Source organism: Lampetra fluviatilis, chromosome 21 (genome assembly GCF_964198595.1).
Source record: "Lampetra fluviatilis chromosome 21, kcLamFluv1.1, whole genome shotgun sequence".
Classification (NCBI taxonomy): domain Eukaryota; kingdom Metazoa; phylum Chordata; class Hyperoartia; order Petromyzontiformes; family Petromyzontidae; genus Lampetra; species Lampetra fluviatilis.
The window spans coordinates 10,644,583-10,781,474 of NC_136295.1; the positions used below are offsets into that span (position 1 = coordinate 10,644,583).

General features: G+C 51.9%; 4 protein-coding genes across 5 annotated transcripts; all 4 read right to left on the reverse strand.

The window, feature by feature from the left end:
• Positions 1–3,333: 3,333 nt before the first annotated feature.
• Positions 3,334–28,926, reverse strand: LOC144938108 (indian hedgehog protein-like). Its single transcript, XM_078865806.1, has 5 exons — positions 28,534–28,926; positions 7,814–8,075; positions 4,416–4,796; positions 3,523–3,707; positions 3,334–3,453 (listed from the first exon to the last, which is right to left on the reverse strand). The coding sequence occupies exons 1-5, from the start codon at positions 28,924–28,926 to the stop codon at positions 3,334–3,336; spliced, it is 1,341 nt and encodes a 446-aa protein (XP_078721932.1).
• A 16,082-nt stretch (positions 28,927–45,008) lies between these two features.
• On the reverse strand, positions 45,009–83,704 carry NHEJ1 (non-homologous end joining factor 1). 2 transcript variants are annotated; one of them, XM_078865763.1, is made up of 8 exons: positions 83,497–83,704; positions 81,957–82,205; positions 79,016–79,285; positions 77,822–77,960; positions 75,430–75,488; positions 48,180–48,303; positions 47,107–47,237; positions 45,009–45,428 (listed from the first exon to the last, which is right to left on the reverse strand). In XM_078865763.1, exons 2-8 carry the CDS (start codon positions 82,146–82,148, stop codon positions 45,363–45,365), a joined length of 981 nt encoding a protein of 326 aa, XP_078721889.1. In that variant the 5' UTR covers positions 82,149–82,205; positions 83,497–83,704; the 3' UTR covers positions 45,009–45,362. The 2 variants fall into 2 exon arrangements, with proteins under 2 accessions (XP_078721889.1, XP_078721888.1); XM_078865762.1 differs by lacking the exons at positions 45,009–45,428; positions 47,107–47,237 and having other exon boundaries at positions 47,252–48,303.
• A 15,670-nt stretch (positions 83,705–99,374) lies between these two features.
• Positions 99,375–110,789, reverse strand: LOC144938220 (tetraspanin-31-B-like). Its single transcript, XM_078866036.1, has 6 exons — positions 110,642–110,789; positions 108,006–108,173; positions 106,186–106,266; positions 105,410–105,523; positions 104,055–104,165; positions 99,375–102,858 (listed from the first exon to the last, which is right to left on the reverse strand). The coding sequence occupies exons 1-6, from the start codon at positions 110,702–110,704 to the stop codon at positions 102,784–102,786; spliced, it is 612 nt and encodes a 203-aa protein (XP_078722162.1). The 5' UTR covers positions 110,705–110,789; the 3' UTR covers positions 99,375–102,783.
• A 2,193-nt stretch (positions 110,790–112,982) lies between these two features.
• On the reverse strand, positions 112,983–119,511 carry ADPRH (ADP-ribosylarginine hydrolase). Its single transcript, XM_078866037.1, has 4 exons — positions 119,108–119,511; positions 115,840–116,246; positions 114,615–114,975; positions 112,983–114,157 (listed from the first exon to the last, which is right to left on the reverse strand). The coding sequence occupies exons 1-4, from the start codon at positions 119,116–119,118 to the stop codon at positions 113,734–113,736; spliced, it is 1,203 nt and encodes a 400-aa protein (XP_078722163.1). The 5' UTR covers positions 119,119–119,511; the 3' UTR covers positions 112,983–113,733.
• Positions 119,512–136,892: the final 17,381 nt, after the last annotated feature.

Sequence of the window (136,892 nt, forward strand, 5' to 3'; positions counted from 1 at the left end):
GGTACCACCCTAATACGGTCGTAGCTAATCTTTACGAGGTACCCAGCTCTGTATTTGGCCGACGATGAGCTAGGGACAGGCTTTTGTAACCTCACCTCATTTCCAACGCAGATAAATAGGAAGCAAGTCTTCATAGTGCGTGTTTAGTGTGTTGTCCGTTTCACCCCCAACTCCGGCACCTCCGATTAGCGCGGTTGGTTACGATCGGTGCGAGAGATGTTCAACAGACATGAAGGTCGAGACTGGTGACGGGGTGGAAGTCAAGGGAATGGAGCGTGGCCCCCCTAGACTCCTCGAGGATGACCCCGCAGAGGAGATGAAACGGTGGCGAGGCCTTCATTCAGCAGGGGAACTATCAAGGCTGACAACGACGACGATACAAAAATAACTGGTTATCGAGATGCCCTGCATCCGCTGGAGGTGCAATGTCGGCTGCGAGGCTATAACGGAGGAACCAAAATGCTTCTGTGGGAGTTCCGATCCGGATGGTGGCGTCATCATATCGCTAAATGGGTTGGGGGAGGGGTGCGGGAAATCACGACCGACGTTTCGCTGTTCACTCTAGGCAGTCATTCACTCGGGCAACTACCAGACAATTTTGATTTAAAGCTTTCGTAACTGCAGGGATTCATATTCTTGGTTCTTTCGGTGAAGTCACGTAGAAGGGAAACAATAAAATAAATATATATATATATAAAAACATTCTCACGACGTTTTGACTGCAACACAAGCAATCACACCTGATGATTGCTTGTGTTGCAGTCGAAACGTCGTGATAATTGTATTGTTTTATATTTGTATTATTTTATTGTTTCCCTTCTACGTGACTTTACCGAAAGAACCAAGAATACCCGACAATTGTTAACAGCAATCGTCACCCGGCCAACAGTTTCTGCATCATATTCTCTCATAATTAAACAATAAATCTACAAACTCAACAATTCATCAATAACACCGTGGCCCGAAAAGTAAATGCGTAAATATAATCGTATAATAGGCGACGTTTCTGGAAATGGTCCTCGTTCGGTAAGCAGAGGAGATGTAAAAACAGTCGCACAAATCTGAACAAATTGCATCACTGCTGCTGCTGATGCTCCTCATCATCCTCGTGGGCAACTGGCATGGAAGCGTTCAATCAAATCGCGGATAGAAGTCACGTGACCACCCGAGGTTTCCGCGTGCTCCGTTGGCCAATCACTGCTCGGCAGACACACAAGAAACGCCTCGTCTAAACTCCATTCCATTTACCGTACCAGGTTGTGTGGTATGTTTGTGCACTGGTTATTTCGGTATTATAATTGAAAAAAAATACTTATGAGTCCATTGACTTTTACTCCGAGCTAGTTGTTTTTGTATTTTACAAAAAAAACGGGAAATGTGTCGGACCGCGATTTTCGCGTGGCTTTGTACAGTTTGCGCGTCACGCTTCGTGGCCGCCCGTGATTGGACGGAAACCCGTCACGTGTGGTCTATTCTTACGCAAAACTCATTCGCCGCCTCTTAAGTGCATCATTCGTTCGACAATTAATTCGTTCGACAATCGCAACGTTGTGTTGTTGATCCGTCTTGTCACTTGTTACCGTGCAACTTGTAGTCGACCATACGGTATCGCCGAGATGTGGCGGTGCCGCGTGTCAACACTCCTCGTGTTACGCAGCGCACCCAGTGCCGGATTATCCTCGTAGCACAAGTCGCTAGCTACTACACGTGTTGTAGCAGCTACTACACGTGTTGTAGCAGCTACTACATGTGTTGTAGCAGCTACTACACGTGTTGTAGCAGCTACTACTACACGTGTTGTAGCTACATATGTTACGGGCCCCGCACTTTCAAGGGCCCCGCGCTAAATGCTTTCAAGATATCAATTTCGGTTCAGTTATTCCACACTTGTTCTATTACTATAGCACTACTAGCTTTTTTGCCCGTCCAAGGACGGGTGTATGTTGCAGTAAATATGAAATATTCAATAGAAAAATGGTTCAGCTCATGATTATTAATGAGGGGGGGGGGGGCCCATGTGGAGTGACGTCAACCGCTCATGGTTATTGGGGAGGGGTGCGGCATGTGGAGTGACGTCACCCGCTCGTGATTATTAATGAGGGGAGGGGTGCTGCATATGGAGTGCGTGACCTTCTTGTGCGTTCGTGTAAATTTACACGCGGGCATGAATATTAATGAAGGGGGGGGGGCTCTTTTGCAGTGACGTCACGCACGGATGTAGCATTGTGCTGCATATATTTATTTTTTACCGTCACTTTCTGTAAAGAAACGTCATATTTGAAGCGACTTTGCATAATAAATTATTAAATTCAGCTCGACCTTCCTCTGCATTAGTGTAAAAATCCACCCGCTCATGAATATATATGAGCGGGATGGGCCTCATGTGGAGTGACGTCACGCGCGGGACGGACAGACATTTCTGGGCGATTATAGTAGGCAATACCGCCTTCAACTTTTATGAACGACTGGGTGTTTAATGTTAGCGACTTGTAGTATTATTTGGCTGTATAGCAAATGAATACATTACAATTACTTTACTGTGCAAGTTAAACTGTATGCGTTTTAATATTTGCGTGTTTTTTTTTTATTTAGGACCCCTTTATAACGTCCGCTACAGGCCCCGCACTAGCTTAATCCGGCACTGAGCGCGGCGCTGGATTTTCTCAGGGGTTCTCCCCTCGTCCTCCTCCACTCGCACGAAGCCAACACCCTCGTCAGCAATGCAAATTTCCCCAATCGGCCCAACGTAGCGGGGGGTACCCCCCCCCCTCTCTCTCTGCTGCCAATACGTCTCGAGACCTCGGCGAGGAACAAAAAACAAAGTGACCTCATTGTTCAACGTAACAACAACAACAACAGCAGCAACAACAACAACAACTAACATATTTGGCGACACTTGCTTTGCAAGTGATTTACAATCACTTTTAACATTCAATACATTCAATGTAAGCTCACCTATAACTTACAGGACCCTTGGTCAACCTTCTAGCTTGGATGAAGACCCCCACTACCCCCACTCCCCCTAGGGAGCCTGGGTAATTCCCTGCCGCGAGACGCGTCCGTCACGTATTCGAACACAACGAGCGAATTGGGGGAAACCCAAAACATCCTTCGGGCCGCGTCGCCAGGTCGGCCGACGACTGCCCCCGTGGCTGCCCCTGGCACGGTCCCCATCGCGAACCTTCCCCCACTCGCCCGCCCACCCGTGTTGACCGATCTCGTCCACCGAGCCACGGATCTAGCAACGTTTGCCTCCCCGGGAGCAATGGATCCTCATCCTCCTTCTCCTGCCGCTGCCGCTGCTGCTGGCTCCTCCTGGCTCCTCCTGGCTCCTCAGCTGCTCACGCACGGCCAGGCAAGAGGATGGAATGCGTCTTCGCTCATCAGCAGACGGGCGAGCGTGTGGAGGAGTCGCGGGTACCAGTGAATTCCTTCTCCTTCCGCTCCCCGTGCGTTCTTGCTGCTGCTGCTGCAATTACCACCGCCGCCGTCGCCGCGCGGTTGTATCCCGAGGCCCCGCATGAGCTGGTGGCCCGTGCGGAGCGGCGCGAACGCGACGTGGGCCAGGCCGTGCATCTCGACGGCCGCGTAGCACGACACCAGCAGCCCGTCGACGACCGCCGTGCCGTGGTGCGTGAGCGGCGCGTACGACCCCAGCGCCTCCACCCAGCTGACGCGCGCCACGCGCACCGCGCGCAGCCGTGGCGCTCCGTCAGCGGCGCCGGCATCAGCAGCAGCGGCGGCGGCTGAACCCGCAGCAGTAACAGCAGCACTAGCGCCATCATCGGAACAGGCAGTTGAATTAGCAGCCGATCCGGTAGCGCTAGCAGCGCCAGCAGCCAAACCTGCAGCTGAGCCAGCGGCAGCGGTCCTAGCAACGGAACAAACAGCACAAGCAGGAGTAGCACTACCAGCGGAAGCGTTAGCAGCAGCTGAACCAGCAGCACAAGCAGAACGAGCAGCAGCGCAATGAGAAATATAACGACAGCCACCACCACTTCTAGTGCCATCATCACCACTTTCGGCAACGATACTACAACTATCACCACTAATTGCGTCACCCCCATTGCCACGACCATCACAACCACCAAGACTAGCGGCACCACCAACACCACAACTCGTGTAATCGCCACTAGCGGCATCGCCACTGGTACCACCACCACCACGTCCGCCAACAACACCAGCGGCACCACCACAACCAAAATTGAGGCCATCACCATCGCCAACAACAACACCAGTAACACTACCAGCACCACCACTAACGCCACCAGCACCACCACTAACGCTACCACCAACAACACCAGGAACATCAACACCAACAACACCAGGAATATCAATGCCGCCACCACCAACAACAACGCCACCATCAGCACCACCATCAGCAGCAGCAGCAGCATCAGCATCAGCAAGAGCACCCGCCAGCTCAAAGACGAACATGCCAGGCCGCACGCGGCTGGCAAAGAGGGCCACGGCGCGTTCCTCCGGAGCCCCACCGCTGCCACCATCGCCGCCGCCACCGCCGGAGTCTCCGGGCGCGGCGAACACGAGGTGCGAGGGGGTGACGAGGAGGCGGCCGCCGCCCTCCGTCTCCAGGGCGATGAAGCGGCGCCGCTGGCGCGGCTCGCGGTCGAGGAAGAGGAGGAGGTCGCTGTAGGCGGGCGGCGAGCTGGGCCCGCTCGCCGCCAGGACGCGCTCGCCGGCCCGCAGGTCGCGAAGCCTCTTGGAGCCGCCGCCCTCCACGAAGAGGCGCGAGTCGCCGTGGAAGCAGCCCCCGCTCTTGGCCGCGATGGAGTTCTCTGCACGGGTGGGATGGAGGTAGAGATGCGGGGGGGATGCGGAGGGTGGGGGAGATGGAGAGAGATGGAGAGAGACCGGTAGAGAATGAGATCGAGAGATGAAGAGAGGTGATATGGACAGATGGAGAGAGAGAAAGATAGATTGAGATATAGAGATGAAGAGATAGAAGGATGGAGAGAGACCGGCAGAGACGGAGATGGAGAGAGATGGAGAGAGAATGAGATGGAGAGAGATGGATTTTGGTGATGCTGCTGCTACTGCATTAGCAGCGGTCCGCAAGAATACACACCAACAACAACAACTCAACACATTCGTCAATAACCACTCTGGTCTTGCTCGACATTATGTTTTTTGTGTTTACAGATGCGGTAGTAGATGCGTTCCCAAAACAACAACAACAAAAGGGGGGATCTCAACACAGGTACCCCCAAGCCTCACAACTTCAACACTCTGGACAGCGCCGGTTGGGGAAGAAGTTGGGGGATTGTGTGGTCCCGTTGTCACTCGCCAGCGATGTTCGAGCCGAGACCGGGGCTCGAACTCAGGTGACTGGGCGTGAGAGCGGTGCAGAGTGTCGAGAGCCATCGCGACAGCGCTCCAAAGTGACGACGGTGACGACAGCGGCTACGGCAAGCGGAGCAAAATCGTCAGTCGCACGGAGTGTGACCCCACGCGGTGCGGAAAGTCGCCGAAGGTTAAAACACTCAACAGGGAACCAAAAGCGACACTTTTTACACGAGTGGAAAAATACAGCGCGGGTTACGTTAAGGGCGCAGAAATGAATTGTTCTAGTCAAATGTTTAACGGTGGAGGGGGTGGAGGGACAACAAACGACTTAAAACGGAGATTATCCACTGCACACTTTGTGTTAATGCGAGCGATCGGGCGTTCAGGGTTCACGCCATTTGCTGCCCTACGGAGTATTGCGACGGTGTGCATCTCGGCGCTGAGCCAGTGATGGAAATTCCACATTCATATGGCAGGGGAAGGGGGTGGGTGGGGAGGCGGGGCGAGGGTGGATCGTCAAACAACCACCATTGGCGTCCGCACAACAACAAAGTTGTACTGTAGTCATTCTATCGACCACCCGAGAATGATGATGTGCCGAGTCAGCCCCCGCAATCAGCGTGTGGACTCGAAGCCTTTCATTAGGGTGCAGCGTGTATGGAAGATTTACTACTTTTTATGCGTACAGTCCATGTACACACACACACACGTGTGTGTGTGTACATGTGTGAGTGTGTGTGAGTGTGGGGAGCGGCAGTGTAGCGGTTAGCGCGCTGCGCTATGAACCCGGCGACACGAGTTCGATTCCCGCTCACGGCCAACACCAGTGACGATTATCTGAACCGGTCCCGGGCCTCCCCTAGGTCGACTCAGCCTCAAATGAGTACCTGGTGCGGTGTGTAAACATCGCCACTAGGGAGATAAAGGCGGTCGGGCGTGGTGCTGGCCACCCACCCCCTCGTGTACCGTTCCGGCCTTCATAGGTGCTCGCTAACAGCACTTGCCCCTACAGTCTGTTAAGGCTATACAGGGGATCTTTGTCTTTGTTGTGTGTGTGAGTGTCTTTGTGCAGCGCAGTGGTTAGGGCCGCTGTGGTCGTGTAGCCCGGTCATTCCAGTTCGATTCCGGCTCATGGCCAACACCGGTGACGATTATCTGAACCGGTCCAAGTCCTCCTCCTCTAGGTAGACTCAGCCTCAAATGATTATATCTGATGTGGTATGTAAACATCGCCACTCGGGAGACAAAGGCGTTGGGGCGTTGTGCTGGCCACCCACCCCCTCGTGTGACATGCCGGCCTTCATAGGTGCTCGCAAACAGCACTTGCCCCTACAGCCTGTTGAAGACTATACGGGGGATCTGTTTCCTTTGTGTTTGGCGCAGCGATTAGAGCGCTGCGCTACGAACCCAGCGAGCCGAGTTCGATTTCCCGCTCACGGCCAACACCAGTTGAAGATTAACCGAACCGGTTCTGAGCCTCCCCCTAGGTCGACTCAGCATCAAATGAGTACCTGGTGCAGAGTGTGTAAACATCGCCTCTCGGGAGACAAAGGCGGCCGGCCGTTATATTGCCGTGCCTGAGAACACTTTTGCCTTTGAAGGCCTGCGACTCACATCAATCGTGAGCGTGCTTGTGGAAAAATACGATTTTTTTTATTAAACGAGATTAGCACACAATGTCGCCCTCATCGCATATCCTTCTCTACGCATGAAACATCAAGGTATTTATTTTATGGTTGTGATTTTTTTTAAGCGAGTCGGATATGCGAAAGAGACACGGCTTACTTATTTTGTTGTATCACTACTGAATAGGCTATCGCGCCACGTGAAGTAGGACCATTGCCCGAAACGTCGCCTACGACATACAGTATACACACACATATATATGTCACATATCGTGAAGCAATTGCCGTGGGGCCACCACGTTTGTTGTCCTTCCCCCACACCTCCGATTAGCGCGGTCGGCTACGTACGGTGCGAAAGAAGTTCGCCATACACACGCGCACACGCACTCGTTTAATTGCAACGCCCACATACGCCACAGAAACACTGTCATTGACAAAACGCCAAAAGTTGTTTTTCTTGTTCTTCTAAACACATGTTCTTTTTTTCAATCGATTAATCGGGTTCGACATCACGAACTACGAATAACTCGATTAAAAGCTTTCGTGACTGCAGGGATTCATCTTCTTGGTTCTTTCGGTAAAGTCACGTAGAAGGGAAATAATAAAATAATACAAATAAAACATAATAAAATAATTCCAACGACGTTTCGGCCACAACGCAAGCAGCCATCCTCAGGTGAAGAACAGGTCTGTCGGAAAGACAGCGTCTGAACGAACACCACCAGGCTTGGCAGCGTATATTTAAGCTGGGTTGGAGGGGGAAGAGCGCCTTGACAAAGGAATTTGCATATCAAGAGGAATTTAGCATATTTATGTGAAATGCAGATATGGGATTAGTCACTACTTGTGGAATGCGAATAACTCGTCGCTCGCAACGCGCTCACCGGCTTTGACGGAGCAGTGCACGTGCGACTTGGACTCGTAGTAGACCCAGTCGAAGCCCGCCTCGGCAGCGAGGCGCGCCAGCATGCCGTACTTGGCGCGGTCGCGGTCCGACGTGGTGATGTCGAGGGCTCTCCCCTCGTAGTGGAGCGACTCGTCCGAGTGGTGGCCGTCCTCGTCCCAGCCCTCGGTCACGCGCAGCTTCACGCCGGGCCACGCGTTCATCACGGAGATGGCGAGCGAGTTGAGGCGGTCCTTGCAGCGCTGCGCACGAGCGAGCGGAGAGAGAGAGAGGAAGAGAGAGTTGAGACGGGGGAGAGACGGGGCAGACTTTTGACTTTTTAAACGACTTTTATTGCCGCCGGCAGCAACAGCACTGAAGGCGATTCCGATATGAAAGACACAAAGTCACCAGCAAACAAATGAAAATAAACGCTACAAATCCACGCGCTGTGGCGCTAAATGCACCGCGCACAGCACGAAGGAAAAGTCACGTGGTTGTGGTGGTCATCGCGCACGCCACGGCGACGAGCGAGCGCTTCAGAAGGTGAACACGAGGGTGCCGTCCACGCTGGTACAGAGAGGGGCTTGTCCAGCTCCCCAGCGTAGGGACCGGAGTTCAGAGAGAGAGGTGGACGAAGCAGGGTGTGTGGCAGAGGTCGCAACGGGTTTTGATTCCTTACCCGTACCCGGCCGCACCAGGGTCGCAAACGGGTACCCGTACCCGTACCTGGCCGGGTACGGGTAGCCGGGTATCGGGTAGGGTACGGGTATCGGGTACCCAGTTGCGACCTTTGGTGTGAGGGTGGCGTAGGTGGAGAGAGTAGAGAGAGAGAGAGGCAGAGTGAGAGAGAAACAAGGAGTTGGGGAGAGAAATACAAAGGGGGGTGGGAGGTAGGCGTAGAGAGAGACAGATGAAGCGAGAGAGGAAGGAAAGAAGGGTACAGTGGAGGGGAGACACGGGGAGACACGGAGAGACACGGGGAGACAGGAAATTGCGAGAGAGAAGGGAGATGACAGTAGGGGAAATAATGGGATATGGAGGGGGCGAAATTACGAGACAAAGCGGCAGAGATGGAGCGGGCGGGAGATGGAGAGAGACGGGGGAAGAGGAGGAGGGGATATGCACGGGGAGAACAAGGGGAGAGAAGGAGAGAGAGAGAAATCGACAAAGATAGACACGATGAGAGGGAGAAATGGAGAGAGAATGAGAATAGGGAGAGAGGGGGGAGCGATACACGGAGAGACGGCGAGAGGGTAACTACAGGGAGGAGGAGGAGGGGGGAAGAGTGAGAGATATGGAGACCAACACGGAGAGACGGAAAGAGAGGGAGACACGGGGCTGCGTGCAGAACGAGAGAGAGTGAGCGAGTGAGCGAGAGAGTGAGCGGGGGTTACATAAAGCAAAGATTTTTTTTAAAAAATACGAAATGATGAACGAAGCAAAGTGCCGACTACACCGAGCATCTTCTTGTTTCCACTGATCGTAAAAAAAGAGAGAGCATGGGAGAGGATAGACACGGGGAGACCAGAGGAGAGACGGGGAGAGAGAGGAGACAGAGACGCGGGGAGAGAAACAGAGACACGGAGACCATGAAAAACACACGGAGACACGGTGAGACACGGTGAGACACGATGAGACACGGTCAGACAGTGGTAGACGGAAAGACAGAGACGGAGATTAGGAAGTTGAGACACACAACAGACATTGAGTTCACGTGTGCGCGTGTGCGTGTATGTGTGTTAATTAATCAGCAGCCATATCTATACACTGCTGGATTTATGATGAATGCATTAACGTCACCACCACCAACACAGCTGATGATGTTACGTAATACACTATACAAATATACGCGACTTATAATCCACCCCCCGCCTCGCCCGGCATTGTATTTCAATCGTTGCTATCGGCATCGCGTGACGAGAGATGAGGATGATCATTTCCATTCGAGACGCCTTTTGAAGCGAGCAGTGCATCACCCTGCGCGAGAGAGCGCAAACACCCCCCCCCGCCCTCCTCAGCTGTGCCAGATAGATTCACGGAAAATGGAGCCGACTGGCATGGCCATTATGAATATTAATCTTCTGGCATGACCATTACGAACCTACTGAGCCACTCTGCTCGTGAAAACTAATTTTTTTTTATGAATCAGGAAGCTACCGAGGCTGTGTGTTGGGAAGGCCAGACTGGATACATGCGAAAACATCGTGCGTGGCGACGCGGTCGAAATCGTCATTAAACCGGTGGAGACGATGCCAGCTTGACATCCAGCACACAGCGGTCGCTCAGCTCTCCAAGGAGGGATGAGCGAGACGGGGGGGGGAACGACTCAGAGTCGCAAGGAGCCTCCACAGACGAGACGAGAGAGAGCCACGCGTGGAGCCGCACCAACCACTCTGCCAATGCTCGTTATAGCCATCACTAAAGATCATATCATCATTAGGAGTAACATCACTTATTATCATATCATTAGGAGTATCATCACTGATGATCGTATCATCATTAGGAGTAACGTCACTAAATATCATATCATCATTAGGAGTATCATCACTAAAGATCGTATCATCATTAGGAGTATCATCACTGATGATCATATCATCATTAGGAGTAACGTCACTAGTTATCATATCATCATTAGGAGTATAATCACTGATGATCATATCATCATTAGGAGTAATATCACTGATGATCATATCATCATTAGGAGTAACGTCACTAGTTATCATATCATCATTAGGAGTATAATCACTGATGATCATATCATCATTAGGAGTAATATCACTGATGATCATATCATCATTAGGAGTATCATCACTAAAGATCATATCATCATTAGAAGTCATCACTGATGATCATATCATCATTAGAAGTATCATCACTGATGATCATATCATCACTCTGTGGTTTTTTCGGTAAAGTCACGTAGGTATAAAATAAATTAAATTAATGAATTAATTTATTTTATTTTATACCCACGTGACTTTACCGAAAAAACCAAAGAGTATGGATCCCTGCAGTCACGAAAACTTCAAATCTAGATTGATCATATCATCATTAATAGTATCATCACGAATGATCATATCATATTCATTTAGGAGTATCATTACCAGCGCCACCATCAGCAGCACTATCATCATCAGCACCATCATCATCTCCACCACCACTATCATCATCACCGGTGGAAGCGTGCGGACATCAATCATTACGAGCATCACCATCAACAACACTAAACCGTCGTCTTATTTTATATTTATAGAGCGCCTTTAATTAAGGCGCTTCAAATAATAATAATTAATTAAACCGGCATAATCAAGAAGGATTTAGATGGCAGCAGCATCGTGACCACAATTATCACCACCAAAGACAAAGATCCCCCGTATAGCCTACAGCAGACTGTTGGGGCAAGTGCTGCTAGCGGGCACCTATGAAGGCCGGCACGGCACACGAGGCCCACTGCAGGTAATCAACACCAAGTGCGGCCGCCTTTGTCTTCCCAGTGGCGATGATTTTTACACACCGAACCAGGTACTCATTTGAGGCTGAGTCGACCTAGGGGAGGCCCAGGACCGGTCCAAATAATCGTCATCACCGGTGTTGGCCGTGAGCGGGAATCGAACTCGGGTCGCCAGGTTCGTAGCGCAGCGCGCTGACCGCTGCACTACCGTTCCCCACACTATTATCACTCCATTGTCACCACCACCACGACCACCACCACCACCCAAAGCTACTTATAGATCGAAGGGGTGAGTGGGTGCATGGGTGGTGGTGGCGGGGGTTAGAAGGGGGAAGGGGGGGTGTGATAGAACGAAGCCAAGGCCAGCGAGTGGCACTTTCCCCGAATATAAATATTTCCTAAGTAAATAATTAGAGAGACGACGACGACGAGGAGGAGGAGGCAGAGGGAGGAGGAGGAGGCAGATGGAGGAGGAGGCGTGTATATTTTCTCCGCAGCTGTCATCTCCTCCTCTGCGCCCGGCGGCGAGGGATGAACCCTCCGGCGTCTTCGTGACACGTCCACCTTTCCCCCCCCCGCCCCCCCCCCGTCATCGCCCCCCCTCCCTCCCCCCTCACTCTTCTCGCGTTTGCTAACTTTAGGTAGCGGCTTTGCTCACTCCTCGGGGTCCGAATAAAACTCAACGACCCGCCAGCCACGGGGTGGTGTGGGGTGGGTAGAGCTGAAATCAGCGATGACAAATCAGCCGGTGGTCATCTTCACGTTAGCAGACCTGAGCTCGTGGTGGAAATTCCACATTACTATGGCTGGGGGCGAGAACCCACCCCCCCCCCCCCGCTCTCCGTCTCTCAATCGCTCTCTCCATCTTTCTCTACCTCTCAATCTCTTTCGATCGCTCTCTTCACCGTGGCTTGCGCGATGACCACCACCACCACCACCACGTGACTTTTCTTTCGTGTTGTGCGCGGTGCTTTTAGCGCCACAGCGCGTGGATTTAAAGCGTTTGTTTTATTTGTTTGCTGGTGACTTTGTGTATTTCATATCGGAATCGCCTCCAGTGCTGTTGCTGCTGGCGGCAATAAAAGTTGTTTTGAAGTCAAAGTCTCTTCCCCCGCCCCCACCTCCATCCCCATAGGACAACTTCCACCTTTTTTTTTCCCGCCACGCCAGGAGATGGAATCGAAGCGGCGATGCCGCGTGGATTTTTCTCCGGGTCCTCCGATTTTCCCCTCCAAATTTGCAATCATCGTGTGTTACAATCAGCACGTGTTTAGAGTAGTGGGCTGCTGTAAATGCCCACGTGACAAGCCACTTGGTTGAGCTATCATTTGCGGCCAGGCCGCTTCCGACATTAACACAACGGAAAGCTACATAGCTCAGTGGGCCTTAGGGGCCATCCATTGAGTCGGCACGCACAAGTCTGTCAAAACTTGACCCCTCCCCCCCCTCCCTGTACGCACGCGGACTTTTTACACCCCCCCCCCCCTAACCTGCGTACGTACGCTTGATGCACCCCCCCCCCCCGAATCCTATAGAACGGCCGAAATTTAATCCTCGCAGAAACGATCAAGGATTCATAATATTAACGTGTTTACGCAAACAGAAAGTCCACCGCCGGACTATCTAACTCATTTGAAGGCCAATGTAGACAAATTATATTATCGAGGCTTCACCCCCCCCCCCCCTCCGTTTCCTATGCGTACATTGTCAGTAGACCTCCCCATACACGCAAGCTACGCATTTGAGTTAACCCCCCCTCCCCCTCCATGCGTACGTACTCAATGGAATAGCCCCTTACCTGGTAGAATAAACAATAGCATTAGTTCAGTTTTGAAACCACTGCTGGATGAAGGCCTCCCCAAACCGTCACCTTTGACCGTGAAACAGCAATTGAGCGGCTGTCTGCGTGGGTCACGGGTTCCCCTCCGCGGTGAGGCAGTCAAAGGTCCCCTCTCCTTCAGGCAGCTACCTTCCCCGCACTGCATCGACCAGCCTGGCGAAGTACGGTCTCAATGGGGCTCTCTTTGCGTGCGAGCTGGAATCACGGTCCCGTCTCTTCTCGTCTTCACGGCTTTGGACCCCAGCAGCCGCGGCGTTGGCTATAAGAATAATTGTCATACTAATAGGGGGTTTCCCCTTTTAACTGGCAACAAAACTGACACATTTTGCAAGGAATCATGCTTACATTAACCACAACACTTGCACTCAAATGCAAACAAAAAACAATACTCTGATAATTTATGCACTGTCCTTGAAACTGATTGGTCCACACCAGAGACAGCTTTTCTTAGAGCCTAGTCTCAAAAGGTGTTCGACCAGATGACGACAACAATTGTTGTGCCGTCGTGCACCGCAGAGCCGCCGTCGCACGGTATTAGCTCGCTCTCGATAAGAGAAGGCGAGCAGGAGAGAACGCGAGAGAGAAGAGGGGGGCGGGGGAGAGGAACTTACTCAGAGGCGACAGGAGGAGGAGGAGGAACCTCGGACAAAGCGGGAAAGGCAGCAGCAGCAACCACACGGTGAGCCGGCGTCAAATCCCTCCACCCCCGCCCCCCACCAAGGTCTGCGGTCCTCTACCTATTAAGGTGTCATTGGCTTTAGATTTAAAGCTTTCGTGACTGCAGGGATTCATCTTCTTGGTTCTTTCGGTAAAGTCACGTAGAATGGAAATAATAAAATAATAAAAATAAAACATAATAAAACGTCGTGAGAATTATTTTATTATGTTTTCTTTTTATTATTGTATTATTTCCATTCTACGTGACTTTACCGAAAGAGCCAAGAAGGTGTCATTGGCTTTGATCTGCCAAGACAACTACGGCGCTCCCACCGACCACATCAGAACAGCAACTGGTCGCTGCTGCGCCCACAACAATAAAAGTCGACCCCACAGAGTGCGACTGAGGCCCAGCGATGGAGGAGGCCGTGTGCTCGGTGGCAGATGACGGGGAGCTCTGCATGCTGATATGAGCTACCCGTCGGAGGCCGTCGGACTGCGAGAAGGGCTGCGTGCAGAACGAGAGTGAGCGAGAGAGAGAGCGAGAGAGTGACCGAGAGAGTGACCGAGAGAGTGAGCGAGAGAGTGAGCGAGAGAGTGAGCGAGAGAGTGAGCGAGAGAGTGAGCGAGAGAGTGAGCGAGAGAGTGAGCGAGGGAGTGAGCGAGGGAGTGAGCGAGAGAGAGAGCGAGAGAGTGAGCGAGAGAGTGAGCGGGAGAGTGAGCGAGAGGTGGGGGTTTTACATAGAGCTAAGTTTAAAAAAAAAATTACGAAATGATGAACGAAGCAAAGTGCCGAATACACCGAGCATCTTCTTGTTTCCACTGATCGTAAAAAAAAAGAGGCCCAGCCACACGAAGCAGACAACGGGACCACCGCATCGCGAGCAGCCCTGCACCGTCCTAGGTCCGCCTCTCCGGCGGTGTTAGCCGCCGCTGCCCCCCCTAAGCCATCACGTGGCGCTCGCAAGACTTGAACCTTGGACGTGCGATTTGCACGGACTTGCCATGGGCTAGGGGAGGGAGGGGAGGGGAGGGAGGTCAGGCAGGTGCCTTCGCCGCTATGGTGCTGGTAGCGCAGCAGCAGGGGATCTGGTGATGGGTTTTTGAGGGTGATTTGTGTTTCTTGTTGGTGTCTATGAACACAGTAACACACAATGGGACTAATGTTTACACGGGAAACCCGCGTTATATCTTTGATAAAAAAAAAAATACAAATAAACGACATGATGAACGAAATAAAGTGCCGAAAGACCGAGCATCTTTCTCGTCAGATCGTTTAAAAAAAGGAGGAATGGAGGGAGGGGAGAGAAAGGGGGGACCGAGTGAATTATAGAAAGAAAGGAGGGAGCTAAGGGAGAGAGGGAGGGATGGAGAGACGGAGGCCGTAGGACTGCGAGAAGGGCTGGGTGCAGATGCAGCACTTGTCGTAAAAAAGAAAATTAAAAATATTACATAGAAAACGGGAGAGGGGGGTAGAGAGAGAGATGGAAGGGGTAAGAAGGTGGAGAGCAGAGCGTGAAATCTTTTGTGAAATCTTTCGTTTAAAAATAGAGGGGGGGGGGTCACATAAAGCAAAGCATTAAAAAACAACGAAATGATGAACGAAGCAAAGTGCCGACTACACCGAGCATCTTCTTGTTTCCTCTGATCGTAAAACAAGAGAGGAAGAGAGGGAGGAAGGAGAGGGGAGGGAGGAAGAAGAGGGGAGGGGAGGGAGTGTTTACACGTGTGGGAGAGAAACAGGAGCGCCCGCGTAAACTACACTTCGTGCGAAGGGCCCCCCCCCCCATCTCGTACAGGTGGAACAGACGGAGGTACAACGCGGTTTGTGTTTTTGCTGTGCCGCCTGCTTAAGGCACGGCTCCGGCTGGAGCACGCCATGTACCACACACATGTCGGTGATGTGCACGTCTTCTTCGAACGCTGGAGAGCCGGAAAAGCCCCTCTCTGTACCAGCGTGGACGCCACCCTCGTGTTCACCTTCTGAAGCGCTCGCTCGTCACCGTGGCGTGCGCGATGACCACCACCACCACCACGTGACTTTTCTTTCGTGTTGTGCGCGGTGCTTTTAGCACCCCAGCGCGTGGATTTCTAGCGTTTATATTTCATTTGCTTGCTGGTGACTTTGTGTATTTCACATCGAAATCGCCTCCAGTGTTGTTGCTGCTGGCGGCAATAAAAGTTGTTTAAAAGTCAAAAGTCTCCTGGCGAGCCAAGGGCACGATGCTCCCTCCCCGACGCCCACGGGAAGGGGGGGATTTCACAACATTTGTGTGCGGTGATCCACCATCCCCTCGCTGCTGCTGCTACTGCTGCTGCTGCTACTGCTGCTACTGCTGCTGTTGCTGCTGCTACTGCTGCTGCTGCTACTGCTGCTGCTGCTACTGCTGCTGTTGCTGCTACTGCTGCTGCTGCTTCTACTGCTGCTGCTACTGCTGCTGCTACTGCTGCTACTGCTGCTGCTACTGCTGCTGCTGCTACTGCTGCTACTGCTGTTGCTGCTGCTGCTGCTTCTACTGCTGCTACTGCTGCTGCTGCCCTCCCCACAGCGCTGGACGACAAAGCAGCTGCCACCCGTCCCGTATTTGACAGTCGCTACCCACAGCACGTGGACGCTGTCCCCAAGCGAATCATTTCCCCGTCGAGCATGGAGACATGACCAAGCAACGATGTGACGCTCTCTGTATGTTGAACTTCGATCGCACCGTACGCAGCCGACCGAAGGCTAACAAACTGAAACGCAGCAGCAACAACAAAAAGCGGTTATAACGAAACGAGCTTGCGAGTCGAGACGATTCGAAAGCGCGCAAAGCTCCCGGCGACCTCCTCGCAGACCAGTAGAAAGAAGCCGTTCCCAGAGGGGACGCAGAAGCGAGCCCAAAAGGGAAAGCGGCTTTGGGGCCGTCCATAAATGACGTCACGCGATTTTGGACGATTTTTGACCCCCCCCCCCCCTTCGTCACACGGGCGTCACAAAAAGTCAGGACCCCCCCCCCCCCCTCCTCAAATGTGACGTCAGAAAGCAATGCCCCCTTCCCTCCCAAAAAAATATAAAACATGCTTCTAATCGCTTTAAACTATTGTCATTGAAGTGCGTATTTAATGTGGCGCTGCACTCTGATGTTGTAGGAGAAAACATTTATTAAAAAGTCAATTAATTAAGTAGAACGTGTTGTCTATATTTATTAAAAGTTGCGCATTTTGATGTGACGTCACATTTCTCAAACACCCCCCCTCGTCACACATCGTCACAAATATCTGATCCCCCCCCTAGGTGCGTGACGTCATTTATGGACGGCCCCTATGTTCGAGGATGATCGTAGGAAGTTCGCGCGACGAGGGTTTCACGCTCCATCACCGACGAGGGTTTCCACCGCACGCGCGGACGACGATGACGATGACGACGATGACGACGACGATGACGACGATGACGATGACGACGATGACGACGACGACGATGACGACGATGACGACGCTCCCTCCCATCGCGGCCGCAGAGTTGACGGTCCTGCGAGGGACAGGCGCGATTCTACGTCTCGGCAAACGGCTCTGACGTCGTGGGGCTTTCTAGAGGGATCGAGGTTGAACACCTTCACACGCGAGCGGCGAGTCGCTAGCGGGTGTGCAGGCGGTTGAACTGCACGCTGCGTGGGGGGGGGGGGCGTGATAGAAAAGGGGGGAGGGCAGGCGCCGGGCTAAGGAAGAGGAGCGAAGTGCCCCCCCCCCCACCTCCAAATTTTAGTTATTTATTCGTTCAAGTTCAATGTTATAAAGTGAACAACACTGAACTTGAACAGGAACGAGAGACTCAATCAGAGAGAGAGGGGTGGGGGTGAGGGTGGGGGTGAGGGTGGGGGTGAGGGTGGGGGTGAGGGTGGGGGTGAGGGTGGGGGTGAGGGTGGGGGTGAGGGTGGGGGTGAGGGTGGGGGTGAGGGTGGAGGTGAGGGTAAGGATGGGGGTGGTGGGAGGGGAGTCTTCAGATTCCGACAGAAGCAACGATGCCGATGTACGGCGCAGTGGGAGGGGGGTGGGGTTGGTCGGTGAGGGGAGGGAGGGAGGGGGTGGGATTGGTAGGTGGGGAGGGGAGGTGAGGGAGGGGAGGGGAGGGAGGGAAGGAATTCCAGGTGAGCGGAGCTGCGACGAGGAGGATGAGGATGATGACGATAGATGAGGAGGATGACGATGATGTGGATGATGGGGTTGCCAGGAGGAACGTGCGATTGGACGACCGAAGGTGAGTGTCACTTTGCTCGCGCCAGGACCCCATGCGAACCACGACTCTGCGCCCCGTGCAGGTGTCCGAGTTGCCCCGCTGTCGTGAATTCGGCACTCGGGCGCACTGCAACCTGAAGGTTATTCAGTCGCGTGCCCCAACGATAAGCCAAGACGACGAAGAAGTAGACGAAGACTTAATGAATGAAGACGTGAACCAACTTCTACATGGAGGGCAAAAGAGACACTGCGTCCTTAATTTATCATTGGAATCTCCAATTATACCAGAGCACGCATCTCAGAACAAACAAGCTGTCGCTAAACAGGGACTCCGATGATCCCCCACTAGGGGTCGGCACGGTTTGGCTCAAACCACCAAACCGCGGTTTGAACCGAACCAAATCGGTTTGGTTTGGCTCTGTTTGAACTGGTTCGGTTTGGTTTGGGGCTACGAAAACCGACTCGGTTTGGCTCGGACAGGGTGGAACCGGCTCAAACTAGTTTGGTTCAAGCCAACTTAAGAGGTTTGGTTTAGCTTAGTTTGGTTTGGTTTTGGTTTGGTTTGGTTCAGTTGTCGCTGGTTTGGTTTGGATTGCTCAATTTGAAACCAGTTTGAGTCGGTTCAAACCGTGCCGACCCCTATCCCCCACCCCTCCCTCCCACCTCCCTCCCACCTCCCTCCCACCTCCCTCCCACCTCCCTCCCACCTCCCTCCCACTGCGCCGTACATCAGCATCGTTGCTTCTGTCGGAATCTGAAGACTCCCCCCACCACCCCCACCCTCACCCCCACCCTCACCCCCACCCTCAGGCCAACCCTCATGTTTGCATAGACCACAATACCTGCAGTCATAATGCAAACAAAAAACATAACTCTGATAATGTATGCACTGTCCTTGAAGTTGATTGGTCCACACCCGAGACAGCTTTCCTTAGAGCCTAGTCTCACATGGGTTGGACCAGATGACGCCAAAAGGCGCACAACTCAAAGACAATGCACCATCAGAGTATGAGAGCTCGGGGTAAGCATTTACACCATTGGAATCTCATTTGCCAGTAAATACATGATAATTGGTGTTTTACCCTTCTATCTGGCAACAAAACTGACACCTTTTTTACAAGGAGTCATGTTTGCATAGACCACAATACCTGCAGTCATAATGCAAACAAAAAAAACCATAACTCTGATAATGTATGCACTGTCCTTGAAGTTGATTGGTCCACACCCGAGACAGCTTTCCTTAGAGCCTAGTCTCACATGGGTTGGACCAGATGAATATTTGTGTTATGACTGCAGGTATTGTGGTCTATGCAAACATGGCTCCTTGTAAAAAAGGTGTCTGTTTGTTACCAGATAGAAGGGTAAAAAAACAATTATCAAGATTGGAGCCGTTGACGCGAAACGCGCGAGAAAGATTGTGTTCATCAAATGCGGGCAACCCCCTCGAGTTACTTGGGTCTCCGTGCTTTCGCTTGGCTTGCTGGTGCCGAGAGCCACCCCACCCCACGACCCCCCCCCCTCCCCCCGGGATCTTCACGCTGATCACGAAAGGCTGCTCCACAAATCCCAGCCAATGCTCTTAGTTCAGTGTTAGTCACTCATTTTCATGGGGGGAGAGATCGAGGCTAGGGAAGCTACTTGCGCCGGTAATACATCATCGATACTAGAGGGGGTTTCTTTGAGGTGGAGGGGGGTTAGATTTACGTGTCATTAAATGTGTCGTTAATCCCACCACCACCCGACACAGCCAACTAGTAAGGGTTGTCACGTAAACAGAACGTGGCCATTTAAAGTGTTCGTGACTGCAGGGATTCATCTTCTTGGTTCTTTCGGTAAAGTCACGTAGAAGGGAAGTAATAAAATAATAAAAATAAAACATAATAAAATAATATAATAATATAATATAATAAAATAATATAATAAAATAGAATAATTTATTATAATAATATTTTATTTTGTTTTATTTTTATTATTGTATTACTTCCCTTCTACGTGACTTTACCGAAAGAACCAAGAAGAAGAACGTGGCCAATTCGTCACTAGCACAGCACGCCGGTTATGTGTCGGAGAGCCAAGCCACAACATTTACAATCCGAGAAGACATCATCGGTGTGTGGAGGGGCCGCCACACCGTTTGAAATCGCCGGGAGTTTGACAGCAGCACGATGATGATGATGGGGGGGGGGGGGGTCACACTCTGTGTATTGTCAGGGACCGCATGTTAGGGGGCCGCACTGAAGGTCACCAGGGGGGGTTGGGGCGGTGACCCGCGATCCTTGCGACCACCAAAAACGCCGCTTGCCCGGCTCAAGTCACCGAGGCTTCGTCGTTTGTCGCCGAACGCGACGATACTTTTCAGGAGCGCGTCTCCGCGAGTGCTGGCCACGTCACAAGGTCCAGCCCCCCCCCCCCAAACAAAACCAGCCGCGTGCCCCCCACCCCCCCCCACCACCACCACCACCACCAACCCAACGCCACCTCCCCTCCAGTGCCTCGCACGTGTCAGCGAATTCTGCCGCAGCACGGCGCAAAGCGTCCACGCGAGCGGCTTCGAAGTCGTAAAATTATCTCCGTGGCCACAAAAGGAGGGGGGTGGAGGGGACGGGAGGGAGGGGAGGGAGGAGAGGGAGGGAGGGGAGGGGAGGGAGGGGAGGTGCCTTCGCCGCTATGGTGCTGGTAGCGCAGCAGCAGGGGATCTGGTGATGGGTTTTTGAGGGTGATTTGTGTTTCTTGTTGGTGTCTATGAACACAGTAACACACAATGGGACTAATGTTACACGGAAAACCCGCGTTATATCTTTGATTAAAAAAAAGGAGGGGAGGGAGGGGAGGAAGGGAGGGAGGGGAGGGAGAGAGGGAGAGAGGGGAGGGAGAGAGGGGAGGGAGAGAGGGAGAGAGGGGAGAGAGGGGAGGGAGGGGAGGGAGGGGGAGCCGTGAATGTCGCGGCTGCCGCGCCGCTATGCCTCGCCACACGCTCGTGTCGACTGCTAAAATAATCTTTCCAATACAAACGCTAATATTAACCCGGTCGCCCGACGCCTGGATCGGCAGCTATGAAGGAGCGGGCTCGGAGCCACGGTTAATTTGGTTGAACAAAGTGCTAAATTCATTTATACGTATTTATATATACACACACGTGTGTGTGCGTGCGCGTGCGTGCACGCATATTTGAAATAACATGGAATGGAACATGTCCGAGAGAGAGTGCGAGAGTGGAGACATCCACGGATGGAGATGGAGCGATTTTTGTTGTTGTCATCGGTTCCGGAGTCACCAAATCACTGCGATTCCCTGCCCAAATAAGCACCAAGGTTGATTGACAAGCTCGTCAGCCGTTCACGCAGCCCTCGGGTAACGGCGGTGGTAATTCCGCATCCCTTTCCACTGCCGGGTGACGAGTACATTATCCACAGGACAGGCAAAATGTTGACGGACGCAGAAACGTGGTACTCGTTTTAAGCATTTTAGCGCCACCCCTCTCCCCCTCCCTCCTGGGAGAGATGATGAGCCGAGTCGGTCGCTCTACCGCTAAGCCACCACACCTGGGTCACCACACCTGGGCCACCACACCTGGGCCGGATTTGCTGCAGGTGCCGGGCAGGCGATTGTTAATTACGCCGCGTTAGATCGGGGAGGAGGAGGGCCTTCTTGCTGCGGTGGATGGAGTGTGGTCGAGGGTGATAAACGCGTGGACGTGGTGGGGTAGAAACTTAATTTGGAGCTTTCGTGACTGCAGGAATTATTCTTTGGTTCTTTCGGTAAAGTCACGTATAAAGATACAATAATAAATTAAATTAAATACTAGCATACGACGTTTCGATTGCAACACAAGCAATCATCATCAGGTATAAATTAACTAGAAACACAAATCTGGTATACTTAGAAATGTAATGTAATACAACAGAGAGTCGGATAACATAACCGTCAACACCCTACCTGGTTGATTACGTTCTTCCTGAGAATGCTAAATTTGAGAGAGAGATTCAACACAGAACCAGAAACATAGACAGACATATAAGCAGACAGATATCACAGAGATACATAGAGAGAGAGCAAACATAGGCACAAAAAGAAACTACGCCTCTGTGTCGAGGCCTTAAATAGAGAAAGGGGAGGGCGAGGGTGGGGGCGGGAGGGAGGGGTTAGAGAGTGGAGGGGTAGCTTGGTTTTGGTGAGAATGCGCTGCTGCTGCTGAGAAACCCTGGCGCACCCGGGTTCGAGTCCCGGTCACGAGTCACATCGGCGGCGATTGGCACGATTGGCTACGTACGGTGCGAAAGAAATTCAACATATATACAGAGAGACATAAACAATATTCTGGATCTACACCCCCCCCTCCTCCTCCTCCTCGCAAAAGCCAACTTCTTAACTAGTAAATACCTATTTAAAGCTTTCGTGACTGCAGGGATTCATCTTCTTGGTTCTTTCGGTAAAGTCACGTAGAATGGAAATAATAAAATAATAAAAATAAAACATAATAAAATAATTCTCACGACGTTTCGGCCACAACGCAAGCAGCCGTCCTCAGGTGAAGAACAGGTCTGTCGGAAAGACAGCGTTTGAATGAGACGCTGAATGAGACGCTGTCTTTCTGACAGACCTGTTCTTCACCTGAGGACGGCTGCTTGCGTTGTGGCCGAAACGTCGTGAGAATTATTTTATTATGTTTTATTTTTATTATTTGATTATTTCCATTCTACGTGACTTTACCGAAAGAACCAAGAAGATAGTAAAAGACCATCGTGGTGAAGTATGGTCAAACAACCCCCATGATCAACAACCCGGCGTTGGATGTTTGTTTACATTTTCCATACCGCGAGTACACAAATGGGGTCTGCGACGCGAACATTTTAGCCAAGATTCGTTTCGCTCGGGCGCAAACGTGACGACTGTGTCATTGTAAACAATGATCGTGAATGTGACAATGATTGTGAATGTGATCATGATCGTGAATGTGAGCATGATTGTGAATGTGATCATGATCGTCAATGTGATCATGATCGTGAATGTGATCATGATCGTGAATGTGATCATGATCGTGAATGTGATCATGATTGTGACAATGATTGTGAATGTGATAATGATTGCACAGATCATAACGATGACGGTGGTGGTTATGATGATTGTGATGTTGGTTGTGACATGAAAGGCTGTGATGGTCGTGATAGGTGACATTATACTTGTGAGTTGTGTAAATGCATTCAGTGCGAAATCGTATCCATAGCCGTCAACCCACGCGGTTTACTCCGTATTCTTGTGCAGGTAAGTCGAGTTTTGAGGTTCACACGGCGTTACAGCCGTTTCATTACGGGCAAAAAAGAAAATTGTCTTTGCGTTTGTGTATCTCCCTTGTGATGGGACTTTGTCGGATGAACGTTGAGGTTTATAAGGGGGAAGGGGTGACCAACAAGGTCTGAATTGGCCTGTAACAAGCTACGCACTGATAAGGGGTTGACAGAGAATTGCGTATATTACATGCGCATTATACAATACTGCACATAATACTGCAGCAAAACTCCACTTTCGTGATTTACATTCCCTAATCGTCGTCGGCAACATCGTCATGCGTGGCTAAGTAATTCAGGCGCGAGTCCCGTTCACGAGTACGACAACTCGAACGAGTACGACCGCGAATGCTACCGTCACCGTAGAAGCCACGGTGACGAGGAGATGTTAACTACCTCGCCTGGTATACAGGAGGTCGTGGGTTCGACCCCGACCCTGACGCCTGCTGTATATTTGGAGTTTGCGTGTCTCTCTCTCCATCATCATCACGGTGGCTAGGAGATGTTAACTACCTCGCCTTGCATGCAGGAGGTCGTGGGTTCGATCCCAAACCTGACGCCTGCTGCTGTATATTTGGAGTTTACGTGTCTCTCTCTCCATCATCATCACGGTGGCTAGGAGATGTTAACTACCTCGCCTGGTATGCAGAAGGCCGTGGGTTCGACCCCGACCCTGACTCCTGGTGCTGTATATGTGAAGTTTGCGTGTCCCTCTCTCTCTCTGCGTAGTAACGTGGATTGTTCTCTCCACATTTAGAATCAACATCACGCGTTTAGAGTAATTGTCGACTGCTATACATGTTCACATGATAAGCCACTTCGCTGAGCTCTCATTTGTGGCCAGATCGAGTCTGACAAGAGAGCCAATCAGCTCAGTGCAGGGCCTTACCTGTAACAATAAAACAAATAAAGAGTTTAGTTTAGAGGCTCCGACTCCACGTGACGACTCGTCACGATCATCGAACGTCCGTGCCGAGTTACGTAATTTGCCAGTGCGTATTGCCGCGAGCGGTGGCGCAATGGTTAGCGCACTGGTGCTACGAACCACCCGGGCGACCCCGAGTTCGATTCTCGCTCACAGCCCCAACAACATCGATGCCGAATAATTATCGAATCGCCCCCCCCCCCCACGATGTCTACTCTCGCGGTGCGGTGTGTAAACATCACCGCTGGGTTGGGCCTTAACAGGCGCTCGCTAACAAGCGCAGTCTGTTAAGGCTATCTGGGGACTCCGTCAAACGTGTCTGCAGAGACGTTTACCGCACCGGTGTGCTGTACTAGTAACGAATTGGTCACGTTTTGTTTACGCGACAAACTTTTAACTAATTGGCTGTGTCGGGTGGTGGCGGGTTTAACGACACATTCATATATTCACGCGCAAAAACACTCTATTATGGATGATATCAATCGCGAAAGCCTACCACGTGCTGAACTGGTACACCAGCACGAGACAGTGAGAAGACAAAGGCGGCCGGGCACAATGCGCACAGCGCACGACCTCATCGTGCCTGTTCGCTAACAGCAAACCGTCTGTATGGCTATGGGGCGAGGGATCTGTGTGCTGTTGTTGTTGTTGCTGACTATGTGAATAAGCGCTACGATGAGTGTCTTCGTGCATAATGTGCAAGCCCCCCCCCCACCCCGTCTGTCGAGACCTCTTCAGCGCGTCATCGTGAAGTGCACTTGCGTGTTCGCGATGACACAACAAAGACAAATATTCACCCCCCCCCACCCCCCCCTCTGTGCATCCTTCAACAGACTGTTGGGGCAAGTGCTGTGAGCGAACACCTACGAAGGCGAAAAGGCACACGAGCGTGGTTGGGTGGCCACAACACCACGCCCGGCCGTCTTTGTATCCCCAGTGGCGATGTTTACTGCACACCGCGCCAGGTACGCATTTGAGGCCCAGGACCGGTTCAGACAATCGTCACCGGTGTTGGTGGCCGTGAGCGGGAATCGAACTCGGGTCGCCGGGTTCGTAGCGCAGCGTAGCGCAACCCGCTCCACTGCCACTCATCGCATGTACGCATGTGCACATGCGTGAACAGTACATGTTGATGTCTGCTTCATACGTGTCTTCTTCATACCGCACGCGAGTGTGTGTGTGTGTGGTATGACTCTGCACGTGGGTTCACCTACTCGCCCACCCGACCCGGCGACTCGTAATTACGCGTTCAGAGTGATGCGCACGCCGCGTTCGTCGCGTTCGTTCGGGTCGCCACCTTTCCCAGAGAGCAACACCCGGGGGACGGTTCTCAGACAGCCTGGGTCGAACTCTGCAGCTTTCCCGACGAGATCGTCAGCACAATATCACCAAAGATAAACAAAGACAAAGATCCCCCAGAAAGCCTGAACAGACCGTTGGGGCACCTATGAAGGCCGGAACGGTACACGAGGGGATGGGTCGCCAGCATCACGCCCGACCGCCTTTGTCTCCCTAGTGGCGATGTTTACTACACACAGCACTAGGTGGGTGGGTGAGTGAGTGGGTGAGTGGGTGAGTGAGTGGGTGAGTGGGTGGGTGAGTAGGTGAGTGAGTGGGTGGGTGAGTGAGTGAGTGGGTGGGGAGTGAGTGAGTGGGTGAGTGGGTGAGCGGGTGAGTGAGCGGGCGAGTGAGTGGGCGAGTGAGTGGGCGAGTGAGTGGGTGAGTGAGTGGGTAAGTGAGTGAGTGGGTCAGTGAGTGAGTGGGTGAGTGAGTGGGTGAGTGGGTGGGTGAGTAGGTGAGTGAGTGGGTGGGTGAGTGAGTGAGTGGGTGGGGAGTGAGTGAGTGGGTGAGTGGGTGAGCGGGTGAGTGAGCGGGCGAGTGAGTGGGCGAGTGAGTGGGCGAGTGAGTGGGCGAGTGAGTGGGTAAGTGAGTGAGTGGGTCAGTGAGTGACTTGGGATATGAATGAGTGACAGAATGAATGAATGAAGGAGTGGGTGAGTGAATTCAAATGAATGGCTGAATCAGTGTGCAAATTAATAGGTTGGGTGGGGAGCGGTAGGTGCAGCGGTCCGTGAAGATTATCCGAACCAGCACTGGGTCTCCCCTAGGTGGCCTCGGCCTCAAATGAGTACTTGGTGTAATAAGGACGTGTACACATCGCCGCTGGGGAGACAAAGGCGGCCGGGCGTGGTGTTGGCCACCTACCGTTGTTGTGTGCCGTGTCGAGGTGCTCGCTAACAGCACTTGCCCCAACAGTCTAGTGAACAGGTAGGGTGGGGTGAGGGTTGCCACCTGAGCCTCCCCAAGTGGCAATTGTTGAGCAAAACATCGCACCGGGGTCGTCATTTGAGGCCGAGCGGACCTAGGTGGAGGGCCCAGGAGCGCGTCAGACGATCGTCACTCGCTTGAGCGGGAATCGAACTCGGCTCGCCAGGTGATGTCGTGGCGCGGCGCGCTAACCATTGCACCACCGCTCCCCCGTCGTCACGAAGGACACGGACGCGGCACGCGCTGTCTTTGATCGTCCCGGCTCGAATCGGGACAGGTGGCAAGCGCCGCGAGCGCGCGTCCACCAAACCAATCACCCAGTGGGCCGTCAACTCTCAAACTCGTTGTTGCTCGATAACAACAACATCATCATCATCGGCCATGCGAGGAAGGCAGAGATCCATAGATTCGCAGAGCACTGTGTACCCCACATAGGGAACAATAGAACTCACACAGACACCAATGGACTTACATAGAGACCCATATGCAGCACTCACACTGGGACCCAATATTCACCACCGAGTGCATTATACTCATATATACACCCACAGACTCACACAGAGACCCATATATAGTACTGACTGGGACGCATAGACTCACATCGAGACACATAGACTCACATCGAGACCCATAGACTCGCATATACACCCACTAGCTTTACTACCCGGCTTCGCCCGGGACTTGAATTCACCACGCCCGGCGATGTTCACACAGGACCCGAGTTCCTCGTTTGAGGCTGAGTCGACCTAGGGGAGGCCCAGGACCGGTTAAAATAATCGTCACCGGTGTGGCGCGGGAATCGAACTCGGGTCACCGGGTTCGTAGCGCAGCGCGCTAACCACTACACTACAATGCGTTACGCTTCCACATGCGCGGGTCACATGACAGATTTGACGTCACCGCTAACTTGCCGTGCAAAAAATATATACATTATTGAGCTCCCCCCCCCCAAAAGTGTCTTTTAAAAATGTTTGCATGGTGTACAGTCTAGAAAGTACCCACATGGCAAATTTCAAGTGTGTTGCATGTCGGGAAGTACGCTAAACATTTTGAACAGGCACACATAATCACAACTTTGCCTTTTATATATATGGAGATAAACTCACATCGAGACCCAGAGACTCACATCGAGACCCATAGACTCGCATATACACCCATAAACTCGCCTCGAGACCCATAAACTCACGGGTTGTTGACTTGGCAGATATGACTGGCAAAGGATGAACCACCAACACCACCAACACCACGAACACCACCACCAACACCACGAACACCACCACCACCACCAACACCACGAACACCACCTGCATGCTTCCTCACCCTGCGGCGTTTCATCCACCCGGCGCTCCGCTCGCTGCTGTGAGCGTCGCTCCTCCGCCCTCTCTTGTAACCTCGCCCTCATCATCATCATCATCCTCCACATGCCCCTGCTCATCCCCATCATCATCCTCATCATCCTCATCCCCATTCTTCTCATCCCAATAATCATCGGCTTCCTCCACTTCCTCCACATCCTCCTCTTACTCCACAACCACATCATCCTCTTCTTCATAATCATCATCATCCTTGTCATCATCTTCCTCCACATCCTTCTCTACATCATCATCATCCTCGTCATCTTCCTCGTCGTCATCATCATCCTTGTCATCATCATCCTTGTCATCATCATCCTTGTCATCATCATCCTCGTCATCATCATCTTCCTCGTCATCATCATCCTCGTCATCATCATCCTCGTCATCATCATCCTCGTCATCATCATCCTCGTCATCATCATCCTCGTCATCATCATCCTCGTCATCATCATCCTCGTCATCATCATCCTCGTCATCATCATCCTCGTCATCATCATCCTCGTCATCATCATCCTCGTCATCATCATCCTCGTCATCATCATCCTCGTCATCATCATCCTCGTCATCATCATCCTCGTCATCATCATCCTCGTCATCATCATCCTCGTCATCATCATCGTCATCATCTTCCTCCACATCCTCATCCCCATCATCATCATAATCATCATCCATCCTCATCATCACCTAACCCCCCCCCCCGCCCCCAATCAAGGCACCCTCCTCACCTGCGTCATGAGGCGGTCGGCCCCGGTGCTCTCCTCGTCCTTGAACACGATGTCGGGGTTGTAGTTGGGCGTCAGCTCCCGGAACCTCTCGGAGCCGCGCGCGATTTTCCCCTCGTAGCGGCCGCTCGCGCCCAGCGTCTTCTCGGCCACGTTGGGCACGAACTGCTTGTAGGCGAGCGGCGTCAGCTTGCGCGCCGGGCGCCACCGGCCCCCGTTCAAGCGACCGGGTCCGCAGGACTCTGCCGGCTGAGGCGCCAGCAGCAGCAGCAGCAGGAGCAGCAGCAGCAGCAGGAGGATGCTGACAGACAGCGGCGGCATCGGTGATGAGGAGGAGAGCGACGCGCCCCGCCGATGGGCGAGGAGATGGTCCAGGTGGCGACAATCTCGCCCCATGCTGCCGCCGCCGCAAGATGTCAGCTGGGTGCCCGGCTGTGTGCTGCTGCTGCTGCTGGATGGTGGTCGTGGTGGTGCCGCTACAGCTGCTGACGACGGTGGTGGCGGTGGTGGCGATGGCGCTGCTACAGCTGATGATGATGGTACAGATGGCGATCGTGTTGTGGGTGGTGCTGGTGGTGGTGTTGGTGGTGACAATGGCGATTGTGTTGCTGCTAACGATGATGCCTGTGGTGATGCTTGTGGTAATGTTGTGTTGGTCATGGTGACACTGATGGTGATTGTGTATTGCTGATGGTGATGATGGTAATTGTGTATTGCTGATGGTGATGATGGTAATTGTGTATTGCTGATGGTGATGATGGTAATTGTGTATTGCTGATGGTGATGATGGTAATTGTGTATTGCTAATGGTGATGATGGTAATTGTGTATTGCTGATGGTAATGTTGATGGTGATGATGGTAATTGTGTATTGCTGATGATGATGGTGATTGTGTGTTGCTGATGGTGGTGATTATGGTGATTGTATATTGCTGATGCTGATGGTAATTGTGTATTGCTGATGATGATGGTGATTGTGTATTGCTGATGGTGATGATTATGGTGATTGTATATTGCTGATGCTGATGGTAATTGTGTATTGCTGATGATGATGGTAATTGTGTATTGCTGATGATGATGGTAATTGTGTATTGCTGATGATGATGGTAATTGTGTATTGCTGATAGTGGTGATGCTGCTGCTGCTGCTATTACCACCGCTGCCGCTGTTAATGGTGGCGGTGCTCCCGCTGCTGATAACGATATCGCTGTTGGTGGTGGCTGAGTTGTCGGTGAATGCTGCAGGCTGCGTGCGCGCGTGTCCCTCCGTCTCTGTCCGTGTGTGTGCGTGTGGCCAGTACCAAGACACAAACCAGCAAACAGCCCTCCTCACACACAAACCCAGGGGCCAAAGCAACCGGGCACGCCTATTGTTGAAGCGCTCTTGCAGAAGCGCACACCACTCGCCCCGAGCTGCCAAAACCGCCTTGTCTGCTGCTGCTGCCGCTGCTGCTGCTGCTGGGGCTCTCAACCGCAGTCCCTCGGACTCGTGGTTGCAAATGAAAAGTTGGAGCCCGGCGCTGTGCGAAGAGTGCCGCGCCTGGGAGACCTCCACCACTACCTCCTCCACCACCACCACCACCTCCACTACCACCTCCACCACCTCCTCCTCGTCTCTCGTTCTCTCTCTCGAGCGAGCGCGTTCTGGAGGACGTTGGAGAGAGAGGGGGGGGCTGCTGGAGCTGGAAGCGGCGCTTTTGAAGCTGGCGGGGCGGGGTGTGTGGAGGGGTTTGGTGGAGGCGGCGGCGGCGGCGTGGGAGGGAGGGAGGGGAGGGGGGAGGCCGTGAGCGACACTCCGCGCTGGTGGCTGTGACCCCACCCACGGCAGCCCTGCGAGTGTTTTTATATCGCGCACGCCGAAACCACCACCACCACCACATCGGCTACATCGTCACTCAACTACCCAGCCACCCAGCTACGCCGTCACTCAACTACACAGCCATTCAACTATCCAGTGACTCAACTACCCAGGAAGTCAATTACGCAATATCTCAACGACTCACTAACTCAACTACCCAGCCATTCAACTTCACAGCCACTCAACTATTCTCTGACTCAGCTACCTAGGCACTAAACTACCTTCTCGCTCAACTTGGTGCTACGTGAGCGGGAGTCGAACTCAGGTGTTTGCTGGATTCGTAGCGCAGCGCGCTAACCACTGCGCCACCGCTCCCCCACACCTATGCACACACGCAATCAGCAACATCCCCACCCACCTATATACTCACTCATATGCATACCTATCCACCGACTTACGCAATCACCTACCAACTCATTCATCTTAACGAACCACTCAGCCACCCACTCATCTACACACCGACCCACTCACCTGCCCAGCGACTCAACTATCTACTCGCCAATCACTTGCCGATACACGAACTCCCACACTCGTTTACACATCCACATACAGACTCACTCTCTCATCCACAAACCACTGACTGTCTCACCCACCCGTCCACCTAACATGTTTATCCACCTACCCATCCACCAACCCACTCAACCAGCTACGAACTTTCCCCATCTACCCACGCAACGAATTACTCACTCACTCACCCACCCACCCACCTACTCACCTATTAATATGTCCACCCACTTTCTTACGATACAGAGTGGCATGTGAAAATTGTGAACGCGGCACAGAGAATATTCACCACGGAGACGGAGTGATGGTACGGCAGCTTTACACGCAGAGCATGCTGGGATTCTGTTTCGCTCTTAAAGACGTGCATTTCTTTGTCGTTTTTGACACCACCTTTGTATGGACGTTGAACTTCGTTCGCACCGTACGTAGCCAAACGTGCTAATCGGAGGACAACAAACTACTATGAAGCCACATCCGTGGCTCGGTAGCGCGGTTGGCACAAATCCTGGTGCAAGGAATTAAATTGGGGGGGAGCCCCCCCCCCCCCCCCAATCTGTCCAATGTCCCCTGCTCTCCAAGCACGGACCCTGGGTGAGTTTCGCCCCCCCACCTCCCCCCGTGGTCCGTAGGGCCCCGGTCGCAATTGCACCGCCTGCACACTCGATAGCCGCTGGGGTGTACCGATGAGCATTTTGTTAATCCTTCTCTCATCACCTGAATCATCGCGTGTGCCGGCTAACCCTATCGCCCCCCCCCCCGCCTCTGTTAGCCCCCCTGCGGCCCCACTCCAACATCACCCCCCTCTACCCCGTGCGGTGCAGAGTGGTTGGGCGATGACTTCGTAACTAACTGTGTTTTCGATAATTGTTTTTTTACCCTTTTATCTGGCAACAAAACTGACACCTTTTTTACGAGGAGTCATGTTTGCATAGACCACAATACCTGCAGTCATAATGCAAACAAAAAACATAACTCTGATAATGTATACACTGTCCTTGAAGTTGATTGGTCTACACCCGAGACAGCTTTCCTTAGAGCCTAGTCTCACATGGGTTGGACCAGATGACGCCAAAAGGCGCACAACTCAAAGACAATGCACCATCAGAGTATGAGAGCTCGGGGTAAGCATTTACACCATGACTGCAGGTATTGTGGTCTGTCTTAATTTAGGAGCTTTCGTGACTGCAGGAATTATTCTTTGGTTCTTTTCGGTTAAGTCACGTCTAAAAATAAAATAATAAATTAAATTAACATATTACGACGTTTCGATTGCAACACAAGCAATCATCATCAGGTATAAAAGAAATAGCAACAAAAATCTAACTAGAAAACTATAGACAGACATACAAGCAGACAGACATCACAACGGCACACAGCAAGAGGACACACATCGGCACAAAGAGAGGGGTCGTTTCTGTGACGGTTCTTTTATACCTGATGATGATTGCTTGTGTTGCAATCGAAACGTCGTAATATGTTAATTTAATTTATTATTTTATTTTTAGACGTGACTTAACCGAAAAGAACCAAAGAATAATTGTGGTCTGTGCAAACATGACTCCTCGTAAAAAAAGGTGTCAGTTTTGTTGCCAGATAAAAGGGTCAAAAACCAACTATCATATTTTGTTACTGGCAAATGAGGTTCCAATGGTGTTAACTGTGTTTTCGTTTAATTTTACCAGGTGAGGTCCCCGCTGGGCTAGAGAGCTATTTTTTTCAAGAAGCGGACCTGGCCATCACGAAGGGTAGAGGTCGGCGAAGCGGCTCATCGTCATCGTCATCATCACGTGGCAATGTAGAAGGCAGCCAGATCCTCTAAAGGCGCGTTGCTCGTCAATGTGGAGGGAAAGAGCGGAGGAGCAGTAGAAAAATCCACGCGACAAACAGGGAGAGAGAGACACGCAAACTTCGAATATACAGCAGCGGGCATTGTCATCGAACCCACGACCTCCTTCTGTATGCCAGGCGAGGTAGTTAACATCTCCTAGCCACCATGATGATGATGAGAGAGAGACACGCAAACTTCGAATATACAGCAGCGGGCATTGTCATCGAACCCACGACCTCCTCCTGTATGCCAGGCGAGGTAGTTAACATCTCTGAGCCACCGTGATGATGATGAGAGAGAGAGAGACGCAAACTCCAAATACACAATAGGCGTCAGGGTTGGGATCGAACCGACGATCTCCTGTAGACCAGGCGAGGTAGTTGATATCTCCTAGCCACCATGATGATGATGATAGAGAGAGAGACACGCAAACTTCAAATACACAATAGGCGTCAGGGTTGGGATCGAACCCCCACGACCTCCTGTATACCAGGCGAGGTAGTTAACATCTCCTAGCCACCGTGGCACCCACGAACCCAAACTGAACTGCACCGCCGAATCCATGTTGTCATCATCACGGTCATCGGCATCGTCGGCCATGATCTATCCACTGCTGGATTAAGATCTACTCCAGGCGCCCCTCCCCACCACTCGCGGTCTGGTGACGCCGCAGCAAACGCATCTCGTTCCTGCAGATGGGACCGATTTGATGGCTCCATCTCCGCGCGCGGTGGAGCGCCGTGTCCTCTCGGCTGAGTTCTATGTCCGCTGGCTGCCATCGTCACCCGTGAGTCAACGAATGATCCCGAGAAGGTCCACAGGGGCACGGCGAATCGGGGCGACCGCCCCGGGCCCCGCGCTTTTGTGGGGCGGGGGGTGGCTGGGCGGGGCGGGGCGGGGCGGGGCGCTGGGCGGGGCGGTTCGACGTCACGGTGTCAGACGTCGTAACACACTGGGCACGTTCTACTGATTTGGCTGTGTGGGGTGGAGGTGGGGGTGTACGACACATTTGCGCGCGATCTAACCCAACAGGACCAAAAAACACTGGTTCGTGAATAAGTTTGGTGCAGCGTGAGTCGCTGCACTACCACTCCCCACAATACAAAGATCCCCCATATAGTCTTAACAGACTGTAGGGGCAAGTGCTGTTAGCGCGCACCTATGAAGGCCGCAACGGTACACGAGGGGGTGGGTGGCCAGCACCACGCCCGACCGCCTTTGTCTCCCTAGCGGCAATGTTTACACACCGCACCAGGTACTCATTTGAGGCTGAGTCAACCTAGGGGAGGCCCAGGACCGGTTCATATAATCGTCACTGATGTTTGCCCGTGAGCGGGAATCGAACCCGGGTCGCCAGGTTCGTAGTGCAGCGCGCTGACCGCTACACCACCGCTCCCCATACACACACCCGTGTCTTTGTTGCTGTAATTGTATCGTATTAAATTTGTTTCCGTCACTTGGGGGAGCCAGGTCGCGCTTGCGAATGAGGACGTTGCACTGAGGACACGCAAAGCCACGACGGCGTTCTCACTTGAAGAAGAAGCATTGTGACCCACTGGCTGCTGCCATCGGGGAAAAGGCGGCGGCGGTCACCGCACCGCGCCCTTTCGGATGAGCTGCTTCTGCGGCCGTCTGGAACGCGCTCTTCTCCTTCAGATATCGGGAAGCCACTGGGAGCCATGATTCTTTGAATCATCATCATCGAGATTGAATACTCATTTCAATCGAAATGCTGTTCGTGTTTGGCACGCGGGACAACTCCTCACCCCGCGCCGCCGATGAGCGCGGCTGGCCACGGACGGTGCGGAAGAAGTTTGACGTACGTACACATCGTCGCACGAGAAATAAAGCTACCCTGCTGTTTGTTGGCTCGCATGTTCATGCGTCGCTATAATTAATAACGCACATGTGCCAATCGTCGCTCCGTTCTCATTTCGGGCTTCCTGCATCTTAACCCGAGGATGCATGAACGCAGCTTCCAAGTGAAAACGGCGCGCGTCTAACGGAGCTACATGCTGGGCGTGACATTTGACCTTCGACTCGTCGGCGAGTGACCTCCAACGATAACAAAAAATCACTGGCGCGTTGTCTAAGTTCGTGGTTTTTGTTCGTTACGAGGATGACCCCCTTTATCCAGTTTACCGGCTACTTCACGAGAGGATTAACTCACGATCAACTATTTTTAGTTTACCAGGTAAGGCTCACGGAGCTGTGGAGCTCCTTTTCAGAAGCGAACTGGCCACAAATTATAGCTCGACAAAGTGGCTTATCACGTGGAAATATATAGTAGCCAAAATACTCTAAACGCGTGATGTTGATTCTAAATGTGGAGAGAAAAACCAGGGGACCCCGAGAAAAATCCACGCGACCACGGGGAGAGAGACACGCAAACTTCAAATATACAGCAGCAGGCGTCAGGGTCAGGGGGAACCCACGACGACCTGTGTACCAGGCGAGGTAGTTAACATCTCCTAGCCACTGTGGTGATGATGAGAGAGAGAGAGACGCAAACTCCAAATATACATCAGGCGTCAGGGTCAGGGCGAACCCACGACCTCCTGTGTACCAGGCGATGTAGTTAACACCTCCTAGCCACCGTGGCACAGATCCGTGGTTCGGGAGCATCGCAGCAACAAGAACAACTAAAAAACGACAGTCCACATTGCAGAGAACGAGTACGTCAGCTTCCCCCGAATGAGCACGATTGCTAAACGCTCTGTGCTCGTGAAAATACAATTTGATTAAACAACAATTGGCTTTACCCCTCCGGCCAATAACACGGAAGGCGATAAGATGTATCAAACACCAAATAAGACACACACACCTATTGCAAGGCGTCATCAAGTCTGCATTAACCACACATCACGCTTGCGGCACACACACACAAAACAAAACATGCTAACGAACACTGCTCTCGTAATAAGAACAATAATGTGATTCATTGTCATTGGAACTGATTGTTCTACACCAGAGACGACGTTCTTGGTGGCCTCGTCTCAGCAGCGGTGTTCGACACAGAACTCAAAACCAAATGGTGTAAAGCCTCAAAGGCAAAAGCAAATCCCAACACTGTTGATGCTTTGATATTTACGTAAAACGGTTAAAGTCTATTCTTGTGTTTTTTTGGTTATCATCTTGATGCCGGCAAAAAAAAAGTGTCCCATAAAAGAATAAAAAACGTAATCTGATTGACTTGCAGTTTAACACGAAGTATGGCTTTAGCGACCAATATTATTAATAAAATAGGTTGTTGGGTTAGATCGCGTAAATATAAACGTGTCCTTAAACCCGCCTTTACAATTGTAACTGTTGTGGATTTACTCTCCAACGAGTAACGAATGTGCGTTTGTTTGTGTTACGTGACAAACCTTTACTAATTGTCTGTGTCGGGTGGTGGCTTGCTTAACGACGCATTTATATTAACGCGATCTAACGTAAAAACCAAAAAACTCTATAATGGACTCATCTTCTTGGTTCTTTCGGTAAAGTCACGTAGAATGGAAATAATAAAATAATAAAAATAAAACATAATAAAATAATTCTCACGACGTTTCGGCCACAACGCAAACAGCCGTCCTCAGATGAAGAATAGGTCTGTCTTCACCTGAGGACGGCTGCTTGCGTTGTGGCCGAAACGTCGTGAGAATTATTTTATTATGTTTTTATTTTATTTTATTATTTCCATTCTACGTGACTTTACCGAAAGAACCAATTAGATGAATCCCTGCAGTCACGAAAGCTTTAAATCGAAATCTATAATGGACTGTTTGGCTGTGTCGATTCGGTTCGTGGCGTTTGACGGGGTTTTCACGCCAGCGATGTGGCCAGATCATTACCATGGGACCCCCCCCCCCCTGGCCCGCCCCAAACAAATCAAAGTACAAATCATAATAATGTCGGCTGCGAAACACCACTACCCTTCCCCTCGTGTAAAGTTAAAGTGGTAAGGATACGTTTTGATTAATCAGCGACGGCAAACAGAGGGGCAGACAAGGGAGGAACAGCCTCCTTGTAGCTGGGGGGCGAAGGCAGGGGGCACTGGCTTACGTAAGCTGTTAAATGCGTTGTGTCTTCTAAACACGGGGCTATTAAAAGCCGCCTTCGTGCTCGGCGGGATATCGCCACCGCACGCATACAACATGCCTAAACATACATGCCTAAACATACATGCGCGCGCGTGCCTTGGAGAGGTGAAGAGAGAGAGAGAGAATGAGACGTATTCGTGGGCACACTCAGAAGCTACCATCACCACGTCCTCAACTCTCCTCCACCGCGATCACAAAATCTCATCTCTTCTCCATTAACTCCTCCTCCTCCTCCACCACCACTTCACTCCTCCTCCTACACCTCCTCCACCATCGTCATCCCTCCTCATCATCTCTCCACCACCCCTTCATCTCTCCACATCACCACTCTCCTCCACCACCATCACCACCTCACTCCCCCTGCACTGCCACCACCATCCCTTCTCCACCACCACCTCGCCTCTCCACCACCATCACCATTCTTCCCCTCCTCCTCCACCAACTGGAGACCACCTCCTGGTCTTTCTCAGCGGCCTCTATTATCGTCGTGTTATTTGGTTCATCCACTGCTGGATGAGGGTCTCCCCCACAAACCGTGCGGGTTATAGCGGGGGTGCCGGGGGGAGGTGAATTTGGCAAGCAGCGGGAGCATAGAGGGGTAGAGTACAACACAACGACGTTGTTTAACTGCACTGCCCTCTGCTGCTCAACAGACATTTTCCAAAAAAATAAACTCCCACTGTGAAACGTTAATTTAATAAACAAAAAAGCGCCAGCCGAGGTATTTAACACCATTTAGCAAGACGTTAAATACCTCGCCTGGTATACAGAAGGTCGTGGGTTCGATCCCGACCCATTTGCGTTTCTCTCTCCCCGTGGTCGCGTGGATTTCTCATTCTCCAGTTTTCCCTTCCACATTTGGAGACAACATGCATCCAGCGTTTGGCCGCTCTAAATTCTCACACGATGACAAGAGCCACTTCGTGGGTCTACCACGTGTGGCCAGGTCGCTTCTGGGAGGAAGAAAAAAGAGCTGCATAGCTCAGTGGGCCTTACCTGGTAAAATAAAATAAAGTTTTGGTTACGTTTAACTTGCTATCAACCCATCCAAATAGCTGTGCGATGGACAGTGAAACGCGCACGCACGCACACACACAATGCGTTCCTAATGTTACCCCCAATTTGCACAACTTCCGCCGGCTGCATCCCACGAGCATCGCCGCATCCCCAGGGGTCCACGGAAGGTCGCCCCCCAAGAACTACTGCCACACGAGATGTCTTCTTTTTGAAAATGCTCTTCGATGTTTCGTCGCCACCCCTTGCCCCATACCACCCACCCCAACAATAAAGCATTCGTCAATAATACGGCCTCGGAAGGTGAAATTTCAATAAATAGATCTGATAGACGTTTAGGGAAATGGCCATTCTTAGGAACATCAGCGATGCGTTGAGGTTCGTTTCTTCGCTGGCTGCGAACCGTCTCGTAGACGCACTCCACCCACGCATGTACTGCACCGTGCACGTTGAACTTCTTTCGCGCCGTACGTAGCCAAGCGCGCTCATCGGAGGTGCGGATTGCCACTTGTCACACAATTGCCACTTTAAATATTTCAAAGAAATTGGCTCTGCTCCACATGCCCCACCGTAACACCCTCTCGATTGGCTGCCCGTTCACTTAACATTCGCCAATCACCTTCTTGGTTCTTTCGGTAAAGTCACGTGACTTTACCGAAAGAACCAAGAAGATGAATCCCTGCAGTCACGAAAGCTTTAAATCGAAATTAATTCGCCAATCGTCTTATCGTCTCTGCACGGTTGAAAACACTCAATGCTCGGCCCCAAAATGATAAACACCGCAACCCTCGCCCACCTGGACGGACAGACGACGGCTCTCCCACGCGACGGCCACGCGGCGCCATACCCCGTGACGTCACAAAGGAGACGTCACGCCACGTGACGTTGCAGGAAACAAAGGTAAAGGAGCAGCGCTGCAATGACTCCCGCTCACGCCACTGCTTGCAGAAGGCCCTCGAATAGCGTAAGCTCCAGACAGCATGTCTTAGACGTTGGCCTACTCTGCCACGCTGGACAGAGGTGGAGGGGGGACCCATGGCAATGTCGAGGTGTGTTGTCACGAGGAGAGGGCTTCAGCAGACAGTTCGTGTGGTTTTGATCTTCCTCCTCCGTTGAATGAGGGCAGACCACAGTGATTTACGATTGGTTCGAAGATTAACATTGGTCCCACAGACTAACGTTGTCCATAGACCAACATTGGACCCATAGACTAACACTGCACGTAAACCGACAATGGACCCAGAGAATAACACCAGACCCATAGACTAACATTGCCCATAGACTATCATTTCCCATAAACCAATATTGGACCCATAAACTAACACTGGACCCATAAATTAACATTGCCTATAGACTAATATTTCCCATAAACTAATATTGGACCCAGAGATTAACATTGCCCATAAACCAACATTGGACCCACAGACTAACATTGTCCACAGGCGAACAATGTCCAGGCTAACATTGGGCCCATCGACATTTCCCACACGCTGTTCTATTCTTGCGTACGGGCAAATATGCTCAGGAGCTCGATGCCAATGTGGGAGGGAGGTCTGCTGCTCGCTCGCTCGCCACGACGAGGGCTCCAGGAGAGTGAGAGAGTTCGTGTCGTTTCGCTTTCCCTTCTCCCCTTCCTCGTCCCGTTGACCGCAGGTGAAAGCCACGGCCAATCGACCCCTAACTAGTGCCGCTTTAAGCTAGTGCAGGGCCTGTAGCATATGTTATACTGGTAGGAACCTCCTGGTTACACCAGCCCACAGGGGATTATTGTGTCTATCCGTCCGTCGTGCAGGGAGGGGCTGGGTGGGGAGGGAGGGGCTGGGAGGGGCTGGATGGGGAGGGTGGGGCTGGGTGGAGGGTGGGAGGGGTGGGGCTGGGTGGGAAGGGAAGGGCTGGTCACCCCGTGGTGACCTTATAAAAATCAACGTTTAACCTACTCACGCCGGCTTGTGCCCACCCTCATAGTCGGGCATATTTGCGGAATACACCACGCCGCCGTTGACCCTGGCCATTGACCGAGCAACCCAACGTTCCTACCAGCTCCCTCCGCAGGAATGTGTTAAAGGGGCCCTAAATAAAAAAAAACACGTAAATATTAAAACACAATTTGTTTACTTGCATTTGCTATACAGCCAGATAATACAACAAATCGCTAACCTTAAACACCCAGTCGTTCGTAAAAGTTGAAGGCGGTCTAGTACTATAGTAATAGAGCAAGTGCAGAATCGCTGAACCGGAATTGATAGCTTGAAAGCGTTTAGCGCGGGGGCCCTTGAAAGTGCGGGTCCCGTAGCATGTGTAGCTACTACATATGTAGCAGCTACATATGTAGCAGCTACATATGTAGCAGCTACATATGTAGCTGCTACATATGTAGTAGCTACTTGTGCTACTAGGATCATCCGGCACTGCCCTCAACCACTGTGGCGCGCCCATTCAAAAACACCGCCGTTGGATGGGCACAGGCGACCATACGAGTGACGGGGGGTGGGGGGTGAGACAACCACCTTCAACTACGCGGTGTCGGGAGATCGAATTCGAACCCGCTGATCAGCGGAGCTGCAAGCTTTGGCGCGCGGAGCCAATGACTCCACGAAGTGCCGGCGACGTCACCGTGTCGCTTTGCGTGGCAGGCTAGGTGCACTTCTGAGGCCACGTGAAGTGTCCGGAAGGCACGCTGGCGGGGGGGGGGGCACGAGACTGAACCCAGGCGGCGCTACGGGTTGAACGACTTTGGGGGGTGGGGGGGGCCTTGCCACTGGCAAGGTGGTGGCACCAGCTGCGCTCACCCAAGTCGCCGCGTTTTATCCGCCCGGCGCTCCGCTCGTTGTTGTGAGCGGCGCTCCTCTGCCCACCGTTCTCCCCCCCCCCCCCCGCATTGCCACTGTAGCAAGCAAGCGACTTGTGTGTGTATATATACGATATGTATACATATGTAGAGTGTATACAGCCCACACACACATATATACATACATGTAAATGAATATATAACAAAAAAATGCGTGTAAATTAGGTGGCTTCAAAAGAGGATGCCGTTCAGATTTGTAGAGCAATCTCTCTGTGCAAACAGCACCTCGCGTTGGCTACGTACGGTGCGAAAGAAGTTCAACATACACACGCACGTTCTGGAGACTTGGAAAAACGTGTGGGGGGGAGGGGGGCTATGGGATGTGCGCATCGCGAGGGGAAGATCAGGCGCATGGTTGTTTTTTTAAATACAAATCGGGAGTCCTGTTGCAATTGTGCCAAAATAAGTGGCAACACAAACATCCCCTTTTAGCTTCCTGGTTTACAGCTGTTCCCTGCAACAATGTTTTGTTGTAAGTTGAATTGTTCTATTGTATGTTTATAATTGTATAGTGTACTGTGCACACCCCCCCCCCGCACACCGAAACACATAAGAGTACAGTGCTGACACGCACACACCTTGACACACTCATACACAGTGACACACAAAGCCTTTAACAGACTGTTGGGGCAAGTGCTGTTAGCGAGCACCTATGAAGACTGACACGGCACACGAGGGGGTGGGTGGCTGGCATCACGCCCGGCCGCCTTTGTCTCCCCAGTGGCGATGTTTTTGATACTTCACCAGGTACTCATTTGAGGCCGAGTCGACCTAGGGGAGGCCCAGGAAGGGTTCAGATATTCGTCACCGATGTTGGCCGCGAGCGAGAATCGAACTCGGGCCGCAGGGTTCGTAGCGCAGCGCTAACCGCTGCACTGCCGCTCCCCTCTGTTAGTGAGCACACACACACACACTGACACACACACGCTGACACACACACACTGACACACACACACACTGACACACACACACACTGACACACACACACACTGACACACACACACTGACACACACACACACTGACACACACACGCTGACACACACACACTGACACACACACACACACACTGACACACACACACTGACACACACACACTGACACACACACACGCTGACACACACACACTGACACACACACACTGACACACACACACACTGACACACACACACTGACACACACACACGCTGACACACACACACTGACACACACACACTGACACACACACACACTGACACACACACACTGACACACACACACGCTGACACACACACACTGACACACACACACTGACACACACACACGCTGACACACACACGCTGACACACACACACTGACACACACATACTGACACACGCACGCTGACACACACACGCTGACACACACACGCTGACACACACACACTGACACACACACACGCTGACACACACACGCTGACACACACACGCTGACACACACACACACTGACACACATACTGACACACGCACGCTGACACACGCACGCTGACACACACACACACAGACACACACACGCTGACACACACACACTGACACACACACACGCTGACACACACACACTGACACACACACACGCTGACACACACACACTGACACACACACACACTGACACACACACACTGACACACACACACTGACACACACACACGCTGACACACACACACTGACACACACACACACTGACACACACACGCTGACACACGCACGCTGACACACGCACGATGACACACGCACGCTGACACACACACACAGACACACACACACTGACACACACACACACTGACACACACACGCTGACACACGCACGCTGACACACACACGCTGACACACACACACTGACACACACACACTGACACACACACACTGACACACACACACTGACACACACACACGCTGACACACACACGCTGACACACACACACGCTGACACACACACACTGACACACACACACACTGACACACATACTGACACACGCACGCTGACACACGCACGCTGACACACACACACAGACACACACGCTGACACACACACGCTGACACACACACACACTGACACACACACGCTGACACACACAGAAGCATGACGGGTACAATTAGTCACTCGACTCTGTCTAATGGTTCCGTGACTCAGTTGTAAGAATTGTCAGAATCAGAATATTTTTATTTATCCTGGAGAAAGCCGACGAGCTATGAAGCTCTTTGTCACACATCCCCAGTAGGGACGGCGGGGTCAAGAAAGGTGCAATAAAAAAAACTAAACCCCGTCCAATTTAACGCGTGGCATTCCTTTCCGCTCTCGACTGCTCTCATTTGATCTCGTGTACTCTTCAATCGTGATTTGAAGCTTTCGTGACTGCAGGAATCCATACTCTTTGGTTCTTTCGGTAAAGTCACGTAGGTAGAAAAATAAAACCAAAAATAAATAAAACAAATATTATTATTTTATCTACCTACGTGACTTTACCGAAAGAACCAAAGAGTACCCGTGTACTCTTGTTAGTTTAACCGAGGGTGACTGCGAGCAAAGGGAATTCCGTGGCCGAGTGTCACCTCCTGTTGTAAAGCTTCGGGAACAACCTCATCGTTAAATCTTCCTCCAAAAAAAAAGAAAACCAGATACAGGGACATTCGCAACTGTGATTTGAAACTATGAACCTTGCCCATGGAATCGAGAGTTACAATTTGAAGTGGAACGTAATCGAGTGACTGTATCGTCTCGGTGTGGTCTTGGGATTGTTCTTTTTTAAATCCTTTATATTAAGTTCGCTTGCTTGCTTGCTTGCGTGCTTGCTTGCTTGCTTACGACCGTGCAAATCTTTCGGTCGTTTTTTAACCCACTTCCCGTGATCCAATCGAGCTGATATTTTCCACACAGACTCGTTGTGTGTGACAATTAATTTTCGTGAAAAATTATTTCCAAAATTTTACACTGTTTAGGGAAAACAAATTAAATATTTAATTACCAATTGTTTAATACTGGCAGACAATCATCCGACCCATAGGTGGCAGCCATCTCAAGCCAGAGGACGAGAAGACTCTAGCCGCCACGCATATAAAGGATTTATAGTGAAAAACTTTGTTTTTACGGGTTTACTTGTTTGTTTTTTTGCATTGCCCAAGGTCGCCACGGTGGCTAGGAGATGTCAACTACCTCGCCTGGTTTGCAGGAGGTCCAATCCGGATCCCAGCTACGCCTGTATATGTTGTAGTTTGCGTCTCTCTCCCCGTGGTCGCGTGGATTTTGCTCCGGGTCCTCCGGTTTTTCCCTTCAAATTTAGAAACATTTCTTGAGAGTATTTGTGCTGCTCTCAATTTCCCACGCGATAAGCCACAATGTCGAGATATCATAGCTTAGTGGGGTACCTTACCTGGTTCAGTAAAAAGGGGCTTTTTGCCGTCGTTGTTTAAGCTCGCGTTTGGTGTTGACAAATCCGCAGGAAATATTTATGCACGAGTGCTATCTACACTTCCACGCTTTATTTATATTTACTTATTTAATCGGTGAACGTAACCCTTTCTCCATCTCGCTCCTGTATCCTTTCTGGTATTGTTTGTTGACGTAACATCGCTGACCATCCCCGACTGGGCAGCTGGGAAAAAAAGAGCTTGATAAGTTAATCAGATTCCTCCGCGATGAAATAAAGATTCTGAAAATTGAAGTTAATTATATCGGTAGATTTTCGTTGTTCACTAAACTCGCCTATTGTGCAACGCCCACGCCTGTTCAAACGGGAGAATAAAAATGTAATTTAACCGCACGAAGGAAAAAAAAAAGGTGCAACATGCATTGTAGATACATCACGAATTACCAACTTAAAACACAATTATCCCTGCAGTCATGACAGAACAAGCAGACAATGTCTCCGATATCAGGTGGCGTTTACAGTCTCCACGATGATGCTATCGGTGAGTCTGAGTTATGCACAGTTAGAGTTATAATGTCCGATGTTTCGCCGCCACGTGCTTGGGAAGCTTCTTTGGGGGAACTCATATTGATCGAATAAATTGTAAATTATATTTACATTTTACCAGGTAAGGCCCACTGAGCTATACGGCTCTTTTTCAGGAGCGACCTGGCCACAAATGATAGCTCATCGAAGTGGTTTATCACGTGGAAATATATAGCGGCCATATACTCTAAACGCGTGTTAACTTATTCGGGATCGAACCCACGACCTCCGGCATACGAGGCGAGGGAGGTAGCACATCGGAAAGCCGTTAAATAAATTCAGTTTCTTTTTTTTTAATAATCACTCAGCTTTATCAACATCCGGCAAACACTTTCACAATATATACGCACATAAAACACACGCCTCCCCTGCGCTGTTAAAATGTGAACCTTTATTAAAATGTGAACCTTGATTCAAATCGTGCGTGTGCTTAAACGAAAAAGAAACGATCTGCGTCGTGGGTACGCTCGCACGATCGCTTCTCGACGCACGGCAGGGGCAGTGGGGGCAGCGTCGGCGAATCCCGCGGAAAAATCCGGCCGCGGATAAAATTCGTACAGATTCACCGGCGGATATTAAAAAATAAATATATCCTTATATAAATACCCCCCCGGGTAATTTAAGAAGATAAAAGTAGAAAGCGATTAAAACGTCATGTTCCACCGCGATTCCCCCGCCCCCATCCCTCCACGTGCCGTTAAAAAAACACCCGTCGTCGTTAATTGGCAAACTCATCTCAAGAGCCCCTTGGCTTTCTTTTTCGGCGTGGCCTTGCGCGGCGCGCGGCATCGCTCCTTCTGCGGGACACACACACAGCGGGGAGTGACGGGTTACATTTTTTTGTCGCGCTCCATTCAGAACGGCGGATTTCGCGTTTTATTTGGTTTCTTGCCGCGGTGGGCAGGGGAAAGGGGGGAGAGGGGAGTGGGGAAGGGGAGAAACAACAACAAAAAAACGACGACCGCGATCGAAAATTAAGCGACTCATTTAAACAGCGGCTCGCGCACAGCGTTCGTCGCAACGTACGCACGCACGTTGAGCCTCTTTCCCGCCGTGCGTAGCCAACCGTGCTACTTGGAGGTGCGGGGGAAGGACAACAAACTAAACACGAGAAGCAGTTCTAGAGAAATTCGTTTTAAATCTGGACGATTTAAAAGTGCACAGCTCCCAGTGGCTTCCTCATATCGGAAGAGCGTTCCAGACGGCCGCAGAAGCGCATCGGAAAGTGCCGCGCGATGCGGTGACCGTCTTTGTTCGATGGCCAGCCAGAAGCTGCTGCCGCGAGGATGAGCGGGCGAGTTCGCGCGATGATGGTTGATGCCCCTTGACGACGGAGCCGTGTGCACGGCCAAACGGCAGAAGCGTTTGCCGGATGTCAGCAGAGGTTTCCACGGTTCGAACCCAACGGCCACCCCCTGGTTAACACGCGCCATTCGCTCCACAGCCGAGGGTTAAAGATCCCACGATGCTATTCGCGAACGAGAAGGTGGGCCGTTGCGTGCCGGCGTTGTCGCGGTCCAAATTCGAAACGGTGACGCTCGCCAATTCAAAGCAATACCCCCCCCCACCACCCGCCCCCGGTTTACGTCAGGGATGCGTTCCTGCAAAGGTGCGACGGCGAATATCGAAATGACGAAAATTCCAAAGGGATTTACAGGGTAGCAGTAGTAGTGGGTGGTGGAGGCGAAAGGCTGAGGGGCGACGGCTAACGGCGAAAGGACGGGCCGAGGCTGTCAGCGGGCGTGAACGGGGAGGGGTGGAGGAGATGCAAATCGGGTGGCGGCGTTCATGATAAAGCTACGACGTGTTTGCGGAACGACGTGAAATGGGGGGGGGGAGACGTCAATCGCGGTGCATCACTGTACTCAGTTTGGGAAAACTACAGAGCAACATCGCCCCCTGCTGGCGCTCTACGGATAGATTCAAGAATCAATTGGCGGATTCTTGAATCGACTGCTGCCATCTCAAAGCCTATAACACCTGGCACTCTCAGGCGGTCTCCAAGTGCCGACTCGGCTCGGCAGCAGCTTAGCCTCTGAGAGCAGAAGACATCGAGCAACCGATGGGCAAATCACCCACAATGCATCCCATCTCGCCATCCCTCAGAAGCTAAGCCGACTTGAGCCTGGATAGTGCTTGAGGATGGGCGCCCCGCGCACGCGTGACAGACGTCATGGGCTACAACGCGGGGGCCATATGGTGGACACAGGGAACTTCACAGCAAAAGAAACCCCGATGTTGTACTGTACTCCTACACTCGCAGGGCTACGCTCACGGCCTTCACCAACCGGCGTGGCGAAGTACGGTCAAACGGGGGGTAGGGGACACACGCTCCCACATCCAGCAGTGGATCGACAAAGGAGGGGCCGTGTGCACACGTGTACGGCGAACGGGGGCGGAGTAAAGGAGGCGAGGGTCACGTATTGCAGGCCGAACACCGTGCCGATCGGCCAATCGGGAGGGCGATCTCCCTACCTGGGGGGTGTGCGGCGCCGCGGCGGCGGCGACCTGCAGCGGGGCCGCTGCTGCCCGCCTCTCGGCCGCGTCCCCCGGCTCCTCCACGGCGACGCCATCCGTGCCGTGGCCCCCCGTGGCGGACTCCTCCTCTGCACGCCAACGTCACGGCGGGGCAAAGGAGGGCCAGAACGCTCGAACACGCGAAGCTCGGCCGGGCGGCAAGACGGCGGCCACCGACGCCGGCTCGGTCGCCCGCCGACGGAGGCTCGGGGCGGTAGCGGCCGCCCCGGTGGACCCTCAAAGAATCCCGCGTGCCGGCGTCGCGGGGTCAATTTGGCCGGTTCGGTAAATCACTTGTCGATTAAGTTACGAGCGCCCCACTTGGAGGCCCGGGGCAACTCCTGACACTGCGTGAAGGCGACGATCCCCCGGATAGCCGGTAAGCGAGCGCCTGTTAAGGCCGTGACGACACACCAGACGGTGGGCGACCGACAAGCAAGCCCGGCCACCTTTGTCTCCCCAGCGCCGACGACCTTGACACGCCGCACCGGGTTACTCATTGTGGGCCGAGTCGACCTGGGGAAGGCCCAGGCCCAGTTCAGACGTTCGCCACCGTAGATGGTCGTGAGCGGGAATCCGAACTCGTGCCGCCGGGTATCGTAGCGCGGCAACGCTAAACCGCTCCACTACCGTTCCGCCCGCACGTCAATATAAGCTCACCTGGATGCACTCATGAGCAGATTTAAGAACACACGAAGACAAAGATTCCCCCCGACAGCCTTAACAGACAGTGCTGTTAGCGAGCGCCTGTTGAGGCCGCATACTGCACACGAGACGGTGGGCGGCGAGCACCGCATCGGGGTCCGCCTTAGTCTCCCCGAGTGGCGATGTTCACACACCGCGCCAGGACGAAGGCCGAGTTGACTTGTGGGGAGGACCGGTTCGATTGTCCGTCATCGATGTTGGGGCTGTGAGCGGGAATCGAACTCGGGCCCGCTGGGTGATTAGTAGCACCAGCGCGCGCGCTAGCAGCGCTCGCCCCACGAGACACTGCAATGTGCACGCACGCCCGCTCGCTAGGCCGAGCTTACCGGGTGTGGTGGAGGGTTTCCTCTTGCGGGCCGCGCGACGTGTAGACGCCACCTCGCCATACAGCCGCTGGAGGCCACCGTCGAACACGACCTCAGCGCTCAGGTCGACGCACGACACCAGGTTCTGCATCGGTAGTGCGCGGGGCGGGGGGGTAGGGGGCGCGAGTTTGGGGGCGGGGGAGGGGGGGGGCGGCATCAGCGGGGGAGGAAGCAGCCAGCGAACACACAGAGAGGCAGCACCACGCGTGGGGTGAGCGGAGCGGGTCGCGAGCGCCGCCCGTCGCTGGCTTCTCCGCAGAAGGTGAAGGCCGGGAACAGCCTCCACACACGGGAGCGCGCGAGAGGACCCCGATAGAGTTAGAGTGTTGGTATTTTTAGGTTTTTTCGGTAAAGTCACGTAGGTAAAAAATTCAAGTTTAATTTTTTACCTACGTAACTTTACCGAAAAAAACAAAAAATATGAATACTTGCAGTCACGAAAGCTTCAAATCTAGAATTCGGGTGTTGGGTTTATTTTCCATAACAGAGGTTGTTTTGGGTTAGATTGCGCGAATATAAAGTTACGTGAAACCCGCCACCACATGACACAGCCAACTAGTAAGGTTTGTGTGACGTGAACAGAACGTGGCCAATCCGTCACTGGCACAGCACACCCGGTGTGTTGCGAGAGTAAACCCACCGCCACAATATTCACAAGTCGAGAACGACGTTTCGCCGGTAATTACAAGCAGCCTCATCAGGCCGACAGTTGAGGGATAGATGTGATGACGTCACCTGTGACCCAATGTGGTGCAAGTGTTCGTGTATTCAACACACAAGCGGTGTGCACGCTTTGTTCACGTGACAAACCTTACTAGTTGGCTGCGTCGGGTCGTGGCGGGTTTAACGACGCACATTTATATATTCACGCGGCATCACCTATCGTGGATAAAATCGGTCGCGAAAGCCTACTCGTTAAACTGAGCTTATTGCGTTCGTTGCACGGACGATGATCCCGTTTGCAGCGAGCGTGCCTGGCTATTTTACGAGGGAGGAGGATGAACGGCGCGTGAGCACAACAACAACAACAACATCAGAGATAAACAAACAAGCAAAACGTCAAGCGCTGTGTCGCAGAGAACGAGTCGAGCCGGGGTCCTGAAGGAACGCTGAGCAACTAACAGGCGAGGCATTTAACGGTCGTCAACGAAAGACAGCACGCGAACCCAAAAGTTGGGTGCAGGGTGTAAGTAGGCTCTATGATTTTAGTCTAACAAAGACAAAGATTTCTCCCCCCCCCCCCCAACCCGTATAGCCTAAACAGACCGCTGGGGCAAGTGCTGTGTGCCTATGAAGGTGACACAAACACTCGCAAATCGAAAAGGACGAGTCGGTAGCACGGCTGTTGTGTTTTGAACCCAGTGGACCCGAGTTCGATTCCCCTTCAAAGCCAATACGGCCGCCCAGTGATGCCTGAACCGGCCCTGGGCACCATTCCCTCCGATCGCCGACCACCCACGCGCACGTTCAGAGCGCGCTCGAATGACGCGCGCCACGGATTTTGCAATGCGGCACGCTCGCGATCCTCCCGTACGGCGTACGATCGACAGCCGCTCGTACAAGGGAGGCCGGCCGAGCGTTGCAAAGCGGCAAACCTCCTTCCCAGCCGACGGAACTTACGATCCAGGAAATGATATGACAAACGACGCCCTTCATATTTACCCGGGGAGAGCTTTACCGGGCGGAAAACAAATCTACGCGGTAAACCTTCGCTGACGCGTGAGAGTTCTCGATTCACGAACGTTGTCAAGAACGTAACCCTCGCGGATCGAGAGAGAGAGAGTTTATCGTGGAGACATTTTTTTAACCCACCGATGTCGCGCAGAAGCCAAACAAGACGTGCCTGAAATTGTCACACGGCGCGCGTGTGCACGCGCGTGTGTGTGTGTGCGCGTGCGTGTGAACCACTGCGCCACCCAGACAGAGACAAACACGCGCACACACGAAGAAGCCGAAGATAACGCAATAAAATCCCACCGGCGCGCGAAACCGCCGTTCCCCACGGAAAAAGAAAAAAATTTCATCGCACGCGCGTCGCGGATGATTTCACCGGGCGTCCCGCGGTAATCTCACTCACGATCCGGCGCTCGCTCGTCGGGGCGAGGGAGAACAAAACGCGGGGGCGGGGGAGGTGGTGGGGGAGGCGGGCGGGGGGAGGTTGGAGGAGAGAAGCGTCTTTAATCACGACGGCCCATTGTGACGAGGGGGTCACCCCCTTCCACGACGGTCGCGCGCCGGCTCCAAGATAACGCCGCCACCTGCGGACGCGTCGCGCTCGCCAATCAACGCCGGCGCGGAGCTAATAGCGAATGTCTCGGTGCGCGAGCCGCGGCTCTGTAGCGCTGCCAGCCGCCGACAGCCGCCGCCCGCCCGCCGAAGCGGCTGGCGATGTTGTCGCGAGAGCGTGAATAAAAGATAACAATATTTCGACAACAACACGGAGGATAAACAGCGCCCGGATTACGGAAGGCGGCCCGGGCTGGCAAACGACAAAACTAGGGGCGCGCACCTCCCGAGCTGAGATTCTCGGCGGGAGGAAGAGAGAGAAAGAGGAGAAAAAAAACCAAGAGAAAAATCGACGAGCAATAGAAAACCAAGGGAGAGAAAGGGCAGTTACAGCAAAGCCCTCGTTTGACGCGGCAGATGCATTCCTGAAAGAGTGCCGCCGCATTAAGTGAAAAAACATTGTTGCTCGAGGGCTAATTGTGCTTTCACCGTTCCAGGCGGTAGTTGAGTAGCTGCTGCCACACTATACAATTCAATTGATTTTACAGACAGAACCATGCCATTCCGCGCCACTGCCGTGCACGCCTGTCCGCGCATCTCAGGGCGAGTGCAAAAGCCTCCTCGGCAACGATCGCCGGCGCTAAAACTGCCCTCGTCTTTCACGGCTGCCGCAGCCGCTGCCACCACCGCCTCGGTGCAGCGGTCAACACGCTGGGCGTGCGATCCCGAGGTCGCCGGCTCGATCCGATTCGATTTCCCGGAGCGGCAGTTCAAACAGCGGGAGCGAGTTTATTAAATCCGCACCCACGTGTCCCCTCCCACCACGCCGCACCACCGCCGATCGCATCCCACAGCAGTCTAAATGGGTACGCAACAGTCAATCGGCGGGTCACGTGCAGGGGGGGGGGGGGGGCTAAAGTGTGGGTACCCCCACCTCTTCCGCGGCGTGTGTACGCAGTTGGTACGTAGCTGACCGTGCTGATCGTGGGAAGAGAGCGGACGGCCTTCTCGCCAGGCTAGCGGCACGAGCAACCCGATTCATGGGGAAGGGGCGGGGGGGGGTGGGGAGCGGTGAGCTTGTGCGGCCTTTTACTTTCAACCCGGCCAGGGCAACGGAAGACATGGGGGCACCTTTTTGCGCGAAAAAATAAAAAATCCCGGACGCCATCAAACCCTGGTCTGGATTGGGAAGTGCGCGTTCCTTTCCCAGAGCCGCTGGGGGAGGTGGGGGGGTGGGGCGGTGGGGGGGGGAGTAGGGAGGGGGTCCACGCGCCCCGTTGCGGAAGCCTAACCCCGAAGCTTTTGAGGACGAGCGGCATAAATGACTCCCTCTAATTCCTCGCAGTTTCCTGCATGCTTGAGCACGGTTTACCGCGCCGCGCTGCTTAATGACCGTCCGTGTCGCCGAGTTAAAGCCCCGCGTCTCAAAGGGGCTGCTATTCTGCGAGCGGCTGCCAAAGGTGGGGGGGGGGGGGTGGGGATGGCGGCGGGGTGTTGGGGGAATGGGGAGTTACTGCGACATGGAGACAAGTGGCATTATTATTATTCCCATATAATTACGACGGCTCCAGACCCCTTCCATGAGCGGACCCCCGAGCTCAGAATTCCACATGTCCAGGAGCTCAGTCTCCCAAACGTACGCATGTATTCGCACTCACCTTGAACACAGCGTGCTTGCCACTAATGCACCACAACACCTATACAGCACCTGGCGATTGGTCACGGTAGTGGTCACCATCATCACGCGAACCCCGGTCATCCTCGCAGCGGCGGCATTTTGGCTATCCGTCGAAGAAAGACGCTGGTCACCGCATCACGCGGCGCTTTCGGACGCACTTCTGCGGCCGTCTGGAACGCTTTTCCTTCCGATGTTAGGAAGCCACTGGAAATGGGAAAACGAATTTCTTTAAAATTGATTGTTGTGTTTAGTTTGTTGTCCTTCCCCCCGCACCTCTGATTAGCACGGTTGGCTACGTACGGTGTGAAAGAAGTTCAACGTACACACATGCATTCACTCACCCACTCACTCACCGAACCCGCAGGTCACAACAACACACTCACTCGTCCACCCTCTCACCCCACTTACTAACTCGACCCATCCACCCACTCACTCACTCACCCACTCACTCACCCACTGGGTCACACTGCAGCTCACAACGCTTCTCTTTCTGCTCATTACCTCCCACTGCTCCCTTGAATGTCTCTCACCGCAAGCTCCTGCAACGACCTTGGTTCAAGTCAGGAAACGAATCGACTCTTATCTACGACACCTTCAACAGTACTGGCCACTGCTTGAGGAGACCTTTAACCGGCAGTGGCCTCACCACGTGGCTGATCATGATTATGATGATTGCACAGTAATGGCACGGACCGAACAGACGGACGGGCGATGGGGCTGTTCTGTTTATACAAACACAAAACGGGAAGCGAACTGCAGCAACTGCAGCCGCCAAAAAATGCCCCGACATTTGGCGTGACGACTATCGCTCCGCACCCTCTGCACCTGACCGCCCGAGTTTACATCCTGGCCAGGGCTCATGTCGTCGGAGAGAGAGCCGTGTAGGATTTGTTCCTTGCCCCCCCCTCCACCCATTCACCACCAACCCACGGTGACCGCCGTGGTGACGTACGGTCAAACCAACTCTGCCCCCACACCTCGCCAAATGTACGTATGTGCCGTCATCATCGCCGCCGCCGTCGTCGTCATCGTACGTACTTCTGTTGAACTTCTTTCGCACCGTACGTAGCCAACCGAGCGAATCGAAGGCGCGTGGGTGGAAAAACGACAAACTCTACACGCAACAACAATTCTAGATTTGAAGCTTTCGTGACTGCAAGGATTCATATTCTTAAGTTTTTTCGGTAAAGTCACGTGGGTAAAAAAAAAATTTAAATGAATAAAAGTAAAATAAAACTAAAATTAAAATCACGACGTTTCGGAGGCAACACAAGCTTCCGTCTTCAGGTGGAACCGTCACAGCACGACTGCTGCATCAAGATGAAAAACAAATTTACGTAACTTTACCGAAAAAACCTAAGAATACGCAACAACAAGCCGTTCGACGCGGCACCGCGAGTCCTTCCTCCGGCAGCGGATCGCCACGAGGCCCGACAGGTCACACACGCAAGGGTGGTGGCGGCGCCTTCCTTCTGACAAATTCCTGTGAACCGTTATTTCGTTCGGACCAACGCCACGCGAGTTTTTATTTTATTTAGCAGCCGCGAGCCGCCGGGAGCGGCCGGCCGCGAGCCGTCGCGAGCCGTCGCTTTTCGACAAAGTGGTTGTCGCCAACCATTTCATTCACCTCCGGTAAATTACGTTAAGATTGCCAAAATAGAAAAAACGAAATCTCCGCCTACCCGAAAATATGAAAGCGAGCTCTCGCGAAGGGGGGCCTGTTTCGAGCGGCACTTGCACGCCACGGCAATTCCGCGCCTTGAATTACAAGGGCAAAGCCCCTTCACAGGTTAGCAGTCTGCTGTGGCCACATCAAAAGCACTTTCAAATGACTACCTAACCCCTCCCCCCCCCTCTCTCCCTCTCTCCCTGCCCCTGTTCCTACTTTCTCATGCACCCGCTCGCTCTCGCTCCCTCTCTCTCGATGGCTTCATATCTCACAAGAGGAGCAGCAGCAATAATAATAGTAGTAATGCTGTACACAAGAGGTGATTTCTAGGCAGCGAAAGGCGCGGCTGTGACAGGAGGATCGGCACTCTCCCGTCATGCCTTGCACGTCACGTGTGACATCACCACAATGGTTGTATATCGCACGCACAGAGTTGCTTCATTGTAAATGTTGTGGGTTTACTCTCGCAACACACCGGTGTGCTGAACTAGGAGCTAAATGGCATGTTCTGTTTACGTGACAACCCTCACTATTTGGCTGTGTCGGGTGGTGGCGGGTTTAACGACACATTATATATTTACGCGATCTAACCCCAAACCCCACCCCCCCCCCCCCCCATTATGCTTTATGTACGTTCAACTTATTTCGCACCATACGTAGCGACCCGTGCGAATCGGAGACGGTGTGTTGTCACCGCGGGTTGTTTGGCATGATATTAATAATACAATTCTAATTAAAATGTATAATACGCATTCCATCTGAGGATCCCAATGTGCAAATATGCATGAAAATCATGAAGCAAAAACAGAACCGGGGGAAACCGACCCAACTAAAGAGGGAGGGCACTTTGAAGAGGAGAATAAACCAGAACACCTGGAGAAAACCCACAAGTGCGAGGGGGAAACACTCTATCCCGCCCCGCGTACAGATGCAAACACGTGGCGATTCGTCCCCTTGCTGCACTGCCTCCTCCTGGCGAGACAGGCAGGGTATGGCACCTCCTCGGTGATCCACCAACCCCCCTCGCTGCTGCTGCTGCTGCTGCCACTTCCACACGGCTGGATTACCGACAGCTACGTGCAGCAGCGTAGCCACCACGACCGCCCCAGAAAGCGAATGGAGCGAAAAGTCGGACATCGTGCCGACCAACACATGGCACGACCAAAAAACACAACGGAGGGCCGTACAGCAAAGTCAAAGATTCCCCGTATAGCCTCTAACAGACTGTTCGGGCAAGTGCTGTGCTCTGACGGACGGCACGTCACACGGAGGGGATGGGTGGTCGACACCACACCAGGCCGTCTCCCCAGTGACGATGTTCACATACCACAACCGGTTACTCATTTGAGGCTTAGTCGACCTAGGAGAGTCCCACGACCAGCTCAGGTAATCATCACCGGTGTTGCCCACGAGCGGCAATCGAACTCGGGTCGCCGGGTTCACAGCGCAGCGCGGCACAAACCGCGAACACCTACGCAGGAGTCCCGCCTCTACCGCGCGACGACGACCATCTTCACCGCTGACAGGACAGCGCCACGATCGGCCCGTTACCGCGCCAGCGTCACCCTGATGGTGGCACGGGGGCAACGTGAAAACGCCGAGACTAATGCCGCCGCCGCCGCCAATTTGCGCCGTCTCTCTGCGGCACAGCACGTCAGCGCCGCGCTAGCTTCGCACCGGCGTGACTTCAGCGGCACGATAACGACGCACACCGGCGTCAGCGGCACGCTAGCGGCGTCGGCGGGCGGAACGAGCACGGGGAGGGAGGAGAGAGAGAGAGACGGGCTGCGCACGCTCTCCCTACCGCAATTATCTTGTGAAAACCTGCCTGGGCAATTACACCACTGTGGGAATTGTCCAAACACATTTTAGCCGAAAGGTTACATTTTTAACTCTTGATGGAATCCTCTGTTGGGATTCAATAAAATCCTAGGGGTATTAAGGGACGTTTTCAAATGCCTACGTCAGTTCGGACCCCCCCCCATCCCCTCCCCGCCCCCCCCCCTTTCAAGACTGTCTCACGGCTCGAGCGGACGTGGTTCCGTGATGAACCACGGCATGAGACGTTGCCTCCGCGTGTGAAGCCAACAACCAAGGAGGCGCCATGCCGGCATTGGGGGGCAGTGCTGCCAAGGGGCAACAAAGATTTCTGCACACTTTCACTCTGCTCTCTTAAGACAGCAACCCCCTTTGCACCATCGCGAAGAATAATTTGCATATAGTGTCGAGCGTCTTTGTGAATCCACCGCTGCATGAAGGCCACCCCCCCCCCCCCCCCCCCACACGACGTTTGGTTATCGGAGGATTGTTCGGTCCATACTTCACCGTGCCGGTTTGGAGCGGGTCGGTGGGAGGAATTTCTCAGGATTGGTTAGCCACGGCCGGGGAATCTAACTCGGTGCCGCCGGGTTCACGGTTGCAGTCAGCCAACCGAACTCGCGCAAAGCCGCTCCTCCCGCTCGCGTCACTAAGCGGTGGGAATTCCACGTTCCAATGGCCGGGGCCGAGAACGCACGGGGAAAATGCGTGCCACGCTTCACAGGAGGCAAAGCAAGGTGTTGCAGCGACCAATGGGATCGGGTGACAATTTACCAATTCACGAGAAGCCCGCCCGCCCGCCCTCCGTGAGTAATGTTTCTAATTCGAATGACATCCTGTAAAATAAGCTGTGCACGAACGGCAACGCGCCGGCTTTGGCTGCGACCCTTTTTTTTTTCAGCCAAAGCACAAACATTTCAAATGAACCACATCCTCAAAGCGAGTTACGATTTCGCAAAAAAAAAAAAAGAGTTTTAGAGGAACGAAAAGCCTCGGGTTTTTAGCCCTTTTCATCAACGGTTTAGTTTAGGCGGCCGCATCGGCTCGGTTTATTTTCTCTCGCGTGAAAAAAAATAAAATTCGATGAGAGTTTACAGACGGCATTGTGAGAGGATTGAAAGAAGATGAGGGGAGTCAGAGGAGGGGTGGGGGGGGGGGGAAATGACTTAAACTGCTTCCGCGTACGAATACATCCAGCGCGGCGCCTTTCATGTGCCGACGGGGACGCTACCCATCGGCCGCGCGGCACTGCACTTCCAGTAAATAAACCGACAATGAGCCTCATTGAGAGCGCGCCTCGCACTTGCTCGCTCGCTCGCTCTCTCGAAAGTGACACATCAGCTATGAAAACCAGACGGAGCAAGTGAGCTTTAAGCCATTACATCGAGATGGAACGGGGGGGGGGGGGCGGGTGGGTGGTGAGGGAGGCGGCGAGGGGGGGCTGTACTGTTCTGTCTCAATCCTCAATCGATACGAGAGAGCCCGGCAGAGGATGTGCTCCCGCGCACGTTGAGAGGGCACGCGCGCGCACGCGCATTATTTCGCAGGAAATTGGGATTTGTGTAATGGGCGTCCGTTATTATAGCGCCCGCTAAACAGGGCTGCCCGCGCTTGTTTAGTCTGCCGCGACATCGTCCGTGCCCGCTTTACGTTTGATGTGCGGCTATTAGAGGAGGAGGAGGAGGAGGAGGGGAGGGGGGGGGGGATGGTAGGGGGGGGTGAAATGGGCTAACGGTGCGTGGTGCCCCCCCCCATCCCCCGCCGCCGCCGTCGCCGTAAGCGAGGAGGCCCCCGCGTGCCGACTCTCGGCGCGCAAATTCTCTCCGCACAATTAGTCACGACAGACGTAAACACCAACAGGAACGCCGGGAGCCGGGGGCCGCACGGCAGCGCCGCCGGGATGATTCATCCGGCAGAGAAAGAACAGAGAAGAAAATCAGCTCGTCGAGCGAAGGGTTTAAAAAAAAACGAAGATATCTATTTATTTATTTGAACTCGCCACTTCCCGCAGGTGACACCGGCCCGGGGCTTTCAAGAAATCGCCGTCACCGCAGCGAGTCGCGTGCAGAGCGCGAGATCCGTCACGCCTCGCTCCCACCCCCCCCCACCCGCGCGCGCTGCCAGCTCACGGACTTAGTCACCAGCGGGAATATTTGGAAACGAGCGAGGCTGGGACGGGCGGACACGGCCTCCCCCCCCCCACCGCCCCCCACAAGAGACCGATATCACGGATTCCCGAAAGCCCGGTATTTTCAACCCCCTTTGTTTTGCTCGCCCGCGTTTGCCGACGCGGCGAGGGTGGTGGCCGCGATGAGACCGCAGCTTGGGAACCAACATCTCGGGGGGAAGGAAAATGTGGACGCTTCTCAGACATGAGCAATTTAAATCTGGGATTAAGTCGTTTGTTGTTGTTGTTGTGGCAGTAGTCGGGGTGGCGCTTTTTCCATTTATTTTTTTTCCACTTTCCATAAACACACGGCGCGCGGGCGATGCTTTTGAAATGAATTTTTACGTTTCACCAAAGGCAACATTTATTTACGCGATGCTCCGCGAAGCTCACGGTTCGGAAAGAAGCGCGACGACGGACGCTCGCAAGCGATCAGGAATTCCTGCTTTTTAAAAAGGGGAAAGCGTCACCCCCCCCCCCCCCCCCCCGGGGGAGGGAGTTCACCAAACAAGAAAGCGGTAAACGCGGCAAATTATTTTGTGGGAAACTTGCGATGTTGTATATTTTGTCGTCGAGCACACACGAAAAGAGGTAAAAAAAAATGTAAATGCCCACGGGCGGCAGAGGTGGCGACCGACCGAGCGCGAAGAAGGGAAAAGTCAAAAGGCGAAGCAAAATTTTTAAAAAAGCTAAATAAATAAATATTTTTAATCGCTCAGCCTACGGAACTCCCGCTCGGCGTGCCGTCACATGGGCAGGGGCCACGAGGCGGCCCCCGCGAGGCTTGCGGCGAAGTCCGACCGTCGCCAGGGAAAGAAGGGGTGCAACGGCGGGCACAACGGGAGCAACGAACGCAACAACGGGCACAACGGGAGCAGCAATCGGCGCAACAACAGGAGCAACGGGTGCAATGGGCGCAATGGGCACAATAACAGGAGCAACAACAAGCGCAATGGGAGCAACGAATGGTGCAACGAATGCAACGGACGCAATGGACGCAAACGGGCACAACGGGCACAATGGGGGGGGGGGGGGGGTCTGGGGGGGAGGAGCGGTTATTTGACCATACTTCACAGAGCTGGTCAGTGTGGGTTGGTGAAGTGGGAGGGGTGGGCGGAGAGGGGAGGGGGGATGACCGGTTCAGGTGTCGCTCGCTGCACCGCTCGTGCGATGCTCAACGCCGCCGAGACTCGACCGGCGGATTATTTCAGGCGGCGGCGGTCGGACGACAGGGACGTGCTCGTTAGAAATCGTCGCTTTTACGGCGACGCCGTCGCTCCCGACACCGCCCTGCGCCTCGCGTCTCGAGCGGCACGCTCGGTGGGACCCGCCACGACCAGGGGTCGGCAACCGAGATAATCAAGATGAGACATTTTTTTCGAATTCGGAAAAAAACTTTTATAAAACCCTTCAATATGTAAAGAGCTGCAATGCACTGTGTGGTGAGCACGAGACGACGGTCCTCGATAAAGGTCGCGCTCATCGCACGCAAAGTTGCTCGCCACAAATGAACCACAATGCCTTGCCGCTGATCCTGTCAAGGAACATAAACCACCGTCACGCCAACTCCGCTCATCTCTCGCAGCAGCGGCCTTTGGCAGCTCACCATCGGACAAAGGCGGCGGTCACCGCATCGCGCGGCGCTTTCCGACGCGCTCCTGCGGCCGTCTGGAACGCTCTTCCTTCCGATATTGTGAAGCCACTGCAAGCTACGCACTTTCAAATCATCTCGATTGACGAACTCAGTTCTTTAAAACTGCTTTTTTGTGTTCTGTTTGTTATCCTTCCCCCCGCCCGCCCGCACCTCCGATTAACAACGGTTGGCAACGTACGGTGCGAAAGGAGTTCAACATACATACGCACGTGCACACAAATAACGTCGCGAAGGGGCAGCTCCTTAAAGAGGCCGCACGCGGCTCCGGAGCCACAGGGTCGCCCCCCACCCCAACCCCCTCCCCCCCTCCCTCCCTGGCCTCAATCTCCGAACCAAATATTCGCGCCTCGGCGAGCTTCTTCGCCATTTACGGAGAGGAGCGATCGATCGCATCGGTGGCGCGCGCAACGGGGGAGCGGGGGGGGGGGGCGCGGAGGAAAGCGTTTTTTTTGTCGCGAGCGCCAGCGCCGGGATTCTCCCTCCCGTCTCCACGGCCGGCGCGCCGCGCTCACGCAGGAATGTGAGCGCGGGGATATTTGGGAAGGGCGAGCAAACACGGCACGTGGGGGTGGGAGCGTGCAGTGTCTCAGGTAAACAGTGGCCAGCGGGAGGTCTGCTAAACCGGGGGAACAATGCTGGAAAACCGGGGAACTGAGACACAGAGAGAGGGAGACGGATGGACGGGGCTCGCCGGCGGGGCTTGACAGGGCCTCGGAGCAACAAACCCCGAGCGTCAACGAGGGGGGATCTCAATCACGAGCCCTACGCGGTAGCGAACGCCCATTTGCGCGGTTTCAAACGAGATTCGAAGCCGCCGCTGCCACCGCCTGCTGAGAGAGAAGCGATATCGCTTCATGAAGCCGCGCGTCGGTTAACTAAAGAAGCGCGATGCCCTCCCCCCCCCCCCCCACGAGCCTGCGCACTCACGCTGACGCAAAATTTACGAGAGTACGCGACTCAAAAAACACCGGTTTCGTTATCGTCGTGGATCGTCCGCTGGCGTCGCGTACATTTTTAAAAGGTGAAAGATCAACCCTCAAAAACAAAGTGCGTTCACAATTACGATGCCGCGTGTTTACGATTTTTCACGATTCCGTAAAAGGTCGCGAAGGCAAATAACATTTAAATAAGCGCTATGGCGTAGACAACGTCACTCTTTTTTGTTGTTGTAATGCTTTTGTTACGGATTTTTTTTTTTTAGGGGGGGGGGCAGAATACGCTTTAAAACAAGCAAACAAACGGGGGTGGAATTTCACCGCAGAGAATTGCAGGATGTGGTTGACGGAGAAGTACGTAACAATTTCATAATTACTCAAACAATAGCAATGTTGGAGGACTAAAAAAGCCTCCACGCAGCCGCTGCCTCCCAGCGCTCGCCACAACAGGGCACGACACGCTGCCCTGGAATTATATTTTTAGTTTGAGAGCAGAGGAGGAAATTATTATTATGCTTTTTACCCACGCACAAAATTGGATAAACATTGTTGGTCATAACTATCATTCTTCTTGCGATAACAACACTAAAATAATCTAAGTTAGCATCATTTGGGGCGTACGCTCAGCCAATGGTATATCCAGATATTTATCTATCTCTTCGCATAAAACAAAATATATTTTTTCAACACTTGTGGTTGACTGGAAGTGTGAAAAAGACTTGATTTTGTATGTAGAGAGGAGATCAGTCCGATTGTATTTGGCGACGTGTGTGACATTCACCCATAGTCTGCATTGCGACACAGGCCCACCGAGTAACTTATGACACTAAAGCTAATCTACGTTTTATTTTACGAGGTAATGCCCACTGAGCCGTAGAGCTCTTTTTCAGAAGCGACCTGGCCACAAATGACAGCTCTCAACCAAGTGGCTTATCGTGTGGACATTTCTAGCGGCCAAACACTCTAAACTGCGTGTCGCGTTAATTCGAAATGTGGAGGAAAAAACCGGAGGACCCGGAGAAAAATCCACGCGACCACGGGGAGAGAAAACACGCAAACTCCCAAATATATAGATTTCGGGATCGCTAGTTAACATCTCGCCACCGTGGCGCCCATATAATCAAGGGCCACACTTTACAATCACGAGGAACAGCTAGAATAATAAATAAGAATATATATACTGAGTCAGGCACCGCATGCTCAACACGTGTGTGCAAGTAACCGGTGTATAGTGTTCGCTTATTTATTTCGTTACTTTATAATCAGAATAATGATGATGATGACCTTTGTACAACTGAGAAAAGTTTCGCCGAGTCTCAAGGTTACTTTTCAAGAGGGTCCCCCCCTGCTTACATTGGGGACGGTTGGGGCCAATTGCGTTCACGGAGAGTTTGGCTTCATGTTGGTGAAAAACCGGAGGACGCGGAAAAAATCCCATCATGTAAGCTGTATAAATTTGGATTTAAAGCTTTCGTGACTGCAGGAATTCATATTCTTGGTTCTTTCGGTAAAGTCACGTAGAAGGGAAATAATAAAATAATAAAAATATAAAACAATACAAATTCTCACGACGTTTCGACCGCAACACAAGCAATCATCATCAGGTGTATATTTAACATTTTTGGGTCAGGTCGCCACGCAAGTAAAATCTGCGTCGCACAACCCTCCTCCACCCGACACGGCCAATAAACAAAGCCGTCACGTGACGAACAAACAACAGCCAACTTATTACCGCTTCAGCAGCACCACCGGTACCGATGCTGGACAGCGTCGCGCACACACACACACGTGGATTTAACCACGAAGCAACGACGCGTGGAGGAGGCGCTCCAAGTCGGGTTGCTTTGACGAGAGCGCAGCTGCCGAATGCGATCACCGGCACGCGCGATGGATCGATGCGTGTGTGCGTGTGTTCGCGTTTTGCGTTCCATTTGTGATGCATCTGCCAGCCATCTCAGTCGGTCAACCCATAGCGCAACCTGGGTCTGTGTGTCCCGTCACCTCCGGTCAGCGAGCCCTCGACACCTTCACGTGACCTCAAAGTGCACCTGGGCCTGACACGGGCGGCGGGGTGACGTCACCGTCGCTTAACGGGCGCTGTTATTGCCGTTCCATCTGTTTGTGAGCACCTATTGAAGGCCGGCACGGCACACAATGGGGTGGATGGGTGGCCAGCACCACGCCCGAACACATTTGTCTCCCAAGTGGCGATGTTTACACACCACACCAAGTATTCATTTGAGGCCGAGTCGACCTAGGAGGAGGGCCCAGAACCGGTTCAGATAACCGTCGCCTGGTGTTGATGGCCACGAGCGGGAATCGAACTCTCTTCGCGACCGCTACACCGACACAAAGACGCACAGCCGTGCAGCGTAAGCCCCCTCATTATTGCGATGCAGGAAGTCGTTGTGCATTGCTGATGCAATGGCAGTTGCTCCCGTCTCTGTGCTCACTAATCCAGGGACTTTGCCTGGTGAGACGCGAGAGCGAGGGCTGCTGTGTAGCCGTCAGAGCATAGGGAAGAACAACACGCAAAGGCAAAGATAAAGCGTGCAACCGTCAGCAGGCTCTTGGGGCAAGTGCTCTTAGCGAGCAACCGACGAAGGGCGGCACGGCGCACGAAGGGACGGGTGACCAACACCAAGCTCGGCTGCCTTTGTCTCCCCAGCGCTGATGTTTTACACACCAAACCAAGTGCTCATTTGAGGCTGAGTCGACCGAGGTTAGGCCCATGACCAGTTCAAATACCCGCCACTGAAATCGGGTCATCGAGTTCATAGCGCAGTGCACTTCACAATACACGACACACACTCTCTCCCCATGAGCACAAAGACAAAGATCTACCGTATAGCCTTAATAGACTCTCCGGGCAAAAACTGTTCCGTGAGCGTCTACTCCGGCCGACCCTCCTCTGCACGAGGAGAGTCACGTGGCCGGCACCACGTCCGGCCACCTTTGTCTCCCTCGTGGCGATGTTCACACACCGCACCAGGTACTCATTTGAGGCCAAGTCGACCTAGGGGAGACCCACGACGACTTCAGACATTCGTCAGCGGCGTTGGCCGTGAGAGCGAGGGAAACCGAACTCGGGTCGCAGCGCGGCACGGCGCGCCAACCGCTCCCCCCACTGCTCCGCCCACACCCACGTACGTGCGGACACACACACACACTCCCCGCCCCCCCCCCCCATAAGCGCAGGCACACACCTGCACGGGTGGCACAGCCTCCCTCGCGTTCCCACTTGAAAGGGGCGTTGCGCGTCACAGACGGCGCGGCGGCGTGATCCCATTATTGCGCCGTTTAGAGCGAGATCACCGTGTAATCTGCGCCCCTTTGAACGACGACGCCGGCATGAGTGGCGCGGTGATGTCACCCGCGGAGACCGGCTCAGATCGGAGCTCGCCGCCACCGCCGCCTTACGCCGCCTACACCATCACCAACACAGTCACCAACACAGTCACCACCACAGGCACCACCGCAATTGCCCACCACCACCGCCACCATGGCCACCACCAGGGCCACCTGCACCATGGGCAACGTTACCGCCACCACCGCCAACACCACCATCATGGCCAACACCACCACCACCACAACCGCCACCGCTGCCACGGCCACCACCGGCACCGCAACCACCACCACCGTCATAGCCACTACCACCACCACCACCACCATCATGGCCACTACCACCACCATCGCTATGGGCAGCATGGTATTGGTGGTGGTGGAGATGGAAGGATGACATCAGCTCGTGAATCATGACAGGTCGCGGTGGAATGGGGAGGCCTTTGTCTATCAGTGGATTGACCGTGGTGGCCGAAAAATAATGACGACGACGATGATGCCGGCAAAGATAATTAAAAAACAACAACAACAATGGGACAGAGGCCATTGGGTCGAAGAATCGACGCACGGAAGGGGCCTTCGGGAGACCTTTGTTCCTATCGCCTCCACAACGACAAGAGCCAAGCAAGCGCGTTCAAACAGCATGCTGCGGGTGCGGACGGGGGCCCGGATGCTGCGAGAGTGACACGAATATTAGCGCGAGCCGCTATTAACCCAAGCCGGAACGAAGCGTCTCGGAGCGCTCAAGCGATGATCGCGGGGTGGCGGCAACGGCGGCGTTATTGACGTCGGAGGAGGTAGGAGGAGGAGGACTTTGCGATCATCGCGGAAGGAAAAGAAATAAAAAGCTTTCAAAAGCAATCACAGCCCGCTCACGAACCGGGACATCTCAATGTTTTGTTCGTTACGCGAGAGCCAAAAAAAATACATGTGTGTGTGCGTGTGTGTCTACGCAAAAACGGTACTTGTAGCATCTGACGATTACGGGCGGAGGGATTTGGGTGCAGCTCAGAGCTTAAGCGGCAGAAATTGAAAGGCGCAGTAACGCCGCGGTTGTCCGCAGACGTGTTTTTCTCGCTAGCGCCGTGGCCGCCGCACCGCAAGACGCTCGCGAGTTCCCACCGGAGCGCCCCCCCCCCCTCCTCCCATCCAAGCCCCCCCCCCCTCCATCCATCCAAGCCCCCCCCCCCCTCCTCCCATCCAAGCCCCCCCCCCCCCCCCCCCGCGCGTTTCGACCGGGACACTGCGGGCTGGACCGAGAACAACTCGGAGCGCCGTTGCCGCCGCCGCCGCCGCCCCCCGTCACTCTGTTCCACCGCGAGCGCAATTCGGCAATCGGAAAGCGCGCGCCAAACGAATCCCGACCGTTTGGCGCACGCGACGAACGGTGGAGGGCACGAAAATAAAAAGACGTCAACCGCCACGGCTGGGAATTACCCCGACCTCCGCGTTGCCCTTTCGACACGGCCATTACGAGCGCCTTGGGGACCACTGGGGCCACGCCGAACTTTCACTCGCTCGCTCGAACTACAACCCCCCCCCCCTCCTCCTCCTCTCAGCCGCACCCCCACCTCACCGCACCCACCACTACCAGCAGCAGCAGCAATCTCCCACCCTTCCTACTGACCAACACCTACCCTCCCCACTCCCAGAGCTAATGTGTTTGGATAGGCGGGCACGCTCCATCCTGTCCGTGTGGCTAAAAGCAGACTTCACAATGCCCGGCTTGACAAAGGCACCGGAGGCTCAAATGCTGGAGGTGGAACAACAGAGCGGCCGGGGGTGGCGCGCTGCTGCTGCTGCTGCTGCACCGAAGTGAGCGAGTCACGTCTTTTATCAGCCGCGCCCCGTGACACGCGGCACCGCCGTCACGCCAGTCCCCTGCGCCGGCTCGCGATCCAACGCCGGATCAACTCGAAGATCGCACTCCACAGTCTGCACCATCACCCCCCTCCCGCCCACGGACTCGCCCCTGCCTACCTCTCCCCTCTCATCTCGCTCTACTCCCCTCCACGCACTCTCCTACCTCTCCCCTCTCATCTCACTCTACTCCCCTCCACGCACTCTCCTACCTCTCCCCTCTCATCTCGTTTGACTGCCCTCCACGCACTCTCCTGCTTCTCCCCTCTCATCTCACTCTACTCCCCTCCACGCACTCTCCTACCGCTCCCCTCTCATCTCGCTCGACTGCCCTCCACGCACTCTCCTGCCTCTCCCCTCTCATCTCACTCTACCCCTCTCCACGCAACTCTCCTACCTCTCCCCTCGCACTACTCCCCTGCGCACACTCTCCGCTTCAGAAAACAAGCAATTCTCTACGAGCCCCTTCGCTGAGTGCGAGGCGACTCGTCCTCTTCCGCCGCCCACAGTCGGCAACTCCCTTCCCCCAGCCGCTCGTGCTGCCGACTCCCTGCTCCTGTTCAATTCCAGACTCCTCTGCCTACCTCCATTTCCTCTGCCCGCGGCTTGACTGCCTACAACACAAACACACACACGCTGTTCTGCGCAGGGATTTCTTGAGATGCGGTTGTCGTGCCGTGCTTTATAAGTCCAAATGGTACCATATTGTATATCACAATGCATCTGTTTATTTGAGTGGCCGTGGTGGTCTGGAGGGGGGGGGGCGGAGGGTTGGTGATTGGTCGGCTGGTGATGGAACGAGGGGAGCGCAGTGCAGAATAATAAACACAATAATCCTGATAACGGCAAAGATCAAAGGTACATCGGAAGCTGTGCCATCAGCAGATGCTGTTCATCACAACTGTGCTCTTTAAACACGCACGGGGTATAACAACAACAACAACAAACGATGGCGAACGCTGCCCCGGCAAGCCCCTCTCACATCCAAAAATTAACGGCTCGCTCCTCTACAGCTGTCTCTCCGAATAAAACCAAAAAGGGAAATAGTTGACACCGCCCATCGGCCACACGGCCTTCTGAGAGGAGTGCATCGTATCAGCAGAATTGGTTCATTGGTTCAGCACAAACAACAATAATGGGTTTTTTTCGGTAAAGTCACGTAGGTAAAAAATTAAAATTAATAAAAGTAAAATAAAAAATAAAATAAAATTCACGACGTTTCGGAGGCAACACAAGCTTCCGTCTTCAGGTGGAACCGTCACAGCACGATTGCTGTATCAAGTAAGTACTTTAATTTTATTTTATTTTTATTTTACTTTTATTAATTTTGATTTTAATGTTTTACCTACGTGACATTACCGAAAAAACCTAAGAATATGAATCCTTGCAGTCACGAAAGCTTCAAATCTAGAACAATAATGGACCGGTTTTAACTTTCAGTCTCGGAGAAGCCCCGAAAAGTTTCCGTTTTCTGTAACATTGTACAGTGCTACACTTTTAGGGAAGGATTATGCATCTGTCAATGTATTTATTTCTTCAGTGAAACTATTTAGGGAGCAAAGCCCCTCATGTCTAAGAGATCTCAAGTTCAGAGATGTTCTATCAACAAAAGGAAGCAGCCCACATCTGACATGAAAAAAAAACCGAGACAAATTATCATGATACCATCGAACCACAAAAGTAGAAGAAACATAGACACAAGTTACACGGCTGACATACTACGAAAGGTAGCGGTGATGGGTAATGGGGCCCAGTGGTAATCGTCATGCCCTCTGTGGTGAGAACAACTCAGAACTACATTGCGATGATGATGACGATGATGATGGTGGTAATAGCACTGCTTTCATTTTACAGCCTTGTCAATCTACCGCTGGATAAAGGCCTCTTCACACCGTGAGCAACCCAGAGGGGTTATTATTGTTGTATTATTTGTATTATCAATGTATCATTATATTCTTGGTTCTCTCCCCGACAGACCTGGTCTTCACCTGAGGACGGCTGCTTGCGTTGTGGCCGAAACGTCGTGAGAATTATTTTATTATATTTTATTTTATTATTTTATTATTTCCATTCTACGTGACTTTACCAAAAGAACCAAGAAGATGAATCCCTGCAGTCACGAAATCTTTGAATCGAAATGTATCATTATTCTTTTTTTTTTGGAGCTGTGGTTCAGTGGCTGGCTATCGAACAAAGGTGGTCACAGCATCGCGCACTTTCGGATGCGCTCCTCCGCGGCCGTCTGGAACGCTCTTCCCTGCGATATTGGGAAGCCACTGGAGCTATGCACTTTTAAATCATCGAGATTGAAAACTAATTTCTTTACAGAACTGCTTTTTGTGTTCAGTTTGTTGTCCTTCCCCCCCCCCCCCCACCTCCCGATTATCACGGTTGTCTACGTGTAATGCGAAAGAAGTTGAACATGCATATTGGAACGTGCTATGGATCCCCCCCCCCTCCTCCCGAGTTTGATTCCCGACCAGGGCTAGCATCAGCGGTGATTATCTGAAGCAATCCAGGGGGGGAATTGCTTGGTCATGCTTCAGCACGCCGGTCACAGAGTGCTGTGTCGTGCACCCTACTCCACCCGACACAGACAATTAATAAAGCTGTCACGTGATGAACAACACGTGCCGATTAGTTACCGCTTCAGTGGGCAGGTTGTGACAACTTGATTAACTGGCTGTGGCGTGTGTAGGAGGAGTGTGTACTACACACACGTTACTTGCGTCATTTGACCCAGAAATCTATTGAGAATCATGATATGCCTTGCAAAAGCTGCCACGGGGTTAAAGAAAACCATGTTGCATGGCGAGATGTTAACTACCTCGCCTGGTATACAGCAAGTCGTGGGTTTGATCCCGATCCTGACGCCTGCTGCTGTATATTTGGCGTTTGCATTTTCTCTCTCCCCATGGTCACGTGATGAGCCACTTCGTTGAGCTATCATTTGTGACAGCCAAGGTGCTTCTGAAAAATAGCTCTATAGCCCAGTGGGCCTTATCTGGTAAAACACAAAAACTGTTTAGTTTAAATAGTTTAGTTTTATGATAATGATGGTGATGACGCTATCAAATCACATACTGTCTGTCCCTCCACCCATTCTCCCTTCTTTCTACTGTTACGATCGTCTGAAAGAGAGGGGGAAGAGGGAGGGTGGAAGATGCTCTGGATGCATCCACTCTCACCGGAGCGTGTGGGGCTGGAGTGGCACGGGGGGGGGGGGGAAGGGAAGAGACACCCTCTGTTGGCAAAGGATGAGAACTTGACGCCAGCCTTCTTAGGCCACATGCACCAGGGAATCGCCGGCACTCGATGGAAAAAAGAAACAAATGCCTCCTGCCTTCGAATTGGTGTCGTCAATGTTGTGTGGACTCGCACGCGCTCATACAAAGGTACCCCCCCGCCCCCCCGCAGCTGTAGGAACTGGAAGGTTGGGCATCTCGTGCTGTTACGCACACGACCGTGCGTCCTCTTCGCAATTATTTTTCTCTCCAGCGTGTGGACGAATGCAGACACACGGTGCACAGACACTGCAAAGACAAAGATCCACCCCCCCCCCTCCCTGTATAACCTACACAAGCTGTTGGCGCAAGTGCTGTTAGCAAGCACCTACGAAGGCCGGCACGGCGCACGAAGGGGTGATTCCACCTTTGGCTGCCGTTTTGTCGTTCGCCTCGACAACCTGCCACCAACCCTTCTGGGGACGTGTCCTGCACAAGCCCCCTGAGCTCTTCTTCAGAAGCGACCTGGCCACAAATGATGGCTCAACGAAGTGGCTTATCACGTGGAAATGTATAGCAGGCAAATACTCTAAAACACGTGATGTTGATCCTAAATGTGGAGGGAAAAACCGGAGGGCCAGGAGAAAAATCCACACGACCACGGGGAGAGAGAGAGACACGCAAACTCCAAATATACAGCAGCAGGCGTCAGGGTCGGATCGATCCCATGACCTCCTGTATACCAGGCGAGGTAGTTAACATCTCCTAGCCACCGTGATGATGATGAGAGAGAAAGACACGCAAACTCCAAATATACAGCAGGCGTCAGGATCGGTATCGAACCCACGGCCTCCTGTAAACCAGGCGAGGCAGTTAACATCTCCTAGCCACCGTGATGATGATGAGAGAAAAAGACACACAGACTCCAAATATACAGCAGCAGGCGTCAGGATCGGTATCGAACCCACGGCCTCCTGTAAACCAGGCGAGGCAGTTAACATCTCGCCAACGTAGCGCCCAAGCTCGACATGCATACGGCAGCTGCGTGGCTACCCGGGGCGCTGCCAACAACTGCCCAAGCTCTGCGTTCCTCGACGTACTAAGAGGTGTTACTGGCCCATTAAATTAGCGGGAGGGAACCGGAGCGGCCGGAGAAGACTCACGCGTGCCAGGTAGGTGGCGGGGGGGGAAGGGAGGGGGGAAGCGCTTCTAGATAGTAGGCGCGCTCCGCTCTCTCCCGCGTCGCTCGGCCGTCGTACGGGCCCAGCGCGTTTCCCCCGTGCCCGGGCGCGAGCGAGGCCAGAGGAAATCCTTCACAGAGACGGCGCACATTCATCACGGGGAGGAAACAGCTCCTTCGGTATTGAGTGCTCGCGCGCGTGTGTGCGCGTGCGCGTGTCTGTGTGTGTGTGCGTCTGTAGTGGTTAGCGCGCTGCACTGTGAACCCGGCGAACCGAGTTCGATTCCTGCTCACGGCCAACACCAGTGGCGATTATCTGAACCGGTCCTGGGCCTGACCTAGGTCGACTCAGCCTCAAATAAACATTGCCACTGGAGAAACAAAAGTGTGTGGCATGCCGGCCTTCACAGGTGCTCACCAACAGCACTTGCCCCAAGTGCTGATTAAGGCCCTACATCTTCGTCTCTATGGAGAGGAGCACCAGTGCAGTGCTGTAGCGCACTGCGCTACAAACATAGCAATCCAAATTCACTTCCCACTCACAACCAACATCAGTGGCAAACTTCTAAATCTCCTCCTGGGACCTACCCTAGATCGACTCAGCCTTCTATAGGTACCCGAGGTGGTGTGTACATAGCACCACTGGGGAGACAAAGGCAGCCGGACGTAGCACTGGCCACAACTTTTTCAGCGTGGGAGGAATCCGGAGCAGAGAGAAAAAGCCAAACTCACGAGGAGATAGACTTTTCATGTCACGACATCAGGCCGATAGCGCTCAATGAAATAAAATTGGGCCGGATACAAAAATGTTACGAACAAATGATACATTTTCTTGTTTATTTTTTATATTTACGTTCATACCACCGCAGAGTTTCCATTAATGACCCGCTTGATGCGCAGTGCATTCAGCTGTACTCAATAGTAACGCCCATACTAATCGAGCGGTCCATTTAACATCGCACAAAGGGTGCCCCACTGCAAGTACAAAATCTCTCGGATATCTTCACCGATTGGTCCTGTGCGAGGTTTCTTGGCTGCTATACATTTCCACGTGATAAGCCACATCGTTGAGCTATCATTTGTGGCCACTGAAAAAGAGCTATTTATCTCAGTGGGCCTTACCTGGCAAAATAAGAAATAGTTTAGTTTTAGTTTCCTTTATATTGCCTTCCATTGAGGCGACACGCAACATCACGCCATAATTACATCCAAAGCGCTCGCCACAAATGAACCACCTTGCTGATATTATCAAGGAACACAAAACATCATCACATACAGTATATAGTTTATACAGTACAGTACTGTAAATTGCTCTGTTTTGCTAAATCATCACCATTCCTTAAGACTCCTGGGTAGGCTAGGCCATCTTCGACTTACGATATTTTTGACTTACGATGGGGTCGTCGTAACGCATCTCCATCATAAGTAAAGGACTACCTGCATATAAAATAGGCGACGTTTCAGGAAAGTGCCTTTCCTCACAGCACATAAATAGCACATTATAGGCAGGGCCACCTCGCCGCCCCCCAGCTTTAACGACGTTACCACGCTTTCCTGTAAACCCCGTCGTCGAAAATGGGACGGACCTCCGTTATCCCGATGGCGTTCAGTGGAAACAGTCGGAACGTCTCATGCCGATGTGTTGCGTTTTCTTTTTTCTCTCGCTTTCATCGGCCGTGTTTTAACAGGGTCTTGACAGGTTACGAAAGAAAAAGAACCCCACACACAATAGCAACGCTCGGGAACAAACGAAAGCTCCACGGCCGAGTCACGCCGGGGCGACTCATGCTCGAACGCGTTCGGGAGTCGCCGTTCGGAAGACGCCGCCGTGAGTCAAACTCTCCGCGTCGTCATTCGATCCGCGCCGGCGACGCGTGAACGTCGTGCGAGCGGATCGTCGTAAAGCGGAGACCGCCTGCAACGGCACTTTATTTTTTTACGTGGTCAACTCCCCACCCCCACCCCCCCCCCACCTTCTTCTGAGTATAGTTTTTACGTGCTACGAAGCAGGTCCACTGCCCAAAAGCCACCTGATAAGTGCTACTCACGAAGGTGTGGAGTTGTTTGTGCGTTGCTTTGAGGTTACGCGGAACGTGACGTCATGGTCGTGCGGTGCGTGTGTGTACGTGCGCGTGCATGTCGACTCAGCCTCAAATGAGTACCTGGTGCTGTGTGTAAACACATCACCACTGGGGAGACAAAGGCAGTCAGGAATGGAGCTGGCCATCCACCCCCTCATGAGCCGTTTCGGCCTTCATGGGTGCTCGCTAACGACACTTGCCCCAACAGTATGTTAAGGCTATCCGTACATATGTACGTATGTTGAACTTCTTTCATAGCCCACCGTGCTAATCGGAGGTGTGGATTACTGCTCGTCACGTGATTACCACGAGTAACACTTCAGCGAAATCGGCTCCGCTCCATTTGCTCCACCCTACCCCTGATTGACTGCCCGTTCACTTAAAATTCGCTTAAAGGTTCTAAAGTTATAGGTTCGAAGGTAATTTTTTAATATAATTATTGTCATTGAAGTTCAACCAAGCGAGCACAGAAGCACGTTAGCTTCACACGCTCACGACGTCGATCACGCGAGGAGTGAGTAAGTGGCCGTCACTTAAATGGCTCTCGGAAGTAGATCTGTGATATCCGCTTCCTTGGGCCGCTTTCGAACACGGCTGCGGTGCTCTGCGAGAGACCCCGACGGATACCCCATCTCACCACGCGGCAACCGATGGCACAATCCGGACCAAGGACAAAACGAAGATTAAGAAACAACGGGGTTCAACTTTTGTTTGTTTGTTTTAAACGTAACATTCAATCGAATCCCAGTAACTACATCGAATCTCCACAGGCGTTAAATCGTTCCATCCTCAACCTACGCGGGGCAGCATGGGGCGCTTGTGCGTGTTGTGTGTCAAGCTCGGAGATGAGCCTTGCTGGCCTCCAGGGTCTAGTTTGAGACCAAAGTTGACCTCGGTGGCAGCGGGGGGCGGGGGGCGGGGGGGGGGAGAAGGGGGCGGGGGTGGGTGGTGTGACCACGCCACTGAGAGCGGGGAGAGCACTCGCGCGCCGTGCTCGGGGAGGGAGCGCAGGGAGGTGGAGCGCCACCGCTTCCACAATGGCGCGGCAATTGTAAACTTCCCATCGAGGGGCAAGCCCACCTTCCTGCACTTCCTGGCCGAGACCCAGAGCAAATAACGAAATCGGGTCCACGCCTAAAATCGGCACCCTAATTACCCCCGCCGCGCTCCGAGATATGGGGGGGGGGGGGTGAAAAAAAAATAACGTGAAAAGCCGCTGTGCGCCGACGGTTCTTGCGCTCGTGTGTCATGCGTAAAAAAAAAAAAGAAATTGGCGCTCGCTTCGTTGCAAATCTCTGCAGCGTGGAGTAGGAACCGCAAATAGCTTCGCAGGAAAGCAGCCGGCATCCCATCTTATCATTGTCTCCGCTCACGCGCCGGCCAGTGTATGCTCCGGTTTTCGCAAATTACTTTCTGTCGATCGCCAGTTGCGGTGCAAATCGGTGGCGGCTGCGGTGGTGGTGGTGGTGGTCGCACCTCCGATTAGCAAGGCCGGCTGCATGAGGTGCGGAAGAAGTTCGACACTGGACGGTGAAAGTGTACGCTTTTGTGGAAGTGATGAAACGGCATTTTCATCGGTGCAAACCGGTTGAAAATGTTTCGTCTTTTTCCCCAAATTTATCCGGATTGGGCAATCAGCGTCGCGTCGTCACGAGACGCAGAATCCGTTCGGATCCCACGCACAGCAGTGCGACCCTTTAGTGTCAGAGAACGCCCCAGGGAAGCGGACATCACAGAGCACAGAAGGGAAGGCAACAGCACCATCGCACTCGCTCAGGTGACGCACCTCCAGATGACTGGGCTGGGACCATCCACTCGCTACTCACCAGAGGTTGCAATCGGGTACCCGATACCCGTACCCTACCCGATACCTGGCTACCCGTACCCGGCCGGGTACGGGTACGGGTACCCGTTTGCGACCGGGTACGGGTAGGCCGTGAGTCACTGGTGAGTAACCATTTGTCACTCATTTCCCAACGTCTTGTCTCTTCTCACAATTCAAGTTCCTAGAATCAACCCACCCGCGCCTGCAACATGGCTTCATCCCAGAGGTCGCAATCGGGTACTCGTACCCGTACCCTACCCAATACCCGGCCGGGTACGGGTAGCCGGGTATCGGGTAGGGTACGGGTACCTGTTTGCGACCCTGGTGCGGCCGGGTACGGGTAAGGAATCAAAACCCGTTTGCGACCTCTGCTACTCACTGGAGAAAGCAGGTTTCATCCGACGCAGCTGCCTGGAATTCAAACCCAGGGCCTCAGCGCTCCAGACCTCTTAGAGAGGAGACAATTTTGCATTTTTTTTTGTACGACGCGGATTTTTATTGGACACTGTTGCCAAAGTTTGGCAAAAGGCATTATCGCGCGAGGATGTGGATTCACGAATAATTTTAACCGCGGGGCTCCCACAAAAGCCCTCTCTCCCTGTTGGGTTCTCGTAGTCTCGTTTGCAACATATGCTGCGACTAAATATGAATGAGGGGCAGACGCGATGGCACAGCACGGCTCGGGCGTGGCGGGCGCACCTGTTGCCAAAGAGGTTTGCATGTGTCATGATGAACTTGTTTCGCGCTGTACACAGCCAACAGTGCTCATCGGAGGTGCGGTGAAAGGACAACAAACGCAACACGAAAAGCAGTTCAATTGCAATGAGTTATCAATCTGGATTCAAAAGTGCATAACTCCAGTGGCTTCCGAATATCAGAAGGCAGAGCGTTCCAGACGGCCGCAGAAGCGCATCTGAAAGGGCACGATGCGGTGACACGTCTGTGTTCGATGGTTAGCAGCCAAAAGCCGCTACTGCGAGGATGACCTGAGTTGAGCGTGATGGTGGTTTATGCTCCTTGACGAGACCAGCAGCAAGGCATTGTGGTTCATTTGTGGCAAAGCACTTTGCATGTAATGAGTGCAAAAAGTGCAATGAGTTTGGGTTGGCAGGGTGGGGGCGCAGCGGTGACACTCGCGCCTCACAGCACGAAGGGTCTCGATTCGATTCCCGACCCGGGCGCCTTTCGGTGTGGAGTTTGTTCTGCATGGGTTTCATCTCCCATTATCCTCCCATGGCTATAAAAAAAAAAAACGGCAACCTTAAAACGAAGCTGATGTAGATGCAGAGCAACAACAGGTGGTCAAGCCCAGATAACCGCGTCAGGAGTAGCGGAGTGCATCGTCGCTGTGATGTCTCCTTCGTATTTGTCGTTCGGGGTGTTGCGTCGTCACACGTGCTCCGGTCTAAGTTCTGGACGACCACGGTCGCACGCTTAAAACTGCCCACCGACCGCGACAACTTGGCAGGACCCATTCTGCCGGACGAGTCGGAGCGCCGCAGACAGACAGAGAGAGAGAGAAAGCGTGGGACGGTGGCTCCCACCAGCTCACCTTCGAGTAAAACTCCGTCGTGAAAGCGCCGTCGTCGAAGGGTTTCGTTTCCAGGTGCTCTGCCGGGAGAAATACATCCCGAGAAAGACGGACGTGCAAAGTTGGTCAGAGTCGCTGCACGTTGTTTTACAAATGTTAGCTCGTTTCTAAATGTGGAGGGAAAAACCGAAGGACCCGGAGAAAAATCCACGCTACCACGGACAGAGAAACACGCAAACTCCGAATATACAGGTGTCAAGGTTGGGATCGAACCCACGATTTCCTGTATACCAGGCGAGGTAATTAACATCGTATGAAGCAGGGGGCGAGAATGAGGTGCAGTCCAAGCATCTCTTGGGGTTTATTCCAAGAAACCTCGCACAGGACCAATCAGTGGATATGTCCGAGAGATTTTGTACTTGCAGTGGGGCACCCTTTGTGCGATGTTAAAAGGACCGCTCGATTAGTATGGGCGTTACTATTGAGTACAGCTGAACGCACTGCGCATCAAGCGGGTCATTAATGGAAACTCTTCAGTGGTATAAACGTAAATATAAAAAAACAAGAAAATTAATCATTTGTTCTATACACTTGAGTGTTTTGCCAAATTAAATCCTATACCTCTTGCAAGGTGTCCGCCCAGCGTGGAAGAGTAGGCCAAACACCCTCTAGAAGGGCTCTCCAGAGTGCCCTCTCATGGAAGCCCTTCTGCCGGCAGTGACGTGAGAAAGATATTTCAGGGCCGCACCATTACCTTTTCGGCTACACCTATTAGCGCTCTTTGTTGCTGGCCATGATGTCGTGATAAGAAAAGTCGATCTCCTCGTAAGTTTGGCCTTTTTCTCCGTGCTCTCCGGATTCCGAGCTAGTTAACACGTCGCCACTGCGGCGCCTGCAGCGAGACGGCGCGCGTCGCCACGCCGCCGGGCGCGCGTCGCCACGCCGCCGGGCGAGTGTCGGCGAGCGTCGGCGAGCGTCGGCGAGCGACGACGAGCACGTTCCCGCCGACACGGGTGCCGACAAGATGAGACGCCCGGCGGTCGGACGCGAGCGAGCGCTGCGCAACGTGACAAAGCGACAGATTTCCTGGAAAACCGAAGCTTTGCCCCGCGCAGCGAGGAGGCACCACTCCCCCTCCTTCCACCCTACCACCCCCCCCCCCCGCGCCCCCCCCACACCGCCCCACCACCGCACGGGCGAGCGACCCATCGCGAGACGAGGCCCTCATGGGCACGGGAAGCGTCGGCGTATCGGGTGGCGAGGGCGGTGTGCGATCGTGTAAACGCAGGGGCGGCTCCGCCGGGCCGCCGGGAAGGGCTTTTACCATCGCACGGACGCACACGCTCGCACCCATCGTTTGGCACGCTGGTCAGCTGCTGTGCTGTGTTGTGGGAGCTGTAGTGTAGCGGTTAACGCGCTGCGCTACGAACCCATGTTCGATTCCCGCTCGTGTTCAACACCGGTGACGATTGTGTGAACCGGTCCTGGGCCTCCGCTAGGTCGAATCAGCCTCAAACCAGTACCTGGTGCGATGTGTAAACATCGCCACCGGGGAGACAAAGGCGGCCGGGCGTGGTGTTGGCCACACACCCCCTCGTGTGTCGTGCCGCCCTTCATAGGTGCTCGCTAACAGCACTTTCCCCAACAGTCTGTGAAGGCTATACGGGGGATCTTTGTCTTTGTGTTAAAAAGCCGCCGTAAAACAAGCAGGCCGGGTTAGCTCAGCGGCCAAGAGCGCAGGGCTGGCACGGTTAAGGTATTGTTTAAAGTTATTACATCATTATTAATGTTATATGTGACATGTATATAATATGTTCAACGGTTGCTGAAAACGAACCGCCAAGTCACAAAATTCCAAGTGCTAAGAAACAAACCGCACCTTTAAAATGGTGTAAGTTCTAAGAGTTATCACGTTTCTTGCATTGAGCAAGGTTTTAAGAACTTTGGGGGGGGGGTGAAAGAGACGATGGGATGACAGGATGAGATGCGAACCGAGGTATGAGGCCGGGTCTCAGCAGCATGCGATTAAAGACTGGGTGTGTTCCGTGCGCAACGTGTCGATGATCTCAGCTTCAAATTTAGTGCAGCACTGAAATTGACCTAAATTCCGCGCGTCGTTCCCGAGTATCAGAGCGGTGGGAAAGTGCTGCCCCCTACTGTGCGGTAGTTCTGCGATACCCGGTTCCGCCAACGGCTGCTTCTGCACTCTGCGAGAGATCCGAGTGGATGCTTCGCCTCACGACGTGACATCCGGCTTTGGCAGCTGGCTGCGTAACTTGCGTACATCAGACGTACGGGCACAAAAGCCTCCCCAAACCACCCACCCACCGTGTCGCACTGAGAGACTGTTGGGGCAAGTACTGCGATCGAACGTGCACGTGAGCGAACGAGCGCGTGCGTGCGCGCGACTCACTGCGGCTGACCCTGGCTCCGCTGTCACGGTAGTCTGCGATCTCGGCGTCCTTGCGCCGGATGCAAGCGCGCAGCTCGGCGCTCTCGCGGCTCAGCATGCGCAGCATGCCCAGCGCCGGCGCCACCAGTTCGTCCCACACCTGCACGCCGGCGGGATGGCACCGACCGGTTCGGACGGACGGACAGACACCGATGCTGTTAGCCTTGGCCCGGAATCGAACTAGGGCGTTCGCTTTTCGATTTAAAGCTTTCGTGACTGCAGGGATTCATCTTCTCGGTTCTTTCGGTAAAGTCACGTAGCAGGGAAGAAAGAACCAAGAAGGGAAGTAATAAAATTACTAAAATTACTTCCCTTCTACGTGACTTTACCGAAAGATCCAAGAAGATAGGGCGTTCGCATTCAGGGTGCGCGGCAGCAGCGACGGTGGAGAGGATTGGGGCGGGAGGCACGGATGAGCAGGGTCAAGCTCTTAGCTTGCGTATGCAAGAATGTCATGTCGTCACAATTATATCATCATATATCATCATCACCATCACCTAACCATCATATCACCATCATCATGTGATCATAATGATCATCTCATCACCAGCTCGCTCTTGCAAATGGGACTATCCTAGTCTATTGGGTTCTCATGTTGGTAAAAATATAATTTAATGTGCATCGATGTGTCCATCAGGAGTGGGAAACCTTTTCCTTTCTGACATCATCTTAACACAGGGGTTAACGTTTACAGTGGTACGATTCTGAATGGAGTTTTAGGTTAGGCCACGCTGATCAGATCAAAATTTGTGCCATTAAAAGCCTCCACCACCCGCCACATCCAAAATAATGTCCAAGCATTTGATGCACACATTATATCAGCTTGCCGATAAGTTGAAGAGCAACTGACAAATAGAAATCCAGCAAAGTTATTTGGAGCTCTTGTATTTTTCTTCTGGCTTCCTAGATCTCGTCCAGACGACGACGTTTTATACAGTTTCAAATTAAAACCTCGTGTCATCTAATCGCTAAACTTGGTCACGGTGGTGGAGGGGGGGCGGGGGATCGTTCTTCAACTCAACCTGCGTGCTGAAACAACGCTCGCAACGCGCGACGACTCGACCGTTCGGCTGCGTCGGGTGGCGGAGGGCGCCGACGACACAAAGTCGGTCAGACCCGACGACCGATTACGGAAAGGCGTCAGGGGCCTCTCACCGTCGGGTGCTCCGCAGGACTCAGTCGGAACTCCCAGCGAAGCGGCACGCCGCTCATCCGGCTCTGCAGCGCGACCACCGCCACCGTACCTCCCGCCTTCTCTTCCGGCTCGGCGGGCTCGCGTCGCGTCCACGAGAAGGCGGCTGCGGCGGCGCCGGCGGCGCCATCGTGGCGATCGGCGGCGGCGCCGGGCCTCGGCAGCGAGCCCACGGCCTCGCGCAGGTGCTCGCACACACGCTCCACCGGCGCTCCGAGCCGCCGGTTGAGCTCCTGTCGTGAGAGGCACAGACGTCACGTGGCTCACGGAGCTCCACACTTTCAAGTTTACATTTTTCGTATGTAATTCGGCCGTATGAAGGAGGAGGTGGGAGATGGAGGGGAGGGGAGGAGGAGGTGGGAGAGGAGGAAGAGCGCCAAGGCCAAGTTTGTGCCACAATTACACTCAACGCGTAAATATATTACGAAGCTTGGGCTAGGCCAGAAAGCGATCTGAGAAAAGCTACGTCGAGCTCACGGGAAAAGTCGATGGACAAATCTCACGGACAAATCCAGCGAATCAGAGACAGGACACGTTGATTGAAACTGCGTCAAGCTTACTCGGGGGTGAAAGACCAGCAAGTGACCAGCCTCAAGATTCTCGACACAGTGGACCAAACCAAAAATGTTTTTCGCAACAATTACACGCTCAACAATTACACGCGTCATGCTTTGCCCCTCCCCCCGCCCCCAAACACCAGCGATCCGATCAACTGTCACAATTCAGAGTCAACATTCAATTCAAGGATCAATCCTGTACGATTTTTACTGACCCTTTTTGTATTGTTCGATGGGTCTCTCTGCTAAGTCTACCGGTCTCTGCATATATTTTATAAGGCTATATCGGTCTCTGTGCAACTCTGTAGAACTCTGTGGGTCTCTGCTAGTCTGTGTCGTTTGGCCAGAGTACTGATTTAATACGGGGCCTGTCTCGCTTTGCATTTATGTTGAACTTCTTTCGCACCTTACGTGGCCAACCGTGCTAATCGGAGGTGCGTAACGGGCTACCAGTCTCAAAGGGCTTTTACCTGCATATCACGGCCACCTAGTAACAACTGCTGCTCGAAGTGTGCAGGGTTTACTTTGGCCATGTAATTAAGGGATTGGGTTACTGCATTAGGTAAGTGTTTTGTTAGGGGGCTTGGTTGACGCTTGGTGTGGCAGCAGGGTTTGTCACTGTTACAATGACCGGCGCAGTGCAGCCAGGAGGGGGACGTGGAGGAGGACTGGCGGGGAACACACGCCCAAACACAACCCACCCCCGCCCCCGCGTCCACCGAAAAAAAAAAGATGTCAACACGCAATCGCCCCGCCGCCGTTTCCTCGCTGCGGCCGTCACGGCCCGGCACGTACCGTGGCACACCGCCGCGGAGGTTTCTGCGCCTCGGAGATTAAGCGAGCAAAACGCGGCCAACGTAAGCAGAGGCCATCCCTCCGGGAGCGAAGAATTGTCCCTTTTGTTCCTTTCACGTCGGTAATGAATATCTGCCAGGGACGTCAGCATCGTAGCTATCAAGTGTTCATATACATAACGCGCAGAGACAACCTGCAAGTTCATCGGGCCCCGATCATCACTTCCCAAGATTTTTGTTTCATTTTGGCTGGTTAAGGTGGCCGATAAACGGCGTTGCCAGGAGGTGGCAGGGTGACACAAGGGGGGGGGGGGATGGGTGGAGGGCCTCAGTTTTCCAGCGTGCACTTCTTCTTACGTAAGGCGGGAGGGAAGAGGTTGGCAAGTGAGCCAGTGGATGGCTGACAAATGTTTGAAATGCTGCCAGCGAACGATGTAATTGGGCGGTGTGTGTGTGTGTACTATGTCGTGCCGAACCAGCACCGTGAACCCCGGTCATCCTCGCAGCAGCGGCAACTTTTGGCTGACCATCGAACAAAGACGGCCACCGCATCGCGCGCTTTCAGATGCACTTCCACGACCGTCTGCAATGCGCACTTCCTTCTGCTATTAGGAAGCCACTTTTAAATCTAGATTGGGAACGCATTTCTTTAAAACTGATTTTTGTGTTTAGCTTGTTGTCCTTCCTTGGCACATGTGATTAGCATGGTCGGCTACGTACAGTGGGAAAGAAATTCAACATACATCATATGACTTGCAGCTCAGCACACGGCAGATGCCTGTGCAACGCGACTCACGACCTCCTCTTGATACCAAGATCCAGGATGGTCACGTCTATGCGCCGCTTCTCGGTGACAGCCCCAACAGTCTGGAACGATATCACCCCTCTGCACATTCGCAGCATCACCTCAATCGCCTCCTTCAAGAGACACTTAAAAACTCACCTCTACAACCAGGCGCTTTCGAGCGACTCTGAGCTTGGCTCCGCGCCTCTGAATTGCGGCCGTTACGTCCGCAAATTTGCGCGCGTTATAAATTGCATTCTTATTATCATGAGATCTTGGACTTGCGTTTTAACCACCCATGATGCTAAACCTGGGTTCTCAAGCATAGCGAGTTGACTTTTTAAATCAAAGATTTGCTTTTCTCCTTATACGCGTAGACTCGACGACATTTCTTTGTCGACCCACCGCCGGATGAAGGCCTCCGCATGCTGTGGCGGGTCACGGGAGTAGTCTGGCCACACCTCATCGTGCTAACCAGTGCCAGTCGGGTAGTGCCCAGGGGACTCGGTTCAAACATCGCTCGCCACCGACATTAACCGTGGCCACTTCACATCGAACTAAACCGGGTTTCCTCTGCGCACCGCAGCCGGCGGAAAGGGCCTCCGCTAGAGGGAAGCTATAAATCGTCCAAAGATCCCCCCTTGGAGGAGGGTAATTTTGGCCTGCTCTACCACACTTGGGCCGGACACCTTTGAAGAGACGTGAGCGTCCCACGCTTTTGAACCCCCACAGCGCGCGACTTGCGAGACCGACACGGATCGCTCGTTACCCCGAGTCGCTTCCCAACGCCCTCCGCGTTCATCTCTTCGCTCCAGAAGTGCGCCATGTCGGACAGCAGCAGGCTGTATCCGCGGGACGAGAACGAGGCCTTCATCAGGCACGGCCTGTCCTCCAGCACCACCGAGGTCCACGGCTGATCCGCCAGGCCGGCTCCAAGCCTCCCGTCGTGGTCGTTGTCCATCGTTCGTTGTCCTTAACCACCCAACCCCCGCCGCGCCTCCTTGATCAGCGCGGTTGGCTACGTACGGTGCGAAAGAAGTTCAACATACGTACAAATTACTCCAGAGTTGGTCACGTGCACGCAACACAGCCGTTGTAGGTTCATCCACTGCTGGATGGGGGCCTCATGCTCGCCATCAGATTCTACTCAGTCCACGCCAGATCAGTTGCGCGATTTGGTCGCGTGTGCAATCGCTTACATACGGCTGACATCTCTAGCCTCTCGACGTGCCATTAAGAAGGACCATTGCCCGAAACGTCACCGATTACTTTTCCTATTTGCCCAACCGGTTGTGTGTCTTTGTGTGTGTCTCTCTCTCTGCATGTGTGTCTGCCCATGCTGTTCCCGAGTCTGTGTTTTATCATTCATTCTTACCTGATGATGGTTGCTTGTGTTGCAACCGAAACGTCGTATTCTATTGTTTGATTTTATTGTCTATGTGACTTTGCCGAAAGAACCAAAAAGTAATTCGTGCAGTCACGAAAGCTTCGAATCTAGTTTGTCATTGGGGCCGTCCATAAATGACGTCACGCGATTTTGGACGATGTTTGACCCCCCCCCCCGCCTCTTCGTTACACGGCGTCACACAAAGTCAGACCCCCCCTCCTCAATTATGACGTCACAAAGCTCTGCCCCCCCCCCCCCCCCAAAAACCATGTTTCCATTTTGAAAATAAAACATGCTTCAAATCGCTTTAAACTATTGTCATTGTAGTGCGTATTTAATGTGTCGCTGCACTCTGATGTTGTAGGAGAAAACATTTATTAAAAAGTGTATTTAATTAAGTAGAACGTGTTGTCTATATTAATTTAAAGTTGCGCATTTTGATGTGACGTCACATTTCTCACCCCCCCCCCGTCACAAATGTCTGACCCCCGCCTCCCCTAGGTGCGTGACGTCATTTATGGACGGCCCCAAACAATAACAAGGTGACAGACCCCCACCCCACCACCCCCGCGCCACACAATAAACTAACGTGGTGGTATTTTAATTTTAGAACTTTCGTGACTGCAGGAATTATTATTTGTTTCTTTCGGTTAAGTCACGTCTAAAGATAAAATAATAAATTAAATTAAATAATAGAATACGACGTTTCGATTGCAACACAAGCAATCATCATTATACCTGATGACGATTGCTTGTGTTGCAATCGAAACGTCGTATTCTATTATTTAATTTAATTTATTATTTTATCTTTAGACGTGACTTAACCGAAAGAAACAAATAATAATAACGTGGTGGTGGTGGTGAACAAGCGTATCGATTCATTCATTCGTTCACGTTGCACGCGGTCACGCGCAATGCTTACAGCGGAGGCCGCGTGCGCCGTCGTCTGTGGCGTCGTCGCGGTCAGACGTGAGCGAACTCGAGTCGATGTCTGTATTTCTCGCCCTTGTCCCCTTGAAGAGGCAAGCGTTGCGAATTGTCTTTAAATGTTTAGGCGGCGGGGGAGGCGACGGCGAAGTTTGTCGCAACGCCGAGAGCATGGGGCGGCGGACGAGCGAGCACTTTTGACCCGGAAGACGGTATAGACGCAACCGCCCTTTCCGCTACAGTGGTGCCAGATCAGAGGTTTTCTAGTGGCAGTTTAGAGGGTTTTTGGTACCTGATTAGAGGGGGGGGGGTTTTAGTGTCAGATCAGAGGGTTATCTGGTGTCAGATGAGAGGGTTTTATGGTGTCATATGAGAGGGTTTTATGGTGTCAGATGAGAGGTATTTTCTGGTGTCAGATCAGAGGGTTTTCTGGTGTCAGATGAGAAGTTTAATTGGTGTCAGATCAGAGGTTTTCTGGTTCCATATCAAATGTTTTTTTGGTGTTTTTGGTGTCAGATGAGAGGGTTTTCTGGTGTCAGATGAGAGGTTTTTGGTGTCAGATGAGAGGATTATCTGGTGTCAGATGAGAGGTTTTTCTGGTGTCAGATGAGAGGGTTTTTTGGTGTCAGATGAGAGGTTTTTCTGGTGTCAGATGAGAGGATTTTCTGGTGTTAAATAAGGGGCCGTCCATAAATGACGTCACGCACCGAAGGGGGGGGGGAGGGGGTCAGACATTTGTGAAGATGTGTGACGAGGGGGGGGGGTTGAGAAATGTGACGTCACATCAAAATGCGCAACTTTAAATAAATATAGACAACACGTTCTACTTAATGAAATATACTTTTTAATAAATGTTTTCTCCTACAACATCAGAGTGCAGCGCCACATTAAATACGCACTACAATAACAATAGTTTAAAGCGATTTTAAGCATGTTTAAAACAAATTTGGGGGGGGACAGAGCTTTGTGACGTCATATTTGAGGGAGGGTCTGACTTTTTGTGACGCCGTGTGACGAGGGGGGGGGGTCAAAAATCGTCCAAAATCGCGTGACGTCATTTATGGACGGCCCTATACCCGGCGACGGAGTGAACATCTCCTAGCCACCACGGCATCAGCTCTAGAAGATTAATGTGCAGTGTTAGTGGTCATTTACGTTCATCACTTTCACTGAAAATGTCCACGACTGTGCTTCACAAAGGAAATTTAAGTAAACATTTCACTGCAGACGTATTTGCATGTTTATATTACCTACTATAATCACTTAGAAATGTCTGTCCGTCCCTCGTGTGACGTCACTCCACATGAGGCCCACCCCCTCATTAATATTCATGAGCGGGTGGATTTTTACACTAACGCAGAGGAAGGTCGAACAGAATTAAATTACTTATTACGCAAAGTCGCTTCAAAAATGACGTTTCTTTACAGAAAGTGACGGTACAAAATAAATCTACGCAGCACAGTGCTACATCCGTGCGTGACGTCACTGCAAAAGAGCCCCCCCCCCCCCTTCATTAATATTCATGCCCACGTGGAAATTTACACTAACGCACAAGAAGGTCACGCACTCCATATGCAGCACCCCTCCCCTCATTAATAATCATGAGCGGGTGACGTAACTCCACATGCCGCACCCCTCCCCAATAACCATTAGCGGGTGACGTCACTCCACATAATAATCATGAGCTGAACAATTTTTCTATTGAACATTTCAGATTTACTGCAACATACACCCGTCCTTGGACGGGCAAAAAAGCTAGTTTTACTTTTTGATTTAAAGCTTTCGTGACTGCAGGGATTCATATTCTTGGTTCTTTCGGTAAAGTCACGTAGAAGGGAAATAATAAAATAATAAAAATATAAAACAATAAAGTTTGACTTATTTATCCAGGAGAGCCACACCGAGTCGTATGGCTTATTTTCAGGAGGGTCCTGCCTGCACCACTGGCTTTTTATTTCCTGATGTTTGCAGCCGATTAATGACGAGTTGTGTTTATTGTGCAAGTGGGAGGAAATGTTACAGTGATCAAATTTAATCTTGTTGTCTGCTTTGACGCACACCTTCACGCAATTTCGGTGGTGATGGTGGTTGTACTGATTAAACAAAAACAACTAATATGGAATTTTAAACTAAAACCATTTTTTTTTATTTCACCAGGAAAGGCTCACTGAACTATGTAGCTCTTTTTTATCATCTTTATTTATCCTGGAGAAATCTGATGAGCAATAAAGCTCTTTTTCACAGATGTCCAGTACTGTCAGACCTGGCCACAAATGAAAGCCCCAACGCTGTGGCTTTTCACGTGGAAATGTATAGCGGTAGCCAAACACTCGAAACGCGTGATGTTAATTCTAAATGTGGAGGGAAACACCTGGAGGTGCCCGAGAAATATTTATGCGGCCACGGGGAAAAAGACCCAAAGACTCCAAAAATACAGGCATCGTGGTCGGGATCCAACCCACGACCTCCTGCATACCAGCGATGGTGGTGTGAGAGATGGTGGTGGTGGTGGCGGCGGTGGTTGTGGCAGCAGAAGGGATTCGCCTGTTTAATTTTACATCTCTTCCCAAAGCACGGCAATTATTAATAACGGTGGGTTTAAGCTGCTGCCTTTAAATACCGGCCAGCTGCCATCACTGGCCCCCTGAGTAATCTCAACACATGGCTGTCTGTCTCCAAACACACCCTCTCCCAACTCTCAACACAGGAGCCGGCAATATAAAATATAGAAACACGCGCTGCCAATTAAAGCGAAATATCACCACGCGCCTCAACGTCAACGCCGCCTTTACACGACGGAGAAATCCTAAGGAGGTTTCGAGGGAAAGACAGCCAAGGGGGCACGTTATGAGAGCGACCGATGAGAGACGCGAATACAACAAAAACTACGGAGTGTAGACCGACATCGTCTGGTCCGAGTACGGGGCCGAGGCTTCTTTAAATGAGTACAAAACTGAATCGTGGAATCCGCGATAACCGCACCAGATCCTCCCAACGGGATTTTTTTTTTAATCCTTTATATTAAGTTCACTTGCTTGCTTGCGCGCTTACGACCGTGCAAATTTTTCGGTCGTTTTTTAACCCACTTCCCGTGATCCAATCGAGCTGACATTTTGCACACAGACTCGTTGTGCGTGACAATTTATTTTCGTGAAAAAAAAATTCAAACATTTTCCACTTTTTAGGAAAAAAAAATGTCATATTTAATTTAAAATACCAATGTGATAAAAATGAAACTCTTACTCAAGAAAAACAGAAATGAATAATAAAATAAAACCGATGCCACGCATATGAAGGATTTATAGTGAAAAACTTTGTTTTTACGGGTTCATTTTTGTTCGCCTGAGCGCCGAGTGCCAATCAGCAGAACCTCCGATTTTTCTTGCATCGCCACAGCGGCTTCTCTGATCCGGACTCGAACTTACAACCCGATAACCACCATGGGTCACGTGCATGGAAAATTGAGCGTGCCTGGTTGTGCGGTCATGTATGTTAGAAATCAGAATGTTTTTTTCTTACACACTGGAGGAATCCGATGAGCTATATAAGAATAACCAGTAAAAACAAAGTTTCTCACTATAAATCCTTTATATGCGTGGCGGCTAGAGTCCTCTCGTCCTCTGGCTTGAGATGGCTACCACCTATGGGTCAGATGATTGCATTGCACCATTAAGAAATTGGTAATTAAATATAATATTTTTGTCCTAAAAAGTGAAACATTTTGGAAAAAAAATTTCACGAACATTAATTGTCACGCACAACGAGTCTGTGTGGAAAATGTCAGCTCGATTGGATCACGGGAAGTGGGTTAAAAAAACGACCCAAAGATTCGCACGGTCGTAAGCAAGCAAGCGAACTTAATATAAAGGATTTAAAAAAAACTATTTTTCACAATTGTCCACTAGGGGCGGGTCAGAAAGTTACAACGATACGAACACGTGATAGGGGTGGAACGTACAGGGCAGGTAAGCAAATCACTCAAAACGTACGAATAAAACTGAACTGATATTTTAATTTTACCAGGTAAGGTACCCACTGAACTATATACCGTAGCTGTCTTTCAGAAGCGACCTGACCATCACAAATGATAGCTCAATGAAGTAGCGTATCACGTGGAAAGGTATGGCAGTCAAATACTCTAAAAGCGTGATGTCGACTTGCTTCTAAATGTGGAGAGGAAAACCGGAGGACTCGGAGAGAAATTGTGGGGGTCGCTAGCCCCCGAGATCCCTCCCTCGATAATGCTAACGGCTGGGCTAGCATCATCAATCGCCCCCCCGCTGCTAGGTTCCTCACCCGTGGCGTGGGAACCATCGCCCGAGGATTCCCCTCCCCCGCGGGTCCGCGTAGCCGGCATGGCTAACTATCGAGTAGTATTCTGCCCCTCCCTACTACGATACCTCCCTGTCCTAATCGCGCGCCTGCAACCCACACGGAGCGAACGTACGCACGCCCACACACACACACGCCGCTCCGCGCACTCCAACTCAACTCGCGTTATGATCGCGCACCTGTATCGCACACGGGGTGGTCGCACGCACACACACGCAGCTCCCCACGCGACACCCACTCTTGCGCCGCTCTGCGCCGCGCTGGCCGCTCACGTTACGATCGCGCACCTGGGGTACGCCGATTACGCACGCCGAGAGCTTACGCAAGTAACGAGCACACGCAAGCGGGGCACACGCCGACACAACGACTCGTCCCCTCCCCCACTCGCGCGTGCACGTCAACCCAAATATCGTACAAGGACGATTCTCCTCTCACACGGCTGCGTAGTCACGCCAACACATAAAAGTGCTCTCCCCGGGCGTTAACGCACACACCTCCGTACCCGCACAATCGTACAGAGACCACGGCCTTTATGCATACAACGACCACACACTCGCGAATGCAGTGCACGCTAATACCACGTTCCAAAAACACCCAACAACACGGTTTTGTTACTACGCTCGAGATTTTATTAGCCCTTGCTAACCAACCGAGCCACCCGTGTGTGTGTGCGGGCCCGCAAGGCGCTTCTAACCCACACTCTGGTGCCGTGTAGCCCTATTCTATGCTGCGCTCTCTGCTAAACCGCTTTCCTACTCGTCCTTACCCCGAACTAACCCTCTCCTACGGATCCTACTCTCCGCTCTGAGGTGTTGTAAGGCGCGCAACACGATACCGTCTGTAGTCCTTGGTGACCTTGCGGCGCTCAGATCGTCCTGCAGACAATCTAGCGGCTCGCCCGATGACTCCTTCGTCGCTGACCCCGTGTCCAAACTCCAGAAGAAGAGACTTCCCTACTGCCCCTGCGTTTTCTTTTAAACTATTCACATCAAAGGCTAGGCGCCCCCGTCCCGACCGCCTTGGTCTCTCGACCAATCCTGAGCCTAGGATTTCCCGCTCTTTTGCGATCCCGCCGGCCTTTGAACTTTCGACCAATCAGTCGTCCCGGGTCCTGACCCCAGCTATCTGCCTTGCTGACCCGTGTTTGTGTTTGTATGCGTTTCTAACTGCGGGGCTCTCTGAGCTCGCCGTGGTCGTGCGATCTCAAATCCGCCCACGGCGCCGCAGTGTTACTTGGCCTGGGAAGGGTCCTGTCCAATTCCCTGGCCCTGAGAAACCGTGGGGTAACCCCCCTAGGGGGCCCTCGGGTGAAAACTCAGGGTAGGTGACCCGACCACAAGGCCCTACGTGGGTGCGGGTGCGTGTTTATGTGGGGGGGGTGATGGGGGGCAGTGCGGCGGTGGAAGCCGGGCGGCTCCCTGGCTCGGCCGAGCGGCCCCGTCGCTGTGGCACCACATAGCCCCCCGGGGTGCCAGTCCCCGTCCCGGGTTGACTGGAGCACCTCGCCTGGGTTGCCCCCACGAGGTATCGCCGCGGGGTCCGCGGGATTCGCCCGGCCCTTGTGGCTGGCCTCGGGGGTGGCGGCTCCGTCTCCTGGGGCTCCGGCGGTGGTCTCCTCCTCCATTCCAACGGCTCCCCTCGGTCTCTGGCACCTGCGGGCTGGGGAACAAACTCAGAGGCGGTGGGGTTTAAGGGTCGCCGTCCTCGTCGCCCCCGGCCCCGCCCGGGGCCCCTCGGAGCCCGGGGCTCCGTGGGGCCCATATACTGCGCGAGGCCCCCGGGCACGGGGGGTGGGGGAACCCCGGGGTTTCGGGGTACTTGGACGGCGGGGCTCCCCCCCTCGGGGGCTGCTCGCCACGGCTTCAGTCGGCGGATGTTGACCACCATCTCCCGGCCCCTCTCTCCTCCCTGAATCAGCACCGTCCATGGTGAGATCTGCCGTCTCACAATCCAGGGTCCTCGCCAGTAGGTGGTCAGCTTCCCCACCTGTCCGGCACCGACGCGGGGAGTGTACAGCCACACCTCGGAGCCCGCAGTGTAGAAGGGGGGCTCCATACGGGGTCGGGCGCCCTGCTCTTGCCGCTGGTGCGCGGCCTCTCCTTGCGGGTAGGCTCGGCCCCTGGCCCCTCGCAGGGTCTCCAGCAAGTGCTCCACGGGGTGGCTCCCTTCCTCCCGTTGCGGCGGAGGGACACCGAACAGCAGATCTGCGGGCAGGCGAGACTCGCGACCAAACATCATTAGGAACGGGGTCTGTCCTGTGGATGTGTGAACGGCGGTGGTGTAGGCGAACAAGGCATAGGGGAGGTGTTCGTCCCAGTCCTGTTGATTCGCGGCCGCCATGCGTTTAAGCTTCCCGGCCAGAGTCTGGTTCATCCTCTCTACCATCCCGTTCGCCTGGGGGTGATACGCTGTGGTTCGGTCCTTCTGGATCCCGAACTCTCGGCACAGCGCCTGGAATAGTTCGGCCTCGAATTCACTACCCTGGTCGGTAATGACTCGTTCGGGGATCCCGCACTTAAGTACGTAGTTTTCCACGAAGGCCCGGGCCACTACGAGGGCTGTTTTATCCGGGATAGCCACCGCCACGGGGTAGCGGGTGAAGTACTCCACCGCTACGAGAATATATCGGTTGCCCCGGTGGGATCGTGGAAAGGGCCCCTGCAGGTCGATTCCGACCAACTGATTCGTCCGACTGACTCGGAACGGCCTCAGGGGTACCTGGTACCTCGCCGGCTTTTGCCCACACTGCTGACAGGCACGGCAGCCCTGCACCCAGGCGGCCACATCTTGCGCCAATTTAGGCCAGAGATACTGGCGACGCAGAGTCTCCCGGGTGCGCCGTTCCCCATCATGGCCCCCGAGCGGGTGGTCGTGTACCAGTCGTAGTAGTTGGGGTCGCACATGGGCGGGAACGCAGATGCACCCCGGCTGCCCAGCGTCGGCCAGTTCCCTCACCACCCCGTTTTCTACACACAACCGGGCATACAAACCGCTCCAGGGCCCTGGTAGTGCATCCTTCCTCTCTCGCAGTGCCGCCTCCACCGCCGCCAGATCCGGATCCCGCTGCTGGGTTTGTCGCAGCTGCTCGTCGTCCAAGCCCGGGAAGGCGCAGCCGACATCCTCTTGGATCTGCCCGGTTGGGGTGGGATGATCCGTCTGTCCCCGGGCTCCTTCTGCAGGGGTTCCTGCGGCGCACACTGCACTCTCTCTCGGGGGGGGGAGTTTAGTTTCCGCGCGCTCCTTGGGTTCTGCTGCCTGGCGGCAGCGTCCCCCCGTGAAGCACGGGCAGGCGTCTCCCTCCCTCGTCTCAGCGCGCACCGCGGGCCGTCTTGACAAGGCGTCCGCGTTCGCGTGTGTCCGCCCCGCTCGGTACTCGATCTGCAGGTTGTACTCCTGCAGCTGCGCCAGCCATCGAGCCATCTGCCCCCGCGGTTCCTTGAATGTAAGGAGGAACTGCAGTGCATAATGATCGGTGCGCACACGACATTTCCTTCCGTACAAGTACGGTCGGAACTGTTTACACGCGAAAATTACAGCATACAGTTCCTGACGGGTTACACAATAGTTCAGCTCGGCCCCGCTCAGGGTCCGACTGGCGTACGCGATGACCCGCTCCGTCCCACCCTGCACTTGCGACAGCACCGCGCCCAGCCCACTGCTGCAGGCGTCAGTGTCCAAAATAAAATCGGTGGTGAAATCTGGGAAAGCCAAGGTGGGGGTGTGGGTGAGGTGGTCTTTGAGTATGGTGAAAGCCGTCTGGCAGGCCTCCGACCACTGATAGGGGTTCTTAGGGGAGGTGAGTTGGGTGAGGGGGCGTACAATCTCACTGAATCCCTTTACAAATCGACGGTAATAAGTGGCGAGTCCCAAGAATGACCTGATCTCCGTCAGGTTCCTCGGCTGCGGCCAATCCACTACGGCACGCACCTTCTCGGGATCGGTGCTCACCCCTGCCTCGCTGACTCGGTGTCCGAGGTACCCCACCTCGCGTTGCGCAATGTAACACTTACGTGGCTTGAGCTTGAGATGGGCTGCTCGCAGTCGCTGGAATACTTCCCGCAGCCTGGACCAGTGTTCGGACAGCGACCTACTGAACACTATTACGTCGTCCAGGTAAATCAGGCACTGTTCCCACTGCAAGCCCCGCATCACCAACTCCATCAACCGCTGGAACGTCGCGGGCGCGTTAGTGAGTCCGAACGGCAACACTCGAAACTCAAACAGGCCCATCGGGGTGGTGAATGCTGTTTTTGGCCGATCCTCCTCCGTCATCTCCACCTGCCAGTAACCGGACGCCAGATCGAGGGTGGAAAAATACCGCGCTCCTGCGAGACTGTCGAAGGTGTCGTCGATGCGTGGGATGGGAAAAGCGTCTCCGAGCGTGACTGCATTTAGTTTACGGTAATCGACGCAGAACCGGGTTGACCCATCCTTTTTCGTTACTAGTACCACTGGGGCTGACCAGGGGCTCGCCGAGGGCTGAATTATGTTATCGCGAAGCATGTCCCCAACTGCCTCTTTGATTTGGGCGCGTTCGGGTGCGCCCACTCGGTACGCAGGGAGTTTGATGGGTCGGGCTGCACCGGTGTCAATTTGGTGCTTAACAAGATCGGTCCGACCCACGTCCGAGTCATGTTCACTGAATACGTCGGCATACTCCCGCAGTAACTCGCGCAGCCGATCGGCCTCTCCCTTAGGTAAATCCGCCCATGGTACATGTAACGCGTCGAGCAGGGGAACGACCTCGGCTCGGGGAGTCGGGCCGACTCGCCAGGCCAGGTCCTGGTCACCCTCAGGACGCCCGGGGTCCTCAGCCCAGAGTGCGAACACCGAGTCGTTAGAGTGGCGTGCGTGCAGGGGGTGTACGGTGGCTATCGGGGTGCGTCGTCGTATCATTGCCGGGGTACTGTGTGGGTTAAACACACGTATAAACAGCCGGCCCCCATCTGCGTTTACCAGTGTGGCTGACCCTACAACCCCGTATCGCGATGCCAACTCCGGGTGCGGAGTCAGCATTACCTCGCCCGATGGTCGGTGGGTTGGGTCGGTGGAGAGGGTTGCCACTGGCACCAGCATCTCGGCGAGAGGTCCGATGGTGACGGCCGACACCAGCGTAGCGGCCACGGGTGTGAAGCGTGGGCGATTCGGCTCCTGTCCTAGGAACGGAATCCGCTCCCCGCTGCCCTCCACCGTAGCGCATCGTTGCCGGGGCTGTACGCTAAGTCCCAACTTTTCCAGGAGGACCGTTCCTGCAATGCACTCGTGGCACAACACACTCGACACGTAGAATTCCTGTGTGCACACCTGGTTTCCTAGACGGACCTCGAGGGAGACCTTCCCCAGCAACCCCATCCCGGCTCCGCTTGCCGTGTGCAGCGCGCGATCCGGGGCCTGCAGGCAGCCCACGTCCACCCCGAGCATGCTGCAGTGCGCGGCGCTCATGAGAGAGGCCACGGCGCCCGTGTCCAGCAGGATCCGGGTGCGCTGCCCGTTCACCTGGCCTTCCACCAGCGACGTGGCTCCCGTTATCCCTGCCACCAGCTCCCGCAGCCAATCGCCCGAGGTCCCCGCGCCCTTGGGTGTTGTTGTTGTAACCTGTTTATGGATCACTCGCTCGCCATTATTCTCATTACCGTCTATTGGTATCGGGACCGCGTCGATTGCACCCCTAGTTGGTCCGCTCACTAGGAGGCGTTGGAGTTTAACCCCCGCGTCTGCCTAGCTCGGGTGATTTCAGGACAGTCTCTCACTAGATGCCCTCGGCGATCGCACATATAACATGCCCGGGGAGGGGGGGCGGCTCCGTAGTGGGCCCCCTGCCCACTCCCTCCCCCCCCATTACGTCGCTGTCCACCCTCCGCCTCTAGTCGGGCTACCCTCCCAGATAACCCTCCCACCGTGGCGCGTAGGTCCCCCATTTCGGATCGGATGGTCTCAACGGAGGTTTGCAGTTTGGTCATATTTTTATTCGTTTCCTCGCGTACCTGGGTTACCCTCTCACCTACTTGGTTTACCTTGTTGTCTATCTGGGTTACCTGGCCGGAGACATCCTTTATACCCGTTTGTATACCGGCAACCCATCCCGGGGTTGTCTCGCGGGACACTGGAGGCTCTCTTTCCCGGCCCCTTACCGTCCTCGCGAGCTCCTGTTCCTCCTCCTCGTCTTCCGAGAGCAGGCTCGCAATGGCGCGCTCTCGTCCCAGCCCCCGGAGCTGCGCGCGTTCGCTGTGAATTCTTTCACACTTACGTGCGCGCTCGACAAGGGTGTTAAAGGGAAGACGTGGGCAGCTCATGTCTGGCTGCCACCACGCCGTGCGAGACAGGTACCGCTGGATTTTCTCGGCAGCCGGTTCCTCAATAACCTCAGTTGCGTACCCCGGGCGTGCGATCTTTGTTAACTCGCGCACATCCTCGGCGTAATCACGGAGATCTTCGCCAGGTTGGCGACGGCGCGCCTCTAAGGCCGATTTTGCTTCCTCCTCGTCACGTGTGCCAAAACGCTGATCGAGTCGGCGCATCAGCTCCTCTAGCTGTGTCTGTGCGCTCGCGGGTAACGCTTCTACAAAATCGGCTGCCCGCCCATCAAGATTCATATTAAGTTGACGTACTGCCTGCGCGTCCGTCCATCCATTAATTTCCTTGGCCCCTAAGAGATTGCGGGCGAATGCCTTCCACGAAGGGGCCCCCCGGCCGGTAAATATTAGTCTTATTTTAGCGTGAGGTAACGCGGGGGTCCGTACCGCTTCTGACACCAATTTGTGGGGGTCGCTAGCCCCCGAGATCCCTCCCTCGATAATGCTAACGGCTGGGCTAGCATCATCAATCGCCCCCCCGCTGCTAGGTTCCTCACCCGTGGCGTGGGAACCATCGCCCGAGGATTCCCCTCCCCCGCGGGTCCGCGTAGCCGGCATGGCTAACTATCGAGTAGTATTCTGCCCCTCCCTACTACGATACCTCCCTGTCCTAATCGCGCGCCTGCAACCCACACGGAGCGAACGTACGCACGCCCACACACACACACGCCGCTCCGCGCACTCCAACTCAACTCGCGTTATGATCGCGCACCTGTATCGCACACGGGGTGGTCGCACGCACACACACGCAGCTCCCCACGCGACACCCACTCTTGCGCCGCTCTGCGCCGCGCTGGCCGCTCACGTTACGATCGCGCACCTGGGGTACGCCGATTACGCACGCCGAGAGCTTACGCAAGTAACGAGCACACGCAAGCGGGGCACACGCCGACACAACGACTCGTCCCCTCCCCCACTCGCGCGTGCACGTCAACCCAAATATCGTACAAGGACGATTCTCCTCTCACACGGCTGCGTAGTCACGCCAACACATAAAAGTGCTCTCCCCGGGCGTTAACGCACACACCTCCGTACCCGCACAATCGTACAGAGACCACGGCCTTTATGCATACAACGACCACACACTCGCGAATGCAGTGCACGCTAATACCACGTTCCAAAAACACCCAACAACACGGTTTTGTTACTACGCTCGAGATTTTATTAGCCCTTGCTAACCAACCGAGCCACCCGTGTGTGTGTGCGGGCCCGCAAGGCGCTTCTAACCCACACTCTGGTGCCGTGTAGCCCTATTCTATGCTGCGCTCTCTGCTAAACCGCTTTCCTACTCGTCCTTACCCCGAACTAACCCTCTCCTACGGATCCTACTCTCCGCTCTGAGGTGTTGTAAGGCGCGCAACACGATACCGTCTGTAGTCCTTGGTGACCTTGCGGCGCTCAGATCGTCCTGCAGACAATCTAGCGGCTCGCCCGATGACTCCTTCGTCGCTGACCCCGTGTCCAAACTCCAGAAGAAGAGACTTCCCTACTGCCCCTGCGTTTTCTTTTAAACTATTCACATCAAAGGCTAGGCGCCCCCGTCCCGACCGCCTTGGTCTCTCGACCAATCCTGAGCCTAGGATTTCCCGCTCTTTTGCGATCCCGCCGGCCTTTGAACTTTCGACCAATCAGTCGTCCCGGGTCCTGACCCCAGCTATCTGCCTTGCTGACCCGTGTTTGTGTTTGTATGCGTTTCTAACTGCGGGGCTCTCTGAGCTCGCCGTGGTCGTGCGATCTCAAATCCGCCCACGGCGCCGCAGTGTTACTTGGCCTGGGAAGGGTCCTGTCCAATTCCCTGGCCCTGAGAAACCGTGGGGTAACCCCCCTAGGGGGCCCTCGGGTGAAAACTCAGGGTAGGTGACCCGACCACAAGGCCCTACGTGGGTGCGGGTGCGTGTTTATGTGGGGGGGGTGATGGGGGGCAGTGCGGCGGTGGAAGCCGGGCGGCTCCCTGGCTCGGCCGAGCGGCCCCGTCGCTGTGGCACCACAAAATCCACGTGACCACGGGGAGAGAGAGACACCCAAACTCCAAATATACAGCAGCAAGCATCAGGGTCGGGATCGATCCCACGACCTCCTGCATACCAGGCGAGGCAGTTAACATATCCTAGCCACCGTGATGATGATGAGAGACATGCAAACTCCAAATATACAGCAGCAGGCGTCAGGGTCGGGATCGAACCCACGACCTCCTTCATACCAGGCTAGGCAGTTAACATCTCCTAGCCACCGTGATGATGATGAGAGACACGCAAACTCCAAATATACAGCAGAAGGCGTCAGGGTCGGGATCGAACCCACAACCTCCTCCATACCAGGCGAGGCAATTAACATCTCCTAGCCACCGTGATGATGATGAGAGACACGCAAACTCCAAATATACAGCAGCAGGCGTCAGGGTCGGGATCGAAGCCACGACCTCCTGCATACCAGGCGAGGCAGTTAACATCTCCTAGCCACCGCCGCACCACCATATTCACGTTCCCGTGCAGCTATTTTTTTTTTATCAATCCAATGCTGGATGAGGACTTCCCCACGCCGCGAGGGTCGTGACAGGCGTTTGAACAGCCAGTGCGTCTTGGTGAATGCGGGCAGCAACAGCTGTGGTGAGGGCACGGGGTAACAAGGCAATGGACTTTGCTGCACCGCCCTCTGCTGCCCATAACGTAGCTCTGCAGCGGCCTACGACGTATGTTTATGTGTGTGTTGAACTGTATCAAGTGTGGAGAAATCCAAGAGACAATATCTTAAATGCAAGTTAGGGGGGGAGGGGCTTATCTTAAATTTAGCTGTGACGGTCCCACCTGAAGACGGAGACTTGTGTTGCCTCCGAAACGTCGTGATTTAGTTGATTTATTTTCATTTATTATTATTTTTTTACACACACGTGGTGCCCTGGCGGAGGATTGCCTGGCACGACGGGTTTTAATCCGAAGGACCCCTAGAAGGAAAGTCCCACGGTTTCCCGGTGCCAGGAGATTGGCCGAACCTCGCAGGAAAGGTCACATTGCGGTGCCTCTGAGTTGGCTTAAAATTGTATGTGCGCAAAAAGGTTCACTGGGCCAGCCGCAATGAGTCATTCACGACATCGGGAGGGGCCGAGGGCGGAACATGAGGTCAGAATTAATGAGCACGGGGAGAACAATGGGTGGTCGGAGCAGCAGCACGCAGCACTCCACGGAGGACACACAATACCAGGGAGCGGTAACCACAGGTAGGCGCACGAATGGCCACGTGGTACAACGCCACCCCGGGCTTTTGAAGTTCGGGGGATAAGAAGAGAAGCCCGGGATGATTCAGGTCTCTTGTCTTCAATATCAGGGCCGCCAAGAGCCACTCCCTGCCGTCCTGCCTCCTCGAGCCGCTCGCAGCATCCGTGTGATGTCAGAGAGTGCTGCTACGAGGCAGTGATAGGTAGTTCTCTCTCGTCCTTCTCCCTCCGACTCTCACAGCGTCCGTGCGACGCCGCGAGTACAGCTTCGAGGTACGTGGCAAGACGTTTGAGTGACTGGGCACTTAGCAGTAGGCTAGGTTCTTCTCGCAACATATTCCCCCGGGTGGTGCGCATTTGCGCCGCAAATCAAAGTGAGCACAGAGCATCGGTGTGGTGTCGGTGATTTGTGTGTGGAGCGACTGCTTGGGGAAACGCGCTGCGAGAAGTGGACGCGGAGCCGCGGCAAGGGCGCGCGGCGAGGTAATCGCCTGCAGGTGTGTGCGTGCGGGCGTACCTGCGTGTGCTGCGCTAGCGTTAGCTGTGGTGGACGCGGGCGTGTGGGTCAACTTCGTGCGGCGGTGAGCCAGCAGCACGAGTATGTCACCTCAGAGAGGGGGGCCCCGATCACTCGGTCGGCGGGGGCCCGGCAGGAGCCGACCGACGCGGTGGAGGAGGTAACGGAAGAAGGGAACGTCGTGCCCCACCTGCCCAACGAGAGTGGTGGGGTGGATGTCGGCCCCCACACTGGAGGCCACGGATTCCAACGGTTTTAAGGTCATTTTGGGGTACTGATTCCAAATCTGGCGTCACAGCTAAATTTAAGTTTTTGTCTATCACATCAGGTTTTTGAGATATCAAATATTGCATTTTCAATAAAAACTGCAGAAGAAAAATATTAAATAAATGTGGATATCTACATAAAATGATATTATAAACACACTATCCTAAAAATACAGCACCATATTTTAACACTAAAGCAGTCACTGACTCGCAACAACTTGCAATCATAAGTGACAGTTAATTTCGGGTAAAATCAATGAAAATGGGGTATGCCGATAGCATAAAAATGAGATGTGATAGAGCAAATCTGAGATCAGATTTGGAATCAGCACCCTGAAATTAGTCTAAAACAGCTGCAAAAGCCCAGGCCAGAATTTTTTTTTTTGTTGACCAGTGTAACCGGAGGTCCGGCGGTCGCGTGGAGACATTTGTTGTGAAACCCCCGAAACCGCTGGGGTTCCGAGGTGGCAGTACAGCAAGCGGGATCGCAAAACCCGTCTGTACAGCGGAGCTTCTAAGACAGTGGTTCTTCACCTTAACTCCAGCCTTGCACCCCCCCCCCCTTTGGTTCTCAATCGTAATTTGGTTTAATCAATACAAAGGGTTTGATGAAACAAAGTAGTTGTACTTACATGCCCCTGCTTAATTTGTTTCCATGATTTTCCTTCCAAAAAACACGTGGCCATGTCTCGCACCCCGAAGGTGTGCGTGCACCCCAGGTTAAGAACAACTGCTCTTAAGAGTTATCCCATCGCACGCATGGCGGGTGTTCTCCAGATGCTCCAGGTTCCTCCGACGTGAAGCAGAACACTGTTTGTGCAAATTGTGCACAGGTTAATCAACTCGTAAGCTCGCAATACATACACTGAATCGTGGCAAATCGATGCTTTTCAATGTAAATGTTGCACGTAATGGGTCTCAAATCACGTCCGTAGCCACTAAAGGCGCGACCATTCACCGCTATGTAAACAAAAATTAAGATTCTTGAATATCAGGACACATTGTTGGAGTTGCCAACTCTTGATTGAAGCCTTTAAAAAAATGTAGCTCTGCCTGGTTGGTGGCTTGTGGGGACTGCTCCGTCCCGAGGGGCATGCACATGATGATGACGATGGCACAAATGTCCATGAAGTAAAACAACATTGCGCGGCACGGTGTTGCTGTCACTCAGCCAAGCAGCGTTCCACAAACAAGCATATTCAACGTTTTATTTTATTTTACCAGGTAAGTCCCACTGAGCTACATAGCTTGTTTTTCAAAAGCGACGTGGTTATCACAAATGACAGCTCAACCGAGAAATTAAGTGCCGGTTCTACGTCGATTTGACGTTGCTTAAGAGTCTCCGCGCGGTCACAACACACAGAGCCCCATTCGCGGAAGAAAGAAACAGCGCACAAAAACATCGGTTGTAAATACCAAATTTCATTGTTTTTTTCCCGTTTTACAATTCACATATATTACTTTCAGTGAACACACCATCGCTACTTTGAAAACGCAACACCGTTCACGATAAGAAGCGATTGGCCCTGTCAACGAGGAGGTTTCATATTGCGGCCAAACGCAAATATTTTGTTTTATTAACTACGCTGAACAAAAAATACTGAACGATGGTAACTGAAGCAAGATTCATCCGCTACGACTTTTAATTTGCATCGGAGACTCGCATCCTGAGACCTCGACGCATCCACAATTGTCCGCGAACCGTAGGATAAGTATTTGCATGTTACAGCGGCGCTCGCTTAAAACACCTCAGCATCTCAAGAGTACAGCGGCTTGCATCGCATCTCAGCCCGACAATTCATTCCATTGCCGTGCAACAGTCCATTCGTTGGGGTACCCAACTTGGCAGTCCTCCCTACGTGACGTAAGATGTAAGCAGCACCAGCCTGCCGGGGGCGGTGGGGGGGGCACGATGCAACCGTTGTGGATTTTCTTCCCAAACAAGTAAAATTCGAGCAAACTGGGATCGCAAGGCCCGGGCACTCGTGGCCTACTCCATATCAAAAATAACGGCGCGGGATCTTTTGAACGTTAACTGTGAGGCAGACCAGTATCTATTCCTTACGTTGAAAGCCTTGAATGGGTTGGCTCCTAAACATCTCACCGATCTGCTGAACTTTGATATTCCACTGCGGAAACTTAGATCTGCTGATTGTGGTCTCCTCAATATTAATTATTCCAAAGACCAGACTTTGTTCTGTGGGAAACGGAGCTTTGTGTAGCCAGGCTCTCCGCAATTGTGGAATTCCCTTCCTGGGTCCATGGGGGTATCGGAGTCTGTTACACTGTTTAAATCACGTCTTAAAAACTGACCTGTTTTTACAACAGGCTTTCTCCATAACTAAACAGGCGTTCTGCAAAGCGCTTTGAGGCCTAGTGCGAATTTAACCAAAAAAATTAGTTTAAAAGAATTATTATCATTTATGGTTAATACACCCGCAGCATTAACCAGGGCGACCATCAGCCTCGAACCGCAAACATCTGCAGCAAACGTGTTTCAGCTCGGTCGTGTCACCCTGCCCTACACAAGGGCACGCACGCACGCATGAAGCCCCACGGACAGACATCCTTCTACATGGCCCTGATTATTCAAACATTTAATTCTTTCCCTTAAATCTTCGGCGATAACAGACGCCGGTGTCAATCCCTCGCAGCATTACCAAAGTGTTACTTGTTTTCTCCCTTTCTCTCCACAGCGATCTTTACAAATTCGCCACGTTACGGATACATCGCAGCAGAAACAGTGCCAGAATAACCGCTCAGCGTACGTGCCGTGGCGAAGTTAAGTCTTGCACCCACAAATCAATTATTTATCGCACCGTTACCTTCAAACTGACCTGCTCGACTACCCAACGTGGAAATGTACGGCTGAAGTTTGAAGAGCCGTATGAATGTGCACAACGCTTAATACGACTTGCTATGTAACCATAAGTATTCCAAAGGAACACCAGATCAATACCACTGGATATCTATGAAAAAAGGCTTCATAGCGCATCGGATTCCTCCAGTATAAATAAATATTCTGATTTCTGAATACATGACCGCACAATCACACAATCAGAATTCATCTCGATATAAATAGTACGAGGTTTTTTTTTTGTCTTTTGTTTTATTCAAAGTGCCACGAAGAGCCAATCCGTGACTCCGGCAAAACCGGTGCATCACCCCGTGTTCGAGAACAAGGAGATATCACAGAACTGCTTTCAGGTGCAACGGAATTACAAATTAAAACAACACAGCTTCTCCTTCCGGGTACAGACATCACCACTGGGTAACTGAGCAGTTGGAAAGAAAGCAAGTGGGTGACGAATTACACCAGCGACATCCAGCAAGCCTCGAACGACAGGATGTTGACAATGTCTCACGGAGGGTTGCTCATCAAGATATTAATAAACTACAGATGGCAGTTTGAACGCCGTAGTTAAAATACCGTCAACATATTCCGCGTACAATTTTCTTGTTAAATTATAATGCTCGTGTGACTTTAAAAAGGTAACAGAACAGAAGTTTTTGTAACAATCACACAGCCGGGATACTCTCCAACACCTGGGATTCTCTGAAATCTCGATACCAAGTGTGTTGCCAACGTCATGGTAAACACGTGGGGGATGAGGTGAGAGACCCGTGTGATGGAATTTTCACAATGCTGCGTGTGTGTGACCATTATTTGAACCAGACGTGGACCTCCCCGAGGTTGACTCGGCCTCAAATGAGTACCTGGTGCGGTGTGTAAACATCGCCAATTCAGGAGACAAAGGCAGACGGGGGTGGTACCGGCCACCCAGCCCCTCGTGTGCCGTGCCGGCCTCCATAGGTGCTGCTCGCTAACAGCACTTGCCCCAACAGTCTGTGAAGGCTATACGGGGTATCTTTGCCTTTGTTTGGGTTTCAATGACCTAGACAAACCTGCTGTCATTACAACTCTTTTTTTAAATGCACTACACCTTCACGGACACCCTGTATAACCACTACGAATATCCTAAAAAAAGAAACCACACAACACGAGCGTACCCTCGGTGCAATCACTGCGGCCGTGTCGGATTTACAAAAAGTACAGTGGTGTGTAGGCAGCATTATAGGCAGACAGCAAAAGTGATGCGGGGGAAATTCACGCGGTGCGTTACACCTCTCACCAACACGACGCGTTTCAGCTTCTCGTGCTTGTGCGTTGGAAAGAATATCTCTAGGGGTTTTTTTACTTTTTTTTCTCCACGCGAATATTGGAGAGATAAATGGACGGATGGGAAGTAGGGTGGGGGGCGGGGTGGGGGGGGGAAGAGAGGGGGAGGCGGGCCGGAGTGACGTTCGAACGTTGCAAGCGACGAATATTAACCACAGCAATGCTCGATCATTCTCCACCAGTTTGAAAACGAACTTCTTTCGAACTGCTTTTTGTTTTTCGGTTTGTTGTCCTTCGCCCCGCAACTCCGATTAGCACGGTTGGCTACATACGGTGCGAAAGAAGCCCAACGTACATATACATACCTCGCACACACGCCCGCACGCACGCACACATTATGGCTCCCACACTCACGGTGACACGCGCTGCTTAGTCCACCGTCAAAACCCGGGCCCGCAATCGCACGGCATCCGGGGCCCTGCCCTAGAGGAAGGCGCTCGGGTTGGCGCGAGGATCCTTCTGGTTGCGGAAGCGTGCCGCCAGCCACACTCCCACGATCTGCCGGAGCGACAGCGCGCACACACGGACGGAACACGCGGCAGCAGGTTACGCAATCGCACCACGGGTGTCTTCAAGTGGAGGTCGAAAAACAATTCCAAACACTTAAAGCCAAGTTGGCGAAAAATCATGGTCGCGCGTGGATCGTGAGCCACTTTAACATGTAGGCTGAGTGCTAGATGTGCTGAACTAGTAACGAATTGGCATGTTCTGTTTACGTGACAAACCTTACTAATTGGCTGTTGGGTGGTGGCGGATTGAACAACACATCTATATTTACGCGATCTAACCCAAAAAACTTCATGTCTTTCCAACACACGTTTGTCTTCGGAAGCATGAATCTGATGATGGGTAGCTCTCAGAGCAAAATCCGTTTGCACGTATTTCCAATAGTCCTCTTGGTTTGTGGTTTGTGTCTCCAAGGTTTGGGCCACCTTTTGATCAGTGATCAATCTGGCTAGTTTTCAATAGGCGAAGTCCCTAATAGCAACACAACTTTAGACTGCAGGTTGGTTCACAATAGATAATCTTTACAAGAGTTATAGTGCCACCCCCCATTATAGAAAGAAGGCTGGATCGACAGATGCCCATATGGACGGAACTAATCAAAAATGATTTTAACCCAAGTTGGAAAGCGTTACAAAGGCAGATCAACTCCAACTAGTGTGACCTCAAAGACCCGACAATTACATTCACGATAATTCTGAAAACAAAAGTGCTGGCATCAGACGCTGCGCGTGAGGATAACAACAATTGAAAACATGAGCAGTGTCAGTCTTGGTCTGTCATTCACCAGTCCTTGGATATTCATCAATGTTAGATGCACAGCTGCCCCTGTAACCATTATATAAAGGTAATCTGCTGCTCTATTACCATGATGATGATGAATAAAATGATGATGCTTACGATGATGACAATGGTGACAGAGACGATTATGACAACACACTACCAGTGGCCGTTTCCCATTTGGTGAACCATCTTGAAGCAGGGGAATGCTATTTTTTTCCACCCGCAGAAAACTCAACAAATTCATAAGTACCTTAAAATAAAACAACACACATATATATAAAACAGGTAACATATCTGGCATTCTCCCTTTTTCCTAACACTTCTTAGCACTTTTTAAGCCGTCGCTTAACCCATGGGCCAATCCGGCTCTGCCAGTGGGGTTGAGTGAGTGACCCAGGTTGACTCGCCTCCGTAAAGCTGAAGAAGAGTCCAACTCCTCCGCAGATCTGCAGGGCCTCCTTGGCGTGATTCAACATCAGCGTGCCGCAGTTGCTACAAGACTGTTTCTCCTGGCAAGCCTGTGAGGATGGCCACACACAGAGGGGGAGTACCGGTCTGGTTAGGCAAAAAATCTGGCAACCCTCTGATTTGCATTGAATATCAACCTACAAAAAAATCAACAGCAAACTCTGTATACTGTGTACAGTACCAGGTTATACACATAGTAGTGTGAGTAGTGTATCATGCCCAATACAGAAATTATATCTGGAGGTACCTGCATCACCCCCCCTCCATCCACCTCAGACCTCCCCTATGACCTTTACCCACCACTTCACAGTCCTCCTCTATCGCCCCCTCCCAACCATCTCGCATCCCCCTCCGCCCGCCCTCCCCCATCATCCCTTCCCACTATCCCATATCCCCCACCTCGTCCCATATTGCCCCTCCCGCCCATCCCCTATTCGCCCCCTCCCCGCCATCCTCCACCACCCTCTCCCACCACTAACGTACATTTAATACACTTGAATTACGTATTTTATACACTACACAAAATCCAAGATGTTCTCATGCATTTTATGACACATGGTAGGTGACAAAACATATTCCAAAGCACAACCGAAAGTATATTATGTAAACAAAAATATTGACTATGTTCTTGTATAAAAAAATACATGAAAGAATGCATTTTAGTTAGCCAGCATTGGTCCAGCTTTTTTGGCTAAATGCAAAATCCGGCTAGCCGGGGTTTTACTCTACTCTCACATACATGCAGGGAGTTCCCACGGTGTGTTCTTTGGCACCATCTCGTCATCACGAGCACCTGCACGGGAAGGCTATCGTGTACACGGTGTACACAGTGCCCAGGACAACTCCACAAATTTAGATCTCGCAGTTCATATTTTAAAAAAATAACCTCATAGCACACGAGTGTCAATTTTGCAGGTGCGCACAATTGTAGAAAATATGGATTATTCATAGAATAAGTCAGCAATTTGCTATGAAACTGAATGTATCCCCACCATCTCAGCATGGATAACAAAGTCTGTTCGTCTGAGGACGTCTGACTACCTACGTGTATAAAAGTACATACCGAGTTCAACAATATTGGGGGGATGGGCAAAGAATTCCACGACTCTAACTCCAACATTCAATTAGTGGACTAATTTTAGTTTTACACTGTTGCCGACTAGCCAAAGAGAATGGCTAAAATAAAAAAAAACGCGAATCAAATTACCACTGGCACACGGGTCATGTACATGAGTTCGATGTAAGTCTGTAACTATGGCAGTGTGTCGCTGGGGAGAGATATCACATTGCTCACCGCCAAGCACTCCGTGAGCTTCTGCTGAAAGAACCCACAGCAGTCCAACTTCTTCTCCAAGTCGCCCACCGTTCTGTTGCTCAGATTTTTCCAGCCATATTTCAGCAACGTCTCCTGCGCGGGGCCAAACACGTGCGCGATTTCCGCGACATACCGAGAGAGCCACACACGACGACCTCCCGACTTTCTCACACCGTTAATGTACGGGGGGGGGGGGGTGGATTGGGTGTAACGCCCCTCGCGCGCGTGAGCTTTCTACAGATACTCAAAGAGCACTCAATCACGGATTTTGCCAAACATGCAAATATAGGACCACAGAGCTCTGGCAACTGTTGGGGCCAGTTAAATTATTCCACCTCCCTCTCTCTCCCGAAAAGTAAACAAAAATTGGACACGTTACAAATTACTATTTAACTTTTTTTTATTTTACCAGGTAAGGCCCACTGAGCACTATAGCTCTTTTCAGAAGCGACCTGGCTACAAATTATAGCTCAACAAAGTGGCTTATCATGAGGACATTTACAGCGGCCAAATACTCCATGTTTTTAAATGTGGAGGGAAAAACCGGAGGACCCGGAGAAAAATCCACGCAACCACGGGGAGAGAGACATGCAAACTCCAAATATACAGCAGGCTTCAGGGTCGGGATTCAACCCATGACCTTCTGTATACCAGGCAAGGGACATAACATATCGTCACCTTGGCGCCAATAAAAATCCCAAATCCCACTTTACGAATGATTCAAGTGTGAAGACGGTGTGGAGTGTCCGCCGTACCTGCTGGGAACTGTTGAAGGCGAGGCAGGAGCAAGACACGCTGAATTGTACGATGAACAGCAAAAACAGGATGACGATGTACTGCGAGCGTTCTTGTTAAAGAAAATACCGCTTGCAATGTGGTTCAAAGAAAGGACATTAGTGCCAAGCTGTAAGAGGCATAACGTACAAAGCAACAAGCAATCTCGATGAAACTGTTATGTCTGGTAGAAAACGTGCTACGCGTTGTTGCAGGCAACGGGAGATAAAATCATTTACGTGAAAATATTTGAAACAATTCAAACATTCGAAGCTTATGGAGCAATTGCCAATTGGGCTGTACAGCTTCATTGGCAATCACGTGACCCACGGGAGCCACAAAGGAGCGTTTAGTCATGTGTACCACTAAACTACGACAGTTCATAGTTTTGTTTCTTTGAAAACAAAATATTACAGAAAATGTATCTTTTGTAAATATAATAAATAAAGGTAATATCATATTTTACCAACCGAAAATATATCTAAATCAATCAAACTATATTTCTATAGCACTATTCGTGCAAAAAAAAAATTCAATACAAAGTGCATGAACAATAAAAGTGAAATTGTAGGCAAAATAAATCACGTAACAAATTTCTAGCGAAGACATAATACAAATAACACATTAAGAACATCCTAATTAAAAGCAAGTTTAAAAAATACGTTTTTAGATTTATTTTAAAAGTGCTTAATGATTCTGAAGCCCTCAAATACCCTGGCTGGATGTTCCACAGGCGAGGACTGTAAACACTAAAAGCCGCTTCTCCCTAGGTTTTGGTCCTGACCTTTGGGGACGACTAAAAGACCGGTACCAGAGGATCTGAGGGATCTTGTTGTTATACAATTGGAGGGTAAATTACTGACATACTAATACGATGGCGGGGCAAGCTGGTGCCAGCTCATACTACGAATGGCGTGAATTTATTTTTTGCAAACTACGATCCTTAATAATAATGGCACATCCGAGCCAAGACAGTGGGGGGGACTCACAGTACGGGCGGCTTTCCATTGTCTATGTGCCGTGCAGAGCCGGAACTAAACCGTGATATGCTGGCATCTGAATCTGTCTCAGGAGCTAGCGGGGTCAGGTGTCATCAGTCAGTATACTGTGAGGTTTCTGCAGTGGGAAAACAACCTGGTGCCGTGGTGGCGAATTGTTAACTCCCTCGCCTGGTATACAGGAAGTCAGAGATTGGATTCTGACCATAACGAATGTATATTTGGAGTATACATGTTCTCCCCGTGGTCACGTGGATTTTTGTCCGGGTCCTCTGGTTTTTCCCTCCACAGTTATAAACATGCACTTAAAGCAGTGGTTCTTAACCTTTTCTGCAGCCTTGCACGCCCCTTTGGTTCTCAATCGTTCAAAACATTATAATGTAGGTTTGATGAAACAAAGTAGTTGTACTCGCGTGCCCGTGTTTAATTTGTGTTTCGATGATTTACCTTCGAAACAAATCTGGCATGCCTCACACCCCCAGAAAGGGCATCTCACACCCCCAAAGGGTGAGTGCACCCCAGGTTAATAACCACTGGCTTAGAGTATTTGGCTGCTTTAAATTTCCACATGATGATAAACCACTTCGTTTGGGCTATCATTTATGACCAGGTCGTTTCTGAAAAAGAGCTGTATAGCTCAGTGGGCCTTACCTGGTCACGTGAAAATAGTTTAGTTGAAAAGTTTATTCCACGTCGGCCTGGCTCTTGCACGGTCCCAGCACAAATCGGCTACGGCAACGGCAAAGGGGGCCCACAGGCATTTCACGTGTCCCGCACACCCCGCTGCCAACAGTGGAGGATACGAAGAAGAGCAGCACCTGATGGTGCTTCATGGCTCCCACGAGCCCTACGATGGCGATGAGGAAGAGGAAGATGGCCACGGCGACCACACCGCCGATGAGCGAGATGGTGTTGACCACGCCGTAGCCCAGTCCCCAGCCTGCGATGGCCATGAGCAGCAGGCCCACGATCTGCGACAGATTTGAGCGCAACACGGAGACAGGCAAAGCCGCTTGCTGACTAGCCCGACCTAAGAACGTGTGAATCTATATACAGTAAAATCTCATTATTTCGGTATTTGATCATTCGTAATTGGGGATAATTCGGCACGGCTGCGGTTCGGCATATATATACCATGTATTAGTAATTCGCCATGAGCCGAATTGCCGTACAGAATGGTCCGATTTCGGCATACACGTGGAGCGACGCCGCGCGCCACGACTAAAACAATAACTCGGTCTAGTGGCGGTGCACGTGGTGAGCGTGAGTGCAGACCTGTTGCTTTGGACTTTATAGTCCACAGGTCAGTAAGTGCATCCTAAATACTAAGTGCATTAAGCCCCCCTCCACAACCTCTGGCACCTACCACATGGAACCTACCACATCCTCCTCCTTCGCCTGCAGTGCTGATTACTGATGGTGCTACTTTTTGTGGAAAATATTTTATGTAAAACAAATTTGGATTATTATTTTCATATTGGGGCAGGAGGCACTGTGGAGTACCATTGTACATACTGTAATTCGAAATATTGAATAATTCGGCAAGGCCAGAGCCCCATGTATCCAATTGACAAGGGTTTACTGCATATATTTGTATGAATCTATAAACAGGATAATGGTGCAGCCCTGCAAATACTTGGAAATGCTACTGCTAGGAAAAGGGCCTCTACTTGAGGGAGCTCTGGAAAGCCCAGATAGAAAGTATTTGGTCTAAAACTCAGAGGTTCGCACAGAGGTAAAAAAAAAACACCTTGCTGTACTGCCATCTGTTAGCCATCCTGGAGACCAGCGAATATTCGTCTGCTATACATTTCCACATGATGATAAGCCACTTCGTTGAGCTATCATTTGTGGTCAGGCCGTTTCTGAAAAAGAGCTACGTTTCTGAGTGGACCTTATGAAACAGTGGTCACCCAAAGAACTCAAACTAACTGGGCCATCTCCGATTTAAAAATATAATCGCTCACCAGAAGGACCCTGGTCAATGACCGTATCTCAGTTGGCTGTTATCAGCAGTGGATAAGTACACACACAATACGGGAGCTGTTGCTCCAGCAATAATTCATGGGGCGTAAAGAAGTTTTTTTTTTTTACCGCTTTAAAATAAGGGTTGAAAGCATTCATGCATTCTCTCTGTCTAAAAGGGGGAAATGTTAAACCTTGTAAATATGATCATATATTATATGAAACAAATTATTTGGTGATACTCGCTTGGTAGTGCAGCACAACAAAAATACCTACAAAATAATATTCGTTAATAACAGATCCTTAAAATAAAACAATAGGCGACATTTCGGGCAATTGCCCTACGTCATAGGATAAAGAGAGGACAGTTCATAAAGGTTGGCGACTGCCCTTCATACCACGGGGCCTAATGGGAATTACATTTAAACATGTGTTCTGATGACCAGTTTTTTTTTTCAAATGGTATATTGTTTACCGAACAGTAGCTTTTTGGGTACCGACACAAATCCTTCAATATTAAAAATGTATTACTAAAACGTATTACTTCGTACAAGTTCAAAGTTAAATTATAAAATGTTGATTGTGGGAACAAGGCACGATCCACGTCGCAAGAAGGCGTTGCTCTCAATCTTAAGGTTGAGAGTTCAAATCCTGCCTGGGGGTTGACTCCGCCCATCAACCCTCCGGGGTCGATACATTCGGCACCACTTTGTGGGGAAGCCAGCAGCGTTTGTCACGTGGTTAGATTCACTCATCTGCCATAGAAATGTGGAATTTCAGACACTGTCTCAGGGCTGTAAACAGGACATTACGTGTCGACTGGACATCTGTGAGAAAGCGCATTATAGCTCATCGGATTCCGCTGATGAGCACCAAAGCTTCAAGAACTGTACTCACTTGTACAGGTAATCATTTTGCCGTTTGACATTACATTTGTTGGTCAATATAAGAGCATTTATGTTCATGGAACAAGGATTGTTATAACCGTTCGATTTACATAATCATTATTATTGTGACAGTTATGATTGTTTACGGGAGAAACCCACTGCTGGCTTTATTAAACCATAACAAAGGAACACCTCCCCGTGAACAATGTATCGGTTATCATTACTCACTACCGTAGCTCTCATCACCAATGATACTAATTTAGCGTCACAATTAGTGTAAACATTTAAAGTTTATTTAATTTTTGTTCAGACGAATAACGGCCCCTTTAACACCGGCCTAAAGCGCGCAGGCCGCGCCGTTGGAAACCGTACAACGCACAGGCGCGCCGACCAATGGGACGCGCGCATTCGGGCACCACGCGCGGGCTCTGCGGCCAATGGGTGCGCGCCGTCACGCCCAAGCGAAGTGCGAATTACAAAGCGCGGTGACGTCACCCACCACCCACCAGGTTCTTAACGGGCGCCCTTCGTCCCAAACATTTTTTTAAATAAAAATAAAAAACCTCGCAGAGCGGCGCCGAACTCACGATGTAGATGACGTTGAGCGCGCACAGCGCGTTCTTCGAGCACGTGAAGCCGCCGCACATCATCGCGAATTGGTGAAATAAAAAAAACGAAACGGCGGTGACGGTGATGGAGGTGGTTGTGGGTGACGATGACGTCGGTGATGACGCAGGTGGTGCGGGGCGGGGCAGGGCGGGGACGATGGGAGGGAGGGAGGGGGGTGCTCCACCCCACCCCCACGCGGGAGCCCCGGAACGTGGATTGGTTACACGCCGATGACGTCACGCCGTAAGCCGCGTGCCAGCCCCTGTTAGGACGCCAGGCAGACCTCGCTTAGCGCGACCGGGTATAGCGCTGATTCGTTATAGCGCTATTTGTCTTGGGAAGATTTTTTTTGTGAAATGAAAACAAAATATCTGATAGTTACATGCCGATGACGTCGCCCCGTAGCCACGTGGCAGCCCCTCTTGAAACGCCAGTCGTAAACCAGGAAGACCTCGCTTAGCGTGACCAGGTAGAGCGCTGATTCTTTATAGCGCTCTTTGTCTTGGAGGATTGTTTTTTCATAAAATGAAAACCAAAATATCTGAACAGCGCTGATGAGTGAGAACAATGGAGCAGCGCGGCTCAAGGAAACGCACCACACACCCTACCAAACTGCATACCCCTGCACACTAACACGCACCTCGGATTAGCACGATTGACTACGTACGGTGCGAAAGAAGTTCAAAATACGTGCAAACTACTAACCGCGTTCATCAAATAACAGTGGCCTTAAAATGTAATAATATATGTGAGGCGACGTTTCAGGCAATGGTCTTTACTGTTATATATGTTTCCTTATATGGCAGTGTTTTTGACAAACGAGTTGTTTGTGTTAATTGTGCTTGTGCAGCACTGCCAATGTGGTGTTTCACCAAATAGTTTAGGTATACAACATATATGCTTGTTTACCTCACTGAGTCTCATGCCCCCTTCGCAGGAGGGTTCTGCCACATTTTTGAAATCGACTGCGATGGTTGCTATGCATTACCCCAGTTGAGCTACGCCGGCTGGTCTCTTTTGGGGCGTTGAGATGGTGCCCCACCTTAAAAATATGCTTCAAAACTAATTTTTTTTCATCACAACAATACATTTTAGACACAACAACACACGATGTTCAAAATAATGTTAGTTTTAAAGAGGGCCATTAAAGTATTTTTCAGAAGTTATTTTGGCATATTCAATGATTTAGGATCAATTTCAAGGAATCGATCGATGATCAGCGTGGGGCACCTTGCCAATGAGGATGTTTTGGCTTCCCAGTGTCCACTTCAAAGCCCTCCCGCAAAGGCAGTCACGGCGAAAAGGGGAAATCTCAGAGACGCTCCAGCCAATCACAAGCCGCCATTTAGAGGTGATTAGCGACCATAACACTGGTCAACACACTTTTTCTGGCACAAGGTATTCCAACGGTTGTAAGGTAATTTTGGGGTGCTGATTCCAAATCTGGCATCAGTTTTTGTCTATCACATCAGGTTTTTGAGATGTCAAATATTGAATTTTCAATAAAAACTGCAGAAGAAAATATTAAATAAATGTGGATATCTACATACAATTTTATTATAAACACACTATCCTAAAAATACAGCACCATATTTTAACACTAAAGCAGTCACTGACTCGCAACAACTTGCAATCATAAGTGACGGGAGTTAATTTCGGGTAAAATCTATGAAAATGGGGTATGCCGATAGCATAAAAATGAGATGTGATAGAGCAAATCTGAGATCAGATTTGGAATCAGCACCCTGAAATTAGTCTAAAACAGCTTCAAAAGTCCAGGCCACAAAAAAATGATTTTTTTTTTGTTGACCAGTGTAATAAACGCCTTCCCTCCCCCTTCACACTTGGGTTATTCATTCTTCATGCGGCTGAATTATACTCGAGCAACAACTATTAAGTATTCGGGAAACTGATCATCACGAAAACACTCGGTTAGTCGTTTGAGTGGATGATCGAGTGGATGATCAGTCCACCGACATTTGACTGAGGTGACGCATTGAGTGGCGTGGTATGGTCCAATACAAATAAAGATCCCCCATATAGCCTTAATAGACTTTTTTGGGGCAAGTGCTATGAGCGAGCACCTATAAAGGCTGGCACTGCACACGAGCGGTGGGTGGCTAGCACCACGCCTGTCAGCCTTTGTCTCCCGAGTGGCAATGCGTACACATCGCACCAGGTACTCATTTGAGGCTGAGTCGGCCTAGGGGAGGTCCAGGACCGGGACCGGTTGAGATAATCGTCATTGGTGTTGGCCGTAAGAGGGAATCGAACTCGGTTCGCCGGATTCATAGCGCAGCACGCTACTGCTGGGCCACCACCAGACACACATACACAACTGTATGCAAGGCTGCACTTTTATTTTCAGTGTTAAACATGACACACCGCCCCTCCGCCACCCTCCACCAATCTCCCACGGCAAGTAAACAATCAACCAGCTCACCGATTTACGGTTAATATACCTACAGACATAACCGCGATGGCCGATAGATTCGAACCGTGGTACTCTGCAACAAGCGATGAATCGGAAATGTACCAAAATATCAATTACCTACGATAATTATACTCACCAAGAAATGTCTGTCCGTCCCGTGCGTGACGTCACTCCACATGAGGGCCACCCCCCCCCCCCTCCTTAATATTCATGCGGGTGGATTTTTACACGAACGCAGAGGTCAAGCTGAATTATTTATTACGCAAAGTCGCTTCAAATATGACGTTTCTTTACAGAATGCAACGGTAAAAAATAAATCTACGCAGCACAGTGCTACATCCGTGCGTGACGTCACTGAAAAAGAGGCCACCCCCTTTCATTAGATTTACTGCAATATACACCCATCCTTGAACGGGCAAAAAAGGTAGTACTATTATAATAATATTGGTTGCGGTGTGCAAGGTTCATGTATACAATATTTTCCGGGTCGCCATTAAAGTCAGACGCGCAAAATATCTCGAGTGAAATTTCCCCTTCGAGTGTGCGATGTAAATCAGCGGTGAACGAAGGGGAAATCTCACTTTCAGGAATCGTACGGAGTGACCACCACCAAACCACCAACCGACCACCGCCGCTTCACACTCCCACCCCCGAATCGCCGCAATCTTTGCGGGCGAGCTTGAAGAGCTCGCGCCCGGCCATCTCCAGCCTGCTGCGGTACTCCAGCTGCTGGTGGTGTCCCGCGGGGACGCCAGCGAGACCGTACACCGCACCCCACCAACAGGCCGCGATGGCGCCGGTCGAGTCGCTGTCCCCGCCGTGCAGGGCGCCGCGCTCGCACAGCTCGCTCCACGAGTCGCCGGCGGAAAGCACGGCGTCGTACGCCACCATGGTGGAGTCGTGCCCGCTGGCGCCGGCCCAGCCGCTGTGGCTCAGCGTTTTGTAGAAGGCGTCGCGCCCCGCCACGGTGCCGTGAGCGGCCGGGAACGAGGGCTCGCTCGCGCCGTCGGAGATTCCGCGAATGTCCAGGTATCGGCGCCAGCTGTCCTCGAAGTAGCTCCTGGGATGAGAGGAGGTGCGGGTGAGTCGTGGCGGTGGTGGCGAGTGTTGGCGATGAGTGGCGAGTGGAGGTGACGAGTGGGAGGCCAGTTGTGCTGGTGGTGATCATTGGTGGTGATGAGCGGTGAGTGGTAGTGGTATGTTGAACTTCTATCGCACCATACATAGCCAACCATGCTAATCGGAAGTGTGGGGGAAGGGTCACAAAAAGGGCAACAAAAACAGGGAAGAACAACTCTGCAATAAGCGGCGAACGCGCTACTGTTAGCCTATGCCGAAGTGGAGTGCGACCTGAAAGGAAAGGCGCTACCCCCGTGGTCGCTCCCCCCCCCCACCCTGTGATCCGTGGATCAAACAAATCACTCGAGACACCGGTGCATGGCAGCAAGAGCGGTTTACGCAAATGCTGTCGCAAGAGGCCACGCGTTTGGCTGTCGTGCGATGAATTTCCCACTCACCACGCGGCGATGTTCTCGTCGACGTCCCGGCCGGCGTCGCGCACGTACTGAGCCGCCAGCGGCAGCGTGGCCATGAGCCCGGCGCCCCACTCGCGCGCCGGCTTGCCGGCCACGGCGTACGCGGCGAACAGCGCCGACGCGAGCGACCCGAGGTAGCCCGTGGGGTGGTGGTGGGTCATGCGGCCGCACTCGACGCTCACGGCAACCAGCTCGGCGAGGCGGCGCGGCGACGGGTAGCGCAGCCCCACGCACATGGAGCGCATCGCGGCGCCGCAGCCGCCGCCGTGCGGGTTGAACGGCGTCGTCCAGCCCAGCCGCACGGACGGCCGCAGCGATCGGGCTCCCGACATGCACGTGAGACCTGCGTGTGCGTGCGTGCGTGCGGTCGTGGGGAGCGGTGGCACAATGGCTAGCGCGGCGCGCTATGAACCCGGCGAGCCGAGTTCGATTTCCGCTCGCGACCGATAAGAGTCGCGTGTGTGTTTGAACCGGTCCTGGGCCTCCCCTCCTAGGTCGACTCGGCCTCAAATGAGTACCTGGTGCGGTGTGCAAATATCGCCATTTGGGAGGTAAAGGCGGCCAGGCGTGGTGCTGGCCACCCACCCCCCTCGTGTACTGTTGCCGGCCTTCATAGGTGCTCGCTAACAGCACTTGCCCCAACAGTCTGTTCAGGCTATATTTGTTTTTTGTGGTCGTGTCATTGCCATCTCAGCCAAACCACACCACCCGGGTAACTGTCTCGTTACCTCCTACTAGCTAGCCTTCAACACTTTACAATTAAATGATCAGTGGTGCACAAGCGAAATTAACGACAAAATTCGACACGCATATCAACAAAACCATGGCCTTCAAAGGATATATTTTTTTATTAAACGCAAAGTAACGTGGCAATGACCCTTGATGTATGTGCGTTGAAGAAGGTCCATTACCCCAATCGTCACCTATTACGTAACACCGTATTGCCTTTCTGTTTAAAGGCCGCAGTGTTATTGACAAATGTGTTGAGATTCAATAACACGTCCAGTGTCCTCAAAGCGCTTGTAGCCTGGCAACAAGCGTCGTGTTGATGTCACTGCCGTCCTTGATGTGCCGCTGTATACGTCCGCACGAGTACGTCTCGCACGTGGCATCACGGTCGTTAGTTAGCATGAAAGGTATTGCGATGGAATTGGGGAAATACATTTTTTTTAAATATATCTTTATTTTAAAAAAAAATTCAAGGTACCTGGCGCCCGTCCATTCATGTCACTCATGCACGCCTTGTAGCACCGCGCGATCTCCGGGTACAGCGGTCCATCGGGGCCCACGGCGTCGGCCCTCGCGGACGCGTTTACCAGCGCCTCCGCCGTGGCCAGGTGCATGACCGTGTCATCGCTCACGGGCCACCCGCCGGAACGGGTGAGGTGCAGGCTGGCCAGCCCGCCCAAGGCGGCAAGCTCCTCCGCGATTTTTTCGCCGCTGCGGCAGAACTCCCAAGTGCCGGAGCGGTAGCCCAGCGCATCGCCGACGCCGCTCAGAACCATCGAGGCGACGTATCGCTCCTCCATCCCCGTGGCTTGCCGAGCTCCACGTGGAGGGAAAACGGTGCTGTCGTCTGTCTGTCCGCCCGCAGTTTGAAAAAGCCGACTGAGGCTGGTGAAACCAACGGCGGCGAAGGAGAAAGAGCACGAAACGAAATGGCAAGTAAAAATTAGAGGGGAAAATTGGATTTCCCAAATTGACTCATATGCATGTTGAAATTATTTCGCACCGTACGTAGCCCACGGCGCTAATCGGAGATGTGGGGGAAGGAAAACAAACTAAATACAAAAAAAAGTTAGAAATAAATAAATTTTCCATGGAGATGATTTAAAAGTGCATAGCACCAGTGGCTTCCTAATGACAAATATATTGAGAATCATATTCCAAGAACACAGGATGAGATGTTACTATCCTTTGTGCAAGCACTTCCAAGAGTTCATGAACAGTGAGCCTGGTGAAATTTGGGGAGCGCATCGTCAGTAGTGAACCTTTGGTTCCTAGGGTGTTTCGGCCTTTCATACTATACACCCTCCCCAAAGGCGGCCAACGACAGGGTGATCAATCCTACGCTTGCGTCCCATTCCCAATTAGTCATAGGAGTTGCCTTGTTGTTGATAGCCAACATCCCATGAACATTCAAGTGGCCTCAAAGCACTTTTGCCCCGCAATATGTTTAGTACTGTCATTATGAATCGTAATATTGTTCGTGAGGGCCAACGTATGAAGTAACAAAAACAATGAATCACGATTAATTGAATCGTGACAATTGATCACCATCACAGGCATAATAGTCACCACACATCAGTCACGCAACTAAGCTTTGATCAGGCCAGGGACTGCACGCATTGAATGTACCGTACGTACGCAATACTTCTCTAACTCTGCTTGAAAGTCAATCACTCCAAATATGAGTTTGTGTCATTGTGCAGAATATAAGTAATGAGCAGACAGAATGTATCGTTCTCCTCTCTCAACGCATAACAAAAACAACAACACAAATATGAACTATTTCTTACACCACCCATTAAGCCGCCAGGCATTTCCGAAGAGTGCATCATTTCAGCAGCAAGCGATTTCAAGACGAGGTAAATAATAGGTGACACAGCGTGACCAGATTTAAAAGCAACTCTTTTGCCAGACCCTCCTCCCGCCGGCCCCCGAAGTGTATCGTATCGAACTGGCGTGGATAAGGATGCTTTTGTAGCGTCGGATAAATATCGCTTCGCATGCGGGGAACAGTTTCAAAGACAATGCCCTTTTCAGTATGATAATTATCAGAGCAAGTTAATGCAGACTGAACGCCTTGTAAAAGATATCTATTTGGTGTTTGAGCATCTTAACACTTCCTGTTTTATTGACAGAAAACCGAGCGGATTGGTACAAACTAAGCAACCGTTGGAAGGACGTTATTAACCAGGTAAAGTCTTAACTGACTGTGATGTTTCCATCCAACCTGCCCATGTCAGCTGTTATTTCGACTCTCTGTGTGTCTCTCTCTATGCCTCTCTCTTAGAATATCTCATGCTCACAGGCCCTTTGGATTACACCCGTTGGGTTGCACTCCCTCGCTGAGGAGGCCACTCTCCTTCTTTTCAAACATTAACATCATGCTAATCCCTCACATTAACATAGCCACTTCCGTGCCCTCTAATTTCTCACATTAACATCATGCTAATCCCTCACATTAACATAGCCACTTCCATGCCCTCTAATATTACGTTAACATCATGCTAATCTCACATTAACATAGCCACTTCCGTGCCCTCTAATTTCTCACATTAACATCATGCTAATCTCACATTAACATAGCCACTTCCGTGCCCTCTAATTTCTCACATTAACATCATGCTAATCCCTCACATTAACATAGCCACTTCCGTGCCCTCTAATTTCTCACATTAACATCATGCTAATCCCTCACATTAACATAGCCACTTCCGTGCCCTCTAATTTCTCACGTCAACATCATGCTAATCCCTCACATTAACATAGCCACTTCCGTGCCCTCTAATTTCTCACGTTAACATCATGCTAATCCCTCACATTAACATAGCCACTTCCGTGCCCTCTAATTTCTCACATTAACATCATGCTAATCCCTCACATTAACATAGCCACTTCCATGCCCTCTAATTTCTCACGTTAACATCACGCTAATCTCTCACATTAACATAGCTACTTCCGTGCCTTCTAATTTCTCACATTAACATCATGCTAATCTCTCACATTAACATAGCCACTTCCGTGCCCTCTAATTTCTCACATTAACATCATGCTAATCTCTCACATTAACATAGCCACTTCCGTGCCTAATTTCTCACATTAACATCACTAGCCCCGGTCACTTCTTTATGACCCTTAAGCTACACCCATTTAAAACCCTTTAAAACAGTCTGCATCAGCAGCAGACCATGCTTTCCCACCTGATGACAGACGCTTGTGATACGCCCGAAACGTCGCGATTTATTTGATTTTATACCTACGTGACTTTTACCGAAAGAACCAAAGAGTTTGGTATACTTATGTCATACTGATGACAATACTATATTCTATCATAAAAAATAAATTAAACAATCTTTTTTTATGTTATGTTTCGGCTTGGGTCTAATTGTCCACGCTCAACTGACGTTGGCTGTAATTAGCCACATCCCCTTAGGTTATGGCAAGCCTCGGGGCCACTTCCTGGAGTCGTGGAGTTCTGCCATTACTCGTACGGTACATTTCATTAAAGCGTGTTTTAAAACAAGTTTTAAAAAAATATTACTTATTTATTTATGTCCCCTTCATAACATATGCTACATACCCCGCATGAGCTTAATCCGGCACTGGATCGAACCCACGCCCTTCTGCATACAAAGCGAGGCAGACAACGTCTCGCACACCGCTCCACCAACATTATCCGTGTTCACGTGCAGTTCTGTTTTGTAAATCCACTGCTGGATGAGAGACACACTGCAAACTCCCGAACTTACCTTCGAAGCATTCGGCTCACGTTCACGGCACCACAAACCTTGCTAACTCGCTACGCCAACAGCAGCAGCAGCAGCGTGCGTGTCTGTGTGTGTGTTGTCAAATCAAACGCAGCAGTGGTAACTCGCTCGCTAGGCTGTGTGTGCGAGAGACACCTTTATAATAATAGGTGCTCGCTAACAACCACGACAGCGTCTTTGTGTCGCAGGGCGAGAACGGGAGGATGTTTGCTGGGTGTGGCCGTGCATCATTGACATTGGTCCACAACTCGTTATTCAACTCGCGGTTGCGTAATCAACGTAGCCGCAGGAACTGCACTGCACCGCGTCAGTCAGTGTGTGGTGAGTCAAAGTAATGGGACAACGCGGTTTCCTTGTCAAGGGGGCGTCCATAAATGACGTCACGCGTGCCGACGTTGGCGATGCGGTTCGGGAAGTCGCGCCAGCGCGCTACGTCATCGCTTCACGGGGACCCCCCCTCCCCCTGACGTCACTGTTCAATAGCGTGTGACGTCATCGCATCGCGTGCCTCGCTCCCCCTGACGTCACTGTTAAATGGCGTGTGACGTCATCGCGTCGCGGGGCCCCACCCCGACGTCACTGTTAAATGGTATGTGACGTCATCGCGTCGCGGGGCCCCCCTCCCTTCGACGTCACTGTTAAATGGCGTGTGACGTCATCGCGTCGCGTGCCTCGCTCCCCCCACGTCACTGTTAAATGGTGTGTGACGTCATCGCGTCGCGAGACCCCACCCGACGTCACTGTTAAATGGTGTGTGACGTCATCGCGTCGCGGGGCCCCCCTCCCTTCGACGTCACTGGTAAATGGCGTGTGACGTCATCGCGTCGCCCCCCTCCCCCCCGACGTCACTGTTAAATGGCGTGTGACGTCATCGCGTCGCGTGCCTCGTTCCCCCCAACGTCACTGTTAAATGGCGTGTGACGTCATCGCATCGCGAGACCCCACCCCGACGTCACTGTTAAATGGTGTGTGACGTCATCGCGTCGCGGGGCCCCCCTCCCTTCGACGTCACTGGTAAATGGCGTGTGACGTCATCGCGTCGTGGGGCCCCCCTTCAACGTCACTTTTAAATGGCGTGTGACGTCATCGCGTCGCGTGCCTCGCTCCCCCCGACGTTACTGTTAAATGGCGTGTGACGTCATCGCGTCGCGAGACACCACCCCGACGTCACTGTTACATGGCGTGTGACGTCATCGCGTCGCGGTGCCCCCTCTCTACGACGTCACTGGTAAATGGCGTGTGACGTCATCGCCCCTGAACCGACAACGCGAGCGTCAATCGCGAGCGGACGTTGAGGTCGACGAAATTATAGACGGTGAACGTTGAGCCAACGTTGAGACCACAACGTTCCGCGTTTCACTTGCCCCCCCCCCAACCTCCGTGCCGTTCCCGTTGCGCTGTGATGCGCGCTGACGCCTGCATCATTGAGGACGACGGTGCGTGGGCACGGGACGATCAAGATTGATTCGGCAGAGGGACGGAGTGGTCAACAAAAAAAACATTTTTTTTTGGCCTGGACTTTTGCAGCTGTTCTAGACTAATTTCAGGGTGCTGATTCCAAATCTGATCTCAGATTTGCTCTATCACATCTCATTTTTATGCTATCGGCATACCCCATTTTCATTGATTTTACCCGAAATTAACTCTGTCACTTATGATTGCAAGTTGTTGCGAGTCAGTTAACTGCTTTAGTGTTAAAATACGGTGCTGTATTTTTAGGATAGTGTGTTTATAATATAATTTAATGTAGATATCCACATTTATTTAATATTTTTCTTCTGCAGTGTTTATTGAAAATGCAATATTTGATATCTCAACAACCTGATGTGGTAGACAAAAACTGATGCCAGATTTGGAATCAGCACCCCAAAATTACCTTAACACCGTTGGAATACCTTATGCCAGAAAAGTGTATATATATAATCGATCAGTGCCGGATTAAGCTCGTGTGGGGACCTGTAGCATGTGTTAAAACAAACACAAATATTAAAACACAAAATTGTAACTTGCACAGTAAAGTAATTGTATTTTTTTATTTGCTATAATGCTCAGATAATACTGCAAATCGCTAACCTTAAACGCCCAGCCGTTTATAAAAGTTGAAGGCGGCCTGGTACTATAGTAATAGAGCAAGTGCAGACTCACTGAACCGAAATTGATAGTTTGAAAGCATTTAGCGCCAATATAGCAACACACTTCGTAAATAATATATTCAATAAGTGCATCTTACCCACGATGGCGTCTGCATGAGAAACACGGACACTAATGCCGATCCTGCCAAAATGTTGTGCAAAGTAGCGTCCCAGTAACCATGCCAATGTTGGCCAAAAGTTGCATGCAATGTTTACTTAAGATGACGATGCACGCTTCTGAGACACGGGGGCAGAGAGAGGAAGACGTGGATCAGGGAACAAACACAAATCATGGACTGCAGAGAAAAGTAAAAACAACCGCAACTCATGCGTCAACAACACCGTGGGTCTTACAAAGAAAAGTTGATCAGGTGACGTTTCAGGAAATGGCCCTTCTCCATGGCACATAGAGAGGCCAGAGAGGTATGTATGTAGGTAGCTGTGTTTTTGAAGAATTTGTTGAGTTTTTTTTTATTTGCTGTTTGTACGAATGTTTGTTGAACTTCTTTCTACACCGTAAACTTGCATAGTAGAGTAATTGTATTTTTTTCTTTGCTATACAGCCAGATAATACGACAAAGAGCTAACCTTAAACACCCAGTCGTTGATCAAACTTGAAGGCGGTATAGTACTATAGTAATAGAGCAAGTGCAGAGTCACTGAACCGGAATTGATAGCTTGAAATAATTTAGCGCGGGGCCCTTGAAAGTGCGGGCCAGTAGCATATGTAGCTAGTTTTGCTCCTACGATAATCCGGCACTGTTATCGAGTTTTTTTTTTTTTGGGGGGGGGAGTATAAATGTGCGTCGTTAAACCTGCCACCACCCGACACAGCCAACTAGTAAAGGTTGTGTCACGTATGCAAAACATGCCCAAATTCGTTACTCGTACAGCACACCCGGTGTGTTGGGAGACTAAACCCACAACATTTACAAATTCGAGTACGACGTTTCGCCAGTAATTACAAGCAGCATCATCAGGCGACAAGCCAGATTCGATCGCGAAAGCCTACGTGTTTAGCTGGATAAGAAACAATTGGAGACTTGCACTACTTAATTATCCACCGTTCTCTCTCGTTCTCTCCGGTCTATGCGTGTGCGATGAAGAAGAGACATTGCCCGGAATGTCGCGTATTATATAGGGCACTGTAGATATTACTGGTAGGAACCTCCTGGTTCTACCAGCCCACAGGGGATTATTGTGTCCGTCGTGCAGGGAGGGGCTGGGTGGGAAGGGAGGGGCTGGGTGGGGAGGGTGCAGAGGGTGGGGCTGGGTGGGGAGGGTGGGGAGGGGCTGGGTGGGGAGGGTGGGGCTGGGTGGGGAGGGGCTGGTCACCCCGTGGTGCCCTTATAAAACTCAACGTTTAACCTACTCACGCCGGCTTGTGCCCGCCCTCACAGTCGTTGACCCTGGCCATTGACCGTGCAACCCAACGTTCCTACCAGCTCCCTCCGCAGGACAATGTGTTATAAGGTCGCATTCATTACGCGCAAAGTTGCTCGCCACAAATGAACCACACTCCCTTGCTGCTGATCTCGTCAAGAAGCACAAACCCACACCACGCCAACTCCGGTGATCATCCTCGCAGCAGCGGCAGCAGCAGCGGAAGCAGCAGCGGCTTTTGGTTGCACCACTGTCGAACAAAAACGGCGGTCACCGCATCGCGCGGCGCTTTCAGATGCGCTTCTGCGGCCGTCTGGAACGCTCTCTTCCTTCCGATAGTCGGAAGCCACCGGGAGCTCTGCGCTTTTAAATAACTTAGATTGGGGAAACGACTTTCTTTAGAACTGCCTATTGGTGCGTTCCGTTCGTTGCCCTTTGCCTCCCGCACCTCCGCTTAGAGTCCAGTGCGGTGCGAAAGAAGTTTCTAACATAACGTCGCACAGACGCTGTTGACGCGTTGCGGTCGGGTGACCTGTGAACCGTCGGACGATTCTGACGGCCACTAGGGGCCGCTACAACCCCGCACGTCGCCGCTCTCTGCATACGAGCGGTGATGAGAAACGATGATGAATTGACTCTCACGCTCAGCTTACGTTGCCCGCCGGCTTGAAGTGTCGCAACCTTAAATAACCCGCGGGATTCCTAAGTTGCCAACAAACAAGGGAGAGGCGGATGACCAGAGTTCGATTCCAGGCCACGGCTCTTAACATCAATGGGCACTCGGTGATTTATTGAACAGGTTGTGTGTGCGTGGGAACCTAGTACGTTTTCCTCGATTGCACTGACCAGGGCGGTGAAGTATGGTCTAACAACCCCATTATTATTGGCACGGCGCCAGGGATGCATTAATTCAGTAGTGCAGGGGTGAGGAACCTTTTTTGTGCCAAGGTCCATTTGGATATTTACAACATCATTCGAGGGCCATGCAAAATTATCAACTTTAAAATTAGCCTGTTATATGTGGTCAACCATTTAATTAACTCACCCCTAATGTGATGGCTGGAACTGCTTCTCTTTGGTGAGGCGTGTGATGTTAGCTGGTATTGATGATGTTGCTACTCGCAACAGATTTTCCAGGTTTGCTCCGAGATTGATTGAATTTCGAGTCCCGCCTGCGGTTGCCTTGGCAGGGCCAGACCAAATGATTTCGCGGGCCTTATACGGCCCGTGGGCCGGACGTTCCCCACACATGCAGTAGTGGATTGACTAAAGGGGTGGTAAATATTGTGTATATTATTGGCCTCAAGTTTAGGCCTCACACAACTATAATAAGACGCACAAAATCAACAAGACAAAACAATAAGAAATGTTTGTCATGAATGAAGACCTCTCCAAAACCATCGCTCACGGCCCAGCGATCGCCACGCGGTCCCTCTCGCTCCTGCACACCGACTGATCCCATCACACCATCTCCACGGTGATGGGGAGGGAGCCTCACGGCCGCGATTATCTCGTTTGGATTGCCATCCTCTCGCCGGCCTTCGCCCACCGACCATCAGTCCGTCTCGCCATGCCCCGAGCTCACGAACGGGTTTTTTTAATCAACTAAAACGAAAAACACGTCTCAGGAATGGGTGGACGGGCGAGCGGATGGCTCAGCTGCTACTGCTGCTGCTGTTCATTTCACTGCGTTGGCAGAGGTGCACACACACCAGTGCCGGATTATCCTCGTAGCACAAGTAGCTACATAATGCTACAGGCCCCGCACTTTCAAGGGCCCCGCGCTAAATGCTTTCGAGCTATCAATTCCGGTTCAGTGATTCTGCACTTGCTCTATTACTATAGTACTATACCGCATTCAACTTTTATGAACGACTGGGTGTTTAAGGTTAGCGATTTGTCGTGTTATCTGGCTGTATAGGAAATGAAAAAAATACAATAACTTTACTGTGCAAGTTAAAAAAGTGCGTGTGTGAATATTTACGTGTTTATTTTTTATTTGGGCCCCCTTCATAACGTATGCTACAGGCCCTGCACTATCTTAATCCGGCACTGCCCACACTTTACCGCACCAAGCGCAATCTGCCGAGCCCATTTATACCGACCGCTGAGTGGACAGGGGCGGTGGGGGGAGGGGAGGGGAGATGTAAGAAACTTGCCCATTCGAAACGGCGCGCCTAGAGTCGGGATCGAAACGGCGACATCTGCATTGCCGGTCCGGCGAGCGTGCACCCCGTTACACCGTGACAGCCAGCCCACCCCATGGCTTTGAGAGATATAGCTGAAAAATAAATGTTAATAAATTCTTACTCCCTCCCATCCCCCGCCCCAATCTCTCACATGCGAGCACCCTATCCGACTACTTGTGTTTACCGACCAGGGGGGCAGATGTGCCATCAAGTGGTTAGAGTAGAGGGCACGGCTGCAATAAGACACCGGTGGCAGAGCTGGTCGCTATTTTTGCCGGCCACTGGGAAGGCGATGGGAAGAAGTCTTCCCTCCTCCACCTGTCTCAAGGCGGCTCAGCCTTAAACGCTGGCCCTGTGCCACTTTGCAGCCTCGCTGGCTCACTACAGACAGGCCATTAATCCACCCAGCTATCCATCTATGCACCCAAGCCAGCGATCCTTTCACGCTATCCAGCCAGCTATGTAGGCTATCCAGGGAGCAAGTCAGCCAGGCTATGAAGCCAGAGAGTCAGCCAGCCAACTTTTAAGTTATTCGGCCAATGATCCAGTCGGCCAGCCAGTCTGCAAATCAGCCCTCTGTTCACCCGTCCACCTATTCCTTTCGCTATACACTATAGCACGTGCCCAATTAGCCACCCTGCTACCCATCCATCCACCCATTCCTCTATCCATTTTTATTCATTCATCCAACTAACCAATCACCCATTCAAGCACTGATTAATCTGTCTATACAGTACCTTCTTTCATGCGTACAGCTCCCTGCCTACCTACTCATCCATCCATCCATGTACTCACTTCTCTGTCCGTACAAAAGTTCATCCATTCACCTACCCCTACCCACCTACTCGCCCCTCTAAACCATGCATCCATATATGCAACTGTCCATCTCTTGGGCCACCCAGTGAGTGCTATTAGATCGGACTGAGACATTGCTTCATGGATTGTGGCCTCAAACCCTGTTCTGCATGAATCTTCCGAGAGATTGAACCGCAGACAGTGACATAGATTGGTTGTTCTTACCTCGTAGACAATGGCTTTTCTCCGGCCACTCAAGGTCTATTCCCCGACACAGAAGGGTACTCATAAAACATCTGAAACAGGACATCTAAATACGAAACTTGTGACTTTGTTTGGTAAATAAGGAAATGAACATAACTACGCGGTCATAATTATCACAGACAATACTATAATGCATACCTGTCAACCTAGAAGGTTTACCCCGTAATCTTGAACAGGGAAATTTAGTTTTCATGTCCGTACGGCGTACAGCCGTTTCAATACGGGCAAAGGAAAATGCTGTTTGTTCGTGTTTTCTCCCTTGTGATGGGACTTTATAGGATGAACGTTGAGATGTATAAGGGCACGGGGTGACCAATAAGGTCTGCATTGGTCTGTGATAAGGGAGGCACTGATAAGGGTTTGAGAGATATGATAATGGAGCAAGTGTGAGTTTGTCTGTTACTCTGTCCGGATGATTTTTTTAAGCGAATTTTTGAGCGCACAACACTCGCGAAACATTCATATTCAATCAAGTATTGATTTCATGTATTTTTAAATATCACTAAAAACTAAATATTTGCGACACGGTTTTACGACGTCTATATAAGGCCACCGCGGATCGATTAACAACAAATAACCCTCATTTACGGCCCATCTCACCACGCGACTCCGTGCACATTTGAACAGCGGTGGTCTGTCTGCTGTGCAACGTGGTAAAACAATTAAAGGTCAAGTCACTTAAGCGGAGGAAGGCGGAAGGCGAGGTAAGAGACGGTTATTGTGAACGGTTGCGAGAAATTGCTTCGTGTGAATTTTTGTCAAACAAAGCATGCACGCGCCAGAACTGCCCTGGGCAAACTCAGCATTCTTTGCCTGTCAATGTTTAGCCCTGGGATGGGAACTGTTTTACAACGCGTTGCGGCATTAATAATGGTTTGGATCAAGTCGCGCAAAGCCGTGGAACACAGCGTCGAAGATGTTGAACAGAAGAGCAGCGGTCAAGCGGAGTTTGCAAAAGACAATGGACACGGAGAGCCAATGGATGATTATACGTGGTGCTTCACATGATTTTTTTAACACGTCTGAGAATTCGCAACAACGCCACGAGGCATGTGCCTCCAGGCTCTGGAGACCACCTGGAGAAGATTCCAGGCAACGCGTTGACAACGTTGGCGAACAATGTGGGAGACTCTTTGACTTTTTGAAGCTGTTAACATCACATTTGTTATCATGTTGCAGTTCATTATCCGTTCTTTTCCATTAAAAACGATAGTCCCCTTTAAGTGTTTAAAGCATTTCTTGAAGCACCCTGTCACCTCCGCAGGACCTAGGGGATAAGGAGTCACATCTTGGAAGTAATCATCGGAATCTTTATTTGGAGCGGAGGAATCCGCTGAGCTACGGAGCTGTCCCCCCCCCCCCCCCCCCCCCACATGTTCAGTCAGGGACGAGTCTCTAAAGTTTACAACAACAACGACGACTAAGCAAAGGTGGGATCGCTTAGACCGGCAACCCGAGTTCGACCCCGAGCCACGGCTAACATCGGCGGCGAGCGATTTTTGAACGTGTTTTGCACCCCCCCCCCATCTACCCCCACCCGCCCCCAGCACGGATCAGCCGTGGTGAAGTATGGTCAAAACAATCGCCGTGATGACAGACACGGCGTGGAGAGGATGCCCTCCCTTCACCCACGAGCGGACAGACAACAAACTTCTGAACTAACCAATTACAACGCAATTAATAATTGTGTGTGATTAGGATGCTTCGTTGTTGTTCTCGAATATAAACGTCGACCATGACCGACGTTTCAACTCGTGGCTCTCTCCCATGCGTCCTTGGCTGCTCCGAGGACGCGCGATCTGCGACTCCCTGACGTCGGAGTTGATTTGCGCTGCGGTGTCACTTTCTGCCCCCACCCCCCACCACTATTTCACCCCCCCCCCCCACACTGCCCCCCGCCCCTACTCTTCCTCCCCCCCACCACTATCTCACCCCCCCACTCTGCCCCCCGCCCCTACTCTCCCCCCCCACCAATATATCTCCCCTCCCACTCTGCCCCTTGCCCCTACTCTTACCACCCCCCCCCACCACTATCCCCCCCCACTCTGCCCCCCGCCCCGTTATTTCCCCCCCCCCCCCCCCACCAATATATCCCCCCCTCCCACTCTTCCCCATCACTCCCCCCCACTATCCCCCCCCACCACTATCTCCCCCCCACTCTCCCCCCCCCCACTCTCCCCCCTACTCTTCCCCCCACTCTCCCCCCTATGCCCTCCCCACCCTCACTCCCCCCCACTCCGCTCCCCCCCCCCCCATTATCTCTCCTTCCACCTCCTCGGAGATGGAGCCGTAGGCGAGCGTGCGCGCGCGGCCAGACCCACAATCAATTTGACCGTCGTGAATGACGTCTCTCACCACACCCCCACCCACCACCACCGCCGCCCACTATTGTATTTATTTACTACGCGGTTACCGCGCACGAGGCCAATGCGCCCCAGGCATCGCAACGGCCAGCAAAGAGCAGCCCCTCCCCAGCATGCAACGTAGGGATCATATTCTTAGTTTTTTTCGGTAAAGTCACGTAGGTAAAAAAATTAAAATTAATAAAGTATTTTCTTTTTATTTTACTTTTATTAATTTTAATTTTTCATATTCTTAGGTTTTTTCGGTAAAGTCACGTAGGTAAAATTTTTTTAAATTAATAAAAGTAAAATGAAAATAAAATACTTTTATTAATTTTTATTTTTTTAGCTACGTGACTTTACCGAAAAAACCTAAGAATATGAATCCTTGCAGTCACGAAAGCTTCAAATCTGGTATGCAACGTAGGGGTTTACCGCTGAGGATCCTTCAAGTGACCTCTCGTTCACACAGTAGGGGGAGTGGGGGGGCAGAACTTACCCACTCAACCTGCAATTGACAGCAATGATCACTGCATGACACTCAAACCAATACTCTTTCTCAGAGCTGGAATTTGACTAAAATTCAGTGCAGAACCAAATTTTGCGTGGTGATACCACGAACTCGCTACCACCGTGAAACCCAGCTTCATGAAACGCAAAGTCTCAGTGGAGCCAGATCAGCGTCTCGGACCCTTGAACCAACTGGCCATCTCATTGCCTTATACATTTCAAACAAGCGACGCATAAATGAGATACCATTCTGGCCCCACAACCATTGCACATGAATAACAGTCAGTGTTTTAATAGATATTTTATGATGGTGTTTTCGAATCATGGGGGTTTGGCGATGAATTATTTTCAGCTCGTACCAAATTGTTTAAGGCAACATGCCCTTTGCATTTCTCAAGAGAAAACCTGTGATCTGTCAACACCTGAGCAAAGGGCCGACCAGTTGACTCCGGCCGACTCATTGTGAAATGCATCGTTAATATTTAACAAGCCGGACACCCCATCCACCTGTCCATCTGCCTCTCCATCCGTTTATATGTTCATTTTTCTGTCTGTCCATCCGTCCCGTCTGTCCATACATTTCTCTGTTCTTCTGTCCATCCATTCGTCCTTCTGTCCCTACGTCTGTCCGTCCGCCCGTACATCTGATCATCGATCTCCAATTGTCGTTCCTTCCTCTGTCTCTCCATTTATCCTTCACTTCCTTTGTCTCATCCAGTCGTCTGTCCATCCGTTTGCACACCGAGTTTCAAGACTTCTCTTTTCAGGCGATAAGGACAATTAAAAAAAAACATTAATGCCAGGTTTCTGACCAAGGCTGTGACCCAAAATGTTTGTCTCTATGCAACGCTCTGCCGAGGTGCTGTTAAATATTTATAAATAGTTGTGAACCCGTTCAAATTCTGCTTTAGTATGAAGTACAGGAAAAGGAGTAATTAAGCACACGGTATCAGATACATTGCCTCTATTTACAGGGGCCAGATCACATCTCGCCGTGTAATAATATTTGCTTAATAACAAAAATATTAATAAGTCACGTCGTCTTTCCGAGTCTCGAGGCTTTTTCAGGAGGGTCCTGCTTTGGGACGCTTTGCCAATTCATTTTTTTTAAAATTAGAAGTGTTTCGATTCTTGCACAGTGTAAACCGGAGAACCTCTGGACAAAACCCACCATCTATGTCTGTGGCCATATGATGTTATTTATTGATTTACCCGCAACAGTCTCCGTGAGTCTCGAGACACGGTTGCAGGAGGGTCCTGCATTGGCGTGTTTGATCAGTTCTTTTGCGCGGGAGGAAACTGCGGAGAACCCGGAGAAAACCCACCACGCGACACTCAAAGCTCCACACAGATGGATTCAATCGGTCTCTAAATCGCCCTCTCCTGGAAATACATCGCAGCCGGCTGGGTTTAGGAGTCTCACATTTCACGTGTGTGCTCGTGTAAAATACGTTCAAATTACAAATTGCTCAAGTAATTTGTGTGCGTAGTTACAAAACACCAGTTTATCACGCCGCACGCTCATTGGGGATGCTGCCAAGGCGTTACGATCGTCTCACACTTGACCTGCAAATGCAGAGGTCGCCATTTCAATTCCATCTCCACTGGCGGAAGTTGAAACAACGGTGCAGGTCTCTTAAATCGCCCCCACCCCCGTCCCTCCGCACTGCCTCTGTCCTCCCAGCAGTGTTGTGAATGGGTTGACCACAATTGAGTTGATCGGTAGGTCGAGTGCGGTGGGGTAAATCTTCCAGGGGGTCTGGGGCCCCCCCCCCCCCAGAAAAAAAATCGAAATTTCAAAACTGATTTCCTGCCTAAAATATTAAAAAAATTCACTAACACATGGGATGGAATTTTTATTAATTTTTAACAATAATGTCTAATAATATATTGTATTACATTGCTCTGTTTTTTCTTTTTTACCTTTTCTTGTGTCATTGTATGTAATGGCAGAGATTAGGGATTAATAAAGTACAACCATAACCACAATCATATAAACATAAATCTTTTTTATAGTAATATATTGGGGGGGGGGACATTTTGAGCATATTTGAATATTGAGGGGGATGTGTCCCCCCCCAATATATATTATAATTATAATATATATTATATTATTATATTATATAATAATGTTATAATATAATTATATATTATACTATAATATCTTATAATTGCATTATAATATGTTATAATTATATTATCATTATATTACAATTATATATTATTATATATTTACTTACTGCCTTGCGACTCCCACATCTTTCCATGAGGTCCGGAACATCGGCTTGCAAACTTTTCCACGGACTCAGTCGGCACATCGGTCTGTTATCGAAACTGTCCAGAGGATCCTTCAATAAGGTTCGACACAGTGCCAGGACGGTACCAGGTCTGGGTCCACACCACTGAAGCTCATTCCTGGACAATGCGGCCCCAACACGGAGAGATCGTCGCAGAAGCCATATCGCACGGGGTCAGGCAGCCTGCAGCTCCAAAGCTGGCAGCATGTGGCTCTATTAAGGGCCGTTATTAACCATGTTTGCTGCTGCAGCTCCTTACTATTAAAATTCCTTCCCTTTATTACTGCTAACCCTACCTCCTCCCTTTGTTGCTGCTAATCCTATATAATGCACGGGCATAATGACTTTGAGACCCCCCCCCCCCACTTCCTACGCATTCCACAAGTAGTGACTAATCCCATATCTGCATTTTCCATAAATATGCTAAATTCATCTGTTGATATGAAAATTCCTTTGTCAAGGTGTTCATTCAGACGCTGTCTTTCCGACAAACCTGTTCTTCACCTGAGGACGGCTGCTTGCGTTGTGGCCGAAACGTCGTGAGAATTGTATTTTATTATGTTTTATTTTTATTCTTTTATTATTTCCCTTCTACGTAACTTTACCGAAAGAACCAAGAACATGTAAAAAAAGATTTAACTACACATATTTGGACCATCTTATTTGACAGGTGTTATTCTACTTTACCGAGTGTTGACATCCCCAGCGTTTAACAGTACTCTCTTTTTCCAGTTGGATTGTCAACCAACACCGGGTACAACAACATGTGCACCTATTGTTTTCTTTTAGCCCCGCCCACCCCCCAACACGTTCCATTCATTGGCTACCACATTCAGATAAGCCCCTCCCCCCTCCTCCCCCCTTAACTTGTATTTAAGAGTTTGTCTCTTGGAATTTTGCCTCACTTGATTCAGTAAATCTGGCTGTGATGGTCCCACCTGATGACGGAGACTTGTGTTGCCTCCGAAACGTCGTGATTTATAATTGTATTTATATTATTATTTATATATTTATTATTATTATTTTTATCTACGTGACTTTACCGAAAAAACCTAAGAGTATTAAGGACCGCTTCGTGGCGTTATTATTTTTTTCTTCTTATTATTATTATTTATGGTACATTTTTATATTAACTTTTTTTTCTGGAACCACCGTCTCGTTTTCACGTGCCCCATTGCGGCATCTCTGAAGTATTTTGGTGGTTCTTTTTACGTTGTTTTAACCGAATTCGATCATTTATTTCATCATCTCTTCTCGTTGTTCCAGTTGCCGAACCGCCCCGGCCATCCCGAAGGGGTCTCTTGAGCTGGGTCCAGTCGAGGCCCTCCGCCAGCAATGGGTAGTTGCAGGGCTGCGCCTCTATCCTTTGGCGTTTACCGTTTCAGAATGAGAACGTGTATTTATAGTGGAGGAATCCGATGAGCGACAAAGCTCTTTTTTAGAGATGTCCAGTCGTATAACTTAGATACAAGTGGCCGATTACTTTTGAGGTGTGTCATTTGTAGCAGCCATTACAAACCTAATCGGGTTACATATTTAAAATATACGTAATTTAGACACATCATCATGATCATTATCCACACCGCCACAGACAAAGATCACCCGTATAGCCTTATCAGACTGTTTGGGCAAGTGCTGTTAGCGAGTAGGACCTTTGAAGGCCGGCACGGAACATGAGGGGTGGGTGGCAAGCACCACGCCCGACCGCCTTTGTCTCCCTAGGGGAGGAGGCCCAGGATCGGTTCAGGTAATCGTCACCGGTGTTGGCCGTGAGCGGGAATCAAACTCGTGGCGCCGGGTCCGCAGCGCAGCGCGCTAACCACATCCACACCACCACAACCACCACCCTGCCAGGTGCCTCGACTCGCTGTCTCGTAGCATCCACCACCACAACAACCACCACCACTACCACGCCAGGTGCCTCGACTCGCTGTCTCGTAGCATCCACCACCACCACCACCACGCCAGGTGCCTAGACTTGCTGTCTCGTAGCATCCACCACCACAACCACCACCACCACAACCACCACCCTGCCAGATGCCTCGACTCGCTGTCTCGTAGCATCCACCACCACCGCCACCCACACGCGGGCATCTTGAGGCCACACCAGGCCCTCGCGAAACCAGCGCATCGTCATCGCCGTCATCATCTCGCCGCACGGCCAGCGCGCGACGGTTTGCCATCTTGGCGATAGCATTTCCATGTGGCCGCGGTGTTGGGTTCCGAGGTTATTTCCAGCGGCCCAGCACCAAGCAGCCTTCTGTGGATCCAAGTTGGCACTGGCCCAGGCCGCGTGCGCACGGGCCGGTTACTAAGAATGGAGGACACGGGGTGGTGACGGCAGTGGCGACGACGGCGGCGGTGGCTGCAGTGGCTTTCCTCGCCTCCTTCCCCTCCGACTGAACCTTGAGGTGGTGCGTGGAGATCACGAAGCTGTAATCGCCTCGTTTTCATGCCCCCCCCTCACCCCCATCACAGCCTTAACAAGCTGTAGGGGCAAGTGCTGTTAGCGAGCTTCACCTGGAGCATCGCACGAGGGGGTGGGTGGCCAGCAACCACGCCCGGCCACCTTTGTGTCTCCCGCGGGGCGATGTTTTTACACCACCACACCAGGTATTGAGGCTGCGTCAACCTAAAAAAAGCCCAGGACCGGTTCAGATAATCGTCACTTGTGTTGACCGTGAATTGAACTCAGGTCGCCGGGGTTAGTAGCGCAGCGCGCAAACCGCTACGCTACCGCTCCCCACTACGACACGCACGCACATACCCACGTGCCAAGCGAGGCCACCCAAGATGTCTGGGATTCCGAGTCAAAATTAACGGCGTTGTGAGCTAATCGCACGTGGCGAGCCGGCGTCGCGCTGGTCGATCAACAAATCGCAAACGAGTCGGAGTGACTGCCCCCGCACCCCGCCGCTCCCAATGAGCCAACGACGCAGCGGCGCTTATCTCCCGTTTACAGCCGGCGAGCCAGTGGCGGAAATTACACCTTCCCATGGTGGGGTCGAGTCTCGCAATACGACAGCCACTGGTTGACTTCCCCCACTTAAGCGGTGGTCGGTTTAAACAAAATTGTTTTTTTTATTTGACCAAGTAAGACCTCACCGAGCTACATCGAGCTCTTTGTTTCAGAAGGGACCTGGCGGTGAATGATAGCTCCCAAGGAAGTGGCTTATCACGTGGAAATATATTGCAGCCAAATACTCTTGAAACGCGTGACGTTGATTCTGAACGTGGAGAGAAAAACCGGAGGACCTGGAGAAAAATCCACGCGGCCACGGGGAGAGAGACACGCACGAATATACAAGAGCCGGGGGGATTCGGGATCGAACCCACGACCTCCTGTATACCAGGCGAGGTAGTCAATATCTAGCTACCGTGATGATGAGAGAGAGACACGCAAACTCCAAATATGCAGCAGGCATCAGGGTCGGGATCGAACACACGACCTCCTGTATACCAGGCGAGGTAGTTAACATCTCGCCATCTCGCCACCGTGGCGACCGCCCCAATCATCCCTCCCAGGTGGGATGATTGGGTCCCCGAGGTCAACCGACCGGAGCTGGCAGCGTTCCGACAGCGAGACCGGCGACAAACGTTGCGAGTGCCCGAGCCACGTGGCAAAACAACGCTGACGTTCGCGACGGGTAACTTGGGAGGGGGGGGTCGTTTTATTTTTTTGCCTCTCGGGGTTTTGAGTTTGTCGGCGCTGAACTCTGCGACCTTTCGAGGCATTCGAGAGCAAATGCGGCCTGCTCACGCTCGTCGAGGACTAACTCACCACGGGAATCGTAGGAAGTGGTCGTAATTGGTAACGTGAGCTTTAACTCGTGTTGTTTTCAAAATTATTATCAAGGCCGCGTTATTGCTTTGTTGGTACGGTAGTTTTAAATTGAACGTCTTGTGCGTTATATGCTGTATTCTAAGTGTCGGTGCCATTGGTGTAAACGTTATTTTATGCTTTGAGGTGTAAAGTTGCGATGTGAAATTAGTTATATATTTAAATATTGATTGATTGCTGTGTGCTGGATTGCTTATCGTGGAAGCCTGCCCCGTGAGTGAAACCAGTCGCTGTTATTGTTTGGGACTCAAATCAGAAAATTTTTGGACTTTTCTTTAGTTAAAATTCTGTGACAATTGTGCCAGATTTCAGTTTTTTTTAAGCCCCCTCCTGGAACGTCATCGGCATTTACATCAGTCACTCGCACGGCTGTTGTATACGGATGATCTGCCACATTCCAAAAAGGTCACTGGTGATGATAAATCATCGTGCTTTCAGGACGTGAATGAACGTGCATCACTCCGATATGAATCACTCCGCCGAGACGCACTCGCACATTATAATTAGTTCTGAACCCGTTCGCATTTTGCTTTCTTGGGTTATTAAATGCGCTGGTATCGAATACATGCTGCTATTTAGAGGGCGGCCCGGATCGGATCGCGTCGTGTAAAAATATTTACTTCCTTTCTGAAATCCGGCACGGATCCACTGACATTTCATACGGACAAAAAAAAAGCCTCCCCGCCTCATACTGGCACTTTAATTAATGAAGCATAAAAGCTGTCACGAGTCACACGGTCTTTGAGCGGTGGCGCAGAATTCCTTCCCCCCGCCGTCCATCGTATCACGTGTATCCACACGTCAAGTTGACCGGCGGGCTTTGCTCGGAGCGCACACGGCACTTATCCCGTCATTGGGCAGAATCGAAGAGAGAGGATCGGAGCGAGAGAGAGAGAGGGAGGGCATCATCTGATCTGCTATGCCACCCACCCCGTTGCAGACGCGATGTCCTCGCCATCAGATCCCCGCTCGCACAACCTGGGGGCACTTGGAACGTCGGTGTAAATTTGGATTTCGCTGACGCCCCTTGAGTGCCTTACAAGGGTGAATTACCCCCCAGCCAGAAAGAGACGATAAGTTTACAGGGAGAAGGACTGAACTTTTGATCACCTAGACGAGTATCCGGGGTGGAAGAAGTGGCAGGGGGGGCGAGTGGAGGAATTTGAGGCACAGCCTCGCAGGGTTTGATTTCATTTGCGGGAAAAATAAAATAAAAATAAAGCCGCGTGGTTTGTGGAGTTCTCGTGGATGGCACCCACCGCCTTCCCTGACGAGCGGGGCGATTTAGGCTGCTCGTCCTTCTCGACACTGCACACTGCAAGAGGTGCGTGTCCCTGCTACTGAATTAGATAACAGCTCTCCTCTTGGAGATGAGCAGTATGTGAAGGTGTGGTCTTTAAATTGCTTGCTCACGTCACTGCTGGCGCGGAGTGCCTTTCATCTCGAGGCGGCTCTAGCGTGGTCCCTTCGCCGGGCACTTTGCGGCCTCCTCTCCCGTGCTGGCCGGCCAAGACGGCCTTTAGAAGACGGCGGGGATTACCAGCCACGCTGCCAATCCACCGGTTACCCACACTTCACCCCGCCGGCTGCGATCTGCCTGCCTCGAGCACAATTGGCGGTCGAGGCCGGGTCGGAACAGAGGTGGGCGCGCAGGGGATTTTAAGAAACTTTTCTCCCATTTTTATTTAAAGCTTTCGTGACTGCAGGGATTCATATTCTTTATTCTTATATATTTTTTATTATTTTATTATTTCCCTTCTACGTGACTTTACCGAAAGAACCAAGAATATATTTTCTCCTTATTGTTTCAACTGCCGCGCCCGGAAATCGAACCGACCGATCGCCAACACCACAGCAGCTGTATCCCACCCACGGATGGAGCGACGCTGTATTTCGCCAATGCTTACGGCTCCCGTTTCACGCGTCGCTGGTGAACGGTCACAGCGTTGATCCTTTCTGCTTCCTCCCTCGCACTGCTCCACCTTTTAGGAAAACTCTCCTCACATCATCGTCG

Bases quoted from the DNA above. Each gene is read 5' to 3' on its own strand.
- LOC144938108 (XM_078865806.1), bottom strand. From the start codon at position 28,926: ATGGGGCGAGATTGTCGCCACCTGGACCATCTCCTCGCCCATCGGCGG. The intron at 8,076-28,533 runs GTGAGGAGGGTG...GCTCGTGCGCAG, and splicing joins CCGACCGCCTCATGACGCAG to CGCTGCAAGGACCGCCTCAA. The intron at 3,454-3,522 runs ATGCGGGGCCTC...AGCAGCAAGAAC, and splicing joins TCCGCACGGGCCACCAGCTC to GCACGGGGAGCGGAAGGAGA.
- NHEJ1 (XM_078865762.1), bottom strand. From the start codon at position 82,148: ATGGACAACGACCACGACGGGAGGCTTGGAGCCGGCCTGGCGGATCAG. The intron at 75,489-77,821 runs GTGAGTCGCGCG...TTCTCCCGGCAG, and splicing joins CGGAGCCAGGGTCAGCCGCA to AGCACCTGGAAACGAAACCC. The intron at 48,304-75,429 runs GTGAGCTGGTGG...CTACCGATGCAG, and splicing joins CGACGGAGTTTTACTCGAAG to AACCTGGTGTCGTGCGTCGA.
- LOC144938220 (XM_078866036.1), bottom strand. From the start codon at position 110,704: ATGATGTGCGGCGGCTTCACGTGCTCGAAGAACGCGCTGTGCGCGCTC. The intron at 108,174-110,641 runs GTGAGTTCGGCG...AATCTGTCGCAG, and splicing joins CGCTCAACGTCATCTACATC to ATCGTGGGCCTGCTGCTCAT. The intron at 104,166-105,409 runs GTGAGCAATGTG...CCATCCTCACAG, and splicing joins AGCTCACGGAGTGCTTGGCG to GCTTGCCAGGAGAAACAGTC.
- ADPRH (XM_078866037.1), bottom strand. The intron at 114,976-115,839 runs GTACCTTGAATT...ACGCACACGCAG, and splicing joins CATGAATGGACGGGCGCCAG to GTCTCACGTGCATGTCGGGA. The intron at 114,158-114,614 runs GTGAGTGGGAAA...CTCTCATCCCAG, and splicing joins GACGAGAACATCGCCGCGTG to GAGCTACTTCGAGGACAGCT.